The sequence below is a fragment of the Mya arenaria genome, chromosome 5, assembly GCF_026914265.1.
Source record: "Mya arenaria isolate MELC-2E11 chromosome 5, ASM2691426v1".
Classification (NCBI taxonomy): domain Eukaryota; kingdom Metazoa; phylum Mollusca; class Bivalvia; order Myida; family Myidae; genus Mya; species Mya arenaria.
In genome coordinates this window covers 72,404,456-72,548,634 of record NC_069126.1, presented here as the reverse complement: position 1 = coordinate 72,548,634, position 144,179 = coordinate 72,404,456, and the positions used below count along the sequence as shown (strand labels likewise).

General features: G+C 33.9%; 2 protein-coding genes, 1 long non-coding RNA gene, 2 other non-coding genes and 1 pseudogene across 8 annotated transcripts; 3 read left to right on the top strand and 3 right to left on the bottom strand.

The window, feature by feature from the left end:
* The first annotated feature begins 18,915 nt into the window (after positions 1-18,915).
* Positions 18,916-22,875, top strand: LOC128235937 (uncharacterized protein K02A2.6-like). Its single transcript, XM_052950724.1, has one exon. The coding sequence runs from the start codon at positions 18,916-18,918 to the stop codon at positions 22,873-22,875; it is 3,960 nt and encodes a 1,319-aa protein (XP_052806684.1).
* A 25,410-nt stretch (positions 22,876-48,285) lies between these two features.
* LOC128234550 (hemicentin-2-like) lies at positions 48,286-108,517 on the top strand. 4 transcript variants are annotated; one of them, XM_052948823.1, is made up of 17 exons: positions 48,286-48,362; positions 57,236-57,568; positions 62,667-63,002; positions 71,595-71,885; positions 72,642-72,953; positions 78,063-78,311; positions 78,473-78,769; positions 80,202-80,483; positions 80,964-81,272; positions 82,032-82,340; positions 89,891-90,193; positions 90,368-90,487; positions 96,226-96,265; positions 99,664-99,704; positions 100,253-100,399; positions 105,561-105,658; positions 106,944-108,517. In XM_052948823.1, the coding sequence occupies exons 1-17, from the start codon at positions 48,308-48,310 to the stop codon at positions 107,136-107,138; spliced, it is 3,717 nt and encodes a 1,238-aa protein (XP_052804783.1). In that variant the 5' UTR covers positions 48,286-48,307; the 3' UTR covers positions 107,139-108,517. The 4 variants fall into 4 exon arrangements, with proteins under 4 accessions (XP_052804783.1, XP_052804779.1, XP_052804780.1 ...); XM_052948819.1 differs by having other exon boundaries at positions 78,063-78,359; XM_052948820.1 differs by lacking the exon at positions 48,286-48,362 and adding an exon at positions 51,846-51,984 and having other exon boundaries at positions 78,063-78,359.
* Positions 64,734-64,807, bottom strand: Trnat-agu (transfer RNA threonine (anticodon AGU)). Its single transcript has one exon. It is a non-coding gene; the product is annotated as a tRNA-Thr (tRNA).
* On the bottom strand, positions 65,115-65,188 carry Trnat-agu (transfer RNA threonine (anticodon AGU)). The gene has a single exon. It is a non-coding gene; the product is annotated as a tRNA-Thr (tRNA).
* Positions 108,518-123,200: 14,683 nt separating the features above from the next.
* On the bottom strand, positions 123,201-137,611 carry LOC128233399 (uncharacterized). Its single transcript, XR_008260673.1, has 4 exons — positions 136,326-137,611; positions 128,456-128,569; positions 127,456-127,556; positions 123,201-126,681 (listed from the first exon to the last, which is right to left on the bottom strand). It is a non-coding gene; the product is annotated as an uncharacterized LOC128233399 (long non-coding RNA).
* A 489-nt stretch (positions 137,612-138,100) lies between these two features.
* On the top strand, positions 138,101-143,092 carry LOC128235936 (uncharacterized; annotated as a pseudogene).
* The last annotated feature ends 1,087 nt before the right edge of the window (positions 143,093-144,179 follow it).

Below are 144,179 nucleotides of genomic sequence, written 5' to 3'. Positions count from 1 at the left end.
ATTTGATTTGTATTTTTAAACAACTTCTTATACGCGATGGCAAATAAATGTTTACGAAAATGGTATTTTTACTGTGTATAGAGAACTTAAAACCTCATTTGAATTTGAATCTTATTTTGACAATATCGCGTCAATACATCTTAGAATTGCTTTTACAAAATAACGCATTTGTTCCCATAATTTAAGAATACATACTGGTAGATATGATAGACTAAAACGGAACTTGTGTCATTGTCAGATATGTAATTCCAATGAATTAGAAGACGAGTATCACTTGTACAGCTGCTTAAAACACAAAATAAATCTGAAGCATTTATGCTATATAAATATACATTGGAAGAAATTAACATTCGATATACTTTATTAATGAATATACAAAACAGATATCAATTGTACATCGTATTAAGTAGTTTTTACATTAACATTTAGAATATTTAAATCACGTTAAACCGTTAAATGTTTAGATATTTAACACTATATTTGTCATTCTAAAAGGTCATATATTTAAAATGATTGTTCCAAAATGTATACGTATACGAAAGTCAAATAAATTCGTGTACTAACTTTGATGATTTTCAATAGAACTATTTTAGTTCATCCTTTATATGTCAATAATATTAGTCGCTCGTTGCATAGTATAGTTGTAATGTCGAAATATTTACACACAAAAACTGTAAAGTTTACGTGTAATAAAATATGTGCTGTTATTATGTTCTGTTCTGTTATTATTTAATGTACTATCACTTATGATATCTGCATAGTACTGTCAAATTAATATACCCAATTAGCAATAATAAACATGCATTTCATATATATTCTATTCTTGTTGTTGCATATCATGTAACCTGAATTAGTAATAAAACGAGTTTTGAGTTTGAATTTTGATTTCTGTTAACCCTATACAATTTTGGTTTTATTTTTGTATTTTTATTTAAGGATTGATACAAATGTGTAAAGTGAATGAATTTATTATTGATAAAGTTTTGACCATACCATGGTTCTTCAAATAACAAAATTGTATATTTTATAGAACTTGCATTGCTTTAAAAAAAAAAGATACGTGGTCGAAAAATTATGAAAAAAAGTAGAACAATATGGCTTTTTTAGTACAGTTTAAAAACAGTGGACACTAGGAACGTCAACCGGAGGAGCTCCGTATTTTAGCATGGAACATTAACGGAAGGCGACAGAATCAATCGTAACAACTCGGCCATCTCCGGCAAGCTTCAAGATAGACCTCGTAAAGAGTAGTAAGGATATACGAAAGTGCGATGCGGCCACCGTTTTCAATCCGCGTAAAGAAGGCCCATTGAAACAACAAAGAAATGGATTGTGTTAAATTAAATGTGCTTGTTCTATTGTTACATCAAAGAATGTTCGTTTTTGAATATTTAGATGTTTTCTTATACCTGAAGCACTCTGTTTCCTCTAGAAATATCATGAGCACACAGAAAATGTTCTTGATGATCATACGGTTCATGGCATGCATGAACCATTACATCGGATGAAATGCATGCATGGACTAAATGTCAGCATTTTCTCAACAGTCGTACGATTACCCTATGAAATGTAAGTTTTAAGTCATAGTTAGCTTGTGTTATTATTCACACGTAATTCAGCTCTCCTTGTCATTAAAACAACATTACTATTCTGTAAAATCATTGATTGCATTGTGCAGAGTTTTGTGGGTTGTGGTAGGGTGGATGAGAGCATGCCTTTACTTCAGCATTATTGGGTTTGGGCTGCAAAATGAATGTTTTTTGTGTAAACAGTTCTGTGGGGTGGGGGTGGTTCGGTGACTAGCCACCCAGTTAATTCAATTGGTAGAGTACAGATACCATACAACGTTCATTGGATTGCAGCCAAAACGTTGAGTTAGCTAAGTTGGCAGAACTTGTCTTCAAATAGTATTTGTTCTCGGCAGATCATGCTTCACTTTTCCTCCTAGGCTGTGGATAAACCCACTTATTAAAAGTTTATAAGCTTGAACCCACAAACTTGGATTTGAGGAAGACACCAAGGCTTATCCTCTAGACCACTTTCACATTTTAAAGAGCCCAATTTTCAATATGGCATATCCAAGAATGTACCCTATTAAAGGATTTTCTGAAGTCTTTAAAATTGAACTGAACAGAATAGTTCTCCTTTATTTGGTCTGCCAATGCCATCTGTTTCTGTTTCTGTTTTTGTAAGTATCTCCCCTCCTTTATAAGAGAACCACTTTAAACGTAGATAAATCCTTTACCACAGAGTTGAATATATATATATATATATATATATATATATATATATATATATATATATATATATATATATATATATATATATATATATATATATATATGCACTTTCCGTTGTTAAAAAAGTTCCACAGCGATGAAATATGTGTCCAGATTAAAAGTAAAGTTCACTCAAATACTCTGAGAAATATATTTTAAAATGTTGACTGCAAGGGGGTTACCGCTGAGTACCACTAGCAAGCATTATAAAGGAGTCTGGCTCTATCTAGGTTGTAAAGCAAATGTCCAGCTTCGGATTGTATTGCTTCAGGCATGGACTATTTAATTTCACTTTTGTATTTAATAATCACGGGCCAACAATTGACTTTTATCTTCAACTTCACATCAGTATGTAAGTCATCAAATATTTGAGATAAAAAGTGTCCCACTGAACAGGTTGTTCCACGTTGTTTCCATCTTGCACTTATTTTCCCTTCCAGGTTGGCTTTGCAGTTGTGCTATATGTTTTCCATGTATTGCAGGTCAATCCTCAGTACAATGGCATTTTTGATTACATTCCAGTGCCTGAAATAGAAAACATAAAATACATCAGAAATAAAAGGAATGAGATTTTCAAACAATTATTTTAAAAGCCTGTACAATAACATATAAAAGTATTCACAAAACATTTAGTGCCACACCAGTTTAAAGCTGTATCCTCACAGATTACTGCTCTGACACCTTTTTTTTATTTTTGTCTTTTAATGAGCCAATTGGCAAATATTGTGCAAATGTCTAGAAACCAGTGATATTGGACTGCTGACAGATCACCGTCTTTTATATTCAAGTTTGAAAATTGGTATAAATCCTTCAATTTAGTCATATAAGGTCACGCATAATAGAACAGATTTCAATTAGAAAACTGACGAAACAATAATTTTTCGCTATTGCTTTAAGTCATATATTTGTGTACATTTAATTTAAATAATCACCCCCTAACTCCTTTGATATCAATTGAAAAGCTTTGGAGAAATGACCAAGAAGAATTATCAATCTGTGAGAGAGTAGCTTTAAGCTTTGGACCATATTTAAGAATTGATGTAAAATGAAATTGTTATCATGTTGAAATTTCACTACAATGCTGATATAATAATAACGTCATTCTTTGTTGATTATTTGTACAAACATGCAGGTACATTTTGGCTAAAACCAGTAGGGTACTTGATTGTTGAATTATTGTCCGAATTTTGAAAAAAAACACAACCATTACCTCATCTGCAATTTTTCATTAGAACAAGCCAGGAATTCAAATCCGGCCGCACCACTGGTACCATTAGCCCTCTGAAAATAACAATACGATTAAACTTTAAATGTCTGCAATTCATGGACACAGCAAAAGTGTCAGCATTTTTCAATGTTTCTGCATCACCACCATCGGTTGATTTTATAGAATTTAACCTTGAAAGAAATGTGTGCTTGTTTATGTGTTCAAACACATTTTGCTAGACCACTAGCATGATAATCTAATTCATTAAGATAGCTATATTAGTGAACAGTCATCCAATGTTGTGCCATAACATTGAGCTGTTTGTTACCAACACTCACACTACAATATTGATGAATAAATATATTTAAATATGTCACTGACACTCAAAGATTATATTTGGAGAAGAGGTATGTTTTAGCACGGACATATAAACCAAACGTCATTGGTAAAAGAAATGTAAATTTTAGTTATAAAAAATGAAAGTTGTAAATAGGAATATAAATACACTGAGTTAAGAAAGTCTAACCTATTATCAATCTAAGTCAATGTAGTGGGTGTGTACAACGACGAAACCACTCAACTTCGGAGTTCGAATAATTATTTATATAACGTTGTCAAATGAAACCTAAAACAAATAATAAAACATATAAAAGTATATGCTAATCATATTACTAATAACACAAAATACAAAGACAATGGACAGTGATCGGTAAATATATCAAGGAAGACTTCGCGGTTAAATACATAAAACATTCTAAGAATTATGAGTAATAAACTAACCAGGCACGTCTTAATAATAATTATATATGATAGAACTTAAATATTTCAGCTCAATGATAAGAGCGAATATTAAATAAATGAGTAACAACTGTTACAATTGCAGTCTTGACTTGCGTCAATGACAATTCAGAATGGAATGGTTTAATATGTGTTAATGTTAAAAGGGCGTGTGCAATGAAGCGGGAAAAAGGGGAAAAAGCATTATGAACCAATCAATCACTCTTATAAATATAGACAAAATCGCATAACCTGTATTTACGCTCTGACGCACTCGGACATCGACATATAGGCCTGAAACAAGGGGACCCTAGTTTTCCGTTCTTATTTATGATTTTCGTGAACGATTTAATAGAACATATTGATGCTAATATAGACAAACTTTTCTCTGTAGGTGAATTACAACTATTTCTACTTTTATATCCTGATGATCAAGTTGTTTTGGAAAATCTCCATCATCTTTACAGCTATTGTTGAATGATATAGAACTATTTTGCAATATTTGTAAGTTAAAAATTAATACGTCTAAAACCAAGGTTATGATTTTTGAAAAGGGACGCAAAACAGTGAAGGATTTCTACTTATATGGCACAAAGCTAGAGGTAGTTAATTCGTTTTAATATTTGGGGATTTACCTTTTAAAAAATAGCTCCTGGTTTAGAAGCCAAAAAGCTGTAGTTTTACCAAGGTTGAATTGCCTGTTTCTCAAAAAATAAAACTGTTTGATACACTTGTATCATATATCCTACATTTTGGTAGCAAGACATTCGGAACATATGAGCGCAATGACCTTGAACTTATACATACTAAATTTTTGAGACGAATTCTTGGTGTAAAAAGTCGACTAATCTTTCCGCATTATATGGGGAATTTGGAAGGGTACCACTGGTTGTTTTTAGAAAAATTGGAATGATTAAATATTGGATTAAGATATTGAACTGCAGCGAAAATAGCATCTTGAGAAAGGTTTATATTATGCTTGAATATGATGTAAATAAAAATATCACATACAATGGCAAAAACTGGGCACATCAAATTAGAACAACGTTACAAGATCATGGCTTAGAATATATATGGATAAACAGATTTGATATTGATATTCCATTTCTTATTGTTTGTTATCACTATAAACTTTGTAAGTTTATTATGCGAAATTTACTACTACTATTACTACTACTACTACTACTGCTACTGCTACTGCTGCTGCTGCTGCTGCTGCTGCTGCTGCTGCTGCTACTACTACTACTACTACTACTACTACTACTACTACTACTACTACTACGTTTCACGCGTGTTGCCCATTAGTGTTTGTGATAATTAATGGAATGTTACATTAATTCCCTACTTTTTTGCATAAAACAATGCAGTGTTCATAGCAAAAGAAATACAAAAAGTATGTATTTTGCACATTTTTAAAGAATTAATTTTAATTAAATTCATATTTCATGATTAACACATTCTCATTTTGTAACGTGTTTGCTTATCTTCCAGTTTTAATGTGTGCTGATGTCTCGTCGGAGAAAGAAAGCAATATGATGAAGCTGTAAATAGATGTATTTATTTAAAAATATAAAACATAAACGTCATTACCATTTCAATTATATGTCACCGTTTGTCTCATGGTTTATAACTTTCTCTTCTGTTTGGAACAGTGGACTTTGAAGCAGGTAATGCACTTAAATAAACTAGAACTCCGCGAGTCGGATGTGTCGTCTGACGAATTATTTACTGTCGACAATATAGCTGTTAGATTGGCATTTTATTCATTTATAGACAATGATGTTGCCATTTAACTTTCAAGTGTAGGTGGCATTTGAACTGAGATAACAACGTTAAGCCGGACAAAAATTAACAACGAAAACTAACAAAGGACAATCACTCTAAAATATGGAAGCAAGAGTTACGGTTTTTGTGCACTACACTTGCCCTCAATGAGATCCATCTACCTATTAAGTTTCAGGTTGATACTTCTTATAGTTTACGATATATACCCCTGACAAAATTTAAGCTTGCAATTTAACAAAGGGCAATAACTCTTAACATATAGATGCAAGAGTTACGGTTCTTATGTACTGCACTTGCCCTCAATGAGATCTGTCTTGCTATGAAGTTTCAAGTTGATACCTCTTATATTCTTCAAGATATGCCCCGGATAAAACTTTAAGCATGAATACTAACAAAGGGCAATAACTCTTAAAATATGGAAGAAAGAGTAACAGTTTTTGTGCTCTGCACTTGCCCTCAATGAGATCTATCTACATATGGAATTTCATGTGGATACCTCTTATATTCTTTAAGATATGCCCCGGACAAAACTTTAAGCATGAAAGTTAGCAAAGGGCAATAACTCTATAAACTAAAAACACAAGAGTACCTGTTATGTGTACTGCACTTGCCCTCCATGAGATCATTCTACGTATGAAGTTTCATTTTGATAACTCTTATATTCTACAAGATATGCCCCGGACAAAACTTTAAGCATGAAAATTAACAAAGGGCAATAACTAAAATGAAAATATGGAAGCAAAAGTAACAGTTCTTGTGCACTGCACTTCCCGTCAATGAGATCTATCTAAAATATGAAATTTCAAGTTGATAGCACTAAAAGTTTACGAGATATACCCTGGACAAGTGAAAACGGGACGCGACCGCCACCACCGCCGCCGCCGACAAAAGTAACCCCTATATGTCGCCTAGTCAGGCGACATTAAAATTAATTAGTATCTATCGAGTCAACAAAATTAATTTGTATTTATCGAGCCAACATTATATGCGAAGATAAGTAAACTTATTTTTTATTAAAATGTTTTTAACGAAGACATAACAAATGCATGCTTAATACATTTTTTGCATGATATCATATGTGAGGATTTTCCCACATTGATTGGGAAGATTTATGATTAAGTTAAATTCAAAATGAACAGTCAAACCTTGTACATGTAATCCATTTTGAGATATTTATTTCTCATGTATATTTTTATTTTTGATCTTGTATATTGTAATGTATTCTTGTATATAATAATTATCATTTGTTTCAAGTAAGTATTTTTATACATTAAATATTTGTAACGTATTAAACTTATTTATCAATTTCACTGAACTTTATGTTACTGTTATTATTCCAATTATATTCTTGATTTTGAAAATAAATTACGAAATAAATTGTTTATCGTTTATGCTATTATCTTTACAAAAGGGGTTGGTTAAACCTTCATTTGTTAGGGTTGAAATGTCTTCGTTTTGGGGTGGGGGGGGGGGTGTGTGTGTGAAAAGTATTGGCACTTTTATTGGCTCCAGAAAACAGTCCAAAAGGTTTAAAACAAGGAGGTATGACCTCTCCTATATTCTTTATATTGTTTATAAATAAGACTTTATAAGCCGGATACAACCACCAAAATAGAACGGAATGCATTTTTTTTCAGGACGCAAAACTTATTTTTTTTTTCATTCTTTGCTGTACATCTTGCTGTGTTAGCTGATACACCATGTGGTCTACAGCGTCTACTAAATGCACTCAGTGACTTTTGTGACACACTATCAAGAGCGGAAAAGTGGTATATTTGCGGTGGGCCAATAGAGGTTTTAACTAATTTTACACATGTCGGCGTAGTCTTAACGAGGCAGATATCTCTACCAAAAATGACAAGAGAACAAGCAAACAAATCGAAACCGATTCTAATATCTATTTTGTCAAAACTGTATGAGAATGTCTAATGATCTAAATCATCATTCTTTAAGATGATGGTAAAGTTGCACCAGTATGGTATATGGTTCAGAGATTTGGGGTGTATAATAATAATGTGTGGTAGATTTAATATTGCTGTATTAGGCTAGTGTTGTCGTTTTCCTATGTATGTAAGTGTGTTATTAATCACTGGATTAGAATTTTGTAGGAAGGAGATAATCGATATACTAAAAAGTCTTACAATATGCGTATGATGGCAGACCGACATGGTCATAGAAATAATATATTGCGTAACTGTGGATTTGGATACGTTTGAAATAACAAAGAAGTATAATATCAAAATCATTTTATTGTTTTGTTAAAACAAACACTTGAAGACCAGTATCTTCAGGAATGGCATTCTTATATTATAGATTCTAAAAAACTTAAATTTAATTATTATTTTAAATCAAGTTTGTGTCATGGAATTTACATAGACTGCGCCAATATACGCAAATATAGAAATGCTCATCACATAACCTTGCGATTTAACATGGTCGATACTGTATAAGTAGTCAAGAACAGAGAAAAAGAATACAATTTTTTGCTTAAATGTCCTTTTTATACTGACATTAGAAAACTACTAACCGAGGAAGTTTTATGAAAATGCAACTTTAAAAAAGTGTATGTACTTGATGTGTACAAAAATATTAACACTTCTGAAATATTTTATCTATGACCAATTTTTTTTTTTTTTTTTTTTTTTTTTTTTGGGGGGGGGGGGGGCGGGTCAAAATACATTGCTGTTATAAATAATACAAATTGCTAGTATACATGATCATAGTACTTAGATACTTACTGTTAGACAAAATAATCACAATTTTAAACAAGTTAATTGAAGTAAAAATGTCAGAAATAAATATTAATATCCTTATTGTTTATTGTTATAATCATTAGTCATACATTAACATGGCTTAAATACAATGCAACAAAATTTCCTGGTACGACGTATTCAAATAAAACAATTCGATTGTTATAATCGTCAGTCATACATAAACGTGGCTAAATACAATGATAAAACTAATCAAACGTTAGGCATAATATAGTAAAGTTATTATCAAGTGATATTTTTTTTAAATATGGACAAAAAGCCTTATATTAGTTTAGCCCATTTATTGTTTCTTAAAAATTGAAGGTCTATAACATTAGCACATATTACCAGTAGCCTCAGATGTTAAAGTATCGTTTGCGAGTGTCGAATTGCATCGTCTCGGCACGAAATTTATTTGTCTTAATCAATGAACAGAAAGTACTACTGCAAGTAAGGCAAAGATAAATAAGAAAGAGACTCATTGGTAATTTCTGGTTACATACCCGTGTTACTCGCATAAATGGGACATCCGAACATATTGAGTTTGTATCGAGTACTTTTTTCATATTTCTTTTTTTATTTCTTGTAATACTTTGTTTGGTGGACTTAGCAGAACAAATAAAAGGCATAATGAGTTTGGGCAGTGTAAATCTTTTTTTACAAGAAATACAGTCACTTTTTCTACGATTGTTGGTTTTCTGTGTTCCCAGTGCTTTAAACATTGTTGTTAAAAATACTGGTCCAATAGTTTTTGCATTTGCAGAAATCCATTGGAAACGTAGATCATCGCAGTATGACAAAGTCTTTCATCGGCCTTGGATGTACATTCGAAAAATAAGTTTACATCACTTAAATTTAATGGGACTTTAATTGGCCAACCATATCAAAGGAAGGTTAAACGCGTGACTAACGCGCAACAAACATTGGGCTACTATAGAAATGCAGATTATCAATCTGCAAATTCCGAGAGTTAAATTTTGAGTATGTGTATCATATGAAATGCAGCATAAGTACTCCTGAGTTTAGTTAATGCTACGTTTATGTCTTTACGGCTACCGTTTGTTATTTGGTTCCCCGCATGCAGTAAATGCTCTGCGACGCAACGGGGATACAATACAAAATATTTTGCTAACATGAGCGTTTAGCGGTTACTGAACTCACGGCTTTCAAAACAATAAATGTCTAAAAGCTGGCCTGTTTGCATTACAGTGGAATTATATTTATCCCAATTCAAAATGTATATTCACAATTTTGATTGAAGTTGAGTGATTGTAACCATTTATAATGCGATTTTCTTTCAAAAGTGGTGGTGGTGGTGCTACATTAATTGTATCAAAACTAAAGCAATTATATATTTTTATTTATAAACGTATCGCTATCAAATGGTTTCAACATTCTATTTATCTGATCTCAATTCATTTACCCTCACAATGTTCTTTTTGTTTAAAAATCCTTTTCTATAGACACAGCCGAGCCCACATCCATTATGTAACAGTGTCGTATTTAAGCCTGGTCCATTGCTGTCACAAAAAGCCATTAATTAAATTAGGTACTTGGGGTCAACTTATTTCCTTGATTTAAACATATTCAACTCAATAATCTTTACTTAAAACATTGAGCAGACGTTACATAATGAAAACCTCATTTGCATGATGGAATCTTATGTGTTTTTGTCTTGGTACATTCTAAAGCACTTGAAAGCACATGAAACACACCCAAACCATTTTAATCTCATGACGAGAATGACAAAACATGTAAAACAAAATTATTTCGTTATGAAAAAATACTTTCTTTAGTGTTTCCCTGTGCCGTTACCTCAGGGAGGTTTAACGGTATAGGAAAGAAAATTACCAACACAAGATCATGCAATAGCTATATTAAGGTACGTAGACTTTATAAAGTTGTCTTCAAAATGATATTGTGTTATTCTGTTTGACTACTTTAAATACCAACTAATACATAGATATTTGAATTGATGTGAACTCCAGCCATCTCATAATATCAGAACAAATTCTGTTCAATATAGAGAATAATCAGATGTAATGTATACGTCGTCGTATCAAGCACTGATATCCGAATCTGTTTATGCAAGGTACTAACTTACTTATAACGAAATTACTAATAAACAAGCAGTGTTTAACACCGTGATGTATTGAATAATGACGAGCTCCTTTCTATGTTTGAAAATTAACCATAACATTTGATCTCTTTAACATCTAAGTTTTCAATGTACATTTCTTGTAATAAAGAAATATCAATTTGTTTTAACAGATGAAAACATTCCAGTATTCACAATGTTTTCAGCGTTGATAGTTTTGTTTTTATATAAATGCTTTTACCATTGTTATAACCTGATTGAATATTATAAGCATTAAAATTAGCACTTCCAAAACTGAAAAGGGAACCTTGCTTCTTTTCCATAAGATAAAAAAATAAAATAATCATACATTTATCCATCAACTAAAGAATCAATGTTACATGGATAACATACAAATATGTATTATGGGATATTCCGTTTCCTTTTGAAACCAATGACTGCTTCCACCCCCTTACATTTGTGGAATTGTTTTATTTTCCTGCTCGTGCGTGTGTTCAATATTCACTTATGTGATCTTATAGATTCGAAACAAAAGTTTTGAAGACGCTCTAAAGACGCGAGATTTGCAAAGCTTCAACAATTCTCACAAAGAGCAATGGAACCTATCAAGCAGGTGATTGATAGTTTGGTTGCTGACAAGAGTATTTAAGACAATGTCCATGGCTATACCAAAATTCTACTGAAATGTCAAATCAGACTCATGTACGTGAAACCAAATTAAATTCAAAAGAGTCAATAGTGCTGGATGGTGAAATAGAGAATGTTTTAATAAAACGAGTCATTTAGTCGGCAGATCATTGTGATGGATAATTCATCTCGACTGTGATTTGAAGGCCCAGATCTAATGGTTCATACAGAGTGATATAATATTCCTTTATGAATATGTGGAGTACATAAACTTACGATTTATGTGAAAGGTCTGTTTACCAATATACTTGTCTTGCAAACGGTTTAGCATGTGCATCACGGATGTTCACCAAACTTCTCAACCCTGTTTTTTCATGTCTACGCATGGCTAGAAAATGTTTCCATCACACAAGAGTTGCTTGCAGAGGAGATATGCTTCAATATTTACGACTCAACTTCCATTCCTTAAATGAACTGCCTTTCGGCAATTGCGTTCATCAATCGATGAACGCAACATCTTCGGATATGTTCGGATCGTAATACATTGCATAACAATATACATGAAAGCTATTGATCTTGTTATTGGTTGTATTGTGTCTGCAGGTCCCGTAAAATATAGATCAACATTTTTAAAAGTGTAAGTTTATTATATTTTAAATATATTGGTACCAGAAGTGTTTCAATTTTACGTTTTAAAGTGATTTCAAGTGGTTGATCTTTTCCCGCGTTATTGTGACGTCATTTGAAAAAAAAAATCCGGTTATAGTCGGGTCGTTCTATTTACCGAATGGGTAAGAACGGGTTACTGAAAGGTTTTATTAAATAAAATGAAATATTTTTTTAACAATTCTTGAATGAAATAATGAACTATTGGTGTAAATATAAGGAATGAATTGCGGGGTTGATGTCATTATCGGGGATATGATCGCAATTGGGTTGGTCAAAGTACGGACTCCACACACATCGACCAACCCAATTGCGTTCATATCCCGATAATGACATTAAGCCCGCAATTCATTCCTTAATTATAAACCATAAGAAATCGGTCTTCATACCGACACAACAACTTGTTTTGTTTTTTTATTCATTCTTAATTCAATGACTGTGACCATTTCACATACAGAACCAATAGTAGAACTATAACGGCGGCTATACACACATTACGGAAGTTGGTAAATGATAAATTAGACAATTTGCTGAAGTAAATGGAAAAATGATTTTGTATAGTATAACAATTCCTTATGGGATACTTAATACAAAAGTTTGAGAGCTAGAAAACACAAGTGCTTTGAAATATAATAAAGGCAATTTTGATTCCCATTTGAGCTTAAGTGCTAAATCTTTGAATGATCTAGACAGGTGGTTATCAGCTGTCATAAACAGCGGGGGCGCCTCTTCACAGTGATCTCATTAACAGCCGATGCCTCTTCAAAGGGATGGGGGGACAGTTTGTCAAGATAACAGTACAGGTGGCCAGTGGACTGGAGCAGACGCTTCTTATAAAAATACTACCAACATTTTAGAACTTAACGCTGTGTTACTGGGGTTAAAAGCTTATACATTGCACCCGACAAATAAGCATAAGAACACAAAAATCTTTCGAAGAGCTTATGATTAGTCTAAACGATTTTGGAAAAGTTTCAGGGTTAACATTAAATAAAGCTAAATGTGCAGTTTTACGATTAGGTCTACTTAAATACGCTGACATACCGTTTTGTAAGAAATATAATTGGCAAATCACCCAAACATCTGCGCTAGGCATTACATTTACCAACGGCACAGTTGAGATGGAAAATGTAAACTTTACTGATAAGATTTTAGAATTTGAGGCATGTCTTGAAAAATGGAAAAATGGAATCTTTCGTTACTTGGCAAAATCACTGTAATCAAAACGTTTGCGTTCCCAAAACTTCTGTTCCCACTAACTGTCTTGGAAACACCATCTGAGACATGTTTAAAAATGATACAAAACAAAATGTACAAATTCTTATGGAATGGAAAACCCGATAAAATATCAAGAAATCAAATAATTCAAGAATATGAAAATGGTGGTTTAAATATGCTCAATATATCTATTTTTGTCAAAGCAATTAAAGCAAGCTGGGTAAAAAGAATTGTTTTAAACAAACAATCTATATGGGTTAAATTATATATGCAAATGACCAAACAGTTTGGAGAAGATCTAAATTTTAAAAGTTGTATGGATCCGAAAAGCACTCAAAATCTTAAATTAAAATCTGTTTTTCTCACAGAAGTCATACAATCATGGGCATCGTTTACATATAAGACGGATACTGCGATCGTAGCAAAATTTTTTATATGGAACAACAGCAAAATAAAACTCCCTAATAATAAAACATTTTTTACAAAGAATGGCATAATAGGGGTCTAAAATATGTCGAACATTTGTATGACTACAGAAAAAAAACTTTTTATGACTTTAACGACTTATCGAGACTATACGATCTTGGTACACACGATTTTTTGAAATACCATGCTTTAATCAGCAGTATTCCTGATGACTGGAAATCCCGGTTGAAAAATGAAGGCATATCATATAACACACCAACTTACTTTGTAGATAAAATGGAGGAAAATACAAAAATTAGTAAAATAGTCTACAAGAATCTTATTATACAACTTAAACCTGAAAATAGAACTCGAGAAGAAAACTGGGAATCTCATTTTGATTTAACTCTATACAATGGAAAAATGTGTACACACAGGCGCTCAAACTAACAATAGATACGAAACTTCGGGAATTCCAATATAAATACATAATGAATATCCTTCCAAACAATGATAAGCTTTACACGTACAATATTGTTGCATCAATGTGATTTTTGTGTAATGAACATCGACTCAAACATCCATATGTTTTGGGAATGTCATATTTCGCAGACGTTTTGGGGTGAATTTAGAACATTCATAACAAATTCTTTCAATGAAGTGAGCTTCAGAGAACTATCATATAAAACCATTAGCTTTTGTGATTTAATGCCAAACAAAGAAAAATTTGGTTATCAAATAAATTTTATGATACTTCTAGGAAAATATTTCATTTTTAAATCAAAATGTGAAGGAAAAATACCAACATGTGCAATGTTTGTCCAATATCTCAATAAACGACTAAAAATAGAGAAAACAATAGCAACAATGAAGAATAAAATCAACACCTATAATAGACGATGGCAACAATTAGAACACTTATTATCTTAGTAAAACAGCTCCAGTATATAGTAGTATTGTAAAGCGCATTTGAATGAAATATCCACCAAAGAACTGTACTTTATAAGATCCTTTTGTTTTAAAGCAAGTAGGTTTTCTAAAGTTAGTAGGTGTTTTTTTGTGGTTTTTTTTCATTTTTAAATTTAACATTTATATTAGGAACACTATTCCGAAACATCAAATACACACCACCTCTCCCATTTTTTAAAAAAAAATTTGTCTACCTTTTTTATTTGAAAACAAGTCCCAAACGCTAATAGGAGTTTTTCAAACAAAGAGTTAGATCAATATTTATTTGTTCACATTGATATTATTTAGTATAATGGTGTGTATTAAATGGTATACATATATAATTATGTCATTTATAAATGTTTGTATGAATGAACATTTGGGCAATAAAAAAACAGAAACCGGAATAAGCACATCAGGGTAAAAATTAATAACAATTCTACGGCAGTCGCATATATCAATCATATGAGTGGAACTCGCTCTATACAATGCAATACTGCTGAGCATGCTAAAGGCAAATACAACTACCTTGCATGTAAAGGAAGTAGAGTATGTTACCGTATGGCCAATATATATTTCTGTGTTTAAAAGTATTTTACAGCTGTTTGTTCAGCCTGATATAGGTCGTTTTGCTTCTAGGCTGAATCACCAGATAGACAATTGCATTGCCTGGACACCAGATCCAGGATCTGTATGTGTAGATGCATTTAATTGGGACTAATATAGGTTTTATGCTTTCCAACCTTTCAGTCTGAAAAAGCGGCGGCAGAGGGCGGAGGAAACGCCTTCTAACCTTACCATTTGCAAAAGGCAAACTGCGTCCGTTTCATCAGAAACTAAATTTGTCAGTATGCGCTGTTATCATGAACTTATGGAAGAATTCAACAAAACTAACACACAATATAAAACGTATATCAATGAGTGGAACATTTACTGCAGTGGAAATAATGTTCAAGTTTCTAATCCTATTGATTGTGATGTAATCAATTTCCTTGAAAAACTTTTTTCAGAGGGATAAACCTACAATGTGCCTGAATACTGCGAGGAGTGTTATTTACTCCTTTGTTGTTTTTTCAAAACCGTGAATTCTAGGTGGAATCCCAATTATTTCTAAAGTTATGATAAAGATGTTAAACACGCGTCAGGCACTGCCTCGAAGGATTTTTAATCAGCCAATATGATAAAAATAAATTCACTGAAAAGCACAGTCCATAGCAACTGTAGCAGGTAGTACGACCTGGCCTCTCTTTAACATAGATTTGCACTGGATTGAGTATGGACTTAGAGCTTATGGCTTTTAAAAAAACACACTCTGTTATAACACAAAATGAATATTGTTTTTCCTTTAACCTAAAACAAATGAAATCTAAGTGCAAAAGGTTAATATGTACGCGTGGTCAAGAGGATTTCACAGTTGCTAAATTAAAAAGAGGACATACAAATGCAGTAAACATTTTGTTAGAGGAAAAGGACCCTCTGAGGATTATCCAGACCATAAGCTTGCAATATATACACATACATCAGGAATTTGGAAACTAAATGTAATATAGCCAGATAGATTTTTTTCAAAATAAAAATATTTTCGTTTTTTATGCTTCAATTATATATCCTTATAACCAAATAAAGATTGATATTACATACTTCTGTGTTATTAAATAAGAAACAATTTTACTACAACTATTGAAGGTGATTACATTTATGTTTAAGATTTAATGGCAGACTGATAAATATTCCCAATACAAAAAGGCCTTAAACATTAAGAGCTACATCTGTATCAAAGAATACATTGAAGTTTCTTGGTATGACAAACAACCGTTCAACCGTTTTTTAGTGATTCATTTAAAGGTCAACTGGCACAATCCGTCATCAACCGGCACTATAATGACCTTGTCTGAAAAAATAAATGCAACTAACTTCTTAATCTTAAAACATCAAAACCAGTTTTATACATTTAATATCTGGGTAGATATCATCTATTCACAAATACACATTAGGACACACAGACAAGATCAGCTGTATGTTAAGACAGAGAAAGTGTACCCGTTTGTGACCAACTGATATATATCCATTTCATATGCATGTTAACCTTAAATCTGGACTAGAAACAATATTACAATATATTAAAGAATTCCAATGCAGCTGTTAGACTAAATCTCTTATGTTAATCCTACAGCATACCATATCATCACAATATTATACGTTTTCTTAAATGGATATACATGGATTGCATAAATTGATAACCTGTTAATTAGTTCTGGTCTTTTCCCAGATGAAGTTAAACCAGCAATGTTTCCATTACTTAACATCTGAATTCCGAGATTGACTTTGCACAAGAAAGATCATTTCCAATGAATGCTACTGCAAAAACCTTTTCAGAAGAAGCCATTGTTTACATTCTTTGTACAACCTTCCGGGAAATTGTGTATCACGTGGTACAAATAGCAGAAAGCAATGACGTAGTTATAAATCCCTCCAATTTGGGGTGTTTTTGTGGTCAGTATCCAACAGATAAGCTGTCACTTCATCTGATAACTATAAAACTGGCTATGCCAATGTCTCTTTTTTTCTGGTCAAAGAGCCCAGTCCTTAGAGCTGTTAAATATTAGAAAAATGAGCCGTACGATTGATACGGTTAATTTTGCAAAAGATGAATTAGTTAAGTAAACAAGACGAAGCTATCTAAATTTCACTCAGACGCTATGTGCATGGTGCTGATTTATATGTGGTAAAAACCATAGATGTTTATTCGGAACAAAACAGAGCCAAAAGAGGGGAATGTCGTAATATATGTGTATCATTAAAAAACCCCATACACAGCAGTACAACTGAAACAATCTCCAAATGGCTGAAAGTAGTACCTTCAAGTGCTTCAAGTCCCGGTATAGACACAAAGGCCAAGTAGTTAGGCCAGCAGCAACTAGCGCTGCGTTTGGGACAGGCACATCAGTAGGTTGGTCTTCAGAATGTACATTCAATAAGTTTTACAATGAGCAGTTTTTGACTGATAGCCTTGGCGAAGGTGTTTTGTAAGCTACAGACAATGCTACTTATATTGATTAATGCAATATATTAAACATTGAACGAACGAACGAACGAACGAAAGTTTATTTCAATGAAAGGCCTCCAGCCCATAATACATGTTACAATGCAAATCAAATATAACAAAATGCATATATGTAACTAAATAAGAGTTGTGTCTCTTGGTTAACAAGTAAAAAACACATGATAATTATCTTCAATAACAAGTATGTCTTTATCCAATAAACAATAAATACAAAAGCGATCATTTCTATCAATACAAAAAAATCGACCAATTTCAATATGAAGTTTATGACTAGATGTTCTAAATCTTGCCAATGATTTTCGTACAGGAAACGGTAAACTGATATTAAGGTATCTTTCAACATTCAATAAAGACTTAAAGCATTTATAAGTATCACAACGTGAGGAATTATTTACATCACCAAGCCATGTTTGTCTACAACAATCAGCAATTCTTATTTTAAAATGACACATAAATATATTTATATCTCCCACATCCTGGGCAATCCAAGCATACCCAAAGCCATATGTAAACAATATTTCTTTTATATAAGTTGCCCAAGTACGCCTATCTAAACTATCCAGATTTTTTATCATAATATATGAATTTCTAGGGAATCTATTTTCAGGCATTTGTAATACTTTGCACCAATATTTTACACATTTCGAGACATAAATAGTGAACAGTGGTAATCTACCACATTCACCTAAAGCCACACAATTATTTACAGAACTCTTAACTCAGAGAAAATATTTACAAAAGAAAAGCTGTACTTTTTCAATCTCATTACTGTAATGTTGTGAGCATAGAAGCTCCGCCTCTATATGCAAATTAGTAACCGCCCTGCTAAGGCACCAAGGTGGAACCCCTAGAAGTATCAGAGAGAGGCAGTAGGATTCAGGCTATTGATGTACTCACATGTTATACACTTAAAGAATAAATGTAGTAAATATTTAAGTGTCTTTATTACATACCTACATTAAAACACAACAATTAAAACACAACAATGGCGACGAGGATAAAAGTGTAAAACACATGAAAAGCGGATTAACTGTGTAAAAAAACAAACTGTGCTGTGTAATTAATTAGTAGGACTGATTATTTACCAAAAAATGGCCCAAGGATTACCAGTATTCCCATCATTCAATGTCACTGAAACAGCAGTGGACAGTCGCTGGAAAAAGTGGTTAGGTCGACTAGAAATCATGCTAGTTGGTATGGATGTCAAGGACGCTAAACGCAAAAGAGCGTTACTTTTGCACTACGCTGGTGAAGATGTTTATGACATTTTTACAACACTTCCAGACGTCGAGGAAACGTTTGACGCTGCCAAGCAAGCACTAACCCAGTATTTTGCACCCAAGAAAAGTATTGAGTTCGAAGTGTACAAGTTTCGACAGGCAAAGCAAGAACCTCACGAAAACTTGGACAGTTTCCACACACGACTCAGAAAGCTTGGAGAACACTGCGAGTTTGCAAATACAGACAAGGAAATTAAGTCACAAATAATACAAGGCTGTACGTCAACAAGACTAAGGCGCAAAGCGCTCAGATCAGAAATGTCTTTAGACGAAATAGTCAAAGAAGCGCGATCTCTAGAACTATCCGACAAAAACGCAAGCGAGATAGAACAATCAGCCAACCACAACAACAGTTACAACACCTATGCAATCAGGCAAAAGCGAAAACCAAACCATCGTCAACAACGACAGTCTACCAACACTTTCCGTCAGTCACAACAGAAAACACGAAGCTGCAGAAACTGTGGTAAGGAGTATCCGCACATGAATGGCCAATGTCCCGCTGCCGGCAAAATATGTAATTTTTGCAAGAAAATGAATCATTTTGAGATTGTTTGTCGTTCAAAGCACAAACAGTCTAAGCCAGTGCATACATTGGGTACCGATAATTGTTCAGACAGTGAAATTTTGGACAATGATAAAAGCAGTAACGAATTTGCATTTGGACTTGCAATAAATTCAAACAAGCCAGACATATCATGCAAACGACCTACAATCAAAGTCAAAGTTGAAGGTCATGCCCTAAAAATGCTCGTAGACACAGGGTCATCGATAAATGTCATTGATGAAAAAGCATACAACGCCATGAAACCGAAGCCAAAATTAAACAAAACGGATACGAAAGTATACGCATACGGTTCAATTGAAGCTGTCAAAATTATGGGCCAGTTTCAAGCAATGATAGAAACCAAAGACAAGTTTACGACAGCCATGATATACGTAACGAAAGGAAACAGTGGCAATCTGTTATCATACTCTACATCAGTGTCACTGCAAGTTGTTCCAGAAATATATTCAATGACAAGCAAAAGTGAAATATGCGATAAATTCCCGAAGGTATTCACAGGAATTGGGAAATTGAAAGACACACAAATTGAGTTATTTGTAGACAATACAGTTCAACCCGTTGTGCAACCACATAGAATAATACCATTTCACCTTCGAAAACAGGTGGAAATTGAACTCAAAAGGCTCGAAGACATGGATATAATCGAAAAGGTAGATGGACCAACAGACTGGGTATCACCGATTGTCGTAGCACCGAAACCGAAGAGCAAAAACAATGAAATACGTATCTGTGTAGACATGCGCCTTCCTAACGAAGCCATTAAAAGGACTCGACACATTATACCGACAATAGACGATCTTATTGTGGACTTAAATGGTTCTAAAGTATTCTCAAAATTGGATTTAAATCAGGGATACCATCAACTTGAAATCTCAAAGAAATCACGCAACATAACCACATTCACTACACATGTTGGTCTAAGACGATACAAAAGACTAAACTTTGGATTAACATGTGCATCAGAAGTTTTCCAAAATGCAATACGGACCTCACTTGAAGGACTTGAAGGTGTACAAAACATCAGCGATGACATAATCGTGTATGGCAGTTCGCAAGAGCAACACGACCGTAGACTGGCAGCCGCCCTACGACGTCTACAGGAAAAAGGCCTCACACTGAACAAACAGAAATGTGAATTCAACAAGAAAACGCTTGAATTCTTCGGCTATATTTTCAGTGAAAACGGATTTTCTGCTGACAAGAAAAAGTGTGAAATAATCAAAAACACACCTGCTCCACAAAACGCATCAGAAGTACGAAGCTTCCTCGCAATGACAAACTATGTCTCCAGATTCATACCAAACTACTCCACAACGACAGAACCTTTGCGAATGCTCGTGAAGAAAGATGTCAAATTCGTTTGGGAAGAAAGACAGCAAAATGCTTTTGATAAACTCAAATCGGATCTAAGCAGTGAAACTGTAATGACATATTTCGATCCAAAATTGACAACACAAATTGTTGCAGATGCAAGCCCCGTAGGCATAGCAGCAATCATGCTGCAAGGAGGGAAAGTAGTTAGCTATGCAAGCAAATTATTAACAGATACCGAGAAAAGGTACTCTCAGACCGAAAAAGAAAACTTAGCTATCGTATGGGCAATTGAACACTGGCATATATACCTCTTTGGACACAAATTCACCGTCATAACAGACGCAAAAGCGCTTGAACACATATACAAAAACCCAAAGTCCAAGCCGCCAGCCAGACTGGAACGGTGGCGAATGAAAATGCAAGCTTATGATTTTGATGTCATATACAAGCCAGGTGAATCAAACATGTCAGACTACCTAAGTAGGCACCCTGATGTCACAAAGACGCAAGCAAGCAACGCAGGAAAAATCGCAGAAGAATACCTGTCATTCATTACATACCATGATGTTCCAAAAGCGATGACGTTGCATGACATAATCAATGAGACAAGCAGTGACAACGACCTACAACAGGTGATGCAAAACGTCAGACAATCCTCGTGGAAATCAAATTACAAAACAAATACGGTACTAGATACACTTGCACGTGTGAAAAATGAACTGACAGTTGTGACGTTCAAAAACGGCGAAGTTCTCTTGCATGGAAATAGAATCGTGTTACCTAAACAGTTGCAACAGAAGGCTATTTCAATAGCACACGAAGGACACCCAGGAATAGTTAGGACAAAACAACTATTGCGCGAAAAGGTGTACTTTCCAAAAATGGACAAAATGGTTGAGGACTTGTGTAACAGTTGTATTCCCTGTCTCGCAGCAACTGATAAAAACTCCAGGGAACCACTTCAAATGACTGAAATGCCAAAACAGGTATGGGATTCAGTGAGCATGGATTTCTGTGGACCATTTCCTGATGGAAAATATCTTCTTGTTTTGATTGATGACTTTTCAAGATTCCCAATTGTTGAAATAATAACATCTCTTAATGCAAAATCAGTTATTGAGAAGCTTGACAAAATATTCTCAGAATATGGAATACCTGAAGTACTGAGAACCGACAATGGACCGCCGATGAATAGTGCAGACTTTCAAAACTTTTCAAAACAATTTGGTTTCAAACACAGAAAAATAACCCCTATCTGGCCTCAAGCAAACGGAGAATGCGAGCGTTTCATGAAAACAATAGGAAAAGTAATTCGTGCAGCAAAAACTCAAAAAGCAGATTGGCGCACAGACATGTATGCATTCGTACGCAACTATAGAGCTACAAAACATGCGACTACAAAATACAGTCCAGCAGAACTATTATTTGGAAGACAGATTAGAATAAAATTACCATTTGCACCATCGAAACCTTCAAAGAAAAATGTGCAAGTCAAAGCTCGTGAAAATGACGCATATCAAAAAGCTAAAATGAAATCGTACGCGGACGCAAAACGGCATACAAAGCCGGTAACATTTAACGTTGGCGACTCTGTACTTGTCAAACAACACAAAACAAACAAGTTCTCCACACCTTTCGACAGTCAGCCATATAAAATTACAAAGATAAACGGTTCGATGATAACAGCGAAAAGAGGAGACAAGTCAATCACCCGCAATTCGTCCTTTTTCAAGCTGATAAGGCTACAAGACTCCGACAGCGAGGACGACTTCGACGACTTCTACCGTCCTGGCACTGTACGTACGGACGAACAAGAGCCTTCACAACCGAGACGTTCATCGCGAAATCGAAACCCCCCAGAACGTTTCCAAGACTTTGTGCAAAAGTGATTTATGGTGAAAAGGGCATAATAATCCCTTTATGGATTTAGATTAATTTACCAATATGTTTGCGCATTCTTTGTATGTTTAAGAAATGGAATATTTGTTTACTTTGTTAGCATTTTAATTCAGGTCATTTCGATGCTAGTGCAAATTTCTTTATGTGTAACAGTGTAATTCTAGTGGCCAGTCTAAATTTATTGAACAGACTCAACTTTCTATCGAAAACTGAGTTACCTGGAATTCTTTGGAATTTACAATCCTCCCAGAGGCATGCTATTAATCTCAGAAAACGACCAGTGTAATGACAAACAGATAATTTGTTTTCAAAAACTTTGTGGTGAATCAAGCAATTAGTGCTCGCCGCTGCCATAAATCTGACACCGTTGGACATTAGCTCTATCTGACACTTGCCATAATGCCACAATTCGTAAACTGCCAGAACATTAACTACTCTCCTAATGAATTGACTATCATGTGGTTAAACAAATTTAATGATTGAAATTGTTTTAATATTAAACTAATCTTTGGCAGATGCTGAAAGTTTAAATCTGAGAAAAGATGGGATGTAATGTTGTGAGCATAGAAGCTCCGCCTCTATATGCAAATTAGTAACCGCCCTGCTAAGGCACCAAGGTGGAACCCCTAGAAGTATCAGAGAGAGGCAGTAGGATTCAGACTATTGATGTACTTACATGTTATACACTTGTAGAATAAATGTAGTAAATATTTAAGTGTCTTTATTACATACCTACATTAAAACACAACAATTAAAACACAACAATTACATTCCTTGAATCCCCAAATTTCTGAGCCAAATGTCAGTATCGGGGAGACCATTGTATCAAAAAGTTTAAAAAATTCATTATGATTAAACGTACCAAATGACAACTGATAGTTTTTAATTGAAAAAAATGGCTTTCCTTGCCTGAGCTGCTAACTTGGATTTAGCTGCAGACCAAGATAATGTTGGAGTAAACAATAAACCCATATAGTTGTACATCGATGTAATTCTGACGATGTTACCATTAAGTGTCCAATTTTCATACTGGCGTAATGGGCCTCCGTTTCTAAATACAATAATTTCAGTTTTTTTCAGATTAATCTGCATCCCATATTCATTACAAAAGTTGGCGTTTAATTGTCGTTGAAGGTTTATGGCAGTATTAGCACAATTTGCCACATCATCTGCGTACAGTAAACAGTGTATATCAGGAATATTGTCCGTGATAAAAACACCCTGGTTACAACTAAGCCTTTCCAGCTTTTAATTTCCTTATACTTTTCTCGATTTCCTCATTTGTGATAGGTGCGTTTAATAAATTTTCAATTCCGATATGTTCAGCCGTATTAGAAATATCCAAGCCAGCAACAGACACTTGATTGTCTTTAAAAAGTAAAGATTTAAAATATTCAACCCACTCATTAGGCTTAATTGAGCTCACTGCCTCAGGCTGTTTATATGTACATCGCTTTAATGTTGACCAAAATAACTTTGGGTTTCTACTGTTATCTATTAACATCTGACGTGCATGCTTTTGATATTCTAATTGTTTCTTTCTACATACGTTCTTAAAGGATGGCCGTGCTTCTTTATACATATTAAAATCAAAATCATCATTAGTATGCCTAAAATGGCGCAATAAAACTGTTTTAGTATGTTTCAACTGGATGCAAGTTCGGTCCCACCATTTTGGTTGATCAGACTTATTAAGCGATATCCTTTTCTTACACTGCATTACACCCGCCGCTCGTTTATAAATATCCAGTAGCATAGAAATAGCCCTATCTTTATTAATTTCGACTAAATCTGAAATTGAACGACTGTGTAAATCAATCATAGAACAAAAATTAGATAGAAACTTATCTGCCATGCGTTCACTCCATTTAAAACTATCAAACGTTTGTATATTAGGTTCGCGGTCCCCTTGTATATTATTAGTACCGTTATTGCTCTGCCTAGGAATAGAGAGTTGAGTTACAACAGGAAAGTGATCAGAGCTATCTATATCATCAACATTAAAGTAGCTTATGTAATGAAACAACTCTGATGAAGCTATATGATAATCTACTACACTTCGACCCCCATTAGCACAACATGTGATATTCCCCTCTATATCATTATGTAGTCTACCATTTATAATATGTACATCCAAAGTGCAACATAATTCAGTTAATGCTTTACCAAGGCATTGTATCGTTCAGAATCCTTATTGTGTCTATGCATACTAAAGTTATCCGAGTTATAATCTACCTCTGCATTATATACATAATTTAGATTGTCATTTGGTATATAATCTAAAAGATTTTTGGTTCGAGCATTAAAATCACCAGCCATATATATGAGACACTTGTTATATGTATTCTTAATCATTGAAATATTATTCTCTATCAGAAAAATGCCGTTACTGTCATCTTGGTATATAGTGGAACCTTCTGGGGATACATATGCTACATAAAGTATAATATCATGTGCAAAATCATACAAAGATGACTTAATGTAAAGTACAACACAATTTACATAATCTTGACATATGCGGCTTATAAATCCTGATTGAATAAATTCACTTTTTACAAAAACACTTACACCGCCGCTATTTCTGATTGCATTTACAGGTTTCTTTCTAATATATCCGAAATGTTTATATGATGATAAAAATGAATCAAATTCGCTTTCGTTATCACCCCAAGTTTCCACTACGCCGAATGTATCAAACTGTTGCATATAACGTTTAATCTCTTGATCATTGTAGTATTTGCGTAGACCAGCTACATTCCAAGTGGCAATATCAAGTTTATAAACAAGGTCACATGTATTCACGCCTCGGCCGCTTTCCTAGTCGATCCCCGGAGTGTCCTCGGTTTCAGTCGGAGTGTCATCATCGTCCAATGGAATTTCATCCCGTTGAGCTCGTCTATTGTCGTCCCGCTCCTCGCGATCACGTGCTCGTCTTTGGCGCCATTTGGTTCCCGGCTTACCGCCTGCTGGTCCAATTTCATAAATAGATTGATCTCGATCATTGTAACCGTAAATAGTGTCCTCGATTACCAACTTGTCATAGTTCATTGAGGCATAATTGCCTTGTTCTTGCGCTCGGATATTAACCGTTTGCCTAATTCTCTGCGGATGGCTCTTGTCCTCTCAGTAAAATCCTCGTGAGTGAACGATATATGACGTGTTACGTAAAAAACGCTTTGCTTTATTCAGAATTTTATCTCTATCCTTGAACTTTGTAAATTTAACAATAATAGTGCATTTATCGGCACTAGCATTCGATTTCATACGATGTGCCCGCTCTATGTCAACATTTTCGAGATGTGGCAAATTTAAGTCATTTTTGATGAATGAGCGCACCTTATTTTCTGTTACATTCCATGGTTCATTGATTTTACCTTGTATACCATTGAATTTTAAGTTGTTGCGCTTCATTTGAGCTTCACAATTGTCTGTCTTGGATTTGAGAAAATCAATCTCTTTCCATAGGGATGCATTTTCTGATTTTAATTGATCATTTTCGATTTTCAAGTCCGCAACTGTAGTATGAATGCCATCAATTTTGGTATTTAAAGACAAAAAATCATCTCTGATGTCCTTTTTAAAGTCTCTCAAGTAGGCTAATACCTCAGCATTACTGTTGTCATTATTGACACTTACACTATCCTTCCGAGCACCCGCGCGCTGTGTTTTGGGCCTGGCACCCTGATCCTGATTCATGGGGGGTGAATTAGCAACCTGGGCAAAAGAAAGCTTCTGTTGTCGGGTGGTTCTCTTAGGGGTGGGGTTCTCCAACAATTGCTCTGATCCAGGGCCGGGATTTCGCTCCACATCGCCGCACGTCGTCACGAGTAAAGCACACGCTAATATCACTATTCTAAGAGTTAACTTTGCATTGTCCACATTCACTTTTATTCCAAAAATCCGACATTTAAATTTCCCTGGCATAAAGAATGAACCGATTCTAACACGGTAGGTCATTAAATCCACTCCCATTGTCGAAAAACTTAATATTTATCAAATATTTGCACAGGTAAAAAATACTGCCGCCATTTTACAAGGGACGCAACATTACTGTATATATAAACATTTTCACGATGTTCTTGGTTTGTATCGTTTTGTGAACATGCTCTATAATCTCACTTTGGCCATCACGTGACTTTGTTCTGAAGGGGAATTAATCAATTAAACGAGGGATTTGTCTGTAAGGTGAAGTTTCATTGAGATTCTACGACACACAAAGTCATGCCGGTGATGGGCACAAGTGCCACAACCATAATGAGCCCTCTCATAAAACTATGTAACTGAAGCACTTCTGTGAATAAGGTTACAATTCATGACGCGTGTTCTCTCACAGAAATTTTTTAATATTGACCAGTGGGGCTGCTGATGCATATCTCAATTGAGCTCATCACCATGACTTTGTTCTTTAAAAGAATCTCAATGAAACTTCACCTTAGCGTTATTCTCGTTTAATTCATCGAATATATGCTATTTGGCGTCTTTAATAACAGCTGTAGCGAGCGTTTACTTGCTTTCATTTTGTTTGTGTCTATTTTAGGCGATGTTTTGGAAATGCGTAAGATTCCAGAAACAAATTGACAATATTGCTTTATTATGGCCTTTCATGCTGAACCTGCCTTCCATAACGTCTTCTGTCAACAATTAAAGTTTTCTGCAGCAATCAAGTGAACTTGTCCTTTGATTTATGTGAAGTTCAGAATATATTTGATTTAAAAGGATTAGTTTTTTGTTTTTGTTACACTATCTTTGACGATAAAAATGCATTTAAATTTTATTGTGCTTTGACATTAAAATACAAAGTTTCAAACTTCAGACCTGCAACGTTCTTTCTGATATTATATGAGTATCGTATAGCATCGATGTTTCTCCCATTTATCACCTAATAGAGAACAATATCAAAAATGTGCATTAGTGTTATAAAAATTTCAAGAAAACTACATCGACAAGTTTAATTAATTTACTTCAATTTGGTACTATTATAACAAGAAACATTAGCTACATGAGCTACTGCAAAAATATAATCATATATACATATTGATATGTCATTTTATGTAATTGTCCAAGGTCAAAGTTACGTTATGTACAGGGAAGTCGAACTAGTATGGGTTGAAAGAAAACAAACACCGTTTGAATGAAAAACGGGCATTTTTTTAAATGCCATAAATATTGCTAAGTTATTCAAAAGGTAATTTAGAAAAGTTGTCCGAAAAACATATCTGGGTGGACCAAAACCGCCCACCCCTGGTAACAAAGTGGTCAGAAAATATAAACATACAATTACAAAAACATACAATTACAAAAACAACATGAAATCTCAAAGTTAACAAAGTTTGGTCAGAAAATAAAACATACGATTACAAAAACAAAATTAAAACTCAAAATTAACAAAGTTTGGTGAACACATACGGAAGAACAGTAGGTATAGGGCAATGTAAAAGAACAAAACGTTGTACGATGCGGTAATTGAAAGAAACGGAAAAAAGAAAACAAGGTAGACCTTGGAAAGAACATCCATACATTGAGAAAGAAGAAATAAAATGGAGGAGTAGGGGAGGTGGTGGTAAAAATATATTCCAGAGATTGGCGAGCGCTTAGCATACGCCAGAGAGAACAAAGAAGAATGGCAGACGCATTCTGATTGGCCTGTAGCGTCACATGGCACAAAAAGGGGGAAGTTGATTGGCTCCTGGGATAAAGTGCCCGTATGGCTAATTCCCGAGAAATTGCCTAAATCCCGTGCAACTGCCGTACAGAAATAAATTGAACAACGGCCATAAATAATTTTATGTTTGCATAAAATTGCATTTATGTAATTGTCCAAGGTCAAAGTTACGTTATGTACAGTGAAGTCGAACTAGTATGGGTTGAAGGAAAACAAACACCGTTTGAATGAAAAACGGGCATTTATTTAAATGCCATAAATATTGCTAAGTTATTCAAAAGGTAATTTAGAAAAGTTTGTCCGAAAAACATATCTGGGTGGACCAAAACCGCCAAAAGGAAACGCCGCCCAGAGAGACGAGACTGTGTGAAACATAAATCATGTAGCGTGATTTTGTTATGACAATAAATTAAAGCATTTTTTTCACTTCACATTGAATAAAAGTCAAATGAAGAAAATTTTAATGCCACTTTTTGACATTAATTTTAAGCGCATTCTTGACTGCGAGTGTTTTCCCATTTGCAGCATAGATGATGCATATTGGCCACACAATTCACAATTCCTATGACAGACCAGTAATTTGCTCTTCATCGTTGGGAACTTTTTTTATATCAACAGAAAATGCACACCGGTGCAAATCCACTGACAAACGTGCAGAAGAAAAAATATCGATACAATTTACTTTGCATTTTCATTATCCATACATAATTATTTTTATTGGAAAATGTTAAATCTTGTACAAGTGAGATGATTTAAGTTGGCCTTTTTGGACTTTCATTTATCATTGATTTAGACTAAAAGGGTGTTTAAGATAAAAAAAATGTATTTATATATCTGTATATGATCTTATTAACTTTTGGATTCTATACTGAAATATACCTTTGTGGACAATTCTGGGTAAATAAACGGGAAATCAATGTTAGAAGAAAAACTCAATTGTGTTATTTCAATCTCTCAACTCTAGTGTGACAGGTTCGGGGCCTTATATAGGCATACTGAGCCACATTGAATGGTGTCGAAACCCGGGACTTACAAATTGATTTACTTAATCAAGAAACAAAATACCTTTGAATATGAGAGGTATTCTACAAATCAAACACCGAAATCAGATGTGTTAAGAAGTGACGGTTGGATACGAAGTGCTTTATTAACAAAGTACAAACCTAGCGTTTTGGTAAATGCGTATAGTGTACAAAGCTAATATGGCCAAGACCACGAAAATAGTGTATAGGGATAAACAACAAACCACATTAGCACCGTGCGTGTGTTTTAAATAAAAAAATTTGTAAAGCTAATGGAATGGTATTAACTGACTTAAATTAACCGTAATAACAAAAACAACCAACAAACGAAAAACACACATGGCAAACTGATCAAATTTAAAATCAATGCGCACAAGGTATCGTTATACCATTGATGTGAACATTAAAAGAAAGTGCTACAAGAAAGGTGACTTACAACAACAAAGCGTTAATGAATGTGTTTCCAAGGATGAACATGAGTCGCGAATCTGAAATCAAGAAATTGTATATGAGGATTAAGCTTTAATTGACGAGGCTGAGGAATATTGGAGTTTTGTTTTCCCTGTGCCATTAAATGGACTTTATGTCTAAACTTTTGGCTACTGAGCTTGTTTCTGTATTTTATTTTATATAAATATTGAACTAAAACACTTCGAGAATACATTAACTAAAACAAGAACATACACCTAGTGTGATTAATGTAACTCTCCAAGAATAACTGTTACCTCTTCAAGACGAAATGCACAGTTTTATAATTTACCATATGCGAATACAACAGGATTTTATTGAAAGGTCAGAAAGAGAAGAATACATTGAACTATCAGTAAAATTGCCAGAACATTATCTGTGTTAATTTAATGGGATAAAGATGGTTTGAAGTTTGCGATTCGTTAATGGTCACATTCCATAAAAAATTGAAACTGTGTGATGTTCAGACTTTTTCGCAGCAAGCTTTTAGGCGAAGCTAATCGAGATATATCTTGGTTTGCACTTTCGCGTGAAAATTATCTTGTCGCTGTCTTCGTATTGCATTGACGGTATAGTTATCGTCAAGATGTTGTAAATTTGTAGAACAACAATCTTATGAACAGACATAAGGCAGTTAACATAACAGAAAGATCACGGACTTTTGAGGATGCCATAGAGAAACGTTTGCTTAGTCTGCAACTATTGAGTCAGAACGTTGAGCAGAACATATTCATTGCGATGATCAAGTCTAAGCTACCAATTAAAGTTCTTATTCAACTCGAATTGCAAAAGGGCACTTCTAGGACTTGGACTGTAAAACCTATACGTGGCAGTACAAGGGAAAAAAGAACAGTTCATGAACGAGCAATTTCTGAAAACAAACGAGCGGGCATGTACAAGAAAACTACTAGACTCGCATTCAAAACACAACAAATGAAATGTTCATCAGATGGATTAGGCCATTTTTTATTAATTGGTTAACGGATACATTTTCGGATGAGTGGTGGGTAAAAAAGGAGTCCAGACAAGTTATTCAGTGTTTAACAATACATGTAATTATAAGTGTTGGTTACGAAACCCGACACCCAAAGATTAAATTATCAAAAAACTGAAAAGACATGTTCATTAAGACATATAAACGACATTTTAAAATGAATAAATGATAAGCATGGTCTGTTTTCTATGCCACACGGCATCGTATTGCAATCATGAATGTGTGTGCAATGCATCAGTATTATAATAAATATTAACATGTTCAAGTGTTAACATTAAATTAATGTAATCATGATATAAGCATTTTATTCACTTCACCTTGAAATAATGTCACAAAAATCAATATTATAACAAACTTTTAGTTTCAGTGTCTCTTTTTTTGTTTTTAATTTGAAGCGAATTCCTGACTGCAAGCGTTTGCCCATTTGCAACACTATTGCCACATATCGGCCTAACAATGAAATATGCCTGTGTCTGACTAGCAATTGACTCCTGACCGTTCCAATGCGGTACCTAACAATCCTTGATAAACATACCTAGTTTTTTATATATACTAATAGTATGTATGCACTGTGCTGTTTATGGAGTTTTGTGCTGTTCTTTCATCTTTCTTGTTTGTGATTTTATGTTCTATTTCTTTGGCGTTCACCCAGTGTCATTAAACCGGGTGTAGGTTTAAACTTTTTGCTACTGAGCTTGTTTCTGTAGCTTTTCGCATAAATAGCCTTATTGCTGGGCACTTTTTCTTCTTCTCCAAAAAGAAGCACACTGAAGCAAATTTCACTGACACACCTGCACTATATAATATATTTATAAACTTTACTTTGCTCCGAGACTCAATTATTTTTAAATGGAATAAGGAAATGTAAATTATGAAACTGAATTAATATTAAATTGTTTCCCTCTCGGACAAACACATTGTTGTGCCATAGACTTGGGTCTGGGAATAGGATAGCTCCACAGGGTAAGGTTGATTTTTTACAACACCAACCAGCGTCTTCATGTCGACGTGATGCTGACAATAAAACACACGCCTGTCCCATATTTGGAACAGAGCGTGAAGCTTTGAATCTGGGTAACAAATTAAAGAAGATAGGAAGTAGTAATGAAATGCCACTTAATTGCCACAAGACTCTTAGAGTTAAAGTGGGCCTAAACACACAATAAAAACATTTAAGGTAATTTACAGATGTTGTCAGTCTATATAGGGTATACCTGGGCCACACAGCCATCATATTCCTTGGTTCCACTTAACTTGAATCAAATCACGACAGTGACTGTAGCCAGTAGACTATAGGTTCGAACCCGGGAACTTTGAATTGGTATATACTAGCATTTTACCAACTGTGCTAACTGGGCCGGCTTAGAACTGTTATAACTGTTAATACACAATATATATATGTATATATATATATATATATATATATATATATATATATATATATATATATATATATATATATATATATATATATATTTATATATATATATATATATATATATATATATATATATATATATATACATGTGTTATGACAAAATGTTGCTATTTTTTTCAAAACTACACCAATTTCTGATTGCAATAAATCTTTGAACTTTATACCATTAGCGTTGGTACGGTAATATCTATTTATTAGTGTTTGTCTTGAGTCTATGAAACATTCACATTCAAAAATAAAGTGAAATCCATCTTCTAAAGAGTAACAAAATAAACAGAGTCTTTCATTAACTGGAATAGGTGCAGGTTTGTACCATCTACCTGTTTCTATACAAAGTCTATGTGACGAAATACGTAATTTCGTCAATTACATTCTATATACTTTTCAATGTCAACAATATCTAAATATGGTAGAAATTTAAATTCAGCAAAGTTAACAATCTATAGGTTAACTTTGTATATCTGCATTCCATTCTTGCTTATAGTGGTCAGTTATTCTTTGTTTAACATTATATATATATATATATATATATATATAAATATATATATATCAGCCGATCATCCAAAGTAAAAACAAACTATTAAAAGATAATAACAGCATCCAAGCTAATAACAAGTTCTAGTTATTATACTATTATTAAAACACGATAAATGTTTCGTTTGATAATTCAACGGAACTGAACCCATGTCATTGGTCGACCATTAAACCTTTAATGGCGAGGTGCCACGAGGTTTGATTTCGGCCACTGTTTCATTGAGGCTGATATCTGAAACATTGGTACGAATATGCATTCAAACATGTGAAGTTGTTTCATGAACCTAAAATATTTCAAACGTCCCAATATGCACATTTGTGGTTTGAGTGTTGCTTTATTGGCTTTATAACTTGTAAACCGAACAACTTACAACGTGCATTGTTTACAGTTTAAATGTGTTTAAACCCGCTTTTGAGTTGCCATCATCAAACAATAATTGAACATACCTCTCGAATACATGGCATTTCATTTTTAAAGTTTTCAGATAAATTGGGCGGCTTATCCGTTAACCAATTTATTTAAAAAAGCCATAAGAGCAATATAATACTCTTCTACAGGATTATAATTCGACTTTGAAGTAGTGTCAATAACATGAAATGACAAAATCTAGGTAATGCAACTACGACAACGATAATCTTTATTGACACGCTTGGATACGTTAATCCAGAATGATTTTCTCAAGGAAGTAACGATTTCGACAGAATAACTTTTAAAAATCTAATAAATGATTGGTTTAAATTGAATAGGAAACAAAATAGATTTGTTTTGCTTACATCACAATATTCATAAATTCCTGCTAAACCTAAAAACGTACGCTTCTACCTGAGGTTGGGAAGTAAATAGTCTTTGTATGTAAATGTGGTATTAACCGCATCACAATACAAGTCTAACAGTATTTAAAAAAACATGCAATGTTTTGTCATGGAAATTCTTCAAAAACATATAGTCATGCATTTAACTCCCAACCAGGCGGTGGTGTTTAACTATTTAAATGTTTATCTTGCCTTCTCAGACAGTCGTCGCATTTCTGAAATGCCTGCAGCCAACAGTCGTAATCAAATTGCTGAAAATACTGATGAACTAGGGCTACATATAGGGACAAGTTGACACCTGTGTGATAAGCATTGATTACGCACACAACATAAATGGCTTACACCTCAAGGGAGAACTGTCGAATGGGTTAGTTGAACAAGAGAACCATGAATAGCAAAAGCGCCAAGAATGCGTGCGAGCTGCATGGAAAATAGTGTAAGTCTCGTAAATATATTCTAATTTGTATTTTAACCGATAGCTCAGACCCTGATCGGTTGTAGAAGATCGCAGGTTCATGATCCCTCAGCGTGTCATACCGAAAGAAGTCGTTGACATTTGAACCAGTAGCTATCTTTTCTGCCACTAAATAAATGGTACCGTGACTTTTGGAGTGCTCAGTATTTGTTTAAAACCCAACACATGTGTATCACGTTTGTCGGTACATTGGGCAGCTACACCCGGAACCGGTCTATTAAAATAGCTTAAGTTTCGTAACTGTTATTCCTTGAATCTTACAAGAAAAATGTTTCGATACTTCTGATATTTACAAGAAACTTTAAACTCAAGTAGTGATGGCGTCTCAGTCATACTGCAGTCATTGGGTGTGGGAATAGCTTTATTTCCTTTGAATAAACAAACTGTTCTTGCATCGGAAACTGCAATGTATTGTCATGCAACTTTCCTGTCCACTCCGTCCAAGCTGTTGGTCTTTGATCTACATGGGGTTGATATGATTATAAATAAGGTTTCATTTTGTGCATGCATTTACTTATGATATTTGAGTCCACATACTATAAATCAAAATATTAACATTTTTTTTCCAACTAATATCATTAATATGCTATGATATATGCCATTGCCAATTTTATAATTGGTGGATCAGCTTTCATGTTCAAACTTGCATTTCTCGCGTTGTTTTATCTCATTATACAATAACTTCGTAAACATTCAAAACATGATAGTTGCCTACAATATGTATAACTACATTGTAAATTGATTTGGCAAGGCCTGAAAGTCAAGCCAGCCGATTGACACCCGACTGACCAGTTTATCACCAATCAGTGTCCAGATTGGGTGGGGCTGGTTGTCCGTAACGGTACGGCAATTCGGTTGCAAAAATCAATCAGACAACTGTTAATGCCGATCCCTGCCGTTGCAATCCGCCATGACTTTCAACAATTTTCACTCATAAACAGTAGTGTAGTACGTTGCTTTCTACGTGCATATTCTATAAAACAAGGACAACAACGACATAAAATAAAACGTTTTCTTCATTACTGAGAGAAAGTTTAGACAAATAAGAGAAGCCATAACACTGACACTTTCCCTTCATATTTCTATGTTTATGCATTTTTGACGTCAGCTTGGGATATGTCTCAATGTTGTAACATGGAGGATCACGTGAGCAAAAATGGACCAACCAACATTATTCTTGTAAAATAGAAATAAAAAATATGTTTGAGAAAAACAACTTTTATAAACAAACAATTGCATAAACCGATTAAACAAACAGGAAACATCAAGAAACAAAAAAAACAACGTTTGTCTTATACCGTTATTACAAAACATTGGGCACATTTAATGGGTATTTATATCATACATGAAATTTAAAGATGAATATATTTTGAGGGTTAAAATATTCTGCTAAAGGAAACTTTTATATAAAAACAAATACTAACAAGAGTAATTTTGATGCAAAGCATCAAAGACGTCGCGATTTTTTTTGGAACATTACTAAAAGGAACCAGATGCATTAAATCAGGATACAAAGTTTGAGGTACGTTGATTTAAGCATTCTTTATTAATTGAACGAAATCGGATTTTCATCTTAAGACCACCACGACCTTGACCTTTGATCAACTAACATAACAATAGTTAGGATACTGATAAAATTTGGGGGATCTCTATCAAGTTTGGGTTAACTATGCCAAAGCGTTTTTCATATATTGATCGAAAACCGATTTTCAGCCGAAGGTAATCTTAAGTTTACCACGACATTGACCCTGAATGTCCATATGTCAACCATGGTGGGGGGGGGGGGGGGGGGGGGGGGAGAGCGGGTGAGCGGGTGAACCACCAGTGGATCGTAACGTCTATTTATAATAAAGGTTAAACTATATGTGATGTTGATATTTTTACTCCAATGAGAGAAAAAAGTCTTAGAACTCAATCATTTATAATTTAATGGACTTTTACTCAACTAATATTTACCCACATATATGTATATACATATATATATATCTTTTTGATTAGATATCACTTCAAATGAATTAACCTGATTTACCTTCAATTTTAGCACAAATATACAAGATACAAGATACAATTATTTTTATTTAGAATCGGGAATATGATAACAAGAAAACATTAGCTAAATGAGCTATTTTCCGACACGAATAACAAACATACATACAATATCAAAACATAACAATGAGCTTGTGACCTGGAAGCAAAAGCATATAGTTTAAAATAGGTACAAACATTGGAACAAGTATTTACAAAAGCAGGTCCTTATAACCACTGTAAAATGGTTAGTTCTTTAAAAGCTGTAGATAACTGAAAGGATTATCGTATACATTTAAATAGCAAAATTTTAAGAAGCATTATGTACATGGGAATTACAGCATGGTACATTAATGTGTAGTTTGTAAAGATGTTACAATTAATCTAGCTTAATAGGGAAAATCTTTTGAAGGTGTTACTAAGATGAGGTATTGTATTCATCATGTTATTTAAATACTACTAGAATTTGCTGATATTATCAGAAACAGTAGCGTAAAAAGCATGATTTCTCATGATAAAACCTATGCTCGGTAACTGTTCTAACAATATCAGCACCTACCACTGTGTAAGAAATTTATACATTGGTATATGTCATACAACCATCCAACACACTGTAGTATGAACCCCAGCCGCACCACCCCCCATCGCATACTCTATTGGATAGACTTACATTTAATTGATTAACAAATGGTTGACCTTTAGATAAATGATATAATGTATTTTATTGTAGGGTCACAAAAATGTATGTGTTTAAGGGATACTTACTAATCACATGAAACATTTACCTTTCGCAAGTATTGCATATCTTTCCATTTCAAAATTTACTGGTTTTGTCTAAATATCAGTAAGTTTAAAAATAACATAAGTAAGTTTTAAAGATAGCATCATTATATGTATCTGTACTGATCACGTGATTTTCCATACTTAATATACACACTATAAACCATTATGTGCTATTTTTTTACACGAGTAAACTCAGTAGAGACAGCGACAAAATATTATTTTAACCATGTGTATTGTTGTACTTTAAGCCGTATACTATCTCTTTATAGTGTATTTGCTGATTTAGGGACAATCTGGTATACCGTTATTTAAAACCCCCAGATATTCTTATCTATGGAAATGCTTTAAATCAAATTATAAAGCCTATAACGATGATTTGAATATGATCATTAAATTACGTTACCTTCATGTTTCTTGCGAGAACAGATTTGCAAATACATTGCAAAAAACAATATGTTTTTATATTGCTACGTTAATTCATTAAAACTGTATAAAATAAGTTATTATCATGGAGAAAGAAGAAAAACAAATGTTGTGTCTGTGGTTGGCTTGTTTAGTTTTGAAACAAAAAAATAATAAACGTTTTGTTTACCTAACATCTTGGAAAAGGGCCAATAGCATCCTACTCTCAGCTAACATTAAATTTCATATTAGAGCCTTTCCTTCTTTTGTAACATTTAAGTTTCGATCTTATTAAGTAGTGAATTTTGTTAACGTTTACAAATTAAATTATGTCTACCTTGTTGTGTTTTAATGTAGGTATGTAATAAAGACACTTAAATATTTACTACATTTATTCTACAAGTGTATAACATGTGAGTACATCAATAGTCAGAATCCTACTGCCTCTCTGATACTTCTAGGGGTTCCACCTTGGTGCCTTAGCAGGGCGGTTACTAATTTGCATATAGAGGCGGAGCTTCTATGCTCACAACATTACATCCCATCTTTTCTCAGATTTAAACTTTCAGCATCTGCCAAAGATTAGTTTAATATTAAAACAATTTCAATCATTAAATTTGTTTAACCACATGATAGTCAATTCATTAGGAGAGTAGTTAATGTTCTGGCAGTTTACGAATTGTGGCATTATGGCCAGTGTCAGATAGAGCTAATGTCCAACGGTGTCAGATTTACGGCAGCGGCGAGCACTAATTGCTTGATTCACCACAAAGTTTTTGAAAACAAATTGTCTGTTTGTTATTACACTGGTCGTTTTCTGAGATTAATAGCGTGTCTCTGGGAGGATTGTAAATTCCAAAGAATTCCAGGTAACTCAGCAAGTTGAGTCTGTTCAATAAATTTAGACTGGTCACATATAAAGAAATTTGTACTAGCATCGAAATGTCCTGAATTAAAATGATATGTACACAAGTATAAACATAGTAAACAAATATTCCATTTCTTAAACATACAAAGAATGCGCAAACATATTGGTAAATTAATCTAAATCCATAAAGGGATTATTATGCCCTTTTCACAATAAATCACTTTTGCACAAAGTCTTGGAAACGTTCTGGGGGGTTTCGATTTCGCAATGAACGTCTCGGTTGTGAAGACTCTTGTTCGTCCGTACGTACAGTGCCAGGACGGTAGAAGTCGTCGAAGTCGTCCTCGCTGTCGGAGTCTTGTAGCCTTATCAGCTTGAAAAAGGATGAATTGCGGGTGATTGACTTGTCTCCTCTTTTCGCTGTTATCATCGAACCGTTTATCTTTGTAATTTTATATGGCTGACTGTCGAAAGGTGTGGAGAACTTGTTTGTTTTGTGTTGTTTGACAAGTACAGAGTCGCCAACGTTAAATGTTACCGGCTTTGTATGCCGTTTTGCGTCCGCGTACGATTTCATTTTAGCTTTTTGATATGCGTCATTTTCACGAGCTTTGACTTGCACATTTTTCTTAGAAGGTTTCGATGGTGCAAATGGTAATTTTATTCTAATCTGTCTTCCAAATAATAGTTCTGCTGGACTGTATTTTGTAGTCGCATGTTTTGTAGCTCTATAGTTGCGTACGAATGCATACATGTCTGTGCGCCAATCTGCTTTTTGAGTTTTTGCTGCACGAATTACTTTTCCTATTGTTTTCATGAAACGCTCGCATTCTCCGTTTGCTTGAGGCCAGATAGGGGTTATTTTTCTGTGTTTGAAACCAAATTGTTTTGAAAAGTTTTGAAAGTCTGCACTATTCATCGGCGGTCCATTGTCAGTTCTCAGTATTTCAGGTATTCCATATTCTGAGAATATTTTGTCAAGCTTCTCAATAACTGATTTTGCATTAAGAGATGTTATTATTTCAACAATTGGGAATCTTGAAAAGTCATCAATCAAAACAAGAAGATATTTTCCATCAGGAAATGGTCCACAGAAATCCATGTTTAGGTAACACGATTCTATTTCCATGCAAGAGAACTTTGCCGTTTTTGAACTTCACAACTGTCAGTTCATTTTTCACACGTGCAAGTGTATCTAGTACCGTATTTGTTTTGTAATTTGATTTCCACGAGGATTGTCTGACGTTTTGCATCACTTGTTGAAGGTCGTTGTCACTGCTTGTCTCATTGATTATGTCATGCAACGTAATCGCTTTTGGAACATCATGGTATGTTATGAATGACAGGTATTTTTCTGCGATTTTTCCTGCGTTGCTTGCTTGCGTCTTTGTGACATCAGAGTGCCTACTTAGGTAGTCTGACATGTTTGATTCACCTGGCTTGTATATGACATCAAAATCATAGGCTTGCATTTTCATTCGCCACCGTTCCAGTCTGGCTGGCGGCTTGGACTTCGGGTTTTTGTATATGTGTTCAAGCGCTTTTGCGTCTGTTATGACGGTGAATTTGTGTCCAAAGAGGTATATATGCCAGTGTTCAATTGCCCATACGATAGCTAAGTTTTCTTTCTCGGTCTGAGAGTACCTTTTCTCGGTATCTGTTAATGATTTGCTTGCATAGCTAACTACTTTCCCTCCTTGCAGCATGATTGCTGCTATGCCTACGGGGCTTGCATCTGCAACAATTTGTGTTGTCAATTTTGGATCGAAATATGTCATTACAGTTTCACTGCTTAGATCCGATTTGAGTTTATCAAAAGCATTTTGCTGTCTTTCTTCCCAAACGAATTTGACATCTTTCTTCACGAGCATTCGCAAAGGTTCTGTCGTTGTGGAGTAGTTTGGTATGAATCTGGAGACATAGTTTGACATTGCGAGGAAGCTTCGTACTTCTGATGCGTTTTGTGGAGCAGGTGTGTTTTTGATTATTTCACACTTTTTCTTGTCAGCAGAAAATCCGTTTTCACTGAAAATATAGCCGAAGAATTCAAGCGTTTTCTTGTTGAATTCACATTTCTGTTTGTTCAGTGTGAGGCCTTTTTCCTGTAGACGTCGTAGTGCGGCTGCCAGTCTACGGTCGTGTTGCTCTTGCGAACTGCCATACACGATTATGTCATCGCTGATGTTTTGTACACCTTCAAGTCCTTCAAGTGAGGTCCGTATTGCATTTTGGAAAACTTCTGATGCACATGTTAATCCAAAGTTTAGTCTTTTGTAACGTCTTAGACCAACATGTGTAGTGAATGTGGTTATGTTGCGTGATTTATTTGAGATTTCAAGTTGATGGTATCCCTGATTTAAATCCAATTTTGAGAATATTTTTGAACCATTCAAGTCCACAATAAGATCGTCTATTGTCGGTATAATGTGTCGAGTCCTTTTAATGGCTTTGTTAGGAAGGCGCATGTCTACACAGATACGTATTTCATTGTTTTTGCTCTTCGGTTTCGGTGCTACGACAATCGGTGATACCCAGTCTGTTGGTCCATCTACCTTTTCGATTATATCCATGTCTTCGAGCCTTTTGAGTTCAATTTCCACCTGTTTTCGAAGGTGAAATGGTATTCTTCTATGTGGTTGCACAACGGGTTGAACTGTATTGTCTACAAATAACTCAATTTGTGTGTCTTTCAATTTCCCAATTCCTGTGAATACCTTCGGGAATTTATCGCATATTTCACTTTTGCTTGTCATTGAATATATTTCTGGAACGACTTGCAGTGACACTGATGTAGAGTATGATAACAGATTGCCACTGTTTCCTTTCGTTACGTATATCATGGCTGTCGTAAACTTGTCTTTGGTTTCTATCATTGCTTGAAACTGGCCCATAATTTTGACAGCTTCAATTGAACCGTATGCGTATACTTTCGTATCCGTTTTGTTTAATTTTGGCTTCGGTTTCATGGCGTTGTATGCTTTTTCATCAATGACATTTATTGATGACCCTGTGTCTACGAGCATTTTTAGGGCATGACCTTCGACTTTGACTTTGATTGTAGGTCGCTTGCAGGATATGTCTGGCTTGTTTGAATTTATTGCAAGTCCAAATGCAAATTCGTTACTGCTTTTATCATTGTCCGAAATTTCACTGTCTGAACAATTATCGGTACCCAATGTATGCACTGGCTTTGACTGTTTGTGCTTTGAACGACAAACAATCACAAAATGATTCATTTTCTTGCAAAAATTACATATTTTGCCGGCAGCGGGACATTGGCCATTCATGTGCGGATACTCCTTACCACAGTTTCTGCAGTTTCGTGTTTTCTGTTGTGACTGACGGTAAGTGTTGGTAGACTGTCGTTGTTGACGATGATTTGGTTTTCGCTTTTGCCTGATTGCACAGGTGTTGTAACTGTTGTTGTGGTTGGCTGATTGTTCTATCTCGCTTGCGTTTTTGTCAGATAGTTCTAGAGATCGCGCTTCTTTGATTATTTCGTCTAAAGACATTTCTGATCTGAGCGCTTTGCGCCTTAGTCTTGTTGACGTACAGCCTTGTATTATTTGTGACTTAATTTCCTTGTCTGTATTTGCAAACTCGCAGTGTTCTCCAAGCTTTCTGAGTCGTGTGTGGAAACTGTCCAAGTTTTCGTGAGGTTCTTGCTTTGCCTGTCGAAACTTGTACACTTCGAACTCAATACTTTTCTTGGGTGCAAAATACTGGGTTAGTGCTTGCTTGGCAGCGTCAAACGTTTCCTCGACGTTTGGAAGTGTTGTAAAAATGTCATAAACATCTTCACCAGCGTAGTGCAAAAGTAACGCTCTTTTGCGTTTAGCGTCCTTGACATCCATACCAACTAGCATGATTTCTAGTCGACCTAACCACTTTTTCCAGCGACTGTCCACTGCTGTTTCAGTGACATTGAATGATGGGAATACTGGTAATCCTTGAGCCATTTTTTGGTAAATAATCAGTCCTACTAATTAATTACACAGCACAGTTTTTTTACACAGTTAATCCGCTTTTCATGTATTTAACACTTTTATCCTCGTCGCCATTGTTGTGTTTTAATGTAGGTATGTATTAAAGACACTTAAATATTTACTACATTTATTCTACAAGTGTATAACATGTGAGTACATCAATAGTCAGAATCCTACTGCCTCTCTGATACTTCTAGGGGTTCCACCTTGGTGCCTTAGCAGGGCGGTTACTAATTTGCATAAAGAGGCGGAGCTTCTATGCTCACAACATTACATACCTGAATCGTATATGGCATTCAATTAATAATGAGCTAATTCAACGTTATACCTGCATTAATTGTTACTTTTTAATGATATTTTCATCTGATTTTCAAGTAAAACCTCTGTATATTATTATTATCTTATTGTCTGCCTGCCTCTGCGATGTCGATGATTTATCACAACCTCTGTGTATAATTTCAATCCATATAAACAGTCCCTTTAGAAAAGTTGATGGTTTTTATTTTGGCGACTCCTATAAATGTCCAAATGTTTGAAAAGTTCCCGTAACGATGATTAGTGTGGCTATGTTCAATATTAGCCCCTATAATGCGCGGTAAGTGAACTTTTTTAACATTGGACATTCATTTTGTTTGTAGTGTCGACAAAAAAAATCGTCAAGGACTCTGAAGCGGCTGTTTTTATGTACTTTGTCCAATGTATGAATCAAACAATAATGTACTTACCCTGTAAATGTTTCCGAAGACTTTTCAAGGCGCAAGTAAACTGCCATCATTTTCATTATCTTGGTGTATGCACGGTTTCATACATTTGGCTTCATTGAGAAAGAAACCTTATGAATGAGTATGCGCATATTTTAAATATATTTGAAATTTATAATCTCATTCCGTTTTCAAAAATGAAATGACTATCCAACTAATAATTTTGTATCAAAAGTTCAAGCTACTCATGGTAAATTGTAAATGAATCCGTATGATGATGGAAATCATTCCATGGGTGGCCTTATTGTTATACAATTTCACTGGAACTTTTTTAATTACACACATTAAACACATTTTTAGTTTTTTTTTCTTGAAATCCACCAACAAATAAAGCTTATGTCAGTTTCAGAACGCCTGGCTATTTTTCATCTTCTATATTGTTATCAGCCCTGGTACTACTTTGATTATTCAAATTCGCTTACGGATATCCAATCAAACCACAGGGCGTAGTGGTTCATGACGTTAGTAACGTGCAGACTCGGCCGAAGTGGTCGATATCTAGTGAACCACTACGAAAAATGGCACAAGGGCCCTAGTCTAAAAATGAACGTGTGCCTGACTGGTAATTAATCGGGTAAAGCGGTTGATATAAACAGTGACTGGCCCAGTTGATAGATAGTATACACAATATTATGAAGACCACAAAAAAAATCCTTAAGATTTTTAGTTTGTTCTAACACACAAATAATGGTTATGTCACTGCGTCGCACCAAACCATTTACTTTTATAAGTACATAATGACAATCTTAAACCATTACTTACTGTAACATTTATTATATGTTATGATCGTAAATACTCCATCATAGGCATCCTAGGTGGACAAAGGTCTAGTTTTGCCATGAAAGGCGAGCGTGATCCAATTTTGGATAACACTGATTCGCCCTATTTCGAATTTTCTTTTTTGACTGAAGGAATTGTAACAAAGAAAAGCGTATTCGAAGTTATACATTACTGTAGTTTGTACACACGTATGGTCTCAATTTAAAGTTAGATGTATACGTGCATGGAGTTAAAATACAAAATCCTTCTATAATTAAATATTTGCTGTAAGTGACATTGAATCATATTGTACAATTAATGTATAAATAAAAATTGGCGATCAATAAAGGCAGTAGAATCCATCCAAATACTGACATTTATGACTGCAGTGAAAACCGATACGTGTTAGGGGAGATCACAGCTAGGGAAACACTCAAAATAGTTGACTGCTTCGCACTTAGCTCTTATATCAGTTAAGTAGGTAAAGGTGAAGACAAAACATACTAAAATGAATTTTGCTATTTTTTCCTTCTTGTATTTACTGTGGATGTTTTTATCTCAGTGTAAGTAACTATTTCGTTTTGTTTAGAAAAGCTGATTATTTTATGGTAAATAAAAACACCTCGGAAATCAAAATGAATTTACTATCATAATTGTGAAAACTCAATTGTCAAAATCCGCCAGTGGATCGTAACGTATATTTATAATAAAGGTTAAACTATATGTGATGTTGATATTTTTACTCCAATGTGAGAAAAAGTCTTAGAACTCAATCATTTATAATTTAATGGACTTTTACTCAACTAATATTTACCCACATATATGTATATACATATATATCTTTTTGATTAAATATCACTTCAAATGAATTAACCTGATTTACCTTCAATTTTAGCACAAATATACAAGATACAAGATACAATTATTTTTCTTTAGAATCGGGAATATGATAACAAGAAAACATTAGCTAAATGAGCTATTTTCCGACACGAATAACAAACATACATACAATATCAAAACATAACAATGAGCTTGTGACCTGGAAGCAAAAGCATATAGTTTAAAATAGGTACAAACATTGGAACAAGTATTTACAAAAGCAGGTCCTTATAACCACTGTAAAATGGTTAGTTCTTTAAAAGCTATAGATAACTGAAAGGATTATCGTATACATTTAAATAGCAAAATTTTAAGAAGCATTATGTACATGGGAATAACAGCATGGTACATTAATGTGTAGTTTGTAAAGATGTTACAATTAATCAAGCTTAATAGGGAAAATCTTTTGAAGGTGTTACTAAGATGAGGTATTGTATTCATCATGTTATTTAAATACTACTAGAATTTGCTGATATTATCAGAAACAGTAGCGTAAAAAGCATGATTTCTCATGATAAAACCTATGCTCGGTAACTGTTCTAACAATATCAGCACCTACCACTGTGTAAGAATTTTATACATTGGTATATGTCATACAACCATCCAACACACTGTAGTATGAACCCCAGCCGCACCCCCCCCCCCATCGCATACTCTATTGTATAGACTTACATTTAATTGATTAACAAATGGTTGACCTTTAGATAAATGATATAATTTATTTTATTGTAGGGTCACAAAAATGTATGTGTTTAAGGGATACTTACTAATCACATGAAACATTAACCTTTCACAGGTATTGCATATCTTTCCATTTCAAAATTTACTGGTTTTGTCTAAATACCAGTAAGTTTAAAAATAACTTAACATAAGTAAGTTTTAAAGATAGCATCATTATATGTATCTGTACTGATCACGTGACTTTCAGTACTTAATATACACACTATAAACTGGGAAACCATTATGTGCTATTTTTACAAGAGTAAACTCAGTAGAGACAGCGACAAAATATTATTTTAACCATGTGTATTGTTGTACTTTAAGCCGTATACTATCTCTTTATAGTGTATTTGCTGATTTAGGGACAATCTGGTATACCGTTATTTAAAACCCTCAGATGTTCTTATCTATGGAAATGCTTTAAATCAAATTATAAAGCCTATAACGATGATGAGTTTTGAATATGATCATTAAATTACGTTACCTTCATGTTTCTTGCGAGAACAGATTTGCAAATACATTGCAAAAAACAATATGTTTTAAATTGCTACGATAATTCATTAAAACTGTATAAAATAAGTTATTATCATGGAGAAAGAAGAAAAACAATTGTTGTGTCTGTGGTTGGCTTGTTTAGTTTTGAAACAAAAATATAATAAACGTTTTGTTTACCTAACATCTTGGAAAGAGGCCAATAGCATCCTACTCTCAGCTAACATTAAATTTCATATTAGAGCCTTTCCTTCTTTTGTAACATTTAAGTTTCGATCTTATTAAGTAGTGAATTTTGTTAACGTTTACACATTAAATTATGTCTACCTGAATCGTATATGGCATTCAATTAATAATGAGCTAATTCAACGTTATACCTGCATTAATTGTTACTTTTTAATGATATTTTCATCTGATTTTCAAGTAAAACCTCTGTATATTATTATTATCTTATTGTCTGCCTGCCTCTGCGCACTTGTCGGATGGCCATTACTAAGGGATCACGTGGCAAAGAAGGTGTAACCTAATCACTATCAGGTTGGAGTCAATTTGTCAGATGCACGCCCAAACCCTCAATCTTAATACACAAGCCAAGAAGTTGTCCGGTTTAGCTTTTGAGATTAATTCTTCATTACTTTTTACATGTAATATGAAAACTGTCAGACAGACGGACAGGAAGACTTACATTTTTTTTATCAGAATGAATCCAAATTTAACACTTAGGACCGTTGCACCAATGTCGATGATTTATCACAACCTCTGTGTATAATTTTAATCCATATAAACAGTCCCTTTAGAAAAGTTGATGGTTTTTATTTTGGCGACTCCTATAAATGTCCAAATGTTTGAAAAGTTCCCGTAACGATGATTAGTGTGGCTATGTTCAATATTAGCCCCTATAATGCGCGGTAAGTGAACTTTTTTAACATTGGACATTCATTTTGTTTGTAGTGTCGACAAAAAAAAATCGTCAAGGACTCTGAAGCGGCTGTTTTTATGTACTTTGTCCAATGTATGAATCAAACAATAATGTACTTACCCTGTAAATGTTTCCGAAGACTTTTCAAGGCGCAAGTAAACTGCCATCATTTTCATTATCTTGGTGTATGCACGGATTCATACATTTGGCTTCATTGAGAAAGAAACCTTATGAATGAGTATGCGCATATTTTAAATATATTTGAAATTTATAATCTCATTCCGTTTTCAAAAATGAAATGACTATCCAACTAATAATTTTGTATCAAAAGTTCAAGCTACTCATGGTAAATTGTAAATGAATCCGTATGATGATGGAAATCATTCCATGGGTGGCCTTATTGTTATACAATTTCACTGGAACTTTTTTAATTACACACATTAAACACATTTTTAGTTTTTTTTTCTTGAAATCCACCAACAAATAAAGCTTATGTCAGTTTCAGAACGCCTGGTTATTTTTCATCTTCTATATTGTTATCAGCCCTGGTACTACTTTGATTATTCAAATTCGCTTACGGATATCCAATCAAACCACAGGGCGTAGTGGTTCATGACGTTAGTAACGTGCAGACTCGGCCGAAGTGGTCGATATCTAGTGAACCACTACGAAAAATGGCACAAGGGCCCTAGTCTAAAAATGAACGTGTGCCTGACTGGTAATTAATCGGGTAAAGCGGTTGATATAAACAGTGACTGGCCCAGTTGATAGATAGTATACACAATATTATGAAGACCACAAAAAAATCCTTAAGATTTTTAGTTTGTTCTAACACACAAATAATGGTTATGTCACTGCGTCGCACCAAACCATTTACTTTTATAAGTACATAATGACAATCTTAAACCATTACTTACTGTAACATTTATTATATGTTATGATCGTAAATACTCCATCATAGGCATCCTAGGTGGACAAAGGTCTAGTTTTGCCATGAAAGGCGAGCGTGATCCAATTTTGGATAACACTGATTCGCCCTATTTCGAAGTTTCTTTTTTGACTGAAGGAATTGTAACAAAGAAAAGCGTATTCGAAGTTATACATTACTGTAGTTTGTACACACGTATGGTCTCAATTTAAAGTTAGATGTATACGTGCATAGAGTTAAAATACAAAATCCTTCTATAATTAAATATTTGCTGTAAGTGACATTGAATCATATTGTACAATTAATGTATAAATAAAAATTGGCGATCAATAAAGGCAGTAGAATCCATCCAAATACTGACATTTATGACTGCAGTGAAAACCGATACGTGTTAGGGGAGATCACAGCTAGGGAAACACTCAAAATAGTTGACTGCTTCGCACTTAGCTCTTATATCAGTTAAGTAGGTAAAGGTGAAGACAAAACATACTAAAATGAATTTTGCTATTTTTTCCTTCTTGTATTTACTGTGGATGTTTTTATCTCAGTGTAAGTAACTATTTCGTTTTGTTTAGAAAAGCTGATTATTTTATGGTAAATAAAAACACCTCGGAAATCAAAATGAATCATAATTGTGCAAACTCAATTGTCAAAATCCGCCAGTGGATCGTAACGTATATTTATAATAAAGGTTAAACTATATGTGATGTTGATATTTTTACTCCAATGTGAGAAAAAGTCTTAGAACTCAATCATTTATAATTTAATGGACTTTTACTCAACTAATATTTACCCACATATATGTATATACATATATATCTTTTTGATTAAATATCACTTCAAATGAATTAACCTGATTTACCTTCAATTTTAGCACAAATATACAAGATACAAGATACAATTATTTTTCTTTAGAATCGGGAATATGATAACAAGAAAACATTAGCTAAATGAGCTATTTTCCGACACGAATAACAAACATACATACAATATCAAAACATAACAATGAGCTTGTGACCTGGAAGCAAAAGCATATAGTTTAAAATAGGTACAAACATTGGAACAAGTATTTACAAAAGCAGGTCCTTATAACCACTGTAAAATGGTTAGTTCTTTAAAAGCTATAGATAACTGAAAGGATTATCGTATACATTTAAATAGCAAAATTTTAAGAAGCATTATGTACATGGGAATAACAGCATGGTACATTAATGTGTAGTTTGTAAAGATGTTACAATTAATCAAGCTTAATAGGGAAAATCTTTTGAAGGTGTTACTAAGATGAGGTATTGTATTCATCATGTTATTTAAATACTACTAGAATTTGCTGATATTATCAGAAACAGTAGCGTAAAAAGCATGATTTCTCATGATAAAACCTATGCTCGGTAACTGTTCTAACAATATCAGCACCTACCACTGTGTAAGAATTTTATACATTGGTATATGTCATACAACCATCCAACACACTGTAGTATGAACCCCAGCCGCACCCCCCCCCCCCATCGCATACTCTATTGTATAGACTTACATTTAATTGATTAACAAATGGTTGACCTGTAGATAAATGATATAATTTATTTTATTGTAGGGTCACAAAAATGTATGTGTTTAAGGGATACTTACTAATCACATGAAACATTAACCTTTCGCAGGTATTGCATATCTTTCCATTTCAAAATTTACTGGTTTTGTCTAAATACCAGTAAGTTTAAAAATAACTTAACATAAGTAAGTTTTAAAGATAGCATCATTATATGTATCTGTACTGATCACGTGACTTTCAGTACTTAATATACACACTATAAACTGGGAAACCATTATGTGCTATTTTTACAAGAGTAAACTCAGTAGAGACAGCGACAAAATATTATTTTAACCATGTGTATTGTTGTACTTTAAGCCGTATACTATCTCTTTATAGTGTATTTGCTGATTTAGGGACAATCTGGTATACCGTTATTTAAAACCCCCAGATGTTCTTATCTATGGAAATGCTTTAAATCAAATTATAAAGCCTATAACGATGATGAGTTTTGAATATGATCATTAAATTACGTTACCTTCATGTTTCTTGCGAGAACAGATTTGCAAATACATTGCAAAAAACAATATGTTTTAAATTGCTACGATAATTCATTAAAACTGTATAAAATAAGTTATTATCATGGAGAAAGAAGAAAAACAAATGTTGTGTCTGTGGTTGGCTTGTTTAGTTTTGAAACAAAAAAATAATAAACGTTTTGTTTACCTAACATCTTGGAAAGAGGCCAATAGCATCCTACTCTCAGCTAACATTAAATTTCATATTAGAGCCTTTCCTTCTTTTGTAACATTTAAGTTTCGATCTTATTAAGTAGTGAATTTTGTTAACGTTTACACATTAAATTATGTCTACCTGAATCGTATATGGCATTCAATTAATAATGAGCTAATTCAACGTTATACCTGCATTAATTGTTACTTTTTAATGATATTTTCATCTGATTTTCAAGTAAAACCTCTGTATATTATTATTATCTTATTGTCTGCCTGCCTCTGCGCACTTGTCGGATGGCCATTACTAAGGGATCACGTGGCAAAGAAGGTGTAACCTAATCACTATCAGGTTGGAGTCAATTTGTCAGATGCACGCCCAAACCCTCAATGATTGATTAGTGTGGCTATGTTCAATATTAGCCCCTATAATGCGCGGTAAGTGAACTTTTTTAACATTGGACATTCATTTTGTTTGTAGTGTCGACAAAAAAAATCGTCAAGGACTCTGAAGCGGCTGTTTTTATGTACTATGTCCAATGTATGAATCAAACAATAATGTACTTACCCTGTAAATGTTTCCGAAGACTTTTCAAGGCGCAAGTAAACTGCCATCATTTTCATTATCTTGGTGTATGCACGGATTCATACATATGGCTTCATTGAGAAAGAAACCTTATGAATGAATATGCGCATATTTTAAATATATTTGAAATTTATAATCTCATTCCGTTTTCAAAAATGAAATGACTATCTAACTAATTTTGTATCAAAAGTTCAAGCTACCCACGGTAAATTGTAAATGAATCCGTATGATGGTGGAAATCATTCCATGGGTGGCCTTATTGTTATACAATTTCACTGGAACTTTTTTAATTACACACATTAAACACATTTTTAGTTTTTTTTCTTGAAATCCACCAACAACTAAAGCTTCTGTCAGAACGCCTGGCTATTTTTCATCTTCTATATTGTTATCAGCCCTGGTACTACTTTGATTATTCAAATTCGCTTACGGATATCCAATCAAACCACAGGGCGAAGTGGTTCATGACGTTAGTGACGTGCAGACTCGGCCGAAGTGGTCGATATCTAGTGAACCACTACGAAAAATGGCACAAGGGCCCTAGTCTAAAAATGAACGTGTGCCTGACTGGTAATTAATCGGGTAAAGCGGTTGATATAAACAGTGACTGGCCCAGTTGATAGATAGTATATACAATATTATGAAGACCACAAAAAAATCCTTAAGATTTTTAGTTTGTTCTAACACACAAATAATGGTTATGTCACTGCGTCGCACCAAACCATTTACTTTTATAAGTACATAATGACAATCTTAAACCATTACTTACTGTAACATTTATTATATGTTATGATCGTAAATACTTCATCATAGGCATCCTAGGTGGACAAAGGTCTAGTTTTGCCATGAAAGGCGAGCGTGACCCAATTTTGGATAACACTGATTCGCCCTATTTCGAATTTTCTTTTTTGACTGAAGGAAATGTAACAAAGAAAAGCGTATTCGAAGTTATACATTACTGTAGTTTGTACACACGTATGGTCTCAATTTAAAGTTAGATGTATACGTGCATAGAGTTAAAATACAAAATCCTTCTATAATTACATATTTGCTGTAAGTGACATTGAATCATATTGTACAATTAATGTATAAATAAAAATTGGCGATCAATAAAGGCAGTAGAATCCCTCCAAATACTGACATTTATGACGGCAGTGAAAACCGATACGTGTTAGGGGAGATCACAGCTAGGGAAACACTCAAAATAGTTGACTGCTTCGCACTTAGCTCTTATATCAGTTAAGAAGGTAAAGGTGAAGACAAAACATACTAAAATGAATTTTGCTATTTTTTCCTCCTTGTATTTACTGTGGATGTTTTTATCTCAGTGTAAGTAACTATTTCGTTTTGTTTAGAAAAGCTGATTATTTTATGGTAAATAAAAACACCTCGGAAATCAAAATGAATTTACTATCATAATTGTGAAAACTCAATTGTCAAAATCCTATACGTTCACAGCATATGTTCAACAAATTACGTTTCCTGCTAGTTGTCCAATATCTTAAACTCTATAGATCATGAAATAACCTGTTGAATATCAAGGAATCGTAGTTGTTAATGTTCTAATTCTAATTTTGTTTTGCCTTAGTCCCCTCAAGTTTCAAAATCAAAAGCAAAAATTACATTCTAAGGCCGACTCAGTTTCAATTTCATCAGCAATAGTCCGATGAACAAAGAATTAAATTGCTGTAAAGTAAGTTATAATGCGATTTATATTTAATTTATATTACATAAATGAACACGAAGCGAATTGACTTGACATTGATAAAGACAAATGAATATAATACCATTTGTCTCCTGTTGTATACAAAATTACAACTATTGATGTTTAACGAAGATTGAATAACCTAATTCATTTATAAAGATAAATGCAACTGTTGAAAATACTTCCAGTTCTGTCTCGCGTTTCATGTTATATTTTTTCAAATGTATCTTTGACAGTAAAACATACAAGTTAATCAGAAAGATCATTGAAATTGAATAAGCTACAAACTTGTAATACATGATCTTCATTTATACATCGATCAAATGATTAAATTATTACATTCAATTTCTTCGAACTTTCATTTAATATACAGAATGTTGATAATAACTTTATTTTTTTACTTCATTGAACCCAAATCTTAGTTTTTCACTCTCAACAGTCACGTAACTATTAAGAATTTGTTTGATCATGGCTTTCGCTATTCTTTAGTAGTTTTTTTTCTAGATTTTCTTTCAAAAAGAATATTTCTAAAGGAAATGTGAAATAACTTTTTAATGTTAAAAAATCACGATTTGATTTTAACTTTGTACATGAAATTTTCATTGTTGATGAATGTTTTGATTTAAATTAATTACTATACAAAAACATGTTTGTTTTAACATTTGCATTATAAATCTAAGAATATGTATCTTAACTTTGATTAAGTACTACATATTATAAATACATTCCTTAAGTAACCAATCCATTAACTTTTTTTATTTTCCCTTAGGCCACAACAAATTGATCATTTGTTCTACGGATTTTGCCAAATAAAAGTAGGAGCGAGCGAGCGAGCGAAAAAAATATTATTTTTTTAAATTTAAGGCAAATCAAAGGCGAGCTAAGAGCGAAAAATTAAAAAATAAAATAAATGTATATTTCTTACCAAATTTATCATACAACTATGTTAAGAAATGCTTTTTAATTGCAAAAAAGGTTCTCAGTTATAAATGAACAGGTTTTGATTGTATCACATGAAAATCTATCTCAATATTTAACAAATGGCAATAAGATCCAGTGCTTTACTATTAACTTTCATTGCATAAGCAATTTAAATGTGAATATTATTGTAAAGACAGCATTCCTCTCGTACAATTATTTGAAGACCAAAAAGAACAACTATTGTATTAATTCAGGGACTGTTTATATGCATTAAAATTATATCACAAAAAAACATTTTAGACGAGTAAGAGTAATTCATCACTTGAGCATTTCTAAATATTGGGTCAGGTCTTAATTTAAACCTCTTGAATCACACGATAATGGTGACATTGACATGGTAGAATATCGAAATGTAAAAAGCAGAGAACATTTCTGAAAAAATAACAACACTGTGAATTGAATTGTGGGACCATATGATTCAAGCAGTAGCAAACAAATCTGCAAATGTGGCACTGATCATTATATTAAGTGCAGGTGTTGGATTTAAGATGTTTCCGTTTCAAGATCTTGTCTTGACCACTGACCTATGGTTTATAGGTCCGTGCCTTGAAAAGAATAACATAACAGCCTGTCATAGCGTCAAAGCCTGTAAGAATCAGACCACTTTATCACTAATTGATCAAAGAAAATAAGTCCGATAATGCAGCAGTCAATTGTAGCCACGGCCCAGCGAAGCCCGCACAAAGTCCCCGCCCTGCGGGGACCAACTGCTCGTGAAACCCCCGCCAAATGCACACGAACCCAAGAGACTCTAGGTAAGGCCCATTTCACGCTATATTTGGCTTGAAGACAAAACCACTACATTCACCCGGCACTGTGGGGCCACCTCGCAGGTAAAAATACGGCCCATTTCCCCGGCTATCCCCGGTATACCTCTGGACCTGGGGGCGTGGCTACAATTGATTTGCGCATAAGAACAAATAATTAAGAAAATTAAAACAGTCTTATACTTATAAAAGGTTTTATTTTCTGATTTTATTGATGTTATTATAATACTGTATGTGTATAAACAGACTGTTTCTAAAACATTTACAAGTCCTACTTTTGTATCTGTTTATAACACTTATGAGTATATGGATACTAAGAAATGCATTTTAGAATTTAAAAAAACTCACGAAAACATGTTAAATGATTGTAAGTCGTGTGTCCGGCGTGTATTTGAATAGAAGTTTTGCACTCAAAATCTGATTTTAGCACTAAATTTTGAGTACAAAACAATGAATAACTTAAAACACACATAGATAATAATCGCCTTCGACGCTGTGAAACTGCTGTTGTTTACTGAAGACTATAAACCATTGACTATGACACTGATTTTCACTTAAAACTTTTACGAGGGATGATCAATAATTCCGTAGACTGTCTCTATATCAATTATAGTATAACACAGTCATGCATTAATAAAAAATATATCAACAAAAACGTCGCTCTATCCTCAATTGCGGATGTAAATATCAGAAATGTCTGTCTCTCCTACATCAAATCATGGCGACTTGAAGACGAACACTATCGCGCCGTCGGCCCGCGTCGTGATCGATTCGACGACGTCAACGACGTCGCATATCCTGTAGGTGCTCGAGATACGGCTGGTGTGATCTCACTTCTTCTCAAAGTAGGCACCGGACCATTGTAAACAGCGTTCGTGTCTCTTTGGCCATTTGTTGAAGATGATATCCCGATAGTACTCTGTCGGGTACTGGTGTATCAATGCGTTTGCAGCCGTCTGTAGCTGGGCCTGTCACTCTCGATGTCGGTCAGGATGCGTTGCACCCAGCGCGCGACACCTGGAAATGCATGTACATCGGCTATCAGAATAATAAAGAATGATTTTGTGATTTTGAAAATGATAAAAATAACTGTTTGCGGTTTCCTAACTAGGAACAATTTATAACATTTTAGTGTTCATCACAATAATTTGCAACTATTTGAATATTCCCCAATCGATCCAACATTAAGGCATTATTATACTACTGTAAATTAAAAAGCATTATACAAGAGAAGTAAATACTGCTAAATACCGCATGTTTAATTCGGTGGTCAGAATGCTGTGTGCGGTTCCAGAGCTGACATTGGCAGCCTCTGACAGCTCCCATACAGTCATTCTGCAGTCCGCTTTCAGTTTCTCTTCAATTGGCATTACAGCTGACGGTCCGATTGTTGACTGACGTCCACGACTTGCATCATCTTCAAGGGACTGTCAGTCATCAGAAAAGCGTCGATGCCACTTGAAAACCAGTGCACGGCAAACGCAGTTGTCTCCCCAGGTCAGCTCGAGTAGCTTATACGTTTCGGATGGTGTTTTTCTTTGCAAAATTTAATGTTTGCGCGAATTTCCAAACGTTCTTGCGACGACATATTGATATTCACAGCCTGCGTGACTGCCATAGAGCAGACGTTGTTTATTTCAACATGCGACGGCCGATTAACGTCATATTTTCATCTGACGTCGCACAAACGTCGTCAAACAGAATCGCGGATTTTTTAAGAATTTCTGCAGCTGATATTAATTTATTAAGTTTTTAATTCAGCATACGTACGACAAAACGTCACCTGGGCCAGTAGCGGGTTACTATGGTTGCATTATATCATGTTGTTTCGCACTCTACTAGGTCTTGCTATTCCAATCAAGGCAGTAAATAGAAAAAGGTTTACTCTTTCAACTGGTACCAATTTTAATATGTTGCAAGTAGTATTAAAATAAAATGGGACAAGTCTACGTAATTACTGATCATCCCTCGTATTTTACATTACGCAAACTGATTCAGTAAAACTGAAAATTAATACCGGAAATGAATAACAACGGTGCGTCCTGCAAAATATGCCCGACAAAAAAGACTGTCAACAAATATCAGCTGTTTTGCGGTTACCCAGGCCTAATTTTGTCCTGACACGAGGAAAGTTTGCTCGCGAAGAATGTAAAGCATGGAAATACCTAGTCTAAAATGATAGACGTGATATACGGGATTCGTCCAATCCCTAACGTCTAAACGGGTTTGTGTAAAAACCGGGGGTGTTTTTAAAAATATTGTAATTGTATTAAGTGAAGTAGTTTATGGTTGAAATTGATCATAAAGGTTTATATTCATATTTTACCATGTAAGTTAAAAGTTATTTTGCACAAAACAAGCATTTAGTGCATTAAAACACATTGTTTACTTTTCCAATAAAACGAAAGTTGACTGACACAGACAACAATTAATGCCAAGGGGAACAACTCGATCCAATCTTAATAACTCGGCCACCTCCGACAAGCTTCAAGATAGACCTCGTTAATACAATCGTAACAACTCGGCCATGGCCGAAATGTTCCGATTGTTTTAAAATTGTGCCCGGAAACCTTGCAAGTGCCCTTCATGTATATATCGTTATGTTTTGACAGAATAAAATGAATTTTCGTTTTTCGAATTCTAGGTGCGGCAAATCCGACGAACTAATGATCAATTTGTTGTGGCCTTATATAGTTTCTAAAATATTTGGATATTTTAAACACAAAAGTTGAGAATTAAGATTGTCATAAATTTCCAGACTCTAGCAGAGATACATTGTCACTATCTATCAAAAGCAATACGTTTTACTTGCCGGCGCTTAACTACATGGAAATATACATGTAATCAACATGTAATCATGTTTTATTGTAGTTGTTTTGTAGATTTGTGTCAAACTAGCAATTTATGTTACCAAGTGGAAGCTTATTTATGTAAATTTCTTCAGGAAATACATAATTACGACGTCTTCAATGTTGTACCAAAGAATTAAACCTTACAATAACGATTTGGTGGGAATCCATGATCGTCTTGCTGTTATATTACTGGCCTGCACTCTTCCTATCAGAATAAGTTGTACCGGCATCCATGCTTAATATTATATTACTAAAATACATTTTGTTATATATAGGTGCCGATGGTTCCGTTACCATAAGTTCATCAGCAGCGACTGTTCCGGAGGGGTCACCACTAACATTAACATGCACGTATATTGGAATTGATCACCTATACTTAATAAAATGGATAAACAATGGAAACAATTCGACACAAAAATACGTTATACCAATCAACCAACCTGAACCATGTTCAATATTTGGAAAACCTGGTCTCAACGAAAGTCTCTTCACCTACACCTGTCTCACGCTGACCATAAATGTGACACGGGATAATCAGAACGACAACTTTACGTGTCAAGCAAATTTAAATTTAAAGAGTGGTAATAGTGTTATCGTCAGTGTGTCAGGTAAGCGTTTTTAAAACCGTAAAGTGTATTATTGTCAATGTTAAGTCAAAGAACGTTTATTTAGGTATATTAATGAGGTAATACGAACAATACATGGTGACAGTTATAAGTAAGCTCAGCACGAAATTTAAGCTGCCGTAGATAAGTTAACTTAAACTACAATGCTTACATAGGATATCATGTGTGACCTGTTTTTTACCAGTATATATTCTAGTGGGTACATGTAAAGTATGTTGGCGTTGGTTTAAGTGAGTGTGCAACGCGTGATTGCGGCAAACATGTTGAATATGTTTTACAAGTTAACCTATACAAGAGTGTTTGAGAATCCGTTTTTCTTATAAGGAAATGTAACTTCTATTAATCGGATATTATCTAGAGCACTTTAGCTCGTCTGCCTTTAGAAATAAAGGGAAAAGAGTTCAGTTTTTGTTAATAAACTTGCGTTTACGTTTGTGTAGCGTGTTCGACCATATCGCTATTGGCGTGCGAATGTCTTTACCCTTGGCCATAACATTCAAGAAATAAGAATTAAATTTTGAGCACAGACTTATTAACGGACTCCATATGAATGTGAATCAAGGCCAAAAATTCATATGTTTAATCATTTCTAAATTATGCGCCTTGATAGTTTGAAAAAGTCATTCAAAATAGTCTACTTGGTTTACACTTTATTACCATTTAAGATATGCAAATGAGTTTTCTACACATGTTATTTGTGTTAAAATACACACGTGTAACATAAATTTAGTTTAAAAATATGTGAAGTAATTTCTCTTGATAATTGGGAAATATAATTGAAGCAAAACATTAAACTTGATCGTAACTGATTTTTTTCCAAAATAATTTGCATGGGTCATTGAATAAATATTACCTAAGACAATACACGAATGTGGATCAAGGCCCACAACTTTTGATTAAATAAGTGTCGAGTATTCCCCCTTGATCGACAAATAAAAACAGACGGGCAATGGATTTTGCTACGTGCATGTCTTTTTTCCATACCTGTTATATCATATATTGGTGCAAACTTTATTGGACTTTTAAGACGGGTAAAACATAGAGTGAGTGAGTGAGTGAGTGAGTGAGTGAGTGAGCGAGTGAGTGAGTGAGTGAGTGAGTGAGTGAGTGAGTGAGTGAGTGAGTGAGTGAGTGAGTGAGTGAGTGAGTGAGTGAGTGAGTGAGTGAGTGAGTGAGTGAGTGAGTGAGTGAGTGAGTGAGTGAGTGAGTGAGTGAGTGAGTGAGTGAGTGAGTGAGTGAGTGAGTGAGTGAGTGAGTGAGTGAGTGAGTGAGTGAGTGAGTGAGTGAGTGAGTGAGTGAGTGAGTGAGTGAGTGAGTGAGTGAGTGAGTGAGTGAGTGAGTGAGTGAGTGAGTGAGTGAGTGAGTGAGTGAGTGAGTGAGTGAGTGAGTGAGTGAGTGAGTGAGTGAGTGAGTGAGTGAGTGAGTGAGTGAGTGAGTGAGTGAGTGAGTGAGTGAGTGAGTGAGTGAGTGAGTGAGTGAGTGAGTGAGTGAGTGAGTGAGTGAGTGAGTGAGTGAGTGAGTGAGAAAATAGGACTATTATTGTTATTATATATATATATATATATATATATATATATATATAATAACAATAATAGTCCTATTTTTTATTCTTTTTGAATTAATTAATCATGATATGTTTCATTTTATAAGTGTTTTTTTTTTACATCCTGAGACGACCAACTTGGAGGGAAAACTCCAGAGTCGAGAATGTTATTGAAGGGGATGCAAAGGGGCTCGATCAGTATATCGGCACTTTCAATTAAATATTGTCACTTCCGGTAGCCTTTTTTTTAGCTTTTTAATTGCCTATGGGATTTCATTTGCTGTAATTCTAGCATCAAGCTCTTTAAACATAGCATTACGGTCCGGTCCATTAATATCAAAGGCATTTAAAAAATGTCTCTATCTCTATATCCGGGCCGTCCTCTGTATTATCGGCTTAATCATTAAAATGAAGATAGAAGTCTTAAAGGTATAAAGGTCTGTGTTCTCGATTTCTTAAATCGTTTCTGAAATTCCTTGGCCTTTCTCGTCTTGACTCATGCATTTGTTTGCCTATCAGTATTTTGTAATTACGTTTCGCTTTACAGTATATTTGTATTCTTTTTTGCAGCGCTTCAGATTTCAAAATTTTCAATCTTGCGAGTGCTTCCTTATACTTCAATTGCTTATCTTTACATTCTCTAATGAACCATACCTTCTTCTCCGTATGTGAATGGTTCATGAAATTACCACGTTTCACACGCACAGACCTTTTAAAGTATTTGTTGGCACGAGACGTTAAAAAATCAGTAAATAAAGACTATAAGTATCTTTCATGGTCGAGAGTTTAAGATAGGTTCATCCCGACCTGAGCGTAGGGTGTTTTGCGGAACCGAGTTTCCACAAAACACCCTGCGCGAGGGTCGGGATGAACCTATCTTACACGAGCGGCTATGGTAGATGCTTTTTCTCCCACCTCAGTTAAACAAAATTAAGTAAAAATGTTTTTTTTGCTGGAACTCTTTTGTGCTTAGTAAAAATCATTGCGCATGGATATGCGATAATTCGTGGTTGTCATGGATATGCGCGCAGCGATTCAGATGATGTTATTAGTCAAATCGGTCTTTAAATAGTTCTAAGGAGAGCGAAGCATTATTTCTTGAAAGGTGCGTGATAACTGTTTTATGGTGACATTTGAAGCGAGAAATAATTAATTAGCGTTCTAAACATTACCACAAGAAAATGTTTTCATAATGCTACAGACGACAGTCTTTAACAAGGGAGGTGATTATAATGTGGAGACCATTAAAAAGAAGTTCCATACGGACATTTTATCTTCGCCCGTGGGCAAGATAAGAATTTCTAGCATAGCTAAATTATTGGATCTACTTATCTGAGGTGGGAGAAACTAAGTTCTCAATACTATGTTGTGTATGTCCCATCGTGTTGAGAAGTGATTCGGTTAAGTTCATTAATATCGATCTTTATGTCCCACAAGAACTGTATTTTATCATTGTCATTCCATTTATAAAACTCTAATCATTCTCGTTTTTCATCCTGCTCAGCATTTTCAACTATGAGTTTAAACGTGATAGAGTTGTGGTTGAAATGTTCGTTACATGGATGAACACTAAAATCTTTGAAGTATTTAAAGTTTTTGTACCTTATTAGTACATAATCTACCTGACTTTCTCCTTTATGCGTTTAACATGTAAAGCTACCGTTATGATTGTTTTCACCAGACCTGCCATTCATAATACAAAGGTTATTTGATTTGCAAATATCAATAAGATTTTCTCCAAATCTGTTGCTTGTATGGTCCATAGATATTCGACGTGGTGGGGGTCGTTCAGTAAGTCATTAAAATCAAGATCAGTAATCTGCTCGTACTCTAAATTATACTTTTTACCTACTTTATTGTTCAAATCGCCGAGCCATATCGTTTGGCCACGTTGTGCAAAACGTTCTAAATTGTTTTCAATTTCTGTAAAAATGTCTGTATCGTACAAATTATGAACTGGAGAGTTTTCCTGCGGGATATAGGAAACTGCAACATACCAATCGTTTTTGGTTATAAAACAATCTTTGCAAATATTTTAATCACACAATACTATCTACCCTGTTCCTTTCTACAGTTATGCCTTTTCGTAGTTGATCTTTTGTCGTCAATGATTATACCCCCAATGGACCTTTAAGCACGGCGGTGCTGGAATTTACGGTATGAATGAATAGCTTTATATCCCTTATGGTCAATGCTAGATTTACTGTGAGTCCACGTTTCAGACATACAATATCATATCTGGAAATAAATTTCGAAAAACTGTCACATGTCCTTTTCGCTTCGGTTAGGCTTTCAACATTCCATATTAAAAAGCTTATATTACTCTCTAAGCACTCCTATTTGGCATCATTGCTAGAATGTGTATTGGAACGAACTCCTGGTCATCAATGAATAATTTGTCGTATTTGAAAAACAGCTTTTTTTCTCAGATTTGGCCTTTTTGAACACACCCATATGTGGCCTCTTTTTGTCGACGATGTCTTTCGGTAGATGTTGACTCACACCTACGGCAGTGTTCTTTAACTTCGGACATGCCCGGCGTACTTTTCTCGGTCTTCGTATTTGTCGAATTTCACTAGAACTGGTCTAGTATTTCCGGCCTTGTACCGCCCCATCCGTTCGTTTTTGAGTAGCATGTTCTGCTTTGCGCCCTCTATTTGGCAAGTTGCCTGTACAATGGTTAAAATGTTATTTGTATAGTCAGTATCTGACTCTGTACTTGAGTCTTCCACCCGAAAAAATAAAAGATTGTTCTTAAGTTCATCACATTTCAGTTTGTGCTTAAGTTCTCCACTCTTGACCTTTTCTGACTCCAGATGTTTCAATCTATTTGTAAGCTGTTCTATTTCTTGTTGAGTTATGGCTATTAAGTCTACTGTTTTGGTATCGAACTGGCGACTTTTTTCAACGTCTGATAGTCGAGTTTCAATATAAGGTCTGCGCTATCTAATCGATTAATAATCGTGTTCACCGCTGACTGGATTGTATCTAATTGCCCTAATCTGCTGTCGAGCCTGTCTAGACGTTGTATAAGGATTGAAAAGGGATCTATGGTCATCTGACCTTGCTGTGAAATCGGTTTGCATGGTACCTGTCCCATATTCTGACCTGTCCCAGGTGACTGTCCATTCATACTCATATTCATATGATATTGATCATAGTTTAAAATTCCAGGTTGGACGAAACATGCTTGTCCGTTTTGATAAGCTTGTCCACTTGAGAAAACAGAAGGGCTATTCTGTTCCATATTTGGCCTCTTTGGTGTATCTGTTACCTGTGCACTCGCGGGCGATCCTTTATATATAAACGTTCCGTCGTTACGCCTGTATCAGTAAATAAAACATTGAAATTGGTTGATTGCAATACATCTTTGTACCCATTCAACATTTGATATCTTATATCCATTGGAAGCAAGCTTTCCTCCGTTTAGTATGAATGAACGTTCAATTATTAATTGATGGCAACTTCGATAATAACTTCATATATACACGTGTGTAGAGTAATTATATTGATAGAGTAATTAAATTTCAATTTCAGTGCCTATATCAACAGTAGTTTTGACATCACCGACCAATGCAAGTGCCACTGTCAACGCGGGCTCATCGAAGAAATTCACGTGTCATACATCTGGGGGTCTTCCACAACCAACGGTGGAGTGGTATAAGACGTCTAGTAGCAGCTGTACCAGGAATGGCGTCAAGTTAATAAATTCCATATCCAGTTCTCCGTCTGAAATCAATGGTCTTATACAGGTGGAAAGCTCACTGTTATTCACAGCATCCAGTTCGGATGATAGTCTCTGGATTTGCTGCGCGGCAAGTAATATCAACTCTGAGTGGAAACTGTCAGGAACGAAGCTTCTAGACGTAAGATGTAAGCTTTTTTTGAATAATCGAATATAAAAATGTCCTTAATAGTAATTTGTTTTGAAGTTGTGATGGAGACCGCATATCCTGATCGTTAATTAGTTTTCGACGAATTACGCATATTATGGTAGGGTACCAAATTTGCACAACTGAACCGGTCAAAGGTAACCTCCCATTGATAGTTGTCGTGTTTTGATCTTCATAAACTTAGTTTGGGCTGATTTTAAGTTCTGTATTGACATTGTTCTTACGGTCGAGCAGATGCAAATAAGAAGTACACAGTCTCATTGACTGGCAGGAACATACTTTAAATAAATATTACATACTACAAATGTGTTAATGCTCGTTTTAACTTGGTTGATATTCTATGGTTAGTGCATGGTATATGAACAAATATTTAAAACCATTTTAAACATTTCACAGAAAATAGTTATGATATATGAGCATCATCTTATTTAAATAGGCCATAGTTGCAATATCTCACTTAACGTTAAACATTACTTGAAACTGCTCACTCTTATAAAAAAAATATTATGCTATTTATTGGGTCCCTAATCACAATCTGCAATGGTCATATTTCGAAATGAAAATACTATCAGTTCGTTCATAAATGCAACTATTAACATTTTGTTATAAAGAATAAACGATGACAAAGAAAAGATCTGTAAAAACTGTGATCATTTCCATTATATTAATACATGTAAAACATGATGTGCAGTGACTTATAGCATTATCAAGTGTCTTCAAAATTTCAACATACACAAGACAAGCAAACACAGTAAAAAAAAACAAATTTAAGTTTCATTGAGATCTTGTTTTTGGACGGTGCCCGCTCAGGGCAGCGTTCATAGTAGGGGCAATCGGCTGAAAAGTTACAAACCGATTTAGCGCCTGTCTCGGTCGAAGAAAGAGTGCGGTTTTTCAATGCTTAAAACACCAGTAATATTCAATAGCTTGCAAGAACATTAATAATTATGCAATAAACCTATAATTCTAAAGCACAAAGGATATGTTTAAAATACATTACTTAAGAATGCATGATTTATTTTATCTTGATTTTTTCCTGCGCGAGCTGACCGTTATATTTAATGACATTGGACTTTTTCCTTTTTTGGCACCAACCAAATTACTTGCTAGAATAAATCCGGACTCCAAGCTTTACTAGAATAAGGGCAGGTTTTATTAAACTTCGTACGAAGTCTGTTTTGCTTACGAACTTTGTACGATGTATCTCAGGCTGTTTAGCCGTTTTATTAAGAATTTCGTACGAACAAGCACCTGTTTCTTCGTAGATCTACGAACATTTCTACGAAAGCTCTTAGGGTGGCGTACGAACTTCGTAGACTAAAAAATGGCCGCCACAACAACAGAAATATTCTATATTGGCGATCTTTCATTTATTATGGCGTATTTTAACAAAACCAACTGCCAATTTCAAGACAGAAGACGACTCTGTGGAATCTGCAACCCGGTGAGTAAATTAACCGTTTTAACTAAATTTTCAGGGGACGCAACTTCGCGCTAACTGTCAAAATGTTTTGAAAAACAAAATGCTCTTATTTCGATGCATTTCAAGAGTTTTGTTGTGATAAGAACACTGGAATATAGACTTAAATACTATCCAACCATTAGACTCATGGTATTTGAATTTTACGGTGTTTTAAGTAAAACAAACAAGCTAAAAACAGACTGATTTTATGACAGTGTTTACACTAAAGTAAACCTGGGAGGAAAAGTGCGCCCGGTGTGGGGCTCGAACCCACGACCGCCGGAACACTAGCACGGCGCTCTAACCAACTGAGCTAACCGGGCGGCTGGTTCTTACCCACACACACTACACTCCTCCCCCCATTAACCTTTTTAGGCCGACGGAGGCACTCCTGCCGTTTACCGCTGCCACCAGTAAAGTAAACCTGGGAGGAAAAGTGCACCCGGTGTGGGGCTCGAACCCACGACCGCCGGAACACTAGCACGGCGCTCTAACCAACTGAGCTAACCGGACGGCTGGTTCTAACCCACACACAATACACTCCTCCCCCCCCATTCACATTTAAGGCCGACGGAGGCACTCCTGCCGTTTACCGCTGCCACCAGTAAAGTAAACCTGGGAGGAAAAGTGCGCCCGGTGTGGGGCTCGAACCCACGACCGCCGGAACACTAGCACGGCGCTCTAACCAACTGAGCTAACCGGGCGGCTGGTTCTTACCCACACACACTACAACACTGAACTGATCTGTCATTTCATCTGTCAAAGTTTTTATCATTTTTCAACAACTTGCTTTGACTTATATTTACAAGATTATCATGTCTCTAATAGTGTTCAGAAATTCTAAATCAACATTGAAGCTTATAAATTTAAAAGTTGCCTGGGGGTGGGGATGCGGGGGTGGGATGGGTCAAAAAGTATTTTTTTAAAATATCCAGAGCAGCCAGAAGGTAAGCATAAGCTCTATTGGTCACAGATGGGAGACTTGTTTGTTCCAAACTACATTTTTTTTTCAATTTACTTGCGGTTCTGAAAACATTGCAGCTAGTAATGGGACTTGGACTGGGGACTCCCTGTTTGCAAGTTTGTGCTCTATCAACTTGGCTCGTAGGCCGTTAGAACTTAAAATAACTTAAAGCTTGCAGTTAAATTGTTCAACCAGCTCGACAAACTGTTCCTGATAACTTAATTTGCAAACAATCTGACCTTTGTGGGTTAGTACTGGGACACACTCATGAACAGTATAATATTAGTACGGTAAACCTGGGTGCAAAAGTGAGACAGGTTCAGATCTTGAACCCCACGACTGATGACTACTTAAGCTCAAGCAATGGCTTTATTAAAACAGAAACCACCTTGCATTTAAAGAAAAAATGTCAACCATATTTTAAGCTTCAGAAAGAAAACAGCCTGTTTATAAATAAATAGATTATTCATGTTTTATTTCAGATCTTGACATGGATCCAAGATGCTGGTAACTAGGCGGGACTGATTGTTACACAGTACTGCAGGTTTCTGAATGGGTAACTAAATTTCCATATTTCTGGTTTACTTGTGTTATTTATAAGCAAGATAAAAGTAAAGTCACCGCAAGAGCGAATCAAGTGGAAATCGTGCATTATGCATTATTTACAGTCAGTTTGTAGCATTTTTTTTTACCAAATCTCAATTTAATACAAACTTTTAAGCTTATCATGCATATAGTTTGATGCACATGCTATAATTATAATATCAAAGATGTGTAGCATATTATATGGAATGATCCACATCACTGGATACTGTATATATGTAACATTGCATGTGAAAATGCATAGCAACAAGTGATATAAGACTGCTGAAAAAATCACATTGCAAGTTTTCATATTTATTTTCAAAAATTGATGTTTTATGCATTTTTCAAAAACATTAATTTGCGACAGAAATATGAAAAACTGCGATAAAATCTTTTGTCAGCATTCTTGTATCGCTGGTTTTCAGATGTTTACACAAAATTTGCTCATTCCTGGACAAAAGATAAAATATTATTAAAACTGTTAATCTGTAAGAGTGCGGCCTTAAAGAAAACAAATGAAATAAAAAGGGTTTTTAATGATTTCTAGCAGATAAGTCTGTTGTCAAAGAACCAAATTCAAGGTATCATTATAGCCGTCTGTCATGTCAGAGACAATACACTAATGTTATTGTATTATATTTGTATATGATGTATAGGTCCTAATTATTAGGTCTATAAATCCGGCTTTAAGTGATTTTGAGTTGTGCTCTTTATTTAACTGAGAAAACAACTGATGTTTTATTATACATATTTTACAAGTGGCTCTGTGAAATATTCTGTGACTGTTAAAAGGTGTAAATTTAAAATATTTTGTATATGTACTCAATTTTTTTTTATCATTGTTTTTTTTGCTCTTAAATAATTTTTGTTTTTCGTTTCAGAGACTCCGCGCCATGTCACAAATACTTCAGAACCTAGAATGAAAGTTACGGAAAGAGCAATAGACTTTCCAATCTCTACAAAATTCATCTTAACTGTTTTTCAAGGTGATACTTAAGACTACCAAAGACTTTTCAAGGACAGAATTCACAAAACAGTTTATGCCACCATCTCATATCAAAGGATTGTGCTTGAGTTGAACAGCCTTCAAACAGAAACTGTTTCAAAACCTTCAATGGATTTATTCTGATTCAGTTTACCCTTGCTGTGATCTGAGCAACTATTTACACCAATTCAACATTGTAAATTATTTAAACTTGAAAATTCTGTCTTCGTGCAACTCACATGAATCTATTTACTGTGGACTTTGATGTTGACTCTATACAGGTAGAAGAGACCATCTTTATACACGCTGGCATATCTTTTAAAAAGGAAACAAATATTATAACCAACATACTACACTGTTATGTCACCCAAGGACTCAGCTACTGACTCAATTTATAAATACTTCAAAGGAAAAATGTCTCTGTCAATGTAATTACTGCTGTGCATAATTAGACATTTTTTATTATGCGCCCCTTCGAAGAAGAGGGGTATATTGCTTTGCACATGTCAGTCGGTCGGTCGGTACCGCCTACCGTCTGTAAACCAAAGCTTGTCCGAGTGTTAACTCAACAATTCCTGGACGTTTGGTCATCAAACTTGACATGAAGGTTGGGCCTGACCAGTAGATGATTTTAGGGCTCATCGGGTCAAAGGTCAAGGTCACAGTGACCTTGAATGGTAAATTAATTCTAAGGCTTGTCCGAGTGATAACTCAACAATGCCTAGACCTTTCGTCATCAAACTTGATATGGAAGTTGGGCCTCACTAGTAGATGACCCTATTGGTTTTGGGGATCATCGAGCCAAAGATCAAGGTCACAGTGACCTTGAATGGTAAAAGGTTGTCCAAGTGATAAATCAACAATGCCTGCCCCCATGGCCCTCAAATCTGACTTAAAGTTGTGTCTTACCTGTAGATGAGTCCCTTTCATTTTAGGGGTCATCGGGTCAAAAGTCAAGGTCACAGTGACATTGATTGAAAAAAGCTTGTCTGTGTGATAACATGTCAATGCCTGAACCCATGTCCCTCAAACTTGACATTTAGATTTTTGTAGACCAGCTGATGACTCGTATGGATTTTGAGGTCAAAGGTCATGGTCATAACACACTCTATCCTCACACTTTGAATGGTCATAATCTTAAAACTGCCTCAACGGCATCCAATGTCAGTGACTAATCAGCTGTCATTTTAGTCCATGCTTATTTCATTCAATTGTTCATATTATCCTGAAAACATGGAGCTCAGGTGGGGGCATAATGTTTGACAAACATCTCTTGTTGATACTTGGCTCATTTCTTACATGTAGCTGTAACATTTTGGGCAACTTCTCAATTATTTTGTTTAAGACATTTTTCATCCAGCTCATCTAAGCCTAAGTTAGTGTTCATGTTAACTTTTGTGACTGCCTGTTTATTGTACTTTTTATAAATTATTTTTAATGACTTTTTCTCAAGAACCATTTGGCTAAGTATGTCTCCTCCTGAAATAGACTAATTCTTTTAGCTCCAGTTGTCTGTCTGTCCGTCTGTAACATATTGTGTCTGCTCCATGTCTCTTTAACCTTTTGAAGGATTTGTTATAACTTCCCACAAATGTACACCATATTGAGAGGAAGGGTTTATTATTATAACTGTTGAGCAGTTTCTGAACTTGACTGTATTATATCTTGCATTTACCTCAAGCTGTTAAGTGAACAATATAACATTGACCAATTCAAGGAACTAAACCTTCTAGGTCACTATTTTGGAATAAAGTAATACTTAAAGTTCATATTTCCATAAGAATCTGCTCATATACAGTTTAAATAGCTTATACAAGTATATCATTTCAACATAACATCAGATCCTCCACTGTTTTATGTTTGCAACATTTTTTTTCAACTTTGATTTATATATCATGACTTTTATGAACAAATACCAAACAGCAACTCACAGATCTATACTCATTTGGGCAGAATTTTGTAAATCCAAGCATTGTCATTTGATATTCAATGCTTTTTGGCAAATTGGGGCATTTTCTGTCACATTAAAATCAATATTAACAATAAATCTCCAACTTCAATATTCTCATATTTTTGTGCTTATTCTTTGCCAATTATTTGTTTGTCTATTGGTATACATGTATGTTTATTCATACTGTTTTTCAAAATAACGAATTAATAAAATGTTTGAAATATTTTATTTGTTCATAACTTATTTAATATAACAAAAAGATGACTGCATTTTGTTTTATTTCACATCATGATCACTCATAGAGCAAGACTTGAAGAAGTTTAGTGATATAGCCACAGGTGTTTGTCTGACTTTCTCCTACCCAAGAGGGCATGTGCTTGAATCCCAAGTTGGAAAACATAGATCAAAGGTCAGTTGATGTATCCTGATTGCAGGCAAAGAGAAACACTCTTTGATGGGCACCTGTAAAATAGAAGATACATAATCTTTACTATTATCCATAAAACGTGAAAGTTGTTAGTAAAATAAAAAAAGAAATGGTCTAACATTTTTTTCAAATACAATTATTGATAGTATTTCTTGTAAAAGTACACATTTACCTCAAGAGATAAAAAAAACCCACTACAGTACAAATTTGTATTGTAAAAGCCATTTCTCAAATTCAAATGAAATGCCTGCCTTGACAGTGATATTTTGTATTAAGATTACAAAAATTGGCAAAAAATCGGTAGTTTGCAAGAAGCAGTAGCAAGTATTTTCTTATTTCATACTATGTTATAATGGCAATTGCATCTGTTTTTGAAAGACTGGGTCTAATAACACTAAAAAATATAATAATAATCCTACTCCCCGATTACTGTTTGCATAGTTTTTGCAATAGTTGGTTTAATCATACGCTGAGATATACAGTCATACCCAATGCTTTTCAGTGCTGCAACACTGCATCTCAGATGACTGAGCTTTTCTTTCAAAAAGATTGCCTGCAATTAAAAACTTAATCAATCATATCAATAACAAACAAAGAGGATACTGTAATTGACAATAGGTATACCTATTTGTAATGACAAATGCCATTTGTATACTGGTTAGTATATAGAATTGTATATTAAAACATATTTGAGTGTGTAAACTTACATACCTTAAGGAAACAGTTCAAATAATATTCGTTAACTAAACTCTTTCTTAAATTTGTACTTCCGGGGTTTTCAATCGAATAGAACAAAGAATTAACGAACGTATATAATAGTACATTTACCTTTTGGGATGTGATTATTTAACATGTTAACGCCATAACAACTAGTATACACAATACAAGCGATAAGAAATATATATATAGTTGGTATCGAAATGTGTCATAACCTGAAAACATTGCAATGTGACACAGGAAACAGCTGTTTAAACGGGTCAAACCATGCCGTAGCAACCGTTGTCGACAAAACGTTACCACCCACTATATTTATTAAAATAAATAGTAAATGTCTATTTTGATTATTCGAAAAGCGAAGCAGATCAAATCACTATTTCCGATTTATTTTAGTATGCTCACATCTACGGTTTGTTAACATTTTCGTTCGATCCTTCCCCATTTTAAAGAGTAATTACGTACAAAAGCGTTAATAAAACGGTCGCAGCAATCTTCGTATGCAACTTCGTACGAAGTGATCGCTTGCTTTACATGCATTCATAAAAAATAGTCATGCATGACGAAAGTTGGCTCTTGAAATAACCAAACTGTCAATGGTTGATAACAACGACACGATTTTGAAACAAGGCAGCTCTCCCTGTATATTTTTCTGCACATACACCAGAGGCACCGTCCCTCAGCACTTTCAGTGCTTTGATTTATTCCAATTTTCATAAAATTAAGAATGCAATTTACAAATCATCGATAATTTGCAAGTTTTTCAAGGTGAGTTTAAAAAAAAATGTTTTAATTTACCAAAAAAGATGAATAAACGTCGAAAACAATGGTTCTCATGAAACCGATGTTATTTTGAAAGAAAGGTACAGAAAACATGGTATTTCTACCTTATGACACGATTGAAGATCACAGTAAATCTTTAAGCATTCACCAAACCAATTATGTATGCGTTTTCGACTTTTAAATACACGTTTACACTTTTGTTATCAATAATTATATTGTTTCCATAAATGCATTACTAAGTAAGTAGTTAAAGGGTTATCACTCAAAATTTATGTTTGTTATATATGTGTATGTATTAATTTTGAATAAGAGTGTCACTTTAAGTTTCGCCTGACAATGCCGGTCTTTAATAAGATATAATTGCAACTTATTTCTTTTTAATTTTTCGTTATCTAAATAAGTATAAAAAACGTGTGTAAGCATTCAACCTCTGAATGCGGTGATGCAATGTCATTTCTAGTGTGCTCTCAGTAACTCACATTATAATTCATGTTCAGGTAAAATCAAGTATAATCTTGATAAACAGTTATAACTATTACTTTTTGTAACACGATTCGAAAACAAATTACTATAATAAGGAAAAAAACGTTTTTTATTCGCTGAGCACAATTAACGATTGAAAATTGTACACGGCAAAAGTCAGTTTATTTGCAATGTCATACCCAATATGAGATAACTTACAAAATGCTATTATATTGAAGATCCTCCACCTAATCCGCCAGTGATTGACGACTTCAACACAATAACGGACTACCAGATGATAGAGAATAGCCCTGAACGGCTGACATGTAGGAGTACTGGTGGAAATCCTCTTGCCAGCCTTGCGTGGAGCTGTTACAATGGCACCGAGTCAAACCCTATCATTAGCGGCGATTCAGTCAGTCGTTCTGTACAGTTCACAGCGCGGCGTAACCAAGACAATTCGTGTACGTGTACTGCCACGCATGAGGCGGGACCATTGCAACAGGCTATATTGGACGTCAATATTATGTGTAAGTATAAATGAATTACGTGACTGTATAATTATTGAGGTATAAATTTAACTGAATAGCGTGATTATAAAGTTACTGATGACATTGTGTTGAATTAAACTTTGAGCCGGACATCTATGGCCAAGCTAGATTAATACGACGGTTGTTGTTTACTACAACATATTTTTCCCCCGTGACAAAATGTCAGTTTATATCAGCAAAAATGAAAAACAACTATGATTACTGCGTCCACTTTACTCGATAACAGCATTAGTTTGTCCCTGATTATAATAGTTTATACATATGTTTACTTAAACTTTTCTCTCCTTCCTATGTAATATTTTATCAAAAACAGATTTAATTAGCATTCCTTTGTTTGTTTACTGGCGCTTAGGAATGTTTTCTAACAAGTTATCAACCCAAACATTAATCAGAAAAAGCGTTATGTATCAAAATACTGTTAAACACATTATTTGTTAATATAAATATCATGTTTTTCTCAAGTGTATAAGTGCAGATTTTCTTTGTACAATGATGATTTTATATAAGTATAATTTAATCGTTTTGTCAATGCAAAATATGAATATTAGAATATTGAAAAAAATGTTTAAACAGTTCTTCAAACGAAAAAACAAACAAACGGGTTTCAATCTCAATTTGACATGTTAAGAGAATTATGAACTAGTTGTCCCATCTTTAAAATCAATTTATTTACAACGTATTGATTTTTAAATTTATGGTACGGTATCAAATATTCAAAACTATATTTCTTCACAGATCCCCCTTCAATCCCGGAATTCAAACTAAACGGTACACCAGTGAGCATCGTGATTAGCATAATTAAAGACAGTGCTCAGACGGTGACGTGTCACAGTTTAGGAAAACCCAATCCATCTACAAACGATTTCACTTGGACAAAAGGAAGTGTCGTTGTTAGTTCAAACTCGGTTTTAAGCTGGACCGGCGGAATCAAAATTCAGGACGGAGGCAGTTACAAATGTATCGTAACAACAACGATGACACCTTCGGATACCAGCAAAACTCCAGTTACAACAGAGGTATCTTCTGATGTCACCATGAATGTTCTATGTAAGTTTCTGTAAATAAATATATGGGATTTTCAGCTCATCTCCAGTACGAAGAAGAAAAATAGAGGAATTGTGACAGTCTTGGTTTGCTTTTTGTTGTGGCATTGGCGTCGGGAGTTGAATATGAAGCTTGCCAGATACAATACAATACAAACATCTAAAGCAAGGCTTATTGCTTTGGCATTAATATTAGGCGAGTTATGTCTCTTAAAAAACAACAACCGTTTTAAAATTGGATGAACAATATCTAAAAAATATGTTTTCGAATAATATCGGAACACGTCCCGCTTACGAAGATTGTAGCCACATCAAATAAACATATGAAGCACTGAAAAAATGCTATGGAAATTATCTCATACTTCTTTAGAACAATGAGCGCGTGCAGATGTGTTTAATGTCGGCGGTTTGAAATATCACCATAAGGTGCAGCGTCAAAGATGTAAAGAAAATTGAAATTTTATGTTACAGTCAAACCTGTATTAAGTGGCCACCCTTGTGAAATGATCAAAGTGGCTGCTTAAGACAGGTAGCCACTTAATCCAGGTTTGACATTTCCGCCTCTAGCTTTATTCAGAGATGGGGTATGTATCTTAACCACCACCTCACACCATAATCAGTAACATCTGTATCAATAGTATTGAAGAAGGTTGAATACAAATACATTTGTATAGATAAAATAAATTTATTTCAAATTTATAAATAAAATACAATAGATAAATGTTGATACAAGGCATAAACAAAACACACCACATCAGTCTACACATTTCACGCTTACGCTTAAGTAAGAAATTGATTTGAGTTAAATTCCTTGGCAACACTTCTGGCACTACAGCCGTTTTCTAATAACTTTATAAACTCGACACGTTCTTTTAGAGACAAACACTTTCGATTAATCTTAGTTTCAGCCATTATCAAAGGTAAAAAAATATCAAGCAAAATGCATTGTTAATATCCGTTCGTAGAAATATAAATCCGTGCACTTTGAAAAATTATATTGAAGTGCATAACAATCGTAATTCGTTTCAGGCCTTCGAATGACAATGCAAACTGTGAATTCATAAAAAACCGGTGTTTTTGTCGGTATTTAATAATTATCTTCGTAATTATTTAATTATCTTATAAATTGTGTCATTAATTGTGTCAATTCTGATCAAAACATTCGCCGACGTGTAATAAACATGATTTCTAGATGAGTAAACACGCATGGCAATCGTGTGATGCAATATTCATTTTCATTGGATGACGGAAATACCCGAGCCCGTCGTTCTTTTCCGTAAACTTCTATACGCAATTAAAGCTGTGTATTGGAAAAATTTATAAGCGGAAATGTCAGTGACAAGGGATTAGTGACCGCTAGTTAGTGTTTATATGGCTTCATGGGGACAAAAATTTAGTGGCCGTGGCCGCGTTAGAGAGTTGGCCGCTTAATGCACGTACATTATATAGTGAAAACGTAAGGGGGGAAATTAGGAGTGGCCCTTTAAGACAGGTGGCCATTTAAAGCAGGTGACCGTTCAACCAGGTTTGACTGTATATTTCTACAAAATACATTTCAAAAACATTTTGTGAAAACAGGCTTCTTGGGATTTTGTATTTTTCTGCGATCAAAGATTGAACAATCCAGAAGCAGGACGGAAACAATAATCAAAAGAATGTTTGATGAAGGTTTAAGACATTGTACTTGACATTTCTATGCTCCCGAAAGTGGGCATATTAAAATCGCACTGTCCGTCCGTCGTTCCGCCCGTCCGTTCGTTACCACGGCTTAACTTCTCGTGTCCGGGCTGTACTTTTCTCTTGTATGGACATATTTTAAAATAACTTGCCACATGCATTCGGTATATAAAGGCGATGCATCGCGTACAAGACCTTTGTGTCTAACATTACGTTTAAGGTTACACTTACTGTTTAAATACTATGGAATGCTGCAAAGAAGGACATAGAGTATAGGTGATCGTGTCCAGGCTGCACCTTTTTCATGTATAGACAGATTTTAAAATATATTGCCACATGTGCTTGGCACACCAACACAACGTGTTGCGTGCAAGACATGTGCACTTAGTGTTTGAATACTATGAAATGCTGCAAATGAGACATAGAGTAAAGGTGGTCGTGTCCTGGCTGTAAGTTTCTAATGTATTGACACATTTCAAAATAACTTGTCACATGTGGTTTAACATACCAAGACGACGTGTCGTGTGCAAAACCCATGTCCCTACCTCTAAGGTCAAGGTAAGAATTTTGATACTATGAAATGCTGCAAATAAGACATAGAGTTTTGGTGGTCGTGTCCGGGCTGTCACTTTCTCATGTATGGACAGATTTTAAAATAACATGACACATGTATTTGACATACCGGCATGCAAGACCCATGTCCCTACCTCTAAGGTCATGGTCACACTTATTGTTTGAATACTATCGAATTATACAAGTGGGGCATAGAGTATAGGTGGTCTTTTCCGTGCTGTAAGTTTATCATGTACGGGCATATTTTAAAACAACTTGCCTCATGTGTTTGAATTACCAAGACGACGTGTCGCGTACAAGACCCTTGTGCCTACCTTTAAGGTCAAGGTCACCCTAAGTGTTAGTTAACTATGATATGACGCATATAAGGACATAAGAGTGTAGGTTGTCACATATGGGTGTCATTTTATATGTTCAGAGGCAATTTAAGATAACTTGCTGTATGTATTTGAGACGTAAAAGCAATGTTGCATTTGTAAGACCCTGCGGTATTGTTGTCAAGCAGAAAGGAGTTTCAGTCCTAAGGCACAAACATAATACCATGTGGTCTTGCAAATGCACTAGCCATGTTGGTTAGACATAATGCAATATGGTCTTGCAAATGCAGCAGCTATATTGGTTAGAAATAATGTCATGTTGTTTTACAAGGCTTCAATCCATATTAGTCAGACATAATGCCATAGGGTAGAGCAAATACACTAGCCATGTTGGTTAGACATCATTCCATAACCGTGGTCTAACAAATACACCCATTCTATTGGTAAGAAATAATGCCATGTAGTTTTGAAAATGCACCAGCCATGTTGGTTAGACATAATGCCATGTTGCGTGCAAATCACCTGCCATGTTGGTAAGACATAATGCGATGACTGTAGTCTTGCAAATGCACCAGCCATATTGGTTAGACATTTCATAACTATTTTCTTTCCATTTTTATGTACTGACGTTGTTTAAAGGTCAATGTCACATAAGGGGGCATCCGTCACATACTGTGACATCTCTTGTTTGTTTAAGCGGTAAATAAGTCAAAGGTTCAGGTCACGGTAAATAATTATAATTTGTGAACGGCACGACCAAGGACTATGAAAAATCAGTGCAAGGTTTCCCGCGACTAGTGTTTGATCCTTAGTTTTAGGGCGTCAGTTGACCAAGGTCAAAGTCACATTTAACATCTTTATAAAACTGGAATTCAAAGTTCGCAGTGTTCCTCTTCGCTTTCATGAACACTTTGTGCAATCATTATTACTCGATGCATTTCTTCTTAAAATAATTTAATTATCTTACTAAGGCATAGGGGGCAATATGGTTGACACGCATCTCTTGTCTTCTTATTTGTACATACTAAGTTGGCTTATGTTTAGGATTTTATGGCAAACTATTGATGTACCGTTCTTTTTTAATCAAATTCATACTGAACAAAAGAGTTTATTTATCAGACAATCATTTATGACATTTTCGTGCTGGAATTTGCAAACTATCATAATAAAGTGGTCATTTTATAAACGTGAAATGTGTGTCCAAAGTTATTTGTTGTGCACTAGTACATTATCAAAAAAGAGAGTAAGTTTTCCTCTTTTTTAAAAATATGCTGGCTCTGATGAGGCTTGTATTTTATCCTCCGCCTAACCGACAGTTTCGGGTGGAGGAATGGTTAAGGCATTGTCCGTTAATACGTCATTTCGTCCATCCGTCCTTCCTTCCGTTCATTATTTTCTGACCGGAACCATATCGTGTGACTGTGTAGGCCCAATATTCATGCAACTTTATCAGACTGTTTTCCTTGATCAATTTAATTTGAACCTAGTTCATCTGGTGTCAACAACAAGGTCACTAAGTAAAGAAAGATGTAAGGAACATACAAGAGGCAACATTTTTAAAACTTCATCATACTGTTTTCTATGATAAAATCAATCAGTTCTTTGTGACTTGGTCGAATAAGGTCAGAAACTAGGTCACTAGGTTAAACCTTTCAACAATCATGTCTGAAACCAAATTTCGAAAATGTTTGGTCAAACATTGCTCAAACTGTGGTTAGGATGTGCCCCTTTATGTAATTTAGGTAGACTTTAAAAGTGGGTCACATGGGGTCCAACACTAGGCCATGAGGTCAAGTCTTAAAGAAAACAAGTGAACAAACAGACAATTTATCCGCTTCATTCTTCATAAAATTTAATCAGAATTTATATCGATACAATCATTGCTTAGTTTCAAACTATGTCAAATGAGTAAAACATTAGATCAGTTGGTCAAATCTTAAATAAACAAAACTCCAGACGCTATAATTTTGCAATACTTAAGGTCCAATCTGGCCTAGATGAAATAGTTTTATTAGTTTGAAGCTGCGTACTGTTTGGTCAAAATCGTGTTGAGTAGGTCAAATTTAAATGCTACACTATATACGATATTTATTATTTGAAACAGTTGCAACCAAGAGGCTATATTCTTGGAATAATTATGGTCCAATCCGCCCTTGATGAAATGTTTTATTCGTTTGAAACTCGTCAAGGCATAGGTTACAATGGGAAATCTCAATGCTACATTATATACGATATATTTCATTTCAAACAATTAAATATATGAAATTGATTGCCGTATTGCATGATATAATCGGGATTGTTTACAAACACATGATTTCCATGCCAACTACTTGGCATAATCAGGCGGGTATATCAATCTTACGATTGTTTTGTTAATTTTGTAACTACCAAAACATGTGTGTACAATTGTGAATTAATACTATAAATTTATATGATTATATACAGTGGCTTTTGAAACTTCATTCTGTTACATGATCATAAAATGTATCATTTCTCCACTCAGACTCACTCTCATGTTCACTTAATGTATACTGCATGCATTGTAGACGGTCCGTCCACACCGGAAATACGAATGAACACTTTGAGTGGAGACGTGATAATGGACCAGATCACGGTTGTGACTAACAGGCAGTTTGATTTGGCATGCAAGTCGACTGCGCATCCAACCGCAAATTACAGTTGGACAGGCGACTCAAGAACAGATCACACACAGATTCTACAGGATATCATTACCACAAAGACAAACACTTCAAGGACTTGTACTGCCCATAATGTGCTGAAACCGTCCGTCGGAAGTAAGCAGACTCGATCCTCGTCAGCTTCTATAGCCGTGTTAATAAATTGTAAGTGTTATCATTTAACATCAATTTAAAGAACGTTACTGCCCTGCAAGTTTGATGTACATGTGCTTATGCAAACACAGTGTATTTTCATGAAATAAATTGTATAAATTCAGATCCACCCGAGTCTGTCACTATACGGCACACAACAGAAAATGGTAACATGGTTTTATCCAATTACAACATCATGGAAAGAGCAAACTTGAAGCTATTTTGCGATAGTCAAAGCAACCCATCATCAGCATTTTCCTGGACAGGATCAAACATACTGCAGAATGAGAGTGTTCTTCTCCGCAATAATATAAGCAGGTCGGAGAAGGGTCATTTGTCATGTACGGCTAGAAATACTATGACGCATATGGACCAGCTTGTGGAAGGATTGTCGTCTGCAAATATTACACTCAACATTCTCTGTATGTATATTCTGTATTTCTGTTTCTTTGTGAGTCGACAGTTCTAATAATAACCAGCGTGTATTTTCTTTGGTTGTGCATGGTAAGTTTGATTTTCAATCAATATTAAATCGCAAACAAATAATCGTACAAAATGCGCTCAGTGCAATATAATGACAATAAGATGAAAGAAGATATTGCTTTATATCCATTAGATTATCAAACATTAGATCTAAATTGCCTGTCATCATCTGAGTGCTCTAACATATATAAGAATGTCTACAATTGTATCCCTATAGATCGAATACATTGAGTACAGCACATTGATTTACATAATTAATACAAAGCGATTACTTTTTCATTTATGAGTTAAATTTACTAATGCCGAAATATAGTCCGGATATCATTAAACAAAGGAATAAACAATTCTCGAAGATAATAAAGATATCTGGTACACTGTAGTTTGTGTTAGGACCGATGACGCTTTTTCTCTAACCTCACAACCTGAAGTATTAATCATCCGAGTTGATCCACTGTTGATATAAAATTGTCATTTTCAGTCAATCCTCATTTTATCATTCATTTTATCATGGTTCGCCCAAACGAAGCGTATACAACACTTAAAACACCAAAAGTTGCATTAAACAAGTTAACTTTGTGGTATTTTTGTTCAACATTAAAGATAAAGGACAATATGTACTGTTCTATTTCAAATAAATGATATGATACTATCCGCGTATTTTTAATTACAAATCAATAAACAACGCGAAATATCGGGTTACAAATAAGGCGTCTTTATATTGGTTATTTTTTGCAATCACTCACCATGAACTACAGGTTCAAGCTTAGTATCTCCAACCTGTACATATGCAATCAGACAAGCGGTAGTAGCCGCTTTTGATGCTCTTTATGGTCTTATTAAAACAATTTATAAATTAAACCATCAAACATAATATTTTTAACTTAATTGCAATTAATGTGAGTGACGTAAATTTAACGACACTCTAAAAGAGAAATATATGTCGCATCAGGTTATAAGTACACATGATATTTGTCTTAAAGCAATCCATTTCTATCAGATTAACATCCCTTTTGCGATGGTTGTTTACCATTTCAATTACTTTAATATTCCAATTAATGCTATATCTTTGGACTATCGCTGAGGATACACAACCCGAGCTTGTTATGGTTTTTGATCGCGGTAAAATAAATACAACGTTGATGAAACAAGTGACGTCAATGTTGCTGACATCGCTACTGTTCAAACAGCCGTTTTTTATAAAGCGTTTTGCTTCCTTAAAATGTTATTATCATCCCGCAGTTGGATTATACCAGACGTCTTGCAAATATTGAGTGAATATAAACATTGAATATTGTCATAAGCCGATCAACCGTATTTCCTTAACATGTAATCCTTAAATCCTTCAATAATCATTTCATGTTTACACACTAGATTCGCCACGGTTGCATCAACTGTCCCGGCATAACGCCCTGGAAGGTAAAAACTTAACTCTGAAATGTGAATACGAGCCAGGGTACCCAACAGAAACAACAGTCGTAATTACTCGGTTAAACGACCGGATTACCTGGACCGAAATAACACATTTCATTCCATCACTGAAGAGAAGCGATGCTGGTATATACAGTTGCACAATTCGTAACATCATGAAGCCAACGGGACAACAAAATGAAATCGTTGGAGAGGATACTGGAATATTCGAAATTAACGTTTGGTGTAAGTTGTCATGTTAAGAGTTTGCATTAGAACGTGATTTGAGTGAAATGTTTTGGAAAGTAACATCGTTTCATTTGTCCATTTTCACGTACCGCGAACGGATTATGATCCAAAACAGCAAAAAAAAACTGTATCTTTTAAGTTATATTAAACATGTCAATTGCATTTGTGACAGACAAGCCTTAATCCGAGATCGAATACATTTTGAAACTGCAAATTAATAAATGTAAAATTATACATGTTACAAATTCAAAAATAGTGTTTTCTTTTCTCTATAGTACACGATACCAGTTTTACTGTTATAGTTTACAGTCTTCCTTACTATCATTTGAGAAACAGAATGATACAACAAGTAATACCTTACTTTTAAACCATACTCATAATTAAAAGATCAACAAAGTTTTATTAAAATATCTACAAAGTTTTATTTTATATGTTGTTTTAATAACGTGTATATACATATGTGTTTGTGTTCTACAGACAAATCTTCTGTGTCCAAGTTTGGTTTAACCAGTCATCCCGACGCGGTTAATGTTACTGTTGATGAAAACGCAGCTCTTAACTTCTTCTGTGAAGTTGACAGTAACCCAAACTCCACCATTATATTTGGAAGATCGGACAGGCTACAGGACAACGTTGTTCTAAATAGAACCGACGGGTTTCTTCATTTGGCATTTGATGTTCAACAAGCCGGCTGTCTTGATACAGCAAGTTACTATTGTCTTGGTTATAACAACTACACAGATATTGAAACGGCGCCAAGAAAACAAATGGACGTTTATGTTCGATGTAAGAAACCCATATTTGACATAAAATGTCTATTATGATTCTCATTTAAAAAAATAATAAGACATATAGAATATATCAAACGTTAAACTAATGACTGTGTAGGATTTAATTTTGTCTGACCTTATCAACACATTGATAAAAAAAGTTTAAACCATTAGTACGAACTTGGCAGACTGGCAGACAGAATGCAGACTGTGTGTGATGCTCATAGTTTCAAATAATAACTGCATCGTGTCGTTGAAAAGGGTTTTTATTAGGTACTCTGAATTGTATCCCTTTGTTTGCAGATATAGTTGGGATCAATGAAGTACTTGGCGTTTACCTATTAGTTTATTAATATTTGTTTTATTATTAAGTTAATGCATACTTGGATAAGATTTGCCTTTTACGTTTTTACTTAATCCAGGATTGTTGGGATAAGAGTGAGGTTTGTGCACGTAAACTGGTTTAAACCCCCACTAAATTTACATTTTACTGACCGTTCCAAGGTGGTACCTAACAATCCTTGATAAACATACCTAGTTTTTTTATATAGTTTATATGCACTGTGTTGTTTGTGGAGTTTTGTGCTGTTGTTCCATGTTACTTGTGATTGTTTGCTTTTGTGTTCTTTGTCTTTGGCGATTACCCTGTGCCTTTAAACGGAGATTATGTTCAACCTTTTGGCTACTAAGCTTGTTTATGTATTTTTCACATAAATATTGGTCTATTTATTATTTAAAGCACATCAATAATCCTGAAAAATGTATGTTTTCCAAGGTTCACCAAGAGCATCAGGAGGTCAACAGAAAATCAATGTTACCGGGGTCATTGACGGGAATGCAACGTTTTCGTTTGATGTCGTTGCATATCCTGTTCCAAACGAAGAAGGATATGTATGGCACAAATGGAATGGAACAACGTATTCTAAAGTTCACAACAGTGACAAATACACCATCAACAATGCCGGTGTTTTAACAACATTCACCATCAATGCTATTGAGCAAGAAGATTTTTCAACCTACCTGCTTACGGTGTCAAATGGAATAAGTCCAGACCTCAACAAAATATTCAACTTAAAACCTCAAGGTAGTTCAACTTCGTTTAAATGAATGGTAAATTAAAAAAAATATATGTCATACTCAAACCTGTTCTTAACAAATGTTTAGAAAGAGTTAAAGCTGAAGGGAAACGTATTACTTCCTTAATGGTGTCTATATTATGACATCATTTCGTTTTACATATTCTATGTAAGATTGAGAGCCTTAATTAGCCTAGTAATATATTGTGTTTATCTGCAAAAACAAAATTATTATATTTTGTCTAAATAATTGGTGAAAACTGCCATGCGAATACGCTTATTGTACATAAGCCCAATGTGTATAATTGGATTCACGAAAGTTGTGAGTGATGTAATTGTTTTAACCATGTTGTCAAGGACAACGATCAACAACTAGCATGCGTATCAATGTGCTCCGCTTGCTAGCAAACGCACGGTAAGCTTTCACTTACATCATTATCGTTCGCCAGAGTGGTTATGCTATGCGTACAACACTCTGGTTCAATCGCCCCGATTCTGAGTGCAAACAGTGACAATTGCAGCCAATCAGAGACTTTTCGCTGTTTTCTTATTATATATTCTCTAGGATTCGGCAAACTGTTGTGATTGCCTATAGCCAATGAAAAAGAGCCTAACAAACACAATTAAAATTAGGAATCTTGACAACCGATATGAGTCCAAGCTTTTCTTTCTTTATGATTACAGATGCGACCTATTTTGTACTTAAATCTGCAATCCATTAAAATTTCAACATAACGGCAAGGACGAAAACTTGCCGTATATATTCATTTGGCTCATACAAAATCCATATAGTAGATAAATATTAAAACCGACGTAGCTTCATTATAAGGTCTAAAAAAATGTCTGTTTCCTGTAACCCGACCGACCGTCATGTTTTACCGCCGACCGCAAATGACCCCTGGCCTGTGATGACAACGATAATTTAAATAATTTAGTCGTGTCCGAACTCGTCGCATTGTTACAAACGTTTCCGGTTTGACAAATTGAAACAATGGCAAAAAGCTTATTGGCTGTGACATTAAACTTCTGACAGAGCTTTCAATTGACCCGAGATCCCGCGTTTTGACGCACAGAAATCGTAAATGAACCGAAATTGACGCATCATACATTTGTAGTATGCGTCAGTTTTGAACAGGGAAAATTTCTGTGTGAGAGTCGGTATCATCTGAACGGAGCCTCAATGCATGATCTGAATGTTTGTTTAACCCGCAAGAGCAATTAACCCCCGAAGTGACAAGGGATTATTGATCTGGAATCTGATCGGTAACCGTGTCAATTAGCAGCACTCAAACTCAATGACGTAATATTAAGTCCGCCCATTATGCAAATTAACGGTTATCTTCCGCTTTTTCGCTAAGTGCGATGGTTTTGAAAAACAACAATGCTAAGATATATTTTGTTCATTTATTTTAAGTTGTTTTTGATATCACCGGTTAATTTAAAAAAAAATATTCTTATAAGTTTTTAATGAGTTTACAGAAAAATAAACATTTTTCGTCGCACATGGTCTAGAAAGCGCAGCAAACAGGTGCACGCTAACTTCCTGTCAATTTTTAAGAAAGTAAAAGGAGAACTGCGTAAATCGTTGTCGGTGTTACAGTTAAGTTCTATAGCAAAACAGTATTGTATAACAGTTATGGTTATGCCATTTATGAAAAATACAATGTTGCAAAATTGGCAATAGGAACGTTGAATGTTTTTGTTTACTTCCGGAAAAAAGATAAACGTGAAAGTGAAACTGAAAGGTAAAGTAAGAAAGATGTCGTTGCAACTAAACAATTGCTGGTGCATATTGGAATTTGACAAGGATGCATTGGGTTACATAACGAACATTCATTATCTAAATAATACCTTCGTTATAGTCAGAATATATTTTTCCAAAATTTGACTCTGGGAGTTTTTTAACCACATAAGTCAAGTCAAGAAAAGGAAATAAGACAGGTATTCTATTAAAAGTTATATTGATTATTTTTCATCGTGCTTGAGATTTTTACAGAATGAGCAGTGGATCTAATACAGCAGATCTTTATAAAATACTGGAAATTGTTTTTTTTTTATTTTAGTTTTGGAAACTATTTAATGGTGAAGGTACTGTACAGTACGTGTACTAGTTTTGCTGTTTTACTGTTAATAAAAGAAAATGGTATTAATTTTTGATCAGTCAGTCGAAGCTTTTTTGATACTGATTCTAGTCTATTTAAACATATTCTAGTCCAATCTATCATTTTATAAAGTATTGATTTATATTATTACCCTTAAAGCGTGAAGCACGACTATATCAGGCCTTTGGGACCAGTGTAGACCAATCAGGGTCTACACTGTTCGCTGCCGAGTCAGTATGTAAGGTTTAAGTGTCCAAGCAGTGAGCAGTTTTGTGGAGATTCTTTCCAGTTCATGTTGGTTGTGACAGCGGTTTGATGCTAGTCAGAATTTATAGTCTAGTTATAATTATTACCATGTCTAGCCAACAGTTTACTTTATAATAGTTGCCATGTACATTTAATTGTATTACAACTTGATATTATTACACAGTCTATTTTAAAATAGTTTGTGCAATAATATCATGTTTTATTACTACAAAATGTATGCATTTTGAAAGTTTTGTTTAAAACATTTGCCAAAAATAAATTGTCTAAATGTTAATTGATTCATTTTTTTATTGGGTTATATTTGCAAAGTGTTACGATGAACTGCTTCCCTGGTGAACATACTGACAATGCTCAAAATTGCACATAATGTTGCCACCGCTGGGAGTCGAACCCAGGTCTTGCCTTCAAAAGGATGCATTCAAGAACTGAAAGACATGTACAATGGCTGTCAAGCCAGCAGTTTTAGCTTATTTAAGGCAGAAAGTTTGAATCTATATATCACACTGAGTTCTTTTTAAAATAATTCACCGGAAATAAAAATGAATATTGGATCATTATGACATTTTAAAACAAGAAGTAAAAGAAAATCCCTACCTACCGACCTATCTTTTTTTTCAGCATGTTACAGGAAACAGACATATTTTTTTTAGGCCTAACTAGTATAAATCTTTCCAGTTCCTGTGATTCTTAAAGGAAACTATTTTATTTGATACTTTTAAATGTTTATTTGATATTTACATTTTTGTCCTTTTTAAGGTTTATTTGGAAACCCTCGATACAGAGGTATCAAGAAGTGACAAATATATATCTGCCGGTCGATAATAATGTAGATCCAGGGAAACCGAAAGTTCGTTATACATCTTTTTTTCAAATGTACTTTTCCGTTTAATAAAGCCTTCAATTGGACTGGTGGTATTGGAATGCGTGATATTGGTTTATGGGCCCCATGTGTCATCTCTGCGGTGCAAATTATGTAATGTTGGTCATCGTTTATGACTTGCTAGAGGACATTGAGAGGAATATACTAATAATTTCCATATGCATTGTTTTGACAAATTTTAGAGCTTTTCATGAGTTATATTCTTGATTGTTATAATTTGGCGAGTATCCCGTCATTTTTCGTATCAAATATATATTTCAAGAAATGGAACTTGCTTGGCTATTATATATATATATATATATATAATAGCCAAGCAAGTTATATATATATATATATATATATATATATATATATAAAACCATAACTGAGTGAGAACAATTAATTGCGTCATTGTCAATATACCACCCTACACAGCTCTTTCCTCGAAGAACACTCGCACAATATTGTCCCGCACTTTCCCCATATAGTCCCGATAAAAAATAAATCATATTGACCTTACTTGCGTTATAACGCATACACTTGTGAAATATGTGAATCTTATGTTTTTGCTGCTGATTAATAATTTGTAGCTTTATTTCAATAGTTGATGGTTGACTTAATTAGTCGTTTTTAAGCTATTATAAACTTCTTCAAATTATTTGTCCATTATGAAATAACAGTAAGTACCTGAATGACTCGTGTTTTAAATGTAAATCACTGAAAAAAATATTTGCTAGCAAAACTCATATTTGTATCAAAACAGAGTGCTTAATTTTCTCTACAAAATTAATAAAAATATAAATTAGTGGCAAAACAGGGTATCGATGGTCAATGATTGATAGTTTAGTATGCTAAAAGTAACGAGCGTTTTGATTGGATGACGATGACATCAGTAAAATAATTTATTTATATTGTTGCTCTCGATTTGGCAGCGATTGAATCAGTGGTTAGATTTATCACGATCGAACCTCTGATAAATGAGAATGCCAATTACATATTAGCGTTCTAATTCGGGATTTTTTGTGTAGATTAAAACAAAGGAAATACACTTCTAAATTGTACACGTTTTAATAGTTCAATATCAAATAAGAAACACATGGTATGAACGATTAAGAAACAAATGTTGGAAACGAACCGAATATCGAATAACTTCTTTTAAACAAAATAAACTTTCGTTTTTAAAGCAATAAATTAGGGGCAATAATATTTATATAAATACCTAAACAGATCTGAAAGGGTCATTAAAACACTTTCAACAATATATATTTATATAGTTAATGCCCGTAAAAGTTATGTTACAGGCATAAAGGATGCTTTATTATAACAATCTGTGTATGCCAATTGCTTTTCGTTGAATCACTGTATCGTTTGGTATGGTTTTACACAATGCGTCATTGCAATCCGTCACCTTGCCAATTATACACATTGGGCTGTAAACTTAGTCTCGTTAATCGGTGTCCAACTCTTCAGTCGATTAATCGGCCGAATTTCTGAGTACAGAAACGGTTAAAAAGATTATTAGCCACGAAAGGAAAAAGAATAACTGTATACAACTGTAAATAACTTAATAACATATCGTTTATCATATTCCTCTTCAAATCCATACTTGAACTTTACCGGATTTTAAGTGATTATCTTATCTCACACTGTGTAAGTAATTTATTTATGGGGGTATAAAGCCGACCAATAGGTCTCCAGTACTCTGGACCGTTACACACTACTACCGCATTACGCATTCATGTATGTCGGAAAAAAGCCCTTGAGCTAATGATATTTGTTTATATGTACCCGACTAAAAATAAAATTCTTCTTCTTAGAATAACTTTCTTTAAATCCATTTAAAATAATATAAAAAAAAATATGTGTGAATAACAAACACTATTTTTAAACATTTTCAGAAAGCCTAATAATATCATTTGTGAGGCCTACAAAAGTGAAGGGGTACTTTTTTATTTACAATGTTTTCGGTATTTAATATGACAGTAGTTGCAGTACACTAATTTTTGATTAAAAGGGTTTGCATCTGCGGGTTATTGTTTATTTTTGTGTCGCCTGAAAAGACGACATATAGGGGTTACTTTTGTCGGCGGCGTCGGCGGCGGCGGCGTCGGCGGCGGCGGCGGCGTCCGCGTCCCATTTTCGCTTGTCCGGGGTATATCTCCTAAACTATTAGTGGTATCAACTTGAAACTTCATATGTAGATAGATCTAATTGAGGGCAAGTGCAGTGCACAAGAACTGTTACTCTTGCTTCCATATTTTTAGAGTTATTGCCCTTTGTTATTTTTCATGCTTAAAGTTTTGTCCGGGGCATATCTTGTAGAATATAAGAGTTATCAACTTGAAACTTCATATGTAGATATATCTCATGGAGGGCAAGTGCAGTGCACAATAAAAGTAACTCTTGCTTTCTTAGTTTTAAAATTATTGCCCTTTGTTAATTTTCATGCTTAAAGTTTTGTCCGGGGCATATCTTGAAGAATATAAGAGGTATCAACTTGAAACTTCATAGCTAGATAGATCTCATAGAGGGCAAGTGCAGTGCACAATAACAGTAACTCTTGCCTTCTTAGTTTTAAAGTTATTGCCCTTGGTTAATTTTCATGCTTAAAGTTTTGTCCGGGGCATATCTTGAAGAATATAGGAGGTATCAACTTGAAACTTCATAGCTAGATATATCTCATTGAGGGCAAGTGCAGTGCACAATAACAGTAACTCTTGCTTTCTTAGTTTTAAAGTTATTGCCCTTTTTTAATTTTCATGCTTAAAGTTTTGTCCGAGGCATATCTTGAAGAATATAAGAGGTATCAACTTGAAACTTCATAGCTAGATAGATCTCATTGAGGGCAAGTGCAGTGCACAAGAACCGTTACTCTTGCTGCCATATTTTTAGAGTTATTGCCCTTTGTTAATTTTCTTGCTTAGGTTTTGTCCGTGGCATATCTCGTAAACTATAGGAGGTTTCAACCTGAAACTTATTCCGTAGGTATATCTGATTGAGGGTTCAAATGCCACCTACACTTGAAAGTTAAATGGCAACATCATTGTCTATGAATGAATAAAATGCCAATCTAACAGCTATAATGTCGACAGTAAATAAATCGTCAGGCGACACATCCGACTCGCGGAGTTCTAGTTTAAACGTATAGAATAGTGTCGCCATTTTGTTGACGTTTTGCCTCTGATTGTCACCATCGTACACATTTTGATATTTATTGGCCAAGCGAATGTTGCTTCAATTAAAGACATTAGTAAAAGTAATTAACGAATTGAAATTTTCGTCAACAGATAATTTTGCCTATACTGTTAACGAGTAGTTGACGGTCTGTAGAAACTAGTTGAAACAATGAAGTTATTGCCAGATATATTCTCTAGCATGTCAAGAAAGTATGTGCATGTTAGAATAAGTCATAACGTGGGCTAATGCTAATTATACCACCTCATTTAAATAAAATAGGTTTGATTCAAAGAGTTCTTATGGTATTTCATGGCAATTACAATATAAAATATGTCTGCTGTATTAAAATCATGACTAAATGAAAACAATTAATATAAGAAATATGCTAAAAAATGAACGTTTGCAAGTACATAACTTTAGAAATCGAAAATTAAATAAAAACCAAAATGAAGCAACATAGACCTTGAGCAATCTAGAATAAAGAATCCATCTTGTTTTGTTGTGAACGGTAAACATTTGTTTTAACTTTATCAGTAAACAATGACCTATTTTTTAATTTTGATACCAACAGAATAACGATAAATTCATTTTTTACAACGACAGTATATTTTAGTAAATATTTATCACAAATTCAAATCACTAAAGACCCATGTCTTGTACTTTTCGAACGCCCCTCGAATATGCTTATTGTTATTGTATCTCCCGCTGAAAGCCGAAGTGGATATGAAACTAGTAGGGGTGCTTGCGTGTCAACCACGATTTTATGTAGCACAACAGTCATCAACTTCAAACGCCACATACAGATATATCCTTATAATGCACAGAAACCATAACTGAGCATTTCTTTTATTTGAGTTAATTTCATTTGTTTTTTATACCACGCAGAATGGCGAAGGAAATTGATTAAAACAAATGTTAACGTTATTCTTAAATACATGTGCTATTTTCATTTATTAAGTAATCGGCTTACATTCAAACCGCGAGTAGTTATACAACTGTCTGAATCTTCGCTAAAGTCAAGCCTAAGTAGTTTATTTATAACTATATTCGATATCTGTTATATTACTTTGAGAAATCATAATTGCATGCCTGACTGAATTAATTTACTCATTCATATCATACAGCCCCGTAAAAATAATAAGTTTGTTTACAGATGTCCCGCAGTGTCCGACTGATGTAACATTCATTGCAACGACCTCGTCTTCAGCTACTGTGGAGTGGACCAGTCGCTTTAATGGTGGCCTTACGCAAACATTTTTTATTTTGTATAAAGCAAATGAAAATTCAGAATACTTGGTTCATACGGAAGATGAGCTCGACCAGAAGATACAATACGAAACCGCAATAAAGGGATTAAAAGACGGAACGACGTATGATGTCATTATATTCTCAAGAAACGAAAAAGGAAATTGTAAACAAAATACTTCACTCCAATTCGAAACTAAACTTCTTGTTGGTACGTATATAATTAGACAAAATCAATCATCGCAATGAACATGTTTACTAATAAATGGCAGCAAGGTAGAAGTTAAATACATAAAATCTTATCATTAACATGAAATTGTTAGAACCAATGACGTAAATGCTTCGGTTGAGTTACATAGTAGTCGAATTTAACATTTGTTTGCAGATTCCCCGCCGCCATCAAATGCAGCATTGATCAGAGGTTTGGCTGGTGGTATTTCTTCAGTTTGCGTTGCAATCGTCGTCGTCGTTGTTGTTGTTCTTGTTTTACGGAAACGAATGTCTTGTACGTACTAATAGACTATGAGCGGAAAAGGGTTTTGCTCCTCCCGGGGGGAATTTTGTAGACCATGATTTTATGAAAGTGTATCATCTTGCAAACATTTTAAGACATGTTTACGCCTTGGCCGTTGGGGCGTTTGGAAACTACAGCATTTTAAAGTTCGTTACCAAATAATTTTAAACTTTCGAACATAGCCTTCACTTGTAAAATACCATCGTTTAATTAAAAAAAATGTAGAAAACTGTTTTAATTCAATAATATATGACGTAATTTTACACACCAATAGTTTTTCAGTTAAAACAAAGATGTTTTATGGCTCACTATACTGTAATTTACGTTACTTCAAAACTTGCAATATTTTATGACGAAAAACAAGCATCAAAATAAACTGCATCAATTTGATGAGAAATATTTAATTAGACATTAAACTTCAGACAGTACTGATGAATAAAACATAATGTAAAGTTAAACTTTCACATTTATATTACGTTACATTATCAGAAAAGTATGTTTATACATATTAAACAAATAATGCCTACAATGAGCATTTATCGTCATTTTGCAATCCTATCTATACAGTAATCCATGTTTATGACGCGAAAGCAAATTACTAATACAATTTAGATAAGCAATCACATTTTCTGATGAATGTGCATGTAGAATACGTTACTTGACAAAAAAATACGTTACAGACAATTCCTAAGTAAACAGGACTAGATTTATTAACTTCACACGTTCACATCACAATTCTTATCTGTTATGCAAGATTAAATTGCAAAAACAAAATGAACGATCATTACATCATTAAATTTAAATTAAAGATATGTCACAAAAAATGATAATCTGCATATAAAATACTTTACTTCAAATTTCAATTACATGACTTGACATTTTGACTCGATAAGTCATAACATACCACTCCTTTATATCTTATGTTAATGGATTAGAAATACAAATTACCTTCTTACATGGGAATACTATTGCATATTTCAATTGTAGTTTACGTTACCAGTGTTAACAAGAATATCCTTAACCATGCAACGGGACAATATATGATTATAATTGTACACAATATGTTAACAATCACAGTTTATAAATTTGCTGTACACGCCCGTGTGTTCCTTTACATGCAGTTCTCTTACATGACATTAAAACAACTTGACATTTGTTAACAGTATGTGTCATATACGTGACAAATTGAAATGCTCATACATCTTACCAATTTTGCATAATTTACTTGACAAAAATGTCAACACGTTTTTAATATTATTCATTATAGTTAAATTTTGAAAAAAATCTGCAGTTTGTGAAGTCAAGTAACTTCATTTAATGTTCGTTATACTTTTGAAGATGTACTCTTACTCACAAATATGATTTACCACAAATAATACAAATGTTTTAATAAACCAAAGAGGATAAATAAACGTCGAAAACAATTGTTTTTATAAAGGATACCGTGTGTAGAGGCAAACAACACGGTATTTCTACCTTATGAGACGAAAATAGATCACAGTAAATCTTTAGTACTCACCAATCTTAGAAAACTGCGTGTTAAGATATTAAATACACTATTACAATCTTGTTATGAGTAAATAATATTTTCCAAAAATGGATTATTGCGTAAGTTCAGAAGTAAAAGGTTTTTCACTTAAAATCTATGTTTGTTATACATGTGCGTGTATTGATTTTGAATAAGAGTGTCACTTTAACCGATATGCGCATAATATAGCAACATCCTGCTCTAGTTTGTATCAGATTCATCTTCAAATACTATGTCAGTCATATTATCAAGCTCCACTTCCTCAACATCCTTTTCCGAGTCACTGCATTTTTCTTCTTACCTAGTACACAAACTTTTAATAAGTTCTTGTGAAACAATCTTACCAAATGTCCACACGTTTTCGATACTACTTGGCACTTTTATCAAACCACTTCATTTTATATCTCAAAGTTGTGGTGGGTAATTTTCATGGAAGTATTGCCAGACGTACAATTGGTAGTTGACCATGCATTTTAAGGGGTGCTCTACAACTCATGTTGATACTGTTATAGGAGTCTAGAGAGAAACCTTGAGTACCTAGGTTCTTTTTTTTGCAGAATGTGTCATATCTCAATTTGTTCACCTGTTATATTTTGGTTTACCATTCAGCAGACAAAGCATTCCATTCTTTCAATTATGTGACCAAGTTTAGACAGTGAACCCATATGGAATTGATAATAGCCTTTTTATAGGATTTAAAGGGGCGCCATTGTTGTATCACATCTTGTGAAGCTATACTGTAAGAATGGCTTTTAATATTACTGAACAAATATCTTCTCCTTTATTTTGACCAATTTCATTTCCAAAGAAAAATGCTGCTTGTTACCTACACCAGTATGAAAAACCTGAAATACCTCGCTTAAACCACTAGGACATCTGGAGATCTAACAATGCACGTTATAATGCCTGCCTCTTGTTAGGATGAAAAAAATGCCTTCTTGTGAAATATTTCAACATTGGCACCTTCAAGCCTTGTAAGATTTTAACATATTTATCTTAGAACAACAGGGTCTCAAAACTTTTCTGCAAAGTTGTCAATTTTCCACTGGTCGAAAAGTAAACATGACATTTAGGTAACTAGTATGTCATTGTTACCCATAAAAGCCACCCATCCTTAGGAGTTCTTGTTTCGGGACCAGATATCAATGATATTGGCGCAGTTCTTTTTTTCATTCAACTTACTTGAATCAGGGTAATCAACCAGCTTTCCGAATGTATCAGGTACTCATGGTAGGCTTTGAAGTGTTGTATTGCCGGCATATGTTTGTGCAACATCCTCACATGGTTTTAAAAGCCATTCTATCAGCAGTTTCTAAGGACCATGTAACTTGACCATAGGAAAAAGGCAGTTTTGTTCACAATTGGAATTTAATGACCTATTGCCTAGCCCATTCCATGAGCGCAATTTTAAATCTAATTTATCTTACAAAATTTAGTTTTTCCACTTAATTATCAATTTATGTTTATGTTTGTAAACTGCATTTTAATGAATTTTCACGCTGTATTGAGTATTAAATATATATATATATATTTATGCCTTTATACAAGTTATGTTGAACAAAAACGTATGTTTTATATTATTGTGTTTTAACATTTAATTGATTGCAACTCTATTTGATCTTACCCATTTTTCACATGAAACTTAACAATAATATTCTCTTTTTTTTGCCTAAGTAACGTAATCATGCTTACGTAGGTTTTATCACTGGTTCAAATCAGAAATAAAACAAGAATATAATGTGTGTATTACTAAAGCGATTTATTGTGTAAAGGGTATTCATAATTTACCAGCATCAATCGTTATTATGCAAAATATAACTAAAAGTAACGTAAATTACACACTCGTTATCTGCACAATCATAAGAAAGTTTAGGGATTTATTAATGAAATCGTCTAATACGTATTTAAAATATGGTATACCTCTTTCATCAACCAAATAACATGACCTTATTTGTATAAGCACTCTGTGTAACATATTATTCCTATTTTTATGTTACGTTTTAACAGTAACGTAATTTTCACCAATTAGCGCGGTATGAATTATTAGAAAACCTTCATCAAACTTAAGAAAGATGATTTACCAACTTTAATCTCATAAACGATCATTATACATAGAAGAAATAGTACAGATAAAACATAAAAGTAACTACTAAGAGTAACGTAGGGTAACGTAGTTTAAAAGTCCGTTACTCACTTATGCCCCCTTATACAATTTATATTTATATTATTTGAAGTCACAAATCACAGCAGAAATATTTATTTCAACCTTTTCAACCATTCCACCGGCTACTTAGGACGGAAAATGACTCGTTTGTCAAACGTTAATACTGCAATGAAATAGAAAGAAACAAGCAAAACAGTCAAAAACTAGTGAGACACCACCACACAACACACAGCAAATATCTATATAATACATATGTTTATCCTCGATACCGGAGTGACGGTTCAATTTAATAAGGCCATTAATCTAGTAAACGCTCCAGCTACAAAATCAACAAACAAGGCAGCGTTACCACCATTAACCCGAATGTAGTTATAATTATTTTAATACTATTTTAAAATACTATTTTAAAATATTTTTTTTAAACATTCTCTTCTTTTTTTCTGATTAATTATGTAACGACTTAACCTCACAGTTAGTTTGACGTACTTATATTATGACGAACTTACAAAGGATACGTCATTAGTTACCATTTATTACAAAAATATGAAACGCGTTTAGGAGTTATTAAGCGAGGCATTGAAGAACTTCATATTTTTTTCCTTAAATGTTTTAAAACATTTTTTTCTGATTTAATGGCAAACCATCTAAGATCATTTTTTCACACGACACTTTCGTCCCCAAAAATGATGTTTTCTTTTCGTTCTTGGTAAGGAGTTTGATAAAAAAATTAGTGACGTTATTGGTAAGAAATACTATACTAGTTGAATATAATAAAATGTGTTATGGTTGTATTACAATTCAATTGAAAAAAGCAACGTCATGTGATCAATTTATGTACAATTAAGCTTGTCATTTAATGGAGCCTTTGGTGATATTTTTAAATTTTGATGCATGGTTACCAATTTAATTTTCAAAATGAACAATTACCATTTATTAATATTACATTTATTTTCTAGTTAAAATGATCGTATTTGTTCTAGTTCACTATCGGAAGTATCATGTGATCTTTGTTTAGACTTTATGTATATTTATTTATACTATATACCAGTCCCGATAAACACTAGAGTTTTTGCACTTATACTAATTTGATGAGTATGATACTTCGCCATCATAATAATCATAACGTTACCCGATGTCCCTGTAAATATTGACACATCTTCACAATTTCCGGCAACTTCAAGGCATTGTGTCGATTGCCAGTCGAAATAAAACAACAACAAAAAATCACAAATGACATCTTGAAATGCGCCTTACATAAGCTGAGAAAATCAATTTACGAAAAAGATCTTATCACAGAAAAATAAATACACATTCAATATAAGAATGAATAAAAGAAAATAGAGTTTTTTTATATTTAATAAGAATAAATGAAATCAGTGAACTGCCGCTTTGAAGAAAAATTACATTTGAATTCAACCTCTTGCTTCAAGACTTTTAAGAAAAAACAGAGAGATAAATATAGTCAGACAGTTCTAAATACCTGTTTAAATATCAGTCTTTAAGCCAAAATCACGTCTTAAATGCCTTCTGAAAAAATAATTTGGGTTGAGTCATTTTGATTAGATAATAAAACATGTTTTTATAAATGAATGCGAGGTCACAATTTCATTTTTCTTGATTCTGTCATTGCCTTTTATGTTTTGTAACCCCTCTCACAAGCTAAGAATGGCTTTACAATTATTGATTCATTTGAAAAAAAAGATGACACGATAGCAATACTAATAATAGTTTTTCGTTAAAAACCATTTATGTCTCTAAAGTTCTAAACAAATGCCGTATGAGTATGTTTAAATTTGTTAAAATGTACCTAAATGCAATATTTCAACAAATAACTAAAAAACAAAACGACTGAACCGAAGTATACCTTTCATAAATCATATGCGTTGAAAGGTCCGTTAAATATATGTTAAATAACGAGAAAAACCTATTACTGCACATACATATGCTGAACCTTGGATTTTGTCAACAACCTTTATCACACGTCCCGAAATACTGATTTATATGCGGCTTTTCCTTAATAGCACATATTTATTTCAGATAAAAAAGGTGAATCACGTCAGGCACTCACCAAGGGCCAGTAAGTATAAGAGTTTCAGCAAGCTATTAATTAGATGAATTATCTGTTTAAAGGCAAAGACAGATACACAACGTTTACAAAACTCTACAAATAATTGCATTACCTCCTTAGAACGGTCAACGAAAAAGGAGTTCATTTAGGGTCGCAAACACCAAGTGATCTTTGTCATGATAGATATTTTTCTATTTTCTAAGCCTCAAAGGAAAGACACGTTGGTAATTTCAATACCCTCTTCGTGGCCTAGTGGTTAAGGCGTCCGTCTCCTGAGCGGGAGGTCTTTAGTTTGATCCCTGGCCGCGTCATACCGAAAAAACGTAAAGAGTTGGTTAAAGTAGCCCCCTTGCCTGGCGCTTGGCATTTAAAAGGGTAGTGCTTGGAAAAGTGATGTGCTCAATACTGGTTTAACCCAGGAAAACTGTACCCCGTGTATCGGTGCTTTACACCGAACACGTAAAGAACCTAGGAGTCTCCTCGAAAAAAGCTAGGGTATCGCACCCGGACTTCCTTGTATCCCACCACTGTCTCTTCCGCGTGCTGTCCCTTCAGCAAAAAACAAACGACCCCGTTGGAAATGAGTGCTTGCACTTTCATGGATTATCCTTGTCCGCAAGGTCTAAATAAATATATAATACTTGACGAAATATTTATTTTGCATTTATAATCAATGAGAAAACCTTTATTGATCAAACATTCACGAACTCATAACAATTCACATTCTGAAGTGTTTGTTTCGAAAAAAGAACCTATCTGAGGCAAGCGAAGGCTACTTGTTGATGATTTAATGTAACGCAAAAACTAAGCACATATACTTTCTCGCGGGGGAATCGATGACCATAAGAATCATATTGTTGAAAAAGTAAAGACATATGTTTATCCTCGATACCTGAGTGACCGTTCAATTTAATAAGGACATTAATCTGGTAAACGCTCCAGCTACACAATCAAGATTTACAAACAAGACAGCGTAACCACCATTAACCCGAATGTAGTTATTATCATTTTAATACTATTCATTTTTTTAAATATTCTCTTCTTTATTTTCTGATTAACGACTTAACCTCACAGTTAGTTTGACGTACTTATATCATGACGAACTTACTAAGGATACGTCATTAGTTTTCATTTATTACAAAAAACATGAAACGCGTTTAGGAAGGGTTATTAAGCGCGAACTTCATAATTTTTTCCTTAGACAGTTTTAAAACATTTTTTTTTCTGATTTAATGGCAAACCATCTAAGATTATTTTCTTCACACGACACTTTCGTCCTCAAAAATGATGTTTTCATTTCGTTCTTGGTAAGGAGTTCGATAAAAAAAATAGTAAATTTAATTGTAAGTTATACTATATTAGTTAAATAAAACAAAATGTGTTATGATTGTATTGGAACTGAAAAAAGCTTCGTCATGTGATCAATTCATGTACAAATAAGCTTGTCATTTTATGGAGCCTTTGGTGTTATTTTTAAATTTTGATGCATGGTAACCAATTTAATTTTCAAAATCTACAATAATCATTTATTAATATTACATTTATTTTCTAGTTAAAATGATCGTATTTGTTCTAGTTCACTATCGGAAGTATCATGTGATCTTTGTTTAGACTTTATATATATTTGTTTATATTATATACCAGCCCCGTTATACACTAGTGTTTTTTGCCTTTATACTAATTTGATGAGTATGGTACTTGGCAAACATAATAATCATAACGTTACCCGATGTCCCTGTAAATATTGACAACATCTTTACAATTTCCGGCAACTTAAAGGCATTGTGTCGATTGCCCCTTTTCGGGCTTTGTGAACACCAACCAAACTCGCATGTGGACATGTCTGAAATGGAACCCGTATCGCATTTCTGAGAAGCGATTGAACTTAGGCCGAAAAAATGATTTGGTTGTGGTAACATCCTTTTCAAAAACAGTTAGGGTATGTAAGCTTTTTATCAGGCTTATGGTAAAAACGTTATTGGCCTCATTGAAAATTAATTATTTTATTTATATTTATTCAGCTGTTTACCAACTGACTATACCAATGATACGGCGCCTTTCTCGTTGGGTGGGGTTACCTGAACTAAATGTATTTGTTTCATGGCATTAACACTGTGCTTATCAGACAACCATAAAACAATGGGCCTCTGTTTTGGAAGCAAAGACAACCTTTACAATTGCAACATACGCTTAGGCCACAATTTGCTTTATTGTTAAATTGTGAAGTGTAGAATACAAATGCATTACTGTGTAGAAGGGATGACCACTTACACACCGCAGTAGTGGAACCTACTCGTCTTCAATCCAATGTGGTTATCATTTTGTGAATTTGTTTGCGATCTTAAATGTATAAAAGAGTATATTCAGCTTAATATATACGGTCATATATATATATATATATATATATATATATATTTGTTCATGCATTATCTTTTTGTATTTATTTATATATGATTAAATGACATACTTGTAAAATGATTAATGCATAATAGTGTCCAAATAGTTGTTTTACGATAATGAATAGTTGAAATTTGTACATGTAACAACTTCTGACAAAACAACGTACTCACGTTTCAATTACATACCTTGATTTTAATCCGCTTGACATTTAAAAAAGTGAGCAGTGCATGACAAATGTTTATCAACGAAAATATTTTTTTTTTGTCAAGTTGAATGATTGATTACTTCGTAAATATTTGCGTTTTTGTTTGTGTTTGTTTACGAAATTCTTTATCAATATCCCAATACTATTGAGACTTTACAGTGACCGTAGTTTTACTTTGTGATTCACCAATTCATGGTCCCGCAGCGTCAAAATTCTAAATGTTCATATAAGTTTTGTTTTTATAACATTGTATACAAAATACCATATTCAATGTATGGTGATTCTCATCCATGTTTCTTCAATTCGACGAGAAAATGGACAAACATGCTCTTATGACAAATAGCGACTAAGTATGTTTATGTTGTAGAGATTTAGGTATTAATATTTCTTTTATTTTCTACGATTTGAACGTATTTCTAATCTAGTCAGTATCAACATTTCACTTGAAACACTTCAGAAAAGCTGAATGTTTAATTAACTGCCTTTCTTCCTAAAGAAGTGTAATTATCATGTAATTATTTGTTTATTCCATTTTCAAGGAAAGTGACAATGTTGTATTATCGGGTCGACATTCATAGGGTGGTTGACATTGAGAATATGCCAGTTATTTTTTCAGACTTTCACGCGCCTAAACAAATCTGGTTCCAACAAGTTGAGCAAAATGTGTCCCAAGTTCCAATTTATACTTTATACATGTGAACCGTAGGACATATTTAAACTAATAACATGTTTTCAGATTTATGACACAATATTATTTTCAATTGTATACGTACGTTCATGCTCATCGGTATTTATTCTTCAGAAAATTGCGGACTTTAAACGCTGTCGAAGAAGACGCAGATGGTTTGTATAAATTTAAAAATGACATTCATGCATTGATTCACAATAATTTCCTTTTATCAGTTTTTAAAGTTAACTTATATTCATGAAATAACAGTTATACATTTATTGCTGGAAAGTAATTAAGGAGTATGCATATTATGAGTATTAATGAAATCATTTCACAATATGAATTCTGATCTTTGTGTAGCAATCTGATTATTTCATAAATCCTTTTGATATAACTATTTTTAATATTGTTATTTATTCATTATATATAATTATTATTATTATTATTATTATTATTATTATTATTATTATTATTATTATTATTTTTATTATTATTTATATTCTTCTTCTTCTCTTTCTTCTTCTTATTATTATTTCTTTATTACTTTTTATTTTTTTTATTATTATTTTATTATATTTATTATTAGAAATATTTTTTTATTATATTTATTATTATTTTTATTATTATTATTATCATTATTATTATCATAAATTAATATTATTATTATTATCACTATTATTATTATTATAATTATTATTGTTTTTTTTCAATGTTTATTCAGATCTTCCTGATGAGGTTGAAAATCCAATGTATGAAAGCTCACAACCTGCAGCAATGAAGCAGGACTCTCCTGATGTCCTTTACGCGTTGCCCAAGAAAAAGGGTGGCGATATATACGCTGTAGTAGACAAAAAAAACAAGCGACCAAGTACGTATTTACTAGTTTTAAGTATTGAAATTTAAAGGCCAACGTTTATCAATAATTATATGTATGTTTGGAAGCAGGATCAAGTACTGTCTTGTTGTAAACAAAAACTGTTTAAGCACAATGTCCTGTTTCCACTCTAGTACGAACATTGTGATACAATTTGACCTACATGTACATGTGTGTAAGTCAATGAAAAATAGGGATCAATGGCACTTGGTTGATAATTACACAGGTGACAAAATATTAACACGAGGCTTTAGTACTTCCTTAAGAGGTAAATTTCTTACCATACACACTTAATTTGAGTCAAGATATAGAGAATATTTGTTTATTTCAGTGTAAACACGTTTATTTTAAGTGTGGCATGAAAATATAACAAAATTACAACGCCGCCATTTATTCAACGAAAATGTGAAAGGTCGAATGCGTTAGCAAAACAATTGCGGATAATCATTGGATATAATACATTTTTCTTAGTTTTAGAGTGTGTTTTATGATACATGGATATTCATTCATCTTACTGTTAGAGACCAGTCTGTTTTGCTTGAAGACAGGTCGATATCCAGGTAATGATGAGGAACACGCTAGTTTGTTGACACATTTTGAGGCGTGGGTGGGGTAAAAAAATCAGTAAATCTGTTAATTGTTCTGTTAATTTTCGGGAAAGCTCGTATTACATATTACAACGACAAACAGTCAAAATACATTTGAACGATGATTTAACATTCTTCTTATGTTCGAACAGTTGTTTTCGTCTGTAATTTGTTTGGTATGAAAGCAAATGATCGAACATTCAGCTTCAAGATCAAGAAAACGTTTGAAAAACGGGATAACCATTTCTCTTATAAACGGTTGTTAATTTCCAAATATATCTTTTTTAAAACTTTTGTTACATTTCTTTATTTTTTTTATATATTTTATTTGCCAACATTTTCTGGTTAAAAGTGAAGTGTTCTGTTTCGATCAATGGGAAGATACTACAATGGATTTTAAAAGTAATTCTAAAAGTTGTTATTTTCACTCCTGATTTTGCAGTGAAAATATCCGATTAATATTTTCACTGGTAAAACTCCATATTTTACCGAAAATCATGAAGAAAATATATATATATATATATATATATATATATATATATATATATATATATATATATATATATATATATATATATATATATATATATACTCCTGATTTTGCAGTGAAAATATCCGATTAATATTTTCACTGGTAAAACTCCATATTTTACCGAAAATCATGAAGAAAAAAAAAAAATATATATATATATATATATATATATATATATATATATATATACAAACAAAGAAACTTACGAGTTTAAATGAACATGTTTAGGGACTTTAAGTAAGAGTTATTGCACTCACTACCCGAGAGATTTCAATAAAGAGGTACTGATACAGTAACTGTAATGTATCATATTGCCAAACCTACCATACAATAAGTAGTGTACTTTTAAGTATCGTCCATAATATCGTTTCGACATTTTATGTTTGTATGGTATGGTCAGTCATGATAAAGAAATAAAACGGCTGGATAAATGACGTTAAATATGCCATTCAATTTAATCTCAACCCATACACCTTTGCGCTAGATACACCCCTAATAAAAGAATTCTCTTAACCGTCATACAATTTTGGATATTCTAAATGATTACATCAGGGTAAAACATATGTGAAAAGTGTCATGCAGTCAAAAGAAAAGTCATAAACCTATAAAAGTAGGTTGTTTTTGTTAAAACGAATGTGAACTGTTTTGTTGAAGTCTTAACACTTGATGGAAGGGTTTAATCGAAACTGTTCAAATGTTTTGATACAACTGCCCCTATCAACAGATCAACAGTATTTTCGTTTTTGTTTGTTTAAAAAAACATTCAATTGAATATCTTTCATGTGGACTAGGTGCGAGCCGATTTATTTAGCCACCACACAACTCTCAACTGCAGAAAACTCCACGTTCAATGTACAAATTGATTGCTATAAAGAGTTGTATATAATAGCATAAACTATAATACGAACAATATCAGGTTAGGTTTCACGTAAATCTATAAAACAAAAGGAAGTTTCCGTTGTCTGACTAGGATAATAAAAAATAAGTTGAGAATGTGACAAGTAGATCACGTTCTGATTTGTATTACACATATCCGAAGTACATGTTTTATACGTTTGTTTACTGATAACAGTTTACATACAAGCATTGTTTGGGAAGTCAAATTTCATCGAAAGTCGTGTCTAGACTTCTGGTATCCATTACAACACACCTAACTTTTCGAACAATCCTTGGAAAGCGTTAACATATGCATCATACACAGTAATAACGTTATGAAAATTTCTTTGATATGCTAATTATTTAAGCAATATATTCATGTATTGCTTTATCACATGATTGTTACGGGATCGTTTTAAATATGTCAGTCGGGATTGTGTAAACATTGAAAACCTCAGTTGCAATCGCTTCAACGTTTGTCACGTAATCTAAATATGGTATTTTTCTTTTAAAATAGGCACAACTGTAAGCTTTAGGCATCAATACACTTCAATAATTGAGAAATTAAAGCATTCCAGATAACACATCTTTACAAGAACAATTCAATGTGTTAAGTTCCAGGAGACTGTCTTCCCTGAAATCGGCCATATTCTGCGTTAGCTCCTGCAATAATATAATGGTGTGCGATATCGCTATGGGCATAGGAGCGTTTAACTTGCTTATCTTGTTGCTATAAGTGTGAACGGAGAAAATTTAACTTTGTTCCTTTCAGGCATATTGTGCTCGGATTTCAATACTAGCACATGCTCTTTTCGAATACCGTTTCGACAACCTAAAATACCTGTGTTATTTATTTCAAACAATCAAGATCTGCCAAGGGTAACAGTGACAAGAACAGCTAAAACTTGCCTCAAAAGTCAATTCAGTACGGTTCAGCCGCACCTGGCTGTTCAGGAAAAAGACATGACGAAGCCAGTATACCTTATGGTCAACGACCCAATTAAGAAAATTCCATCCAATCGAAAGTTCACACAGAACCCCTTTACACCTTATTTTGAGGTGCTGCTTAAGCCTTACTCTCACTTCCACGATTTTGGGTACGATAAACCCAATTTTAGAATAGGGGTTTGAAACGTAGTCAAATGTCGGAAATAACATGGTGGGCTTCTACACAAATCAAGCATTTTGAATCCCCCAATCAAGTATTTCTAACTCAACCTTTATTGACGTAAACTGTATTTAATTGTGTGGTACTGTTTTGATCTAGAGGACATAGTGACTGATTTCTGCCATCTCGTTCTAGTGTGTTGGCGTTCAGAGACGTATGTAAATAAATTGTTTACACATACAATGACAGAGTTTAAGCATTATTCGTGATACACAAACAAAACAGGAGGACAGTATATCTCTTGATAGATATATGTTCAAAATAAAATACCATAGTGAATACATGAAACGGAAAGGCATATAACATGATGGACAATTAATAACAATATTGGTCTAAAAATCATTTATTAAAAAATTAATTGAGCTTACATTCACTATGTTTTCATTTAATTGTCATTTTTTATTTATTTGTTTTAAATTGAATAGCATGTAATTAACAATGCAAACACCATTTTTGGTAAAATTGCTTGGTTTCTTTCGACAAAATGAAATAGTTCTCAGTTAGAGTAATTTGAGTCTCATTTCAGAGCACTCTTTTTTTTAATTTCCTACCGGGTAATAACTCGGTATACATATATAATGTAAATTAAAAGAGATACAACAGGCTCCCCACGACATAAGATCACCCCCTCGCCTAATATCTTACCATCGCGAGTGACTTAGAATAAGTAAATGTAAATTTCTTCACAATCTTTGTAAAATTAAATACAGTTTTAACTATTTAAAACAAGTGTTTCGCGTTTTTGATAAACAAAAAAGAATTAAATTATTCGTTTGACTTCTAGATAACATACATACTATTTATGCATACAGGACATGCTAAAACATATTGAAAGATGAGTTTTCACCTAGTAGGCTTCATTTTGCTCTTCAAAATGGACGACGCAGAAAGTTTTGACAAAAACCTTTCTTTTCCCGATCTATCCATCAGTTGAACCATATTTTCATACTTGAAACTTGTTAAAGAAATAAATGTTAAAAGGTATCAAAATGTTATGTTATTGCCAGGAATCATATAAATATTTGAATGTTCTAAGATTGTTTTGGACTTGTCTCCCTTGATGATGTAAAATTCGAATACCGGGATTTGCTTTTCAGGCATCAAATTTACATTTTACTGACAGTTCCAAGGCGGTACCTAACAATCCTTGATAAAGATATCTAGTTTTTTTTATGGTATATACGCACTGTACCGTTTGTGGAGTTTTGCGCTGTTGCTCCATGTTTCTTGTTTGTGATTTTTTGTTTTTGTGTTGTATGTCTTTGGCGTTTACCCAGTGCCACTAAACGGGGTTTATGTTTAAACTTTTGGCTTCTGAGCTTGTTTCTGTAGTTTTTCACATAAGAATATATTATTTATACGTATATTGTATATTTAAACAAATGAAATGTATTTTAAGAGTACTGTTTTCATCGTTAATATTTTTTCAAAAATGTTTTAGAATACGTAATGAAAAGGTGACATTGTTGTTCCAAATACCATCGTAAAACCTGCTAACATAGCGTATTGCTATGTAATGTTAAATACATATTTAAATAAAATAGTATCCAGTTTTAATGTAGCCCTAGTGGCTTCAATTCGGATTGTAATCCTGATATATGCATATAATATATACAAAAAGAGTACATTATCAACCATCTGGATTGGCGGCAAATCCATTGACAGACACTCAACCTTTTTAATCAAGCTAAAGGTCTTAAATGCGTCAAACTCAAAGGCTTAAGGGATCATCATGATCAACCTCCCTACTAAGTGTTTGTACCTTAGGCTTAACCTTTGTCTAGTTATAAATCTGACCTTTTGGTGTTCCAAATTGAATCTTGGTAAATCCACCAAAAATGGTTCAGATAATCAACAAAGTAAGATGAAATAGATACACGAGCTTGGTTCCGTAATTATTGTCATATTATGATTGTAAAGTGCAAATCCTGCCAAATATTGTGTTGATTACTATAAGATATACATTTCTTTTTATGTTTTCAATTATTGCAGCTAAATCCCAAGGCACAAAGAAGCAAAAGAATGATGCGCACGACAACGCCGGGTTCGATATTTACGAGAATAATCAATCTCCTCAACATCCAGCCAAGGTATTTCTTATATTCGCCTTACGTATCTCCCTTTACAGAAAAAGAATGTTATTCGAATGACTCCGACTCCTCTGGCCTACCCTTTTACGAAATATAAACTAGTTAAGCGATAACGATTCAATCCCGAAGCGTTCATTCTATCTATGTGATCTGTTTGAATTGACAAATTTGTACAGCTTTAACATTAAGCTCGTGTCTAAAAATAAATACTTAATTTTGCATTATACATTATAATAAGTAACTGTTTAAACACACTTTGTATATGATTAGTGGCCTTTATAATGTAAGGTAAGTTTTTCGTTTCTCAATGCAGTAAATGATTTGTCAAATTTCCTTTACAAGATCCGATAAAAACGTCCAGTTTAACTGGACTGTTAAAATAATCTGATGTGTTTGTTACAACAATCATTAATAGAATGGCATTTACAAAGTTCGAAAACAACTCTTCCAATTGGTCACTTTACACTATTCTGAAATATGACAAAACGGAAATAAGTATGCTTCACGTAATCAACACTTCATGTATGTGTATTGACTGCATCACATATTGTTGCAGTTTCATGGTGTATTTGTTAACATGATGATCAAATTCATAACTTTTAAATGGATTCCCATAGAAACAAAAGTCAAGCATTACGGACGGTGAATTAGACCAATTTCAATAAAAGCGCTGTTCTTTAAACAAAACGTTTTTAAAGCCATACGGAGGTGAAAGATGGAAACCTAATTTAATTTATTTAAATCAGTTTTGCAATTGGTTTTAGATGTCGATTAAAAGTCTATGTAATTGTAGTGTCAACTGTTAAACGAAATCGTATTTTAGAATCATGTTAAGCTACAATATAGATGCTAGTTTATTTATCGTCTATTTCAATCAAAGGCGCGGTAATTTATTAGATGAGTAATTTGATTAAAATTTGAAACCGCGTTCGTCCAACAAGCTCCAGTGTTTTGTTATGACAAAATGTGTTTCATATAAAGTTAATTAATATGGATTTATTTTTTACAACTAAGAACAACTATTTCTGTGTCTGACAGACATTAATGTACAGATGTTGTTTATCGAATTACATAAAAAAGATATGATTATTTCCTTATGCTGGATATTTGTTATGCTATGAATGTTATTATTGAAGATTTTTAAAGCTAATATTCACCATAAACTAATTTAGAACTCTTACGTTACATATGTGTTATACAGAAAGATTTTGATGACTATGTTAAATCTAAAACAAGGTTAAGCAATTAATAAAAAGCTTAAGTTTTATTTTACTTCCTTTTTCAGAAAAACGTCAATCATGACGGTCTTGTCTATGCTGATATCGTATTCGCTAATCCTCCGAAAGGTCAAAAACGCTTGGTTATTCATGGAATTGACGACATGACTGTGTATGCTGATGTTGATCTGACTAAGAAAGTTGATCCTCTTCCTGATAGCGACGGAGAAGATGGTGGTAAAAAAGAACCCGGTAAAAAATAAAAACACTGTAATCCTACACTGAAATTACATATTTTAACGTATTAATGTAATATTTTACTTTTCATTTGTATATTATGTGATAAATGTCGTGTTTTTTTTTTTAAATACGTATACGACACTGATACAATGCCATTTACTGTAGACAACTCTATAGTGTCTTTTCATGGTGCACTATCCAGTATAATAGAGTGGCAATCAGTTTTGTGTTAGCTTATATAAGAGCCACAACAATGACAAAATAAGAATATTCATTCGTAATTTATGATCCCCATCTTACAGATTTGGCCAAACACTTAGGTGTACAGTCGAAACTGGCTTGCTCTATATCGCTTGACTCGATTTACTCGTTGGCTCGAACTTGATGTAAAGAACCGAATTAATTTTACTATTTTTTTCTATGTATTTATTTCCGCTTTGCTTGATTTTCACGAGACTCGAAGTATTTTGGTCGGTCCCTGAGATATTGATCCAACGGGTCTCGACTGTATAACATTTTTGTTAGACAAATCAACTTTGATGCCAGCCAATCACCTGAATATTACCGTACTGAAATGTGTGCATATTACTGATAATGGTTTTAAACTACATATGTAAATATATATCCTCTAATAATTATTCAAATAATTGTGTTCTTTAGCGTATGTTTGCTATTAGTGTGTTGATGTCCAGGTTATTTATAATACATAGAATGGGTTTAAAACCCACTAATCGCTTTTTCGCATGTCCATTATTAATCTTGCTTGAACAGCTCAGTTCCCTTAACACTATAACAATTCAGCTTATATTGTTTGGAGACTTATATTACACCTTAAGTACCAACAAACATGTCTTCCACCAAGTACAAACATTTATCGCTAACATCGAACACACTCACCGTCTCTGGCTCGTCTAAGTAACTTTTCCTTTCCTTCAATTTCTCTTTCCACTCTATTTCTTCACTCCTGTTCTGTCTTCCGCACTACAAAATGCCAAACGTATTTTTATGCTTATAGAAATACATGTATATTAAATTATTTTAGATTCTCGATTTCTCCACTGTGACAACTATCAATGTTTGTTTATTCCTCTTTAGTGTTCTATTGTAAATTATGAATAAAATATGACAACATGTCAACTTTGGTATTTCACCCAACATGTCAACTATTCTAATGATATATAGAAAAAAGACTTAGATAAAGCAGTTATGCCTTATTATAAATCTTGTACATGTGTACTTAAATTCCTTGTAGAACTAATTATTGATTTGTCTTACCTCAAATATTAACTATGATGACTAATTTGTGATTATCTGCCTATTACACTTGCTATTATGTGTGTTTTTGAACTTACTATATTACCAGAATAAAACTAAACTAAACTCGTGTTGTCAATCAATAGTTATTTAAGCATACAAAAGTTTGTAATTATTGTTTTTAATGACTTCTTTAACAATTTGCGGACGAAAGCAGTTCAATATTGGAAGTTAATACATAGCGGAGCCGTAAGTCGCATGTAAGTGGACGGTTTCAGTTTGATAGGCTAAAATAGAATAGAATATAAAATTATAAAATAAAAGGCAACCCTTCGCAAGTGATGGTATCACAGGTTAAACACAAATATTCAAATAACAAATATGAAAGTAAACAACCTTTCTCTCAGAATGGCAGGGGTATAAGGCTGACAAATTTGAAAAATAATCGTTTTTGCACCCCTCTGCTAAATTTTTTATCTTATATCATATTGAAGGATAAAGTCTTTGGATTATGACAATCATTAGAGACATAAGAGTGAATATTCACATGGATATAACTTCTATATGGATGTACTCCAAATTGGTTTATCACATAAAATACTTCAATGTCAAGGTCATTTGCAGGTAAAAATATGAAAATTTCCCAAAAACTTGACATTTCCTCTTTACTTTTCTTCTTAAAGTTATATAATTTGTTCATGTTTCTTAAGGTGATCGCAAAAGTGACATTGCTGAAAGAGTATTATGGCGAACTGTGCAAGTGTTACATTATATATATAATTCAAATGCATGGCATTTTTCTATTTCCTCTCCCATATTTATATAAGAAAACTACAGAAACAAGCTCAGTAAATAAAAAGGCGAAATAAACCCCGTTTAGTTTAAACATAATCCCCGTTAAATTACACAGGGAAAATGCCGAATACATAGCACAAAAAAAAACAATCACAAACCCTGTCACATTCAAGTTCATTTTAGCAATTTCAAGATCATGGTCATTTGAAGTTGGATATATGCAAAATATCCCAAAAATGTTTTTTGCTATACATTGTTTATCAATGTTAATTTAATTTACGTCAGTTATGTGTCTTAAGGCGTTGACATAATTATGAATTAGATTTTCCCTCATTTAACACAATAGTATAGGGTATAGCTTTATTATTTGAAACCGCCAACGCCAAGGTCTCATTCATGTACCATTATAAGCATACGAATAAAATGTGATTGCGAGATTTCAATTGCTGTACGAGTCTTATGGTTTACACTCATATAATATATTTATCTAAATGCATGTCGTTTAAATCTATGATTAAAAGTAACTAGAAACGAGAGAAATGCTAAATTATTGAATTTAGGAAAACAAGAATTGGTTGCCAAAAGAGAAAAAGGAAATATAATACAACGTAATAACACCCCAAACCTTTTACGTCGTGCTTGAGGGTGATATCAAAAGACACGTTCGGTTAATTTTATGTACTTAAGAACACACATCTGTGGATCGAAGCAAAACCATTCATCTTTACAGTCACAATAGCTCAAAAAGCCATGGTGTTGGACCGCAACCGTCCATTTATCTTTTCAGTGATAATCTTGCGCTCCGCCATGGTTTTTTGGGCAGGAGGGGAAACCCCTCCCGCACCCTCCTCTTCCAACTTCTTAATTTAATAACATCTGTCACAAAAAAGTGGTGTTGCATTTCAGTTATCTGGTATTTGGACTGCAGTTGTGGCCAGTCGAGCTATCTGATTGGGGCGATTCGGTCCCTTGGGTGATCTCTTGGTCTGAGAATTATAAAAGATGTGTTTTTGTACTCTATGATACATATTATAAACAAATAATCAACTTTTGGTCGTATATTTTTACATATTTAATATTTTAATATTACATACAATCTTTATCATTCACATGGTGTCGGACCGCAACCGTCCATTGATCTTTTCAGTCATAATCTTGCGCTCTGCCATGGTTTCACTTGGCAGGAGGGGATACCCCTCCCGCACCCTCCCCGACCAACTTCTTAATTTACACAAAAGTGGTGTTGCATGACACAAGAGTTCACCTGTCACACAATTCCTGTATATCTTTTTAGTTTCAATCTCTCAACCAGTGTGTTGGTAATTGAAAGGTGTTCCCATCCTTTGATCTCAGTCAAACTATCTCACTCATCCATTGTTGACATTAAATGTTGAGGCTCACAGACGGTACACCTCATCCATCTTTTCAGTGACAATATCTCGCTCAGCCATAGCGATTTCTGAACTGGTCAACCGCATGTCATAAGTTTATGAAATTGATGTCTTCATTGTATGATTTACTGAAAAGTGTTTTATACAAAATAATCTAACAACAATAATGAGCGATCAGGGATACTTTTTTTTATTATTTTGACATTTCATGTGTATCCCTGTAACGCTACAACTCTCTGCCATTTAACACTGGGCGAAAGAATATACTGGTATAGTAATATTATGCATCGATGTTGAATAATAATGATATAATTGTTACAGATGTACCTGACAGTGATCTTATCTGGATTAAATTTGTCGTTAGAGTCGTTATATTAACATAAATATACTCTGGGTCACGAAATGATCGTTGCAGCCCACCATTTTGTTAGTCCACCTAAATGGCCGTCAATGAGTCTTTTGACGAATTTTAGACTTTGGCAGACTCGAGACTGCCATAGTCTAAAAATAGTCAAAAGACTCATTGACGGCCATTTAGGTGGACTACAAAATAATCATACTGTACCTGGCTGACGTGGCAAGCTCTGCTCTGTGTACCGGTATAATCCATGGTCGTAATTAATCCGGTAATCCAACAGGAATTAATTCTTCGCAATTTCTATCCGATCAACACCTGTCAAACTTCTAAATAGTATCGATATTGTAAAGCCTAAAATGACAACTACTAACTGTCAAGTGTGACCTTCTTATAGAATGGTAAACAATGCGTATGAATATATTTAATAAACAAGTGATAACAAAGTATATATCTCAGACAATCTATAGAAATATGTTTTATTTGTCTTTGTGAATTTACCAAAAGTATTCATAGTAATTGTTTATATGCATATTTTGAATTATTTTAATAACTAGTGGGGCGCTATTTCGCATCTCATAGTTTAAAATTTCATGAGCCTGTTTTCTCCCGTGTCGTCACGGTCTGATGATTTTAGTGTCCCGCATGCACGCGCTCAATATAGTTTATGAACAGAAAAATACTGGTTCCATCACCTTTACGTCTTTTTTTCAGGCTGATAGTATGTGCAACTTTTGAACGAAAGTAGTGCTATGTTTGACCGTAATAGGGCTCTGCCGAGCTTCGCTCGGTTAAGAGCCCGTATTACATATTTTACATTTTCTGTTCCCTCTAATAATATTGTTGTTAATTTCAAAATATATATTAATTTAAATTTTTAAAACATTTCTTATAATTTTGAACTTTGTTTTGCCAACATTTACTGGTTCAAAGTGAACTGTTCTGTTTTGATCAAGGTGAAGTAACTGCAAAGGAATTTTAAAGTAGTTCTGAAAGTTGATATTTTCACTCTTTATTTTGCAGTGAAAATATCAAATTAATATTTAAAGAAGCACTCTTACTCCCAAATAAGATTAACCACAATTGATAATATTGTTTTAATATCCCAAAAAGGATGAATAAATGTTGAAAACAATACTTCTTATGAAGGATACCGAGGTAAATTCGAAAGAAATGAGCATAAAACACGATAATTCCACCTTATGAGACTAAAGTGGATCACAGTAAATCTTTTAGCATTCACCAATCATTTAATATTTTTGCGTATTTAGCTATTAAATACATGGTTACAATCTTGTTATCAGTAATTAATATTTTGCATAAACGCATTATTTAGTTTGTAGTTTAAGGTTTATCAGTCAAAATTGATGTTTGTTAAACATGTGTATGTTTTGATTTTGAATAAGAGTGTCACACTTTAAACTGTTGTTATTTCACAACTGTTGTTATTTCACTGTTAAAACCCTATATTTCATCGAAAAGCATGAAAGAAAGCACATGACTTTCTTACTTAACATCATTTCTTATTTAATCCGGTTCCGTCCACATGCAACTTGCAGATCTAAATCAACATAAATGATGTTGCTTAAAGCTTACAACTTTAGTGTACAAGTTTATTTTAAAGAGCCCATTTCATTATAATATGACAGCATGAGTATATCAGACAAATATATACATAATAGGAAACGAGGCTATTTAAAAAAAGAAGAAATTCCATAATAAAACATGCAATATACACATATACAAAGCAAAAATTAATGGGAGAGACATATATTTAAGAATGCATTAAACAAACATTCGTAAAATCAATAATATTAAAGTTACTCTTATTCCTGTTCGCATGAAAGTGTATTGATATCCCTAAAACATATCTAATATTTCTTTTACAAGCTGGCATTACTTTCTATATTTGCTTAATTGATTATTACCTAAACACAATTACGATGAAAATTTGATTACACTGGGATTTACATAGCATTTCATATCAATACATCGCTTTCTGCTATCATGCAATGCGCTTCACTCCAGAATATAGTGGTACTCGTCTCCAATACTACCGGTAGCTTGGCACAACGGACACTTCCTTGAAAATACATCAAGTCCAGTCCAGCTGCCGGTTTCGATTGGGAGGCGTTGATTTCTAGTTCGAAACACAACCATAAACAAACAATTTTTAAGGAGCAGCTAATAAATAACTCCCATGTCTAAAATCGTTTTTAAACAAACTAAAGTTACTATAATTGTTAGAAGTATCAAAAGTGCTGTACCATTTATCCAATAAAATTGCAAAACTCGGGGATAATATGTTTAGATTTTAAGCCGTACACATTCAATGAGAGAAACCTGAGAACAAATGAGACAATGTCCTTGTAAGCATACATAATCATTATTGAATAAAGAATTATTTAGGTCGCTATATACGGTCTGGTGCTCTCCCTGTCCGTCCGATTGCGTTGGGCCACTCGGACAATTAGCAGGCTGGACGGATCCGGATTTCCTTAGGTCGTTTGAGGTTTCTCGAGGCCCGTCGGCCTCTTTGGGAATTTGGCTCTCTTCATTTTCGTCACGGGGGCGTTTCAACTCTGTGTTGTCAAGGGTGGATCATGTTGATCTTTCGTGTAAAGGTCTACTAAGCGACTGACGTTTGGTCGGTTGCTTGACACCAAAAGTCGCAATCAATTTGGTGTACGAAAGTCGAGCACACGAGATTGTTATGGATGTCGCAGCTCATTATCACGCGCCCAGTTGTTCAGTTGCTGTGGTTGAGCTATAGCGTATAGCTTATACCGGACCAAATACAAACTACATTTGGCCTTTACGAAAGGGTCATTTCTGAAATTTTCTGCACTGGAAACAAGTTGCGACGCCGGGCGAAATGAATATCGGCTACATGTATATCTTCGTTTTCCAAATGTTAAGTAAATAATTCATGCAGTGTGTGTTCACTTTTTACGATATTATCGTTGGAATCAAGATTTTGTGGATTTACATTGCTGGAGCTTTGCGCATTATCGGGTACCAACCAATACTATATAATCGCGCATGCTTTGCCATCGAAGATCAGTTTTACTTTCTTGCAGGACAGAATTTGACGAATGTAGCTGATCAAGTTGTTGACAAATATTATAGTTTTAAAGCTGAAGATCACAGATTGTCTTTGAACTGTTGTTTGTGAAACCGGAAGTCGTCCACTACATCTCTCAGATACTGGCATTGTGATTCCATCTCGCTTATCTTGGAATGGATTGACATATTGTCTACCCTGGAGTTTGCTGTCAAATTTGTTTATAAGGTTATCATATTCGTGTCATTATGACGGGGCATCTGTTGCCGGCCGTGAGTGTACTGCTGGTATGTTTTAGAGCGTAAGGTGGGGGTGGGGGGGCAAATCCTGTTGGCGTCATTTCGGGCTGTTGACTACGGAAAGGGGTAAAAAGCCGACTTCCATATCCCGGGTATGTGTAGTAATTTTCATGTTGTCCTCTCTGAGTTCGATCAGGGTACGCATCATTCGCATTCGTATTTATGAAGGCATTTATATTTGCACTTTGGGCCACATGTTGCGGATATGATGCGGGCTTGCCGGGGCTGTGGTCTTGGAGGTGGCTGAGGGTACTGCATCTTCGTGGGGGGATGTTGTTCGATCTGGTTTATGTTTGAAAGCCTTTCACAACTGGTTTCACGAATCTAGGTACTATCTATATAACTGCTAGAACTGGCATTTGATTTTGTCAAATGATTCGGCTTCAATCCCATTGTTTGTTATGGCGCAAGATGTTTCTTTCTTTTTACTGTTTGGTTTTCGCTTGCCTTGACATGTTGATTTTACAAAATATGTCCCTGATTGTCTTGTTTTGCCAATCATAATAGAAACTTAGTGTTGCCCTAGAGATTTTTCTTGCAGATGTAGTGCCACAAACAGATCATTGATCATAAGCAATAAATAATCCCTTCAAATTAGGGTAAAGGATATTTTTGTTTCGATAATATTAGTTATTGAGTTAATGTCTGGCTTTTTTCTATATATATATATAGTTGTTCCCCATTGTTTAAAGTTTAAAACCAACTTTACTCGTTTTAGAGTATTAGACTATATATGTGCAAAAATATTTGTTATCTTGAAAAGTGTTGATGTATCGATTTAGTTATTTTCAATTTCATTTTCCATGTGTTACATATTCTTCAAATATATTCTGACAAAAAGCGAAAGTTGCAGTGTGCGTTACTTACGACATGCTCATAGCAGACGTTCCTTGCCGTTTCTAAACGAAATAGAAATAGTCCTTGAGGACCCCCCCCCCTACCAAATTTATACCGGTACCACTAACAACCTACCATACTGTAATTGTTGGGACATAAACAAACTCGTTTGTAGCAGTGATCCTCAACGGATGGAGTACGAGTTTCGTAGTATTGATTTTTCTACCCCAACATTGCCGCACATAATTATCTATTTATAAGATAAGTTTCAATATAATTTTCTTGTACATGTCTCCGCATACAACTAGGAGAAAAATACATGTAATGAGTTTTCGTGGGACTATGGGTTGTTCATAATGACTAGGCTAAATATTTCCACTATTTCCACTGAATTTCTGTCTGGACTAGCAATGCTGCATCGTTACAGACATACGGACATTGACATTGAAAATGTTATAATGCAGTTCGCTAAAAAGGACAGAAAGGTAGACTAATATTAGACAATCTCAGTATTATTAACATAATCGGGGCTTCTTTTTGTTTGCTATTTTAGCTCTATTTTAGAGAAACAAGTCTGCCGAGGTTAGATTTTAATTGATGTTATATGATCCTTAAATTGTCGATTATCCAGTACTGAATAAAGCACAAGAATGCACCAGATTGCACCATTGTTTGCCAAAACATCCTTACCCTAACCCTAACCCCATAACACTAATTATGAATCCACATTAATAGAGGGCTAGCTACGCCCCTAATATTTGCATATTTGGACATACGCATAGTATTTTAGTTGAAATGAATAATAAAACAAAGTATTTAATATTAAATTGTTCTATTTTTATGAACTCACTAATACTGTTCAATACTGTGCAATACAGTGTCAAATACGTTGATAGTATTCAGTGTTCTCGAAAGCTTATGCACTCGTTTTCGTTGACAGCTTGATCGTTTTCAATAACTATGGTTCTTGAGCATATTTAAGAATCATTTTGATAAAACAGAGTTTTAAACAAACTTCAGTCCATGTTAAACCTAAATGCAACACACCTTGGATTTTGACAAGGGTATTTTCAATACTTAAAGATTTAGACAATATAAGAATATGTGGTGTTTTTATAAAAAGCAGTTTTAGTTCATTCGGCCAAGTGAAACGCCGCAAACTTTTGACCGAGAACAGAATTATTTTCGTATGCATTGAATCAATCTCAGCTTTATTGAAATGCACCAGTTTGTCAATGTTTAGCTTTTCTAGTCCAGTCATGTACACTGTATATATATTTAACCGAACATATAAGTTCAACAATATACAAATAGTGGTCGTGGATTCATTGAGACAGTCAACCATTAGTACTATGTGCGGAACTGATTGCTTCTCGAAAAAAATGGTGCAACAAAAGAAATGGAACGAAACACCAAAACTGAAATATTCTTTAATATCTGGTTTTAAATGTTAAATTTGGCACAAATTTAAACAAAAAGGAATTTGTCATTGTCTATATGTTGCTCAATTATTACACATTTGCTGGCAATTTCACACGTTTGAACAATTTACACACACATACGTTTGACAGTGTTGACTAACATCTTCATTCTCTTGAAAAAATAGAATTCAGTGCTGCATCGCCTCCCGGTGTCAGATTGTTTTACTACTTCAGGCTGCTGCCTCATAGGAACCTGCGAATAACATAAAAGCAATGTTTGAACAGTATAAAACTACTATCTACTACCGTGAACAAACAAATCTCTATGTAGTCATAAATTTGATATAGTGCAGATTTCTTGCATTCCATGATTTCGAAGATCAAGTCAGAATTGATGAAATATATTATGTTTGGATATTTTTCAATAAGTATTTAACAACACCAAAGTAAACCCCCACTAAAAGACATCTTCCATTCTCTGATATTGAATTCAAGACAGGATTATTCTGTACTTTCCATAAAGGTCCTCCAGAGCTTCGAGCAACCAGGTGGCTATAAAAATAAACAATATATTTGTATTTTAACATAATTTTAAAATGTTTGTAGGTGTTTTGAGGGAAAAGTCAATACTGTTAATGTAGCCGGCACACTTTTTATCCCATTTGCCTTGAGATATTTAAAGTAATCCAATTTAAAACACTGAATGAATAATTGAATATGAATAAGAGAGGTGAGTGAGTGGTAGTATTTCTTTAAAATAGACATTATGTTTTATCGTGTTGCCATGATTGTTGAAGTTGATGTTTTTCTTGTCCAAAAGCTGAATTAAATGTACGTTAAATAAATCATCAATTTTCATCATATATGATGTTTTGTTTTACCGCTTATAGAATTAGTTCTAGTATTTAATACTCAGAAAAAAGAGCAAACAAAAAAGTTTCACTACACAGACAAACACTAAGACGTTGTCGTTTAATACACAATGATATAATCTCAAAGCCTTGGCCAGAAATAATTTAAAACCGGCATGAAACAAAGTCATTTAGGAAAACAACAAACAGGCTATATACTCTTAAAGAACCGCATGTCTACACAATTTAGGTTTCACTGGCGGTTCTGTCATCATCCAACCTGTCAAAAACAATAAAAACGAAATAAAGTTATATTAAGTAATTGGATTAATAAAAAGATGCACAATACTTGGTCGACTGAATTACTAAACAACTTATTTTCATAAGGACATACTAGAGGCTTTGAGTATAGTTGGTAGGGCTGGGGTTTATGCAAAAAATAGTTGGGTGATGGATATCAAAGTTGGGGAGGGACGGAGAAGCGGTAATGGCTATAAAAGTGTCTCGAATGCTACTCGCATTACCGTTAAACTCTTATATGTTGAGTATCATATATATTTGGTCTATACATATATTACATTTTGTCAGAGGGGTGCAGTACCCTCAGCGCGCTAGACCCACTTTCCGCGCTCACTCCGAGGATCAAGTCGCCTAAGGAGACACCCAAGAATTAATTATTTCCTGTTCAGAAGTTGATCGTTATTATCCTATGTTCGTTGTAAGTCACAAACAGTAATTACAAGGGATTTACTTGTACATTAAAATTGCAATTACTCGAGGACCGGGCTAAAACCTTGAGTGATCCGATGTTTGAATGACCCAAAGTTACATTTTAGTCTATGAAATGTGTTGGAATGTATTTTGTATGTTAACTTCAGCACAAATTATGTATTGCTTTGTAGAAATCGCCCATATGTTCAAAACCTCTTGTATACTAATTGTGAATGTGTTAAAGAAAAACCAATAACAAAATCAATTTAAAATTTTATTTTAAGGAATGAAAAACCTTTTTATAACAAACAACATAAACTTAAAATTAAATTTTCGTCAATACCTTTCACAATTTCTTCTCAAATGCCCTTATCAAGTATAAGTGGTAAAACATTAACGGTTTCTCACACCTTTTTATAATTTTTGCAACTTCGAAAATTTGTAAACACCTGCCAATTGTTGGTTAATTTAAAAATGCTTTCATGAAAATGTGTGAAATAATGACCTCGAGGTAATAATAAGGATTTGCGCATGATTTGAGTATTTGGGACCGTTAATGGAGCTCGACTCCTCTACTTATTTAGGTTTCGGTCCAGTGTCAATATCTGTTATGTTCCTGGGACGATATTGTAGAGGTTACTGGTATAAATGCTCCGTTAATCCTGGAAAATCCGTTTCTCTGTTAGAACGCGATGATGGATCAAACATGAAGTTTCTAGTGAAAAATTTCACATAATCTAATTTAATAAAATTTAAAAAAAATCATGCACATCAGTTCAACTAACCTTTACAGAATTTAATCCGACTTTCAATCTAGGAGAAGGATTTTTGATTGGTCCCAGTCCATATAAACACAATGGCGTCCAATATTCACTTGAAATCGTCATCAATTTCATTGACGTGTGATATGCGGATTAATATATTAAAATGTTATTTCTTAAATATGTAGTTTCAGCGATAATTAGTGAATTTGTCGGGTGTTATAACTGCTTTAATGACAAAAAAAAAGTTTGCTACATACTGTATTGCACAGAAATGAAACATACTTTCCTATCAAATGCAGTACTATTTTAAGGCATATCCATATATGGAAGTTCCGATCTAAAAGTGCATGTACCTCGGTTGTTTCCGTGTTGATTTTCATCGGTTAAAGGAGATCAAACTCCGCCCTAAAGATGTACATTTTTCTCGCTGGCCTGCACGCGCTACGAATGAGAAATGAATGACAGTTTTTTTGGTTAATTTTTACACGTTTCAGTGGTGCCCCCAAAAAGGATTGCTATCACTCCGGTAAAGAAAGAAAGTAGACCCTAACACATGATTGCCATAAAACGCTGGACTTCAAGCCCGTATTACTGTACGAATTAAACAATAATATTATTTTTTTGTATTCTTAAACTAATGTTTAATAATGATGTCATCAGTAAATAGAGATACATAACCTAGTTGACTGAACAGTATTAGTGAGTTCATAAAAATATATAACAATTAAAGGTTAAATAATTTGTATTATTATTTATTTCATCTAAAATACTATGCGTACGTCCAAATATGCAAATATTAGGGACGTAGCTAGCCCTCTATTAATGTGGATTCATAATTAGAGATATGGGGTAAGGGTTAGGGTAAGGATGTTTTGGCAAACAATGGGGCAATCTGGTGCATTCTTGTGCTTTATTCAGTACTGGATAATCGACAATTAAAGGATCATATACCATCAATTAAAATCTAACCTCGGCAGACTTGTTTCTCTAAAATAGAGCTAAAATAGCAAACAAAAAGAAGTCCCGATTATGTTAATAATACTGAGATTGTCTAATATTAGTCTAACTTTCTGTCCTTTTTAGCGAACTGCATTATAACATTTTCAATGTCAATGTCCGTATGTCTGTAACGATGCAACATTGCTAGTCCAGACAGAAATTCAGTGGAAATAGTGGAAATATTTAGCCTAGTCATTATGAACAACCCATAGTCCCACGAAAACTCATTACATGTATTTTTCACCTAGTTGTATGCGGAGACATGTACAAGAAAATTATATTGAAACTTATCTTATAAACAGGTAATTATGTGCGGCAATGTTGGGGTAGACAGAACAATACTACAAAACCATGTACTCCATCCGTTGAGGATCACTGCTACAGACGAGTTTGTTTACAGTATGGTAGGTTGTTAGTGCTACCGGGATAATTTTGGTAAATGGAAAATTCTTGTGTAAATATACCAGCTCGACTACTGAGGATTTAAATGCGGAGGGGGGTCCCCAAGGACTATTTCGTTTAGAAACGGCAAGGAACGTCTGCTATGAGCATGTCGTAAGTAACGCACACTGCAACTTTGGCTCTTTTGTCAGAATATATTTGAAGAATATGTAACACACATGGAAAATGCAATTGAAAATAACTAAATCGATACATCAACACATTTCAAGATAATTATGTTTGCACATAATAGTCTAATACTCGAGTTGGGTTTAAACTTTAAAAAAGGGGAACAACTATATATATATATATATATATATATATATATATATATATATATATATATATATATATATATATATATATATATATATATATATATATATACTTAAAACTGCCGTCATATTGGGACTCCGTGTCAAACACAACTATTGGTACCACACAGAAGGAGAACACGTAGAGCTTTAAAACCTGTCAAAAGTGCTGCTGCATGGTATTCTGTTTGCGATGCCAGCAATATATACGAGTGATTTGATGTTAATTACTTAATATATAAACTTCATAAACACACAATAACACCTGGGTCCGACCCAATAATATTATTGGGCCATAGACCTAATTCTATTTATAAATAAACACGTGTAATAGTTATATACGTAAACACTATATATTGGATCAGTTCACCTTATTCCAAATACTAGTATTGGGACTACGGCATGAAGATATGGAAGTCAAGTTCATCGCAACTAAATGGTGAACACATAATCAAAGGCCAAAATACAGTGTACCAAATAGTTTAAGATGTGTTGGGTTGCAATCAGTCAAGCGCTGACCAGCCAAATGAGAAACGTATAGCAACGGGGTAGAGTCACATGTGCAAAACGTAGCTACCTGTACAGATTGTCCTGCTGTTTTAATTGGCACCCAAACATTTGACATAATAAAACGTTTATGTTTTGCTTTAGTTGTTAGGTTCACTACCAATAATAGTAATGCCAACGTAACCGAAACATGCCCCAAGGGACGTTAGTTTCAGGAGTGCGTAATTTGGTTAGTTTAATATAATTTTTATGCAAAATGTATTGTCGATATTCATGATGTTTTTTTTGTGAATAAAATTAGCTTTAATTTGATATAATGCTTATTCTGCATTTTATTCTAGTAACTTGGCGATACTTATCCCTACCGATGTGACAATACTTTTCCGCTTGACGCATGTTCAATTTGAAATATTTTGAGAACCAATGTACATCAAAAATTCCCTCTCAATAAAAGTCCAAGAAATCAATACTTTGAGTGGAAAATCAGAAACGGAAGTAACATTTATGTTTTGTTTGTATTGTTCATCATAAAAATATAGTGCACAGTATTTTCTTTTTCGTTTTTATCATCTAGATGTGTGCGTGTAGAGCAAGTCAAATACTATATGAGGGTGTCAACCTTCTAAACACTGCCTAAGTTTAGGGTATGCATACTGAATACGGCTTAAAATTTGGATAATCGTACTGAAAACTTAAGTGTTTGTTGTTCGCGTACTGTGTACCGATCCCCTTTGCATATTGAATGCTGCTATATACGCCCCTTAATATCACGTACCAAAAGAGGGGCGACACCGTCATATATATTCGCCTCTGCATTTTTGCGGACTGTTATTGGTACAATTCACTCACTAAGTTTTGTACATTTTTGTTGACGCTCTACGATCTGATAATGTACTTTCTTTGTACGGGCTACTCACTTTAATAATGCTTTGTACTGCGTGGTTCTAGCCCGCCCCCCCCCCAAAAAAAAGAGAGTAAAATAAAGCAAAAAATAATACCCCCATCACACTAGACGAAAACAACGAAAACCGAACTACGACCTTGTAATTTCGACAAAACGCAGAGAGGACGCGGTCAAATTCTTCAAAAATGCTTTACTCAAGTTCCTAACTCGTCCTAACTGCGTCCATGCCGGCATTCACTGCGTCTCAAACGTTCCAAGTACGTTTGAACTGTGCGCATCTTCACCGGCGCACCACGTTCAATGCGTTCTTAATACGAACGCACCAAGTCCAATGAGTTCTCTATACGATCTTACTGCGACCAGGACGATTGCACCACGCGCTTACCAAGTGATTGTCATGTCCTCATTACATTCGTATGATTTGAATTTATTTGTAATTGTGATCGAGATGGAATTGCAGAGTTCTATTTATAAATGGCATATTGTTCAATCATATCAAGTGTTGGTATAAATTAACGTTATATGAGAGTAGAGTCCCGTATTTATAGATGATTTCTGTTCAGAACCTGACAGGACGTCGTAAGAACCTGATACAAACGTGTCACCGAGACATGTTAAGCACCGAAAGAACGTATTTACAACGGAATGAGGTCTTCTACAACGTTGAACGAACATTCCATAGTCATAGTTAAAGCGTGGAAAGGATGTGTTGAGAACCCCATCGACGTAGCAAGAACGCAATGACAAACTAGAGGCAACGCGATGAGAACGCCATTCAATATTTACCGTCCAGTACCAAGCTTGGACTACGTAAATGAAGTTCCTGCTAGGTTTCAGTAGGTCCATGCTGCCGTTCATACGTTCCTATTAAGTTCTGACTACGTCCAGTTATGACCACGTCCTAACTATGTTCAAAGTCCGCTCACGTCCAAAAAGACGTCCTTATCGATATATACTGCGTTCCTTCTACGTTGACCAAGTTCTGAATGCGTCCTGCCAGATTTTTGAGGACGTATAAGCGGTAATGTTGTCAAGTCTGTTGGGGACATAGGATACAAGGAGGAGTTTCAACAATTCATTACTTTCACATGGTTGTCCGCTCCAGCCGAAACTAGACAAACACTAAATACAAAAATATAAGAATCCAAATTTTATTCTTCACGAGTTTTAATCTTACATAGGATATTCCAACGTTCATGTGAATGAAATCGGTACAAATGGGTACTATCAATATGCTATCAATTTTTTTTTGTTACACCCACAACTTTTCATTTTTTCTATCCTCGTAGTGAAACATGTATAAAACATTTAACTAAACCAGTTGTTGTGTTTAACTGTTGTCTCATATCTAGCAACCTTACAATAATACAAGGTTTTATTAATTTAGATTCCCAAGGATTTAAAGTTACTTAACATCAATCTATATGAGTATATCACGCCTCCAACATGAATGACGCAACGCCATTGGTCACGCAATGACCCAATAATTTTATCATATTGGGTCACTAATTTTATATGGTACCCAAAATGACGTCTATTTCCCGATTCCGATGAAGAAATGAAGTTGTCGACGTGATATTTACGTTACGTGGTTAGTAGGTGACCCGATATGGGATATACCGGGCGCAGGAAACCATATTCGGGTTCGAGCTTCGCTCTCACCTGATATTGTCTCCCCATATATCCCACATCCGGTCACCTACTAAGAAACCCGTAACTTATATTATCGTAAACATACAAACAATATTTATCTGACCACAACGAAATAACATTTTAAAACAAATGTAAAATTGCCCTAAATGACATGAACCAAGATAAAACACATGTAACTGATAAACCTTACATGCATGGTCAAGAACGGCTGGAAAAAGACACTAAATTTTCTTATAAAAAAGGGAAGTGCAGGTGGTGTTCATGTGACCAATTATATAAAATAAGAGCAGAGCTTACAAGTGCTGGACAAAAGTCGAAGGTCGAGCTTAAATCTATTTCTCTGGTAAATATTAATGTATCTGGTAAATTATGGATGTCATTTGTGAACACCATAATTTTCACCACTATTTTCTTAATAATTAAATACATTTTCAAGTTACAATTACAACACTAGAGAAATTTTCTGAATATAATTAAACCCACAAATGGCTAACCAACTCCATGTTTGTTGACAAGAAATAGTATATGAACATGAATATATGATTTCAATATAATAACAAATTTTGATACAAACAATCCTGGCTCAAGAAACATATTTCAGTACAATTTATTAGTAAACAAATAAGGTTGCTACAACTGTAGTGCCTAAACCAACCAACAGTCACTTTGCATTTAAGCGATGTCACAGAAATACAATTTTAATCAGATATGACTTTTATTTTAAGGTAGCACACCCCTAATGAAAAACTCCACTTGAAACTCTTCAATTCTAATGCCTATGTTGTTAAGCACAGGACTACACATCTTTTAAGGGTATCAAGGCAGTGGTTCGAATCCAGCCAGAAGCACAAATACTTTTTTTCTTCTTCTTTGTTTTCATTAGCACACATTTTTTACAGAAGTTAATATTGTGGTTTCATTAAAAGGCAATTAAATACATTTCTACACATAAATATTAGCTTTTATGAAGATTTAATAACTTGCAGGCCGGCTGAAATAGGTGGTTGGAAATTACAAACCTTTTTTTTTTAAATGAGATGGTAAAACATATTGATTTTTTGGCATAATGTTCCCGAAAGATTAAAGATAATCATTAATAAAGAACAGGTCATGAGTATTTCAAGAACTTTTTGATTTTGCTTTTCAACGTCAATGTTCTATTTTACACGGTCAAAACAGTATGATAAAATTGAAATACCATATGGCTATTTCAGTATGATTATGTTTGTTGGGGTGATGTGATCAATAATGTATCATTTCTGAAATCAAATATATTTCTTGTCACTCTGATACCAAATTCTTACCAAAATGTTGAAAAAATGAAATAAAGGATTTTTAGGTAGGGTAATTGAAATTTAAATAAAATTGTTTTTTGACAGTAAATTTCTTTTAAATTTTGTTTTTGAATCCAGGAAATGATACACATTAAGAAGTTATCAAGCTGATCATAGTTTGAAATGGTGCACATTAGGGGTGTGCTACTTAAGTGTAGATTTACACATTATTATATATCACTTATATCTGGTTATAATCAGACATGAATGAAGTATTTTTTGTTTAGCGGAAGAAATTGCCTTGTGTGTTCTATATAGATACATAAGAAGGTCATTAAAACTAAATACACTTCAATTAAGCAAAATACTTTCAAATGTTTTCTTTAGTTTACAATAACACAAAATGACTTCTCAAGACATCTTTAGATTTAGTAGAAATTATGCAATTGGGCACTTATAATACAAACATCATACTAGTATTGGGCATTGCATGTGTAGCTAAATTGTAGTATAACTCCAATCCCAAATAAGAGGGCCATGATAGCCCTAGATCGCTCACCTGTAAAACGGTCTAAACAGTTGTGGGCTCTGTGACCTAAATTTTGACCCCAGATGACCCATATTCGAACTTGACTTAAAAATTATCAAGACAACCTTTCTGACAAATTTCCAGGATATTTGGGTTGAAAATGTTATATTGTACCTCTAGAGTGTTAACATGGTTTTTCCATATTTGAGCTCGGTGACCTAGTTTTTGACCCAGATGACCCATATTCAAATTAAGCTAGAAATCATCGAAACAACCTTTCTGACAAATTTCCATGATAAAATATATATGGACTAAAAATGTAGCCTTTAGAGTGTCAACAAGACTTATTTTTCTATTTTTGGGTCATGTGACCTAGTTTTTCATCCCAGATGACCCATATTCAGATTACGTCACAGTAATTACTGGGACAAATATCCTGACCATGTTTCGTGACAATTGAGGCAAAAATGTGACCACTAGAGTGTAAACAAACTAAGTTAGTAAGTATGGATGACGACGGACGTCAGATGAGGGACATTCATCGATCCTCATAGCTCACCCACAACCTACGGCTAAGGTGAGCTAAAACATTCATTGAGTTACTCCTTTTACCAGTCTTGATATCAAACTTAGTCCTATAAAGTTTAACAGACAATAATTGTATCAGTTCTATCAACAGATAACTACATTTTCAGCCTGTTTGTACAGCCTCCACAGATAGGGAAAACAGCATTAAACATAAAACAAATATTAAAATTGAGTCAAAATTGCACTCAAAAAGATCCTTGTATTTGTTTAATATAGCTTAGTGTTATGTGTGATCCTTTTGCAAACCACTATAAACTAATGATAACAAGTCAGACTGAACAATATTTGGTGTCCTCAAAACGATAATGATTCCCAAAGTTCAGATATGTTACTTTTGATTAGAAATTTTGTACTAAGAACAAAACTATACATTGAGTGGTGCTACATATTGCTTTTCACCTTTACATAATGTATCCTTATCTAACAAGATTCATCTAGTTTCATGTTATTGAGTTTTGTTCTAGTGTGAGCCAAAGATCTTTTGTATAGTTTGGCACAAATGTTTTGACAATGGATTAAGTCTGTTTTATGCACTTGTCAATTTCCCCTAAGACATCTATGGATTTTATTCCTGCAGCATAGTCTGTTCAGAATGGGACCATCTCTTCTTTTTACCTGAAATTCAAAAATGAAACAATTATTGTATTGGCTTCTGGCTTACAAGCTGTATACAGAGATCATCTAAAAAAAATTTACTCCTGTTCCTTAAGAAAAATAAAATGAATAACTGAGTTAACAAAAATGAGACACTTTTCACTACTGCAAACAAACATTTTTGGTGGCAATACTTCCTTGATAAGTTATTTCCAAAGAAAAGAAAATTGATTTTTAAAGGTAAATGTAAAATTGCTCATTTTTATGATTATTGATATCCTTAAAAATAATCAGATAAGGTACAAAACTATTACTGTTTTGTAAATTGAAACTTGACACAAAGAATAGCTTCAATAATTTTAACCAACATCTGTCATTTGTCAGTATGACTATAACAAGAGCTCCACAGAGCAAGCAATATACACTGGACACAATATCATAAGGTTTGACCTTTGACAGCTATTTGTGACCTTGACCATATCATCATGGTCATGATTATTTTTAAGAGATTTAAAATCCTTCAGTGTGTGAGATATACTCTGGACAAAGTATAATAAGTTTAACCTTTGACCTCTATTTGTGACCTTGACCTGCAAGTTGCACTGACACACCAGCCCATCATGATTATGATTTGAGTCTGGGATTTTAACATCATAGGAATGTGAGAAAGTTACAGCCTGGACAGAGAATTGTCCAGGGTTTGACTGGCAACTGAAACCATATAACATAATATAAGCCATCAGGATTCGGGCTTAAAAAATTGCAATTTAAATACAATGAACGAAGAAAACTTACCACAGGCGGAGCTACTTTGATCATTTGGAGCAGAGCCACTTTGTTTCATGGGAAGAGCATTAGCTGTTGCATCCCTCAGAATTTCGTCTTCAGGATCAAGTCTGAAGGTTCCATATCATAGGTTTAATCATTAATTGCCAACACAATTAATCAAACAGAAGACCTTGAACGTAAGACAAAGGGCCAGAACGATCCAACGTTACTAACATAAGAATCACCAAATATGTCAACAAAAGTTATGGCTAGATAAAATGTATCACAGATAATAATGGAAGCTCTAGATTGGCACTGAGCTAAATATGACAAGAATTTTAGAAGATATCTTTATACTAGATTTTCAGTGTCTGACAACAAAATGCTCTCACTTTGTGTGTCTGAAAATGGCTATAAAATACTATTCTTTCTTGCAGCTATTTCTGCTTTTATTAGTGTAGCAAACAACATAGAAAGACATATTATTTTGTATGGCCTTAAAGGATGAAATGCTCATTTTTAAGGATAATTGAAAAAGTCATAGGGGAAAGAAAAAAATCATCACTGTTGGTGAATTTAAACTTTATAATTAATAATTTCAGTAATATTTACCAGTATCTGTAATAAGTCAGTATCAATATAAATATATCTGAATTTTAATACATTAAATTGATTTGATGAATGCATATTCATAAAATGTTTGAATAAAGTAAAACCCCAAGCAGGATGGGATTCTGACTCAAGTCTGAGGAGCGTGAGCGATTTTAAATACAACGCCATCTTTTTACCAACTGAGCTATGCAGCTTTGTGACAATGAGAAAAAAAAACATTATCATTTCGTTAACAAAGTCCCTTTTATGTCCTACCTATAAACACATTTAAAGGCGGTGTATGAAATCATGAACTAAGCAATGAACAACCTAATTCATAAAATAACAATTAAGTTGTGAATGAATAAGAGTATTAACTGACTAAATATATGCAGTTGTTGTTTAACAGTCAAAGAAATTGTACAAATCAGCTTACCAGGGATAATTCTCTTGTGGAGGGGGTCAACCTTTAATTTTCTTTATGAGTTCTGGGATCATGACCCAAATGTGTAGCCAACATTTCAGTCAAGTTATATGTCATGTCCAGAATCTGAAACAAAAACAAACAACGAGGGAATGATAACAAATTTCAACTACTCTTGGAAAATTTGGGCCCTGAAATCAATCTACAAATCAGTAACAGTTTAGGCGTCTGGTGGTAGAAGGATATATGCATCAACATTTTTCCTTGACTTGCCTGCCGGTATGACCATATCCATTCTGTTAAAGAAACACACCAAAATAGCAAAGTTCATAAACACCTGATTAAATACAGTTACAATTAAGCTACTTAAAAAGTTACTTATTGCTTGATATGACTAAAGCTTGATGCAGAATAGCACAAGATACAGCTTTCATGGAGCTAGGCAAAGAGGCCCAGGACAAGAAAGATGGAAATCTGTAACAAATGCCCTTAGCCCACCACGGGTGAAACGGATGAAGACATATTTTGAACAGTAACCATATTACTTGGTCATTTGTTCCAACACGTTAATTTTTTATATATATGACCCAACACTTCCTTTAGGAAAATGACAAAATGCCTAAACACAACTGACCCAACAATTACTAATTTCGTGATGAATCCTGGGTTAGGGATGTGACATAGATGAATACAGGTCTTGAATTTAGATATCAAATGCTTCGAAAATCCTTTATTAAAAACCTGTGAGTTCAAATTATGAGGACTCTCAAAGAGTTTGGAGTTAAAAATAAAGATAGTAGAAAGAGGATTCCAAATATTTCTACCTTTTTACCAGTTTGACAGAAACAAGGTCCCAAGTAAAAGTAGTTTGGTTATAATAGAATTAGAATTTAAGTCTACAAAATATGTTTAGAAAGGTATCATAACAGAATTGAAAGGGTAAAAGAAACCATTTAATATTCAAGATAAAAATAATTCTAAGGGGTCTACCTGCTAAGATTGCCAATACAACCAGTGAAAGCCATAAAACCTATAGCTTGAAATTTGACGGTACCAAATATTTGTTCTAAAAATTGAATTTTGTATCAAGATAAGTTAAAAGATTGAACTTATTATAAATATACACATATTCCATCTAGTATGCTCATTATGAAAAATATACCTATCTATTTTTAGGTACTGACCCAAAACACAATATATATTAATACAATTTAAACCAAATATTTTGAACGCTTATCTGATAATAATTAAAAGCATGATTGGACCCAATATGTACATGTAGGTGAATGAACATTTACTGCACCAAATATGTAGGTGTGAACATGATTATAAACTAGAGCCGAAAGGTTAATGAACACCATTATGTACTTCTCCCAATATGTAGATGTATTAACACCGTTATATACTAGACCCAATAGGAAGGTTAATGAGCACCATTATATACTGGACCCAATATATATGTTGGCAGGGCATCTTCACCTTCTTTGTAAAGGGCTGTATTTCGGCTACTTCACAATTGTGGAAAATGGCAAATTTCCCCCATTTTCTAGATATTTGTTCCCAAAAGTTCTAGCTAAACAAAATTACAATATTTAAATATAGCCTGTTTGTGCAAATTGTGTTTGTTTCCTTTTATGGTAACATAAGAAGCATTCCGTATAATTTTGGGCTATCTTCAATAGTTCTGTTCCAATGCGTCTGTTTATATTACGCCGGAAATTGTCAACTTTCACCCTTTAAATTATACCGTGTTTGAAAATATCTGCCCTTTGATGACGTTATGTGAGGATCGCCGAAAACAGAGTGCTATTTATGAGAGATGTTCAATATTCAGTGTTGGAATGCGATATACGGTACAGAAAATATTTGATGTCCTTGGAAATATTTTTATTTATTGAAGAAGAATACGTTTCTTTTAAAAATTAGCTGAAATAGTCACGCTTTGAAGCAAATAATCAGTTTGTCAAATATTTTCGCAACTTAGTTGATTGGTTAGTATAAAACATTCATAAGGCCATTGCAAATATATGTTTTCACTCCACATTCTTATGTAATAAAATAATATTTGACACATATCTAAAGATTTGTTGCTTTTCTTCATTTTTGTCTTCTGTTTGCAGTCAAACAGAATCTGCTGTAATCCTGAAAGCCATACGACATGCTATGATGAAATATTTGGCGACAATAAAGCTATAAGGACCAGAAGTACTGCAGCTGAAATGATTAATGTGGAAAGAGCAAATAATAAATTTAAAAACGTTAACAGGTGATTTTATTGTCACCTTCAGTTGCCTTAATCAGATTATGAACATGATTATGGTATATATACCAGACCCAATATGTAGGTCTATGAACAAGATTACATACTGGACCCAATATGAAGGTCTCACATTGTATACTGCAGTCAATGAGAATATTGGACAGTCGAAACTAAATCTGTTTTGGTTGGTTACAGTGTCCGGTGAAAAAAAGGTCAGAACCTTTTAGGTTTTTTTTGGAAAATTTACTTTCATCTTCTATTTGTTTGTTTTCAATAAATGTTATGAGTTATTTTTAACTACTACATGTATATCATGATTATTCAGTGTGTTAATCCGTGTATTACTGAAAATACATGCAAGGTTCCGATTTTCGCACCTACTCTTATACTAAATAATAGACAGACTTTTACGGAAATGTAAGGATATTACAAAATTCATTTGTGTTTTCGGCAGAGTGGTTTCTGGCAATCATGGTATAAATTAATGGAACGATTAATGAAATTGGTATTCAAACCTGGCAGTTAGCCAGCAAAATATATGCAAAGCCTAATCAAAAGAAGCCTGCATTATACGCGAAGCCTAATCATATGAAAAAAGTAAGTTTTATTTCGGACATGGCTAAATTACACCGCGAACTATATCCAAAATAGTTTCATTATAAAGACAGCAAAATGTGTCTCCTGTGATCAACCGTTTGGACCGATAACAAGCGTTTGCAAATTAGAAGATATGAAGGTGAAATGTTTGCCAAACTTTTAAGTTCAATGCTGTTCTGAAAAGATCTCAGTCATTAAAATTATGCATGCATTATTGACACTACCATTTTGTTTTCCTGTTGCCAAAGCATTTCGGTAATACATATCAAGAATGAAAGTTTACTCTCAGGATCGCATAGGATCTGGGACCAGAGACAGAGAATCAACAAAAATAACAAATAGATATCTACTTTTTGAATTTTAACCTTAAGTTTATGCCTAAGATAAGGTTTGGAAAGGAAAAAATAGGATCGGTCGGGTTACCGGAAACACATATATTTTTATCTTGGCCTAATTAAAATATGATAATGAACAAGCAAATTCGTTGAATTGATATCCCCCGCCTGATTAGGCTAATTCAAGGAATGAAAATCAGTTGTTGATGAAATACATATATGAGTTTGAGTTTGATTGCAACTGTATGGAAATTTTTTTTTTGTATATAATGTAACATTTAGAATTGACCAAGAAACCTAGTTTATGACTCCATGTTACCCAGTTTCAAACTAACCTAAGATTTCATCAAGGCAAACATTCTGATCAAGTTTCATGAAGATTGGTCCAGATATATTGCAAAAAATATAGCCTCTAGAGTGTCCACAAGGTTTTTTAAGATTTGACTCAGTGACCTCATTTTTGACCTCACATGACCTACTAGTTTCAAACTTTTCCAAGATTTCATTGAGGCATTTTGATTAAGTTTCATGGAAATTAGAGCAGATGTATTGCCTCTAGAGTGTTCCCAAGATTTCTGTAAGATATGACCTAGTGACCTAGTTTTTGACCCAAATGACCCACTTTTAAACGCAGTCAAAATTTAACCCAAGAGAACATTCTGACCATGTTTGAACTTAACCCTTTAGCACATAGACAAGTGGCCAGATTACACCTCCCAGTCAATAGCCAACTTACTGATAAGCAGTCCTTATCTGCATATGTGCTTTTCAGGATATTTGAAAATGAGAAAATGAATACAGCAGTATGACCTTAAAATCAATATAACTCCAAATAATTGTTTCCAAATATTTTTTATGTGAATACATTTTTATAGATAATTAAATTATCTAATAAATGGTGTCAATAATGAAATATAAATTATTTTATTTTATCTGTGAATGCATTTCCAAGATGGAATTGTAAACTTTCTTTGAAATGTCATAATTGCATTAAATCAAAGGGTAATAAAATGCTGGGATCGATCTAAATTTTATTACCCCTGTCATAAAAAAACCCCATATGGATTAAAAAGCCGACAATTGATGTTCTTGTGTATAATACACAGAAATGTGGCAGGAATATCCGGTGTCATCCAGCTGAGAGATCCAGTCCAGAGTGTCTGTTTAACTTTATTACCCCCTCATAAAATTCTTTACAAAAAGAAAGCCGAAAAATGTTTTCAAAGTAATGAATAAAAAGATCTAGATCATGAAACGCTTGCACAAATGTGTTTACTTGACCTATTTTACGACCGGAACCATGCTGACCATCGATTAGCTCAGCAGAAAATTTACTCATCATTGTCTCGGCTACTTATTGTTTCTATTGTTTGTAACACAAAATATTATCTTCAAATAATTATAATCTTTTTTGATTTTAATGGTTAATTCAACTGACATAATATATTCAATGATTTATGCATCAATTTTTTTCGGGAAATTCCATACTGTACAGTACTGCTACTCCTCGAGGATTTATTACGTCACAGTGGGATCTCACGCCTGTGATTGGCAGTATAAATAATAACCTTCAAGTTTTAGCAGACGACATTTTCGAGGGAAAATCAATACACAAAAGGTTAAGCTTTAGCTTTATAAACATCGGGGATATTGTTTACAAAAAGAAAGATGCAAAATTGAAGTATTGAAATGACCCTATTGAAATATGCGGGAGATGCGTATACATCTAGTAGTGTATAGGGTCGGTCAGATGCGTTTACATCTGCTACTGAGCTATGTCGGCCTATCTCGTATACATGCGCTAAAGGGTTAATCAGACCAATCACCACCATAAAATAGTTTCGGAAATGATTTTTGAAAGATTTGACCTAGTGACCTTATTTCTTATCATATGTGACCTGGTTTAAAATATGTCGAAGACTTCATCAAGGAAAACATTCTGATCAAGTTTAATGAATATAAGACCATACATATCGCATCTAATGTGTTTGAAATTTTTCTAAGATTTGACCTAGTGACCTTATTTTTGACCCCCTGTGACCCACTTTTTTGTGTGGTCCATATTTCTTCAAGGGGTACATCATGACTAATTTTGAACATAACTTGGCCAATCATTACCATGACATGGTTCTGGCAAGATTTTTCTAAGATTTGACCTAGTGACCTAATTTTCGATCATATGTGACCCAGTTTTATTTACGACCAAGAGTTCAGCAAGGAAAACATTCTGATAAAGTTTCATGAATATTTGATCATGTATAATGCCTCTAGTATGTTCAAAAGATTTTTCTAAGATTTGACCTAGTGACCTAGTTTTTGACCCCATGTGACCCACTTTTAACATAGGTCGAGATACGATCAAGGGGAACATTCTGACAAAGTTTGAACATTTTCTGATCAATGCCTACTTAGATATGGTACCAGACGGACGGATGGAATGACGGACGGACAACGCCAAAACAATATCCCCCTCCGGAAATCTTCGATTCGGCGGGGAATAATAAACTGTGCTGACACTCTTTCCACGCTGTTGAATATATATTGTCAATAACTAGAACTCTCCTTTCATTTTTGCATTAATATCATGTCTGATTTTGGCTTGAATTACAATTGTACTATTTGTTATATTTTATAACCATTCTGTATCTTTAATCTTAAGATAAATTAAAAGAGAGAGAACTAGCTGCTCCATGGATTGCCAAACCGGCAGAGGACAAAAAATGATGACTTAAAAGATCTGAAATATTAATTTTCTTGTCCTAATGTTTAGTTTCCTTTTTTTATTTTATACAGAATGACACATCTAATTGAGAAAATCTAAACATGTTTTAGTGGGAAACTACAAAACTTATCTAAATAAGAGGCTTAAAATTATGATTTAGGCTGATGTTATTAAATACTGATTGAAACAAAGCGACAGGAAAAACATTGTTGTGACACCAGTCGCAATGTCCTGTAAAGATATTTTTGCGTTGACCTAAAATGTAGGTGTATGAAAACCATTATATACTCGACCCAATATGTAGGTGTATGAAAACCATTATATACTCGACCCAATATGTAGGTGTATGAAAACCATTATATACTCGACCCAATATGTAGGTGTATCAAAACTATTATATAAATATACTGGAATCAATTAATGAACATCATTATATTCTTGACCCAATATGTAGGTCTAACACGTTAATATATATATATATATTTACATGTCAGGGCTTTTTCACCAAAATTTGTGAAGAGGCCTAGCCTTTTCATTTGGGAAATTTAAACGCGTGAAATTCTGCAAAAAGGGAAATTAAAATGTGTAAATGTCTCAAAAATGGGAAATTCTACATATGAGGATTGAAGACACCTTTTAAACACTGGTCAAGGTATCCATATGAAACTTGGAACTCGTGTTACAAAAAAATAGGCTTATATCTTACAAGTGAGTCCAATTCAGCTGAAAAAAAATAATTTGCTCAAACAAAACAGGATCAATTTTTATTGTTAATTCTTGAAGTAAGATCTTCCTTTTTGGGAAAAATATCTGGGAATTGTGAAAAAAATATCTGTAAATCGGGAAAATATATATGTATACCATTTTTCCCAATTGTGAAGTAGCCTAATTTCGGCCCCTAGCAAAGAAGGTGAAAAAGACCTGCATGTACACCTCAACTTCCATTCCTTCAATGAACTGCCTTTTGGCTTATCAGCCAATGAACGCAACACCTTTGGATATCTTCGGATCGCAATTCATCGCATAACAATATACATGAAAATTGTTCATTTTGTTAATATTGTTTTGTCTCAGCAGGTCCCGGTAAATATAAATCAACATTTTAAAAAGAGTTAATTTATGATATGTGACGTCGTCAGCGAAAATGAGTCCTGTTGAGGTCATCACGGTACCGAGATAAAGCGAGATTAAAAAATCAACACGTTTTCTGAGTAATTATTGTTTTGTCAATTAACTAATTTGGCATTATTTTGCAAAGTATTTACAAAATCGAAGTGTATAAACTATATAAAGGCACATCACTCTGCTATCAGTTGATTATTGTCGATAATATTCATGCTGCCTGACCTTAAATCATGATTAATCGCCCTTGATCTAAAGGTGTCGCTCTCCGCCATTTTGATGAAAACATGTCAAAATCCGTACCGAAGATATGACGGTTTTGCCGGTTTATCCACACGGCATTAGAATGATTTTCGGATTAATTACACGGAAACAATTATTTGGAAGGTAATGTATGCATTTATCTATGTTGTCATCCTTTATTTAAATTGTCATTTGATGTTTATTTTAAATAACCTTTTGACAGTTTGACCCGGAAGTATTTTTCCGTAACAACATACGGTTTACTAATAGCAATAGATATTATGGCGGAAAATTTGAAAAACACTTGAACATTTTATGAAAATGTCTCAGTTGAGTCAAGCAAGCACCATCCCCTGCGAATAAAGCCAAGACCATTTATTTCGTAAAGAATTATTAGAAGTTGATAGACTTTATTTTCATGAAGTTTTGTGTCCAGATAGTCATTCTAAAATGCCGTCCAGGCTTTTTTTTTAATGATGGTTAGCCTGGACGTCATTCATAACAAAATTCAAAAACATGTTCAAAATGCCGATCAGAATTTGGTCGCACATTTATTAAGAATTTTCCAATTTAGTCTATTTAAACAAAAAAAGAACACTGTACCTGTTAAAAGTAATCCTTTTTACATCAATTGCAATATATATTATAAAATAATCACGTTCCGAATTGTTAAAACAACATACATTTTCAAACACCATCAAAATTCACCAAACACCATTGTTTTTGTTAACGAATGTAGCCGAGAATATCCAAATGCATTTTCTTTTCTCTGCTTAAGGTTACACATGACTATTAGTTACTTTAGTACAGCTCAGTACGAGCTGTAGTGTCATTGGCAGTAGTTTTGTTAAGGCAACTTATTGTAAACCTGTAAATTATTCAAAATAAATTAAGAATGAAGTGTTTACAAACATTTATTACTTTTGTTAGTATATTGGAATAAAGACATTTAGTTTTTGCAAAATGAATCAAATAGCAATATCATTAAGTTTGTGGAATGTTATCATACAAAGTATGGGAAGAATTTTCATTTGCATGCATGGCATTTTTTTCAGTTCGTATCATTATTTTCTATTCTTGTAATTTACCCCTCATTTGCGCTCACTTGGATGTCTTTGAACTTTTGTATGCTTAATATCCTTTGTTTGGTTTCTTTAAAGCATCCAGATTCTGACACACAACAAAAAAAACTTTTTCAAGTACTACTTGTCACAAACTTGTGGTAAGAGCAACCTCAGGTACCAACTGGTGATTGTACGAGCTCTCTCCTCCCTACCTTTTTCCTACCAGTAGGCGAGTAAGTTTTCTGGTGTTCCCCAGTGAACGACCATTTGTATGTATGTTGACAAAAACCTGCCATGACGGTTTGAAATTCTGCAATTATTTGGAGGTTTTTGATTGCCATCTTTTGACATAAAAGCATTTCTACATTTCTTTCCCCTTTCCCACACGCACCTAGCCTCCCGTCTAAAAACGACTATACATTATAAATACTATATGTGTGCTTTTACTTTGTATGACAGAAATTAGAATACTGGGTAAAATTACTGGTTTGCCTTTATAAGCTTTGTTAAATTTTATAGCGTCTCTTTGAACCGCTGGCGCGTTCACGTCACAAACTGGGCATATGACTTTCTATAAGATGACATTTTAAATGTAAAGTTGGCGAAGATTGCACAAGTGTCCCATAACAACCCGAGGCATATTCTATAAGAGCATGAAGGCCAATTCTCACACAGAGTCCCGGCTTTGTCATGTTTTAACCCCTTAAACACATAAGCATTACTTCTGTTTACCAATATAGTTCGAGTTGTTTTCCTATAAGCTTTAAGCTTGACGATAAAACGCACTCTAGTCGGAAAAAAAAGCAAACAACAATGTTCTGTAATTATGTTTTTCTATCAATTCCTTTAAAAATAGTTATTTCCTGAAGATTCCCTTTAGTTGAGTTTTGAATAGGTTCTCTGATGTGAGGTATAAGGTATTTGTTAATAAAAATATCATCATGAAACATCTGTTCTAGCGAAACTATATATATATATATATATATATATATATATATATATATATATATATATATATATACATAATAAATTGATAAGTCAGCAAAATCTCTGATTATTGTAAACTTGGATTGTCTTGTTGAAGTCGAATTTTGATTAATAGGTTACACAATAAAACATTTTGATTCACTTAGTGTAACAATGCTGTTGATATACATGGTTTTTTTTAATATTTAGTCTTATGTTAAATACATGTGTATAATAGTATGCATTGTCCACATTGCCCATAGAATAGTTTGTAAATAAATCTTGAATCCTGTATGTGACGATAAATGTTTTTCAAATTCATTAAGTACAAAAGTGTGGTAACTGATAATGATAGTGTTAGGGGAAGGTAATCCATACTAAAAATACTACTTCAGATTGAAACCTTAAAGTATAGTTGTGTGTAACCTTTTTTCTTTTTGGCAGTAAGAAAGCTCCTGTCAACTGAAATAGGTATTTAAATTACTTTTTTGAAGAAATAGCTTGTGAATTTGCAAAATGGATATGGTTATTGATAAGAATTAAGGTATTTATTGGCAGTCTTAAGCCACAGAATACAAATGAAGAACATTTCATTTCATAGACAGTTTTTACATGTTTTTGAATTTTGTTATGAATGACGTCCAGGCTAACCATCATTAAAAAAAAGAGCCTGGATGGCATTTTAGAATGACTAGTGTCCAGAGAGTTCTGGTGCAAGTGAGATACTGTTGAATTTAGTCAGTCTGATTCAGAAAATGATTCTATCCATGAAAGTAATTCTGTCAGTGATGAATCAGATGATGATATATGTAATTCAGAGACTATTCAGTGTGAAAGTTTTGACCATGATTTAGAACCTTCTGCAGAGGATTTAAGACAGAGAAAGAAAACTGATGATTTCTTTGCTCAGACCTGCAAGTGTAAAAAACTCTATGGCAAACCATGCAGTCAAGTTGTCGATGGTAATGATATAACTGACTTATAATAATGTAGTAACAAGTAATGATATAACTGACTTACGTATGTATTCAGCTGGTATTCAGACAGATGAACTTGATCTTGTTATTAAATCAGCCATGTTGTGCCACAGAAAAAAATGGCCAACAAACTGACAGTAGTAAACATAAACGGCAGGAGAGGGTTAGGCCCAGTCAGAAGTTTTATATTGAGGGAGTTGAAGTTTGCCGTGAGGTATTCTGTTTCGCATACAACATCGGAAAGGAGAAACTAAAAAGAATTGGTCGCTCTCTTGACAGTGATGGATTGATTGCTAGGACTCATGGTAATACCAAAAGACTACCTCATAATGCAATCACATTTGAGGAAAGAGAAAACATAAGAAAATTCCTCATCTGCTATGCATCTGACAATGCAATGCCCGTTCCCGGAAGACTTCCAAACCACCGCAATAGTAAAGTGTTGTTGTTGCCATATGATAAGTCACAAGCAGACATTCATGTTGAATATGAAAAAATAGATGGTGCTAGAAGTATAAGTCTTAGTACTTTTACCAGAGTATGACATGAGTTGTGCCCACATATAGTCTTAGCTAAACCAAAAACAGACTTGTGTTTTAGATGCCAAACCTTTTCTTGTAATATTTCACAAAGTGGTGCCCTTTCTGAAGATGATAAAATGACACTTCTTGATGAGTATGAAAGTCATGTTGAAAGTGCTAGACATCAGAGGGAGCAATACATATAGAAAGCAGTGTTATGACTCTAAAGTTACATGTAGTGAAAACATTACAGTTGAAGGTGTGCTTTGGTTAATAAATTTCTATGCACTATAGTTTTAGCTATCTTATGTCATGCTTCAATATTTTCTAGTCTTAAAATTAAAATATAATATGTTAAATTCTATTGATTTATTTTAATTAACATGCTGGATATTGAGTTATCATTTTTTAGAATGTCAGTCTGCATCAATAAAAGTGACTTTTACATTTTACCTAAGCTTTTTTCATGCCTGTTATGCTTGTATATATATATATATATATATACTTGTAAACTTTGAGTGTATAAATAAATATTCAAAACATGGATAATATTCTGAAACGGAATGAAACGATACCCATCAGATCTTTTTATATTACTTATATATTTCCTTCTAGGCCATCAATTTAAATGTGAAAAAATATATATTTTAGGTTCAGAGTCATGTTCCTTAGATGCAACCGTCCACTACAGCTGGGACTTTGCACAGCAGGTTCATATTCCACACCATAGCCAACAGGTTAGTTGATTTTTTTCTATCAAGTACAAGCAAATGATCAAATGTTTTTTTTACTGAATTTATCAACTTATTGCAAGAGATAATCTTTTTTTTAAAGGATTTATTGTGGAGTAATTTGCATGTGTATCATACTTGTGAGTGCCTAAGGTTTACTGCAGTAAATGTATGCTTCTACTTAAATGGTTACATAGTGTATTCATTGAATGTCAAGTGTTTATGTTAGAATTCTTTTTACATGATTTAGAAATTGAATCTTTCAATATTTAGAATAAAATGCTGGTTCTAATTACCAGATACTGTTGTCAAATTTAATGCAAGCTTTTATCTACTAGGTTGGACCCCTGTATTTCAAAACTGCCAGGAGATGTGAGGTATTTGGAGTTTGCTGTGAAGGATCTGGTAAGCTAATTCATTTTGACTGAGACTCACTACTTATATATAAATCTGAATTTACTTTTTTACAGTTTTGAATTGCAATGTGTTCTCTGTCATTATAAGATGTTCTGATGTCAAATGTTAATAATTGAGAATTGAAGGAGCACTTCTTAGCAATAAATGTTTTACTTCATTTAAACAAACTGATTAAGAATGTAACATTACCATTGGTCAATAGCCATCATGCACATCTCAAAATCTGGAAATGGATGTGTATCTGAAGATTTATTTGGTAAAAGTTAGTTATGAGAAATGTTTTTTGTATTAATGTTAAATACTGGTGCTGTTAAATTTTGCTACTGTTTCTTATGATGGTGATGATTAAGAATAGTGATAAGAAGGATAAATATTTTTCAGGGAAACAGGTGTTTTACCTTGGTGTGAGGGTGTTGCCCAAGGCAAAGGAGCAAACACAGTTGTCGGCTACCTCCACCATTACCTTGAAAACTACGGCCTGGGTGAGGCACATGCTCAGTTCCACTTTGACAATTGCCAAGGACAGAACAAAAATAATGCCGTTCTTGGTTATGCTGTGTGGAGAACAGTGACAAGTGAGAGTTGTTGTGTTTTAGTGAAAAAAATAAAATATGTTTCATGATGTAAACTAAATTATGTTATTGCTTTTTAATTATCTCAAAAGGTTTTCAGTATCACTATAGATGAGTGAAACAGATGTATAGCTTTAAAAGCTTTTGATTTGTTGTACTTAAAAAATAAACAACAGATATATTTCAGAGTTTAATTTGAAATTAAGAGATCTTATTAACAATTAACTATTCTATTCCAGGAGGGCATAAGACAATCCAATACTCACTGATGCTAGCCGGCCACACCAAATTTGCATGCGACTGGCATTTTGGAGTTTGGAAAAACAGATGGAGACACATGGATGCAGAGATAGTTGAGGTATTCAGGGAGTTAGATTTTTACCACACCAATATTTTAAAACAATTATAGACATAAATTACTTACACATGTTTCAAGATTGATTGATTTCCTTCTTTTTAATACAGTTATAAACTAATAAGAAGTGGCATGAAGAAAATGGGATTTTTTATAGTTAAGATTAAAAATAATTATATATGACTAATGTTATATTAAATTGATTATTATATAAAATAAGTTCATTTATTATCATGAATATTTAGATATAATAGGTAATTAATAAATTCACTGATGTTATATACTTCATGTAGGCATTTCATAGTGCAAGAGTACTGCTCAGTATAATCACAATAGTGCAATAAGACAAGAACTGCATATAGAAATAGAAGCAGATATTGAGTATCGCACTAAGGTGACAATATAATATGTCATATTGGATCGTTTCAGTCTGAAATTCATTCATCATGTAATGCTTTTCTTCAATACAGGAGGTGGCTTCCACAGTAGCCATGTCATCCCGTAATGGCCACAACATTCCACATATTGTTGATGGCAACAGCAAACAAGTGTCGTTCTATGACTGGAGCACCTTCTTCAAAGGCATTTTCAAACCATTGAAGAACATTTCGAAATACCATTCATTTGAGGTGTCTTCTAACGAGCCTGGGGTTTTAAGAGTAAGGAAGTTTGTTGATACCCCTGAGGAGAAAATTAACATACTGAAAACCTGCCATGTGGATATTGGTGTTCTGCCAGAGCAGATCTTTGGTGAGGGAATAAGTGCAGAAAGGCAATGGTACTTGCATGATGTAATAAGAGACCTTTGCTATAAACAGATTGGCATGTATAAGTGGAAGTTTTATGTTTTCATTTACATTCAAAGAATATATTTCTTTGTGTTACATTGATAAAATATTCAAGATCTTAGGAATGTATGGTTTCCATGGCAACCAAAAGTAACACACTTGATTGATCATAAACTACTTATGTATAAACATGTATTTCAATTATGGGAATATCATTGAACAGTTGGCCATCTATAAAGTATGATGGCATTTATATTTTCTATACATGGCTGCAGTATAATGTGAAAGTGTACATTATAAGTCTACATGTTAATAGTTATACATTAATATAGTTTCAATGTTCCTTGCATGCATATGTTTGTTGTAAATTATGTCAAATAAGGCATGTGTCAATGCTTTCCTTGTAAATACATTTCATTCTGTGTCATCTTACAACTCCAAAAGAATGAAATGAGCAAAAAAAATGAATTATTCTAGGTATAAGTCAGTTGCTATGGCAACCAAGTATAACATTTTTATTGATTTTAAAAATAATTGATTTCACCAGACAAGTTACATCTTTTAAATAATTGCTTGTTTTAAAATAATATGGTTGTGTTTTGATTAATACAAGGATAAGCTGCACTACTTTTGAACATTAACATTGTTTAAGAAAAGTGGCAGAAGTTTATTTACAGGGCCTATGAAAAATTGCTGTAAACATTCTATTTTACTACATAGCTGGCTGAAATTTTAATGCTGTACTAAAATATTTCCTGCAAACATAATCTATCAAATTCAAATGTGATTTTATGTATTTGAGCTGCTTTTGCGTTTATTTGGATAAATTTCTCGTGAAAAAAATTGTAGTCATGGCAACCATTTCTATGAAATGTACATGTAGTGTTATATTCTCCATAAATGGTGTTATTGATGTTATGATAATGTTTCCACAGAAATAAAAACTGTTGTATTCAATTTTAATGGAATACAGACTCAAAAAAATCAAGGACGTTGTATTTACTTGTGTTTCCATTTCCTTCATTTTTTTGGCCATTTTATAACAAATAGTGGTATTGCGAAATTTGTCCTCAATCAGTCAATTTTAAAGATATCAGCTTCAGGACTTTATTTCTGAAACATAGCACATTCAGAAAATGTAAAAACCTGGAAATGTCATTTTTCCTCATTAGGACCCATTTTTGCAGACTTGGTCACATATATGTTAACTGTATTGTTGCCATAAGTGTTTCAATTTAACGTTTAAAATTGATTTCAAGTGGTTGATCTTTCCCACGTCCTTGTGACGTCATTGGACAAAATGAATCCGGTTACAGTCAGGTCGTTCCATTTACAGAATGTGTAAGAAAAGATTACTGAAAGCTTTTCTTATATATATATTGTTTTAACAATTCTTAAATGAAGTAATGAACTATTGGTTTAAATATCCTTTGGACTCCACACACTTTGGGCACCCCAATTGCGCTCATTTATCTTGATAATGACATCAACCCCGCATTTCATTCCTTAAATAATACTAGACACAATATGTAGGCATATCAACACTATTATATGCTGGACCCAACATGTAGGTCTATGAACTCGTTTACATATAATACAGTACACTCAATGAATTAGACCCACTTTCCTCCCTCACTTCGAGGGATAAAGTTGATGATTGCAGATTTCCTCCTAGGGTAAAACTGTTGCCCTCATTAAAATCCCACCGAGTTCCTCTGAGTGGCTGGCTTACCGCCGAGTTTAATATGAACGAAAGCATTAAGAATCGACCGATTTTATGATCCTGCGGCAGAACTCCCGAGTCGAATCAGATAAGCAAGAAATCATTCTTGTTTAGAAGCTATTTATTTTTATGCTTTTGCACATTGTAAAGCGTAAAAGATTCTTACATGTACCAACGTTTAATTTGCCGTTGTGTCCATAAACACCAATTGAATATTGCCTTGAATAACAAACAATGAATCATTTGTTTATCATCAAGTATTGCCACTAATTTTATTGCATCATAATGCAGCCAAATATTTACAAAATTCTGAACCATGACCTCTGACATCAAGCGCGTGTTC

Excerpts from the sequence above, each read along its gene's own strand:
- LOC128235937 (XM_052950724.1), top strand. The coding sequence starts at position 18,916 with ATGGCCCAAGGATTACCAGTATTCCCATCATTCAATGTCACTGAAACA.
- LOC128234550 (XM_052948819.1), top strand. The coding sequence starts at position 48,308 with ATGAATTTTGCTATTTTTTCCTTCTTGTATTTACTGTGGATGTTTTTA. Across the intron at positions 78,770-80,201 it reads TATTACACTCAACATTCTCT|ATTCGCCACGGTTGCATCAA; the intron begins GTATGTATATTC and ends TTTACACACTAG. Across the intron at positions 90,194-90,367 it reads CGAAACTAAACTTCTTGTTG|ATTCCCCGCCGCCATCAAAT; the intron begins GTACGTATATAA and ends ATTTGTTTGCAG.